The sequence below is a fragment of the Elgaria multicarinata genome, chromosome 5 (assembly GCF_023053635.1).
Source record: "Elgaria multicarinata webbii isolate HBS135686 ecotype San Diego chromosome 5, rElgMul1.1.pri, whole genome shotgun sequence".
NCBI classification, from domain to species: Eukaryota; Metazoa; Chordata; class Lepidosauria; order Squamata; family Anguidae; genus Elgaria; species Elgaria multicarinata.
This window is the reverse complement of record NC_086175.1, coordinates 37,788,118-37,932,296: the sequence shown is the minus strand read 5'-3', so window position 1 is coordinate 37,932,296 and position 144,179 is coordinate 37,788,118. Positions and strand designations below refer to the sequence as shown.

The 144,179-nt window shown below is 42.2% G+C and overlaps 2 protein-coding genes and 1 long non-coding RNA gene across 5 annotated transcripts; 2 read left to right on the top strand and 1 right to left on the bottom strand.

Annotated features, from left to right (window-relative positions):
- Positions 1-21,093: 21,093 nt before the first annotated feature.
- On the bottom strand, positions 21,094-23,157 carry LOC134398706 (uncharacterized). The gene is made up of 2 exons (XR_010025452.1): positions 22,770-23,157; positions 21,094-21,492 (listed from the first exon to the last, which is right to left on the bottom strand). It is a non-coding gene; the product is annotated as an uncharacterized LOC134398706 (long non-coding RNA).
- Positions 23,158-23,266: 109 nt separating this feature from the next.
- On the top strand, positions 23,267-35,026 carry ARGLU1 (arginine and glutamate rich 1). Of its 3 annotated transcripts, XR_010025451.1 has the most exons (5): positions 23,267-23,736; positions 28,724-28,949; positions 30,757-30,814; positions 31,245-31,328; positions 34,227-34,316. XR_010025451.1 is itself a non-coding variant. In XM_063126128.1 (4 exons), exons 1-4 carry the CDS (start codon positions 23,372-23,374, stop codon positions 34,389-34,391), a joined length of 840 nt encoding a protein of 279 aa, XP_062982198.1. In that variant the 5' UTR covers positions 23,267-23,371; the 3' UTR covers positions 34,392-35,026. The 3 variants fall into 3 exon arrangements, 2 of the variants coding, with proteins under 2 accessions (XP_062982198.1, XP_062982199.1); XM_063126128.1 differs by lacking the exon at positions 30,757-30,814 and having other exon boundaries at positions 34,227-35,026; XM_063126129.1 differs by lacking the exon at positions 34,227-34,316 and having other exon boundaries at positions 30,757-31,325.
- Positions 35,027-45,735: 10,709 nt separating this feature from the next.
- Positions 45,736-102,101, top strand: EFNB2 (ephrin B2). Its single transcript, XM_063126127.1, has 5 exons — positions 45,736-45,915; positions 70,384-70,667; positions 94,124-94,216; positions 95,020-95,133; positions 98,419-102,101. The coding sequence occupies exons 1-5, from the start codon at positions 45,788-45,790 to the stop codon at positions 98,799-98,801; spliced, it is 1,002 nt and encodes a 333-aa protein (XP_062982197.1). The 5' UTR covers positions 45,736-45,787; the 3' UTR covers positions 98,802-102,101.
- The last annotated feature ends 42,078 nt before the right edge of the window (positions 102,102-144,179 follow it).

The following is a 144,179-nucleotide window of genomic DNA, read 5'->3' as shown; positions in this document are numbered from 1 at the left end:
GAGAAAATTGGTTTCTCTCTGCACCAGGTACAAAGGGTAAGGGGCAGATCTCTGACTCCCACTTCCAAGGTCAGAGTGCTCTCTCTGAGCCCAGAAGGGGTTTTCCCCCAAGCCATCTTATAGTCCTTGGGACACTTGCCTATGGACCGTAGGATTGCTCTCTTAAGAGACTGACACAGAGAATGGTATTCAGGATGTATCAAATGATGAAGTTATGTTCCTGGTACTAGGTTGTGAAGAGTGAAGTTTGCTAACAAGTTGGAAGAAATGCTATAGGAACAAGGAAAGCTAGATATAGGCAATGGATTGAACAATTTACTTTTACCATTCCAACAGATTAAAGAGAGAACTCACCAGACAGAGTCTTTTTTAGCGTAACACCACTCAAATTTTCTACATGTAGCTTCCATGTAGACTAAGGCCTTTGCTAGACCTACCTGATAATCCGGTGGTGAGGAGGGGCCAGCCTGCGCTAGAAGTAGTGCAGGCTGTCGCTCCAATCCACACGTCAGACGTGATGGGCTGCAGGAAAGCCCTGTCACGTCCGCCATTTTGTTTGCAGTGTTAAAGGGTGCATAGGAGTGCACCAACAGCAAAGGTAAGTCTCTTTTTTTAAAAAAACAAACAAACAAAACATTCTCCCCGCTCGCCCCCTGCCCTGACCTCCCCCTCCCCAACTCTGATCTCCTTGCCCCCCGGCTCCGATCTCCCTTCCCCCCGGCTTCGATCTCCCTGCCCTGCCGGCCGCAGCGCCCCGTCCACTGCTTTTCCTAGCTACTCATGGGTAATTGCAGTACCGGGAAAAGTGGCAGACCGGTCTTGGGCTCAGCCCGAGATCGCAGGAAATACTGGGCTACAACTGTAGCCAAATACCCTGGGCAAGGGAGGGTTACCCCCGCCTGACCCCGGGATCCCCTGTGTGTCATCTGGACACACAGGGGCAAGCCCGGGGTTCACCCCGGGCTAAACCCTGGTCTAGCAACGGCCTAAGTAAAACAATAAATCATGGGACAGCCAAAACTTTAGTACCACAGCTAACTGAGAGAGATCACATCATCTCAACTGCTTAAAAAAGTGAAGTGGATTGGGATTACAAGAAGAGATCTGTGAGCATACCGTTCTTGAATAGATATGAGTTAGCACAAAGCTATTAACTAGGCATCCTTTACAATGCAGCTCTGCAAGCACTGAAGAGCTTGAAAATGGTTTGTCCATGAAGCTGCTAATGTTTATATATTTTTTGTCTTTCTTTTAATAAGAGAAGGAGAACCGTGCCCATTTTAGTTCATCTTGGATTCTGTTTGATGCTCATTTTGAAAAAGGCTTTTAAGTTCCCCTTTCTTTATAAATACTTACGTTGCTATAGTTTTTGACCCTTACCCAATGGAATAGCTTTTTTTTCTTCCTCTCCTCACCAGGATACAAAGCTTTTGATCTCCTCTGTCTCCCTGCTTGCTCATACTCTGCAAATTATGGACATGATCAAGAGATGTCCTCTCAAGTGTCTTGTTGAATTGTAGAGCTAAGGACAAAACTTCATTTTCACTAAAAAGAAAAGAAACATTCTGTGTGGGCTACAGAGCTATGCACAGTTCTTGTAGAGCATTGTTCTTCAATGTTCTGTCATAAAAAAATGTTTCTTTAAACCCAGCAACATTTATTAGGATGTGGTCAGATTTCTGCGCATGAACACCATTGTAACCTGGATCTAGCTGACTCTGGGGTAGGTAGTTTATAGCCATAGAGGCCCTCCACACCAGTCAGAATGTGGATTCTTCTGCATTCTGGCTCATATGAAGAGCCCCCATGGTTGTCTTCTTCAGACAACCATCCAAATGTGGTGACAAATGTGATAGAGGAGGGGGACGGGGCTGGAACGCTCCTTCTCATCATGCATCGGTTTTAACCATTTTTTGAACATGTGAATACAGCCATATTACTTTTTTGAACTTATTCTTGAATATATCAAAGAGCAGGCACTGGAACCTTTCTGCATACCTTCCTCCCCTACTGAAATATCTTTGCTTCTCCATATTGAAACTTGAAATGTTGTCCCTTGTTTGAAGCCTATGTAACTGTGGAGAGATGTGAGTCAGAATTTTATAGGCCTGGTAAGAATATCACCTCAAAAGTGCAACAGTATTCACTCAGGCCTAATCTACACCAAGCAGGATATTGCACTATGAAAGTGGTATATAAAAGGCAGGAGCCACACTACTGCTTTATAGTGGTATTGAAGTGCGCTGACAACTGTTGGGGCCCATTGACATATACCACTTTCATACCACTATATCCTGCTTGGTGTGGCTCCTGCCTTTTATATACTGCTTTCATAGTGCAATATTCTGCTTGGTGTAGATCTGGCCTCAGTCAAGTGTTTTGTGTATGTCCACAGGTTTAGCTATTAGTAATCAACTCAAGAGAAACCAAGTACAAAGAATCAAATGATACACACACACACACGAACCTGACCCGAATATTTATTTATTTATTTATTTATTTATTACATTTTTATACCGCCCAATAGCCGAAGCTCTCTGGGCGGTTCACAAAAATAAAATGTGTCTCTTTTATTTATTCACTTGTATCTCATCTTCTAGTGCAAGTGCACCACTCAGGGTGGAACAAAAATCACAAGCTCTTAAAAACAACAAATTTAAAAATCAATGAAAGAGTTAATAATTAAAACCAAATTATATGCCTCACAAAACAAAACCCTGCCAGAGCAACAACAAAAACAAGTCTTCAGCAAGCAGTGAAAAAAAGTGAGGGGGTGACCAACCATGTCTCAGAGGACAAGATGTCCCCAAGCCTTGTCTCTTGTCCTATCTAACTATTTCAAAGGTAGACAGAATGTAAGGAAAGCCTCTCCTTCAGATATTAAAGGACAGACAGGTTAATAATACAAGAGGATGCAGTCCCTAAGGCATCCTGGAGCTAAGCCATTTACCAACACTGATTGTGCCTGGAAATGTATTGGTAACCAATGCAGCTGTTTTAAGATTGGTGCATGTAACATAATCACACTGGAACAGAAGACCTGGGAAGCAAGAGACATCTCAACAAAAGATAAGAGAAGGAACTCTAGATTCATGAATCAGGTAAGCCTGCTCAAATTGGAAGAAAGGCTTTAATAAGGAGTCCAGTACATTGACAGCCATACCATTGTAGTGCAGTCAATCAGTGTTCAAATACATTCCAGGTGGTTCTTCTAGACAAATCTGAAACAAGGGATTTTGGCCAGGTTTCTCAATTATCTGCCTAGCAGCTACCATTGTGGCCAGAACCATGTATGGTATGAAGGCACATCATTCAACACCCTTGCTGAAGCTAAGCAGGTTTGAATCTGGTCAGTGTCTGGATGGAAGACTGCTGGGAACTCCAGGTATGACATTTTGAGTTCCACCAACAAAGAAAAGCGGGCTATAGTTCAGGTAACCTGAGCCATGAAGGTTACAAGGCAATAGAACAACCTTCCCTAACTTCTCATGTACTAGATGTGTTGGACTACAGTTGCATGCTGGCTGTGAATGATGGGCATTGTAGTCCAACATCTGGCGTGCAACAAGTTGGGGAAGACTGTAATAGATACTGGATCTTATATGATACTTTGATTGCTGCCCCAAATGCCTTGATTACTGCCTCCAAAGCATCTGCCTTGAAGTAGAGGCTGCACAACTGGCATCCCACCAAGTTGAACGCTGCCCAACAACCATGCATTCTGGCCTTCCTGCCCGATGCTTAGCAGTTTTTGCAATCCCAGGCAGGCAGCAAAACCTATAGCAGGCTGCCACACATGGCTGATGGTTTTTGTGTTTGGTTTGGTGGGCTGTAAGGTATGCAACTCTGTCCTAAATGAATAAAAGGAGCCAAATCACTATTAACAAAACAAACAGATATGCTTTACAAGGGAATGGATAGCAGGTTTACAATACTAGGGTTTGTATAGTAGAATTTAAAATCCTAGGTCTTAGATTTGTATTAATGCATGAGAATATAAATTTTACAAAAGGGGGGGGGAGTTAATTGGAAAATGCTACCTTCAAAGCATGAAGTCCAAAAGCTCCCATACAAGTGCAAGCCAAGCAACCATAACAGTATTTAACAATCTTATGAATATTAAAAGAAAAAAACAATCTCATAATTTACAAAAGCGTGTTGCTGGCAATGATGGATTAAGGGGTTATGGCACAATATACATCCATCATTGTTAGCAGCCAGCAATGCTCACCCACCCCGTTTTGCACAATGATACATTGTTGGCAGAGGGCAAGGGTAGTTGCATATTCAGTTCCTAATGTGCAGTACACCCATATATCCTCAACTGTAAATGTTGTGTCCAGAGCTACCAACTCATTTGTTAATTTTGTATAGTAATAACTACACAAATGGGGACCGATGAAACTTTTACAGGGTAAATTCAGACAATTGGGCTCCGAGGACCCACATCCTCTAATGCTAATACAAGGTTCAGAGGACCCACATCCCACGATCCTTTAAGCTATAACCGGGCAGTGCCCCTCACAGTTTATAGGACCTTGGCAGGATTGCCAATGAAGATGATGATGTCAGCAAAATTCACAACCCTTGGTCTCCACGTGCTTGGGTGGAATTTGGGTTGTTTTGATTCCCCAACACTTTCCTGCCATCTACAGGGATTCTAACGTTGACCTCACTCCCGTTTCATTCTTGCTCCCAGCACATCTGTACATGGCATAGACACTTTATCAGTACCAGGAATGAAGGTGATTATTATTAGGCTGCAATTTGAGACCCGCTTACCTAGGAGTAATCCCTATTGAATGCAACAGGATTTACTTATAGGTAGACATATATAGGATTGCATTGCTAATCAGGTATTTTCAAACTCACACCAAGCACAGGATTTCCCCAACATGTTTGCATTATATGTAGAACGAGGCCAGTATATAGGACAAAATATGTCTGTATAAAGATATCCCTTTCTCAGTTACTAAAATTCCAAACTGTAAAAATGTCGCCTTCTGGTGGAATTCTTAAACTTTTAAAATCATATGCTGGTGGGACAGGGATACCACAAACTTCTCTACACGGGCAAATTTATTGCATGCTCATGATTGGCTAGGCATGGAAGTTTGCAGGTTCTTTATATTTATAAATATAACATCATCAACCTCAAGGATGTATCCCGTGTTTCCCCCCTTTATCCCGCTTTTTAAAAACCTAGAGAGATAATCAGCTATTTTTTAAAAAGTACAAAATTGGCCCCATGTAAAGTTGGTGTTGTGCTATAATTCTGCCACTAGGTGGAGCTGTTTCATTAAAGTGAAAGGCGCATGCAGGGAGAGGAAGTATTCAATACTTGTGTACTTGAGCCAATCATAATCCCAGAAAGAAAGTGGAAGCAGAAAGCAGTGGGATTAAAAAAAAAAAAAAAGTAGAGAAGCGCTACACCCTTAGAAGTTGCAGAGAACAGTGAATAAGCTTATTCCACACTTTTTTTAAAAAAATGGTAGAACAACAACTTCTTTTCTTTTCCCTGTTTCTGTCCCTGGACATATTCTGCTAGATCATGGATAAGGTACCTCCACTGCACAGGCTGAATTCAAGTCCTGCCAGGTTTCCCCAAAACCTCCAGTGACACCAATCTCCCACCCACCACTGAAGTGAAATACTCTTTGCTCTGTTTTCCTCCCTGTCTCTCCACTTCCCTGCAAAAGAGCATCTTCCTTTTTTTATTCTCTCCATCCCTCTTGCTTTACCCCCTGCTTTCAATACAACTTGTTCCTTTGAAGGAAGCATGCTTAGGATCACCGTCTTGGCTAGAGGCTCTTCATGGCAGTATTTGAGGACCCCTGCATTAAGGCACACTGGCGCAAGGTACAGCGCAAAATGATTAATGCAACTTGTCTGAAATGACACTGTGCCACTCCATAGGTTATTATTTTCTAATTAATTTTTAAGATGCCATCCATGATTTTCTATGTCTTTCTCCTGCCAACCTTTCTATTAGCAGATCACTTAGACGAACCGCTTTGCTCCGTGCATCCCCAAAACGCATAACACTAAGTGCACTCATTTATTACCCATGCCTCTCTTGGCAAGTTAGACATAATGGAGTTAATACTGGAAGTGAATATGAGGTCACTGCAACCGATATTGTTCTTTATAAACTAAGGATGATGACTCAAAGGGCACACATCCAACCTTCTCGTGGCAATGCTTCGGGGAGTTTGAAATTTTAATAACTGGGAAAGGGATATCTTTATTTATTTATTCAGACAGACATATTTTGTCCTATATATGGGTCTAGTTCTGCATATAATTACATTATACATGGCAATATAATCTGACTGCAAGAGTCCCCTTTTCTTAAGGGTGTGAACAACTATCTAGAAGATCATACTGAATGCACTGTTCCAACCTCATTTAGAGTCAATGCTGACTTGTTGCCTGCCTTACCAGGTGCAGTGGGGAAGGAAGCTGAAATGGTGAAAGTGGGCTGGGATGACAAATACAGATCACCGTAAGGACATTATGGAGTTCTGGCAAGCATGCCAAGCGTATTTCCCTAAAGACAACAGAGTACTGGCAAAAATATGTGGAGGTTCTGGCAAAACATTTAACCCAAATTCATATGTTGCTCAGTTAGCTAGCTGCACCCTACTCAGGAATAGGTATTACAAGTGGAACCTGCAACAAAACGTTGCAGTGTGGAGTACTCCTGTCCGGTGTTTCAGTCAGCTGTACCTTCACTTGGAATACACAGTCCATACCATTACCCCTCCTTTGGTTTTCCAACCCACCCACTCCAGTCAACATGCATTCCATGACCAATGAGCACCCCCAGTTCTCATTGGGCTGTGAGGGGGTCCCCTAAATATATTTTTCTACTTCTGCAAACCTTGGGATTCTGGTATTTCACTCTTCAGTGGTCCTGTTTTGGCTACAGAACCAATAGGGGATTTCTTTCTTGAGTCTCTTGGGGGTGGGAGGAGGTGAATTTAGCAAAACAAGTGGCTGGGAGGGAAGTTTTAAATCTCACTTACCCACATGTGGAATCCCAATCTCAGGCTGGAGGGGGGCATATGTGGCGAAGGTGTTGGACTGGGACTCAGGAGATCCAGGTTCTAGTCCCCACTTGGCCATGGAAACCCACTGGGTGACTTTGGGCCAATCACACACTCTCAGCCCAACCTCAGTCACACACTCTCAGCCCTGCCTCACAGAGTTGTTCTTGTGAGGATAACCTGGAGAGCTTGGGTTCCTTGGAGGAAAAAAGGCAGGATATAAATCTAATAAATAAATGTAATAAATAAATAAATAAATAAATAAATAAATAAATAAATAAAAGTTTTTTAAAAAAGATACTAAGCTGCATGCTATGGATATTATGTAGTTTAGCCTTGAGTCCTGTAGCAGTGTGTGTGTGTGTGTGTGTGTGTGTGTGTATGTGTGTGTGTGTGTGTGTGTGTGTGTGTGTGTGTGTGTGTGTGTGTGTATGTATGTATGTATGTATGTATGTATATGGACTCTGCAACAAAATGTTGCAGTATAGAGTTCAGTGTCCTACCCAGCCAGCCAGGCCTCCTTTCAGAATGCTCCATTCCATCCCCCACACCGTTTCACTATTAGTATATGCAAATGAGATCTGCAACAATGTTGCACTCTGGAGTACTCCTATCCAGGGTGCCAGCCAACCAGCCATGCTCTCTTTCTAGATACTCCAATCTATCTCCCCCACCATATTTTCCATACCCCCCCTCCCTGGAAATAGTCGAAATTTTATGTCCATGTTCTCATTGGGCTGTTTTTGGTGTGGGTGTGTGTGGGGGGGGCACCTTTAGGGTATTGGTTTCTTAAGTTTTTGCACTTCTGCAAACTTGCTGATATTTCCTTGTTGTGTGTGGATGTTGCCCTTTTGGCTACATTTATATTTCTCCAAGAATATATACAGGTTGACGATGAATGATTAACTGCAGTGTACAGAGGGTTAAAAAAGAAAAGAAAAGAAAGGCTGGTGTCTGTCATTCACAGAGTAAAATACAATCTCAAAAATATGCAGGAAAGCAATTGCCAAAGTGGAACACTTCCAGGAAATAATTGAAATGCTTCTCATCCCTGTTATAGAAAATTATCTGTGGGACTTGAGTAAGAAACAAACCAACACACATGGTGAAATGTCTGAGTCCGACCCACAATCAGAAGGTCATTCATCATTATTCAGTAAGAAGACATGTCCTTGTGTCTCTTACTGAAGCGATGCAATGTGCTTATTTAGTGCATCAAATGCAGGAATCCTACACACGGAGGGTCTTTCCCCGTGAAGCATGCCTCCAACCACATTTAATTTCACCTTTGAGATGAGAGTCCAGTAGTGTGAGATGCTGTCTGCATGTAATGGGTGGGAGGTGAATAGGATCCTGTGGATCTGTGACAAAAGCTCCTGTAGTCCATCTTTCCAATTCCTGCTTTACTCTCTGTGTCAGGAGTGGGCAATTTAAAGAGCCTCTGGGGCCACATTGCCCCTTGGACTCCACCAGGGCCCCATCCCTGCCCCACCCACTCTGCCTCCAAATATATCACTGATTTTCAGAGGCTAGGTGGCGGAGTAGGCACAGGAAAGGTCAGAGAGGCTAATTGCGGTCGGTCCCGGGGCCATGAGTTGCCCACACCTGGGCCAGATCTATACCAAGCAGGATATAACAGTTTGAAAACAGTGTATGGAATGTGTCATGGGCCCAAACAGTTGTCAAAACCATTATAAACCATTATAAAGCAGTAGTGTAGATCCTGCCCCATTCTATGTATTATATCATGAGTAACACATTTCAAGCTATTAGAAAGCATCTGGAGGGTAAGAGGTCCAGCCTATAGGCAAAAATAGTTAAACATACATGTTTGTTTAGGGAGAGAGAAGAAGAATTCAGGGATCTTTAAGACAAAGGTGGTTTTTTTTAGAAATCTCATTCAATGGTCTTTGGAACGGCACATCTGGTGCCCCATGACAGAGCAGATCTCCCTCTTCACCTATGCAGGGAGGTAAACTGGTGGAGTGGGACCCTTCCTATTGTGGCAGCAGAAATTTTGGGCGCCCTTGCCAGGGGCAGTGCAAGGACTCCTCCGCCTGAGGCCACTGCCTTTTATTCCCATCCCTTATGGTAGCGGGAGTGATGACAATGGTGGCGGCCACCCAGCCACCCCCTCCCTACCTCCCACCAGTGGTGGTGGTGTCATCTCTTCTCCACCCCCAGCAGGAGGGTACAGGGCTTCTCAACTGGCCACTCTCTCTTCTGAGTGGCCGAAAAGGGGTTCCCAGACAGTCTATCGTCTGAGGGGTCTTCAAAGTGAGGCATCAATCGGCTGGTGCTTCAGAGAGCCATGCCAGCCACTCCTGCTGCAGCATTTCTTGCACCAGGAGAGAGGCTAGTATGGCTTTCTGGAGCCCCAGAGGATCAGTCAGAGCATGGTATCCGCCTGCCGCTGAACCCTGAAGAGCTGCACCAGCTCCTTTCCTGATGTGGAGCAGGCACTTATCCAACGGCTTACTCTGAGAAGTCCTCAGAGTGAAATGTAGGGTGGGTGGCGGCGCTGGCCACTCTGAAGGGCCATGCTGGCTGCTTCCTAGCAGGGCTCTCTGAAATTGCAATGGGATGTGCAGTTCTTCTCGTGGTGGCAGGGCTGCCCTTCAGGATTCACACTGCTTCACAGAAAGGCTGGCTGTGCATTCAGCTGTTGATGCTCTAATGACAGTAATGGCGAAAAGGATACCAAATCCAAAAGTCTAATCAGAGAGGGCCATTGAAAGCCATATACGCCATCCAAACAGAGGACAGACCAGTTACTTGTTTCTACCAGCCGGCCCTTAGACATGGAAGAATGTCCTCAAATAGTGACATATCACTATTTTTAGACTAGCCTACTTTTATAGAAAATAAAATGGGATGCTATCAAGAACCGAATGGAGGTAGGGTAGGATATAAATTTATTTATTTATTTATTTATTTATTTATTTATTTATTACATTTTTATACCGCCCAATAGCCGAAGCTCTCTGGGCGGTTCACAAAAATTAAAATCATCATAAAACAACCAACAAGTTAAAAATACAAATACAAAATACAATATAAAAAGCACAACCAGGATAAAACCACGCAGCAAAATTGATATAAGGTTAAAATACAGAGTTAAAACAGTATAATTTAAATTTAAGTTAAAATTAAGTGTTAAAATACTGAGTGAATAAAAAGGTCTTCAGCTGGCGACGAAAGGAGTACAGTGTAGGCGCCAGGCGGACCTCTCTGGGGAGCTCATTCCACAACCAGGGTGCCACAGCAGAGAAAGCCCTCCTCCTAGTAGCCACCTGCCTCACTTCCTTTGGCAGGGGCTCACGGAGAAGGGCCCCTGTAGATGATCTTAAGGTCCGGGTAGGTACATATGGGAGGAGGCGTTCCTTCAAATAACCTGGCCCCAAACCGTTTAGGGCTTTAAATGTCAATACCAGCACTTTGAATCGGGCCCGGACCTGGACTGGCAGCCAATGAAGTTGTAAAAGGACTGGCGTAATGTGATCTCGCCAGCCAGTCCCTGTTAGTAAACGGGCTGCCCTGTTTTGTACCAGCTGAAGCTTCCGGACCGTTTTCAAAGGCAGCCCCACGTATAACGCATTGCAGTAATCCAAACGAGAGGTTATCAGAGCATGGATAACTGTAGCTAGGCTATCACTGTCCAGATAAGGGCGCAGTTGGTATATCAGCCTAAGCTGATAAAAGGTGCTCTTTGCCACTGAGTTCACCTGTGCCTCAAGTGACAGTTCTGGATCGAAGAGCACCCCCAAACTACGGACCCGATCCTTTAGGGAGAGTGCAACCCCGTCCAGGACAGGGCAAACATCACCTCGCCGGACAAATGAACCACCCGCTAACAGTACCTCCGTCTTGTCTGGATTGAGTCTCAGTTTGTTAGCCCTCATCCAGTCCATTACCGTGCCCAGGCACTGGTTCAGAACAGTCACTGCCTCACCTGGGTTTGATGAAAAGGAAAGGTAGAGCTGGGTGTCATCCGCATATTGATGACACCTCAGTCCACATCTCCGGATAACCTCCCCCAGCGGCTTCATGTATATGTTAAACAGCATAGGGGATAAAATAGAGCCCTGCGGAACCCCATGGCTTAGGAGCCACGGCACAGAGCAATAATCCCCCAGCACCACCTTCTGGAATCGGCCATCCAAGTAGGAGCGGAACCACTGCAACGCAGTACCTCCAACTCCCAGTTCAGACAACCTATCCAGAAGGATACCATGGTCGATGGTATCAAAGGCCGCTGAGAGGTCCAGGAGAACCAACAGGGTCGCACTCCCCCTGTCTCTCTCCCGACAGAGGTCATCCCACAGGGCGACCAAGGCAGTTTCCGTTCCAAAACCAGGCCTGAAACCCGATTGAAATGGATCTAGATAATCCGTTTCATTCAAGAGTGCCTGGAGTTGTCCTGCAACCACCCGCTCAAGCACCTTGCCCAGGAAAGGGATATTAGCCACCGGCCTGTAGTTGTTAACATCTTCCGGGTCCAGATTAGGCTTCTTCAGGAGTGGTCTAATTACCGCCTCTTTTAAAGAGGCCGGCACCACTCCCTCTCTCAAGGAGGCATTTACAACCTCCTGGACCCAGCCGGCGATCCCCTCCTTATTTGATGTAATGAGCCACGAGGGGCAAGGGTCAAGCACACAGGTGGTCGACCGGACTTGGCCAAGCACCTTGTCCACATCCTCGGGCCTCAATAACTGAAACTCATCCAATAAAACTGAGCCGGACGGCGCTCTGAACGCCTCTACTAGTGGTGCTGCATTAAGTGTGGTGTCCAATTCATGACGAATTGGGATATTCGTCATGAATTGGATAAATGGGATAAATGGGATAAAACAGGGAAGTATCACATGTACAGTGAATATTATATGGTAATATGGGTATAATATACCCATAATAATAATATGGGTATAATATATATGGGTTGTGGATTGGTGCCACAGCATGGATTAATACCATAGCATGGGGGCGTGCAGCAAATCAAGGGTCCTTGCAGCAAAAAATGCATTCACACATCTCTCACCTCAGATATAGCTCTGCCCTAGATCAATGAACTTTTTAGCCAATTGTATGGTTTTTACACAGACAACAAAGCCTAGGTCAGGCAGAGAAGAATATGTTGCTTTATCATGAAGAAGAAGAAGAAGAAGAAGAAGAAGAAGAAGAAGAAGAAGAAGAAGAAGAAGAAGAAGAAGAAGATTCCAGAACATTTGAGAACTACAAGTTCAATCGCAGCTTTTAAAGCTCAGCTAAAAACTTTTCTTTTTCCTAAAGCTTTTAAAATTTGATTTTGTTCTGACTTTTATACTGTTAGTTTTACTCTACCCTGTGCCTGTTTGGTGCATTCTCTTCCCCTCCTTATTGTTTTATTATGATTTTATTAGAATGTAAGCCTATGTGGCAGGGTCCTGCTATTTTATTGTTTTACTCTGTACAGCACCATGTACATTGATGGTGCTATATAAATAAATAATAATAATATAATAATAATAAGAAGAAGAAGGCTTTGTATGCACCTGCCACACAGTAACATTCCTACATTTCTACAATATAATACAAAAATCCTAAAGTCCCTGCAAGGTCTTGCTACTCAAAGCAACTTGTCCTATCATGTCTCTCTTTATCAAATTACAGGGTGCGCCAACTTCCTTCTCTCGAACATGCTCTTACAGGACAATAAACTCCAGTCTTTCACTGAAGTAATCCTTGATTCCAAGTGTATGAAGAAAAGGACAGGGGCCCAAATGCTGGTGTTCTCTCATGACAGGCCAAACTCGCATTTGGCTTCACACACAGCACTGTCTGGAGCTATGGTTGTTCTTTTGGCCTTTGGGGGTTTGTTACTATGTTAAGAAAATGTGTTTGCTGGATTCAGTTGCAAACTGTCAATTTCCAGGCCTTACATGGACCAGAAAGGCACAGATATTTTCTGCAGATTAGGTCCCTAAAACATTTTGTGATACATCATCAGCTGTTTTAAATCAACATGGTTATACTGTTTTGAAAAAAACACAAAACCTCAACCCTCAATTCTCAACAGATAATAATCTGGCCTTTTATACTGCTTTGTTTTACATGCCGTCGGTTGTATGCACCCAAGGCTTTTTCTCAGTGCTTCTTTCTCAGAATGTGGTCCCATAGCACCCCCAAACAGCTACTTAAACATCCCCCAAGATTAAAAAGGTTGTTTGGGGCTCTGGAATAAACCATCTACCATGAGATATTATTATAATTGCCTGGTTCAAACTGTGTTGCTTTGCAGAGCAGCAAATACAAGGTGTGTTATGGGGTTGGTCTGAATGAGCTTTTAGGGATCCCAATTTGTGTTGCTTTGAAGATGAGCAAATATAAGATGTGTTATGGGATTGGTGTTGGTCTGAATGACCTTTTAGAGGGATCCCTTACAGAGCAGAAGCTATAACAGCAAAGCAATTTGATGCCTCTCTTCCAACAATGCAATCCTTGATGCTAAATGTTCTTTAAGTAGAGCTATGAGTGTGGGCCCCTTGACGCAATCTCTCTTAAGACCTGAAAAGAGCAGTGGATAGCCCATAGCATTCTGATGATGCATTTCAGTGGGAGCTAGGACAGGATGGCCTGAAAGGGTATAGGTAATGGGCAGAGGTGACTCATCTTTCTTCCATCACCACCCCACTGGACAAGGGAAAAGGGTGAGTGGGGTCTGTGTGTGTAGCAGGAAGCCCAGCTGTGCTGGACCTGAATCTGAAAAGCAGGCAGAGAGCTGACTTTACTCCCTGCGGGAAAACTTATGGGACTAGGCTTCTGAGGGGAAACAAGAATCTGTTGGAGTACTAATGCTTTGAAACACTCTTAGCCTGTATATATGCATAAATGAACCTTATATCATAACTTAGCCTGTGTATATATGTAAATAAACCTTATATTTTCAACTCATTACTTTGCTTCCCAAGTACACATTAGTATTGGCACAAACCATCTCCATTTCTTAAACAGCTCAATTGTATGCATGTTTACTCTAAAACAGGGGTGGGGAACCTCTAGGTAGGTATGGACCAAATTTGCCCCCCCCCCCAAGTCCTCTTGGTCTGGCCTGCAACATTGAGAAGCTGTGGGAGAGCAAATCCTGACTCAGCCAAGGACTTGAGGAGAACTCCTTGAGCAGGCGGCTCAGTCTGGTTCACTCTCCTCTGGCCATTCCCGATGGCTCAGTGAAGCTTAGCCAAGTGAAGAGCTACTGCTTCAAGGTGGTTCTTGCACCTGGCAGCAGCACGGCCATGGGGCTTTGCTCACCCCTTGCAAACGACACCCACTTTGGGCCCTGCACTTTGGGCATACGGCCCCTGATGTCTTTGCCCAAGGCCAATTTGGCCCCTCAAGCCAAAAAAGTTTCCCAAGCCCTACTCTAAAAGAAGTGTCGCTGAGTTAAATGGGATTTACTTCCAAGCGTGCATAGGAATACATTCTAGGAGCCTCCCTACATGAGTGATTTATTGCACACTCATGATTAGCTGCTCATGCATGTTTGTGAGTCCTTTACATGTCGCCATCTACCTCTGGGACATCTCCCGCACTTTTCCCCAGTTATCTCACTTTTTAAAAAATAATAATTGAGGAGAGAATGGAGTATTTAAAACAATTGCGGGATAAATTCCATCACTAACTGGCACTCTTTCATTGAACTTTACGGAAGATTGTCCAGAGAAGAACTTTTCAATTACAAATCGTGTGGTCACTGTCTAAAGGAGCCTATAGTGAATGTAGAAAGACCAGAGAGGGGAAAAAACACTTGTTTTTTTTGTTTTTTTGTAGAGACGCCCTAAGGCTACAATCATGACAAAGGAGTTATCCTTGTTGAATATTTACTACTAAGTAAACATGAAGGCTGTATAACGGGGGGGGGGGGGGGGGGACGGACGACGACTGCATATCTATGCCCCTTGCCAGAGATAACTTTTGTTCCCTCTAAAACCATTTTTAACTTATCCAGCTGGCCTAAGAATTCTCTGTAACAGTGCATACCTGATTATTCCTAAGGATGCTTAAGGATTTCATTCAGTCTGCATTTCGAAGGGCATTGACCTGATCTGTACCTCTCGGACTAAAGTGCAGATTAGAACTCAGTTATCCTTCAGGTTTCTTACTTCTCTGAATGTTGTGATATAGCTCTTGGCTCAATCTACCACAAAATGTACCAAAATGCAGACTTTAGGAAGAAATGTATTTAGAAATGTGCACTTAGAGAAAAAAAAAAGTTTACATATGCATATTTTGTGACAAAATGCACTCAAAATGGTGTATTTAAAAACAATTTTAATACAAAATTACAGATCATTTTACTATCCTTGTGAATGCCGCTCTTATTTGTGTCACAGTAGTTTTGCTTCTGAAATGGGATGTGAAACTAGGCATGCAAAACCTGTGCCTATTAAAAGTTTGCATATGAAATATCCGAATATACGAAACCATCCTTGTCTCAAAATTCATACAATATAATTGGAATGAAAGTCTGTCTGCCAAGGTCTTCTTGGGAAGAAACTGTAGAAGCTGTTAGTATATGAGGCACTGAAAAAAATGAGGGGCTCCTAATGGAAATGCTGACAGACTGCTAGCCATAAGTGCCTGCCTAAACACAAACACATGGCCAGGCTCTGAGGAGAATACAGTGCAACCTTTAATACAACATGCACAATCCCACAAGGTCTGTCATGCGGTACAGGTTCCTATTTTGGAGTACAAGCACAGGCTTGCTTAAACTGCAAGTTTCCTGTTTCCTTCGGATAGCTGATAAAATTGTTGTAGGAATAGAAGAAGAGATCTGCTCTATTAAACTTAACTCCTTCTGGGTAGAGAGACAAACCTCCATGAACTCTTTTTCCCTCCCTGAGTTTGCAAACCTTCCTTCTCAGACCCCTTCCTTCCTTCCTTCCTTCCTTCCTTCCTTCCTTCTTTTTCTTTCCCAATTAGCTTCAGGGCCCCAGTTCAACTAGCCCCAACTCTTGCAGTTTCCTCAAAATCACAGTCCAACACTTTCAAACTTGGACACGACACACATGTCCACAACTTAGTTTTCCATGCACAGCAGCCGGGGCGGCCCTAGAATAGCTGCCAGCAACCAGAGGCCTATGTGAACCATGCAATTGGTGGCCCCACCCACCAAACCCAAACACCGATGTTTTTGGTAAACTGGGAAACATTTCCCCCTATTTTCCGTTTAATGCTTTTTAAGTGTATTTATTTAAACAGAATCGTAATGATTCATTTCCCCCCCATCTGTCCCAACCTCTGTGCAACCATTGTTTCTGAGATCAGATAAAACAGAGACGTCAATTTTTTCAGAATATATACTGAAGAAAGCATTTTTCGTGCTTAAATTCCTGTGGACGCTCATATTCGGTATATTAGAAACATAATATGAAATAATAACATCTTCACTATTTTATTTGTATTTTTTGATTTTGTATCTCCCCTCTCAAAATTGGTGCCCCACTTAACTTGGCGACCACCTAATTCGCCTATACGGATGGACTACCTTGGACAGCAGCCCTCTGTTCAGACCCCAGGTGGAGTTTTGACGCAACTTCCCCCACATTTCAGATCCTGTGCATGGACAGATATTTTATCCATTTTGTTCAATGCTTTTCTTGTTTAATATGCCTAGGACTGATTCATTTATATGAACTGAATGAATTTACAATAGAATTTGTAGTAGGAATTTGTAGGTTTTCTTCTGATTACTGCAACCATCTAATTCACCATGATTACACTACAATTGTAATGTCTACACTACAATTCCTGTTCAGTAAAACCAACTTCCCTAGGTTAGAATAGACCTGTGTGTTCATTGTGATAAATCTGCCTAAGACGTGGTGTAGACCGACATATGTATGCCCTTGCTTACTCATTCAAGGAGGACATTAATTAACTATGATTTTACCATGTTTTACTGGTTCGGTACCCCTCTTTAGGATTATTTTATAATGAAAAGTATAATACATTTCATAAATAAATAAATAAACTTCTATCAGGCCCAACCAATATGGCCAGTGGTCAGGGATAATGGGAGCTGTAGTCCAACAATATTTTCTGGGCCACAGGATCCCCATCCCTGATCTAATCCACCATCTTATTTCCAACTGTGCTTCCAAAAAAACTCTTTTCTGCTGTTGCTTGTTCTCAGCACCTGGCATTCAGAAGTATACCATCTCTGAACATGCAGTTTATGTTTCACTATCATGGGGTTAGGCGCATCTCCAAAGACGCAGACTTCTGAACTTGTGAGGAAGCATTTCATTTCATGCCGAGAGAGGGGAGGGGCTATGCCAGAGGGGTGGACTATTGAAAAACATCCTGCCAGGCCTTGCAAATGGCATATAGCATTATGCAGAAAAAGAAAAAGTGGCTCTGTAAAGATCCTATTTAAATCCCAAAAAGAATCTAGAACAGGAAGAAGCAGTAAATCATGGGAGAAAATGCCCCGTCTGAAGATGTGTTACGAGCCAGTGTGGTAGTGCTTAGAACGGCACACTGAGATTGGTGGCAGTGGGGAGAGGATGGGTTCATAACCCCCATTTAGCCATGAAGATCACTGGATGACCCTGGGCCAATCACTACCTCTCATCCCTATCTCATAGGATTGTTGTGAGGATAAAATAGGAGGAACCATGGATGCCACCTTGGAAGAAAGGTGGGATATAAATGTAATAAATACATAAAAGGACTATCCTCCACTAATGGATTTTCTCGAAGCATGCGCTACCCCTCAAACAAGTATTTTGTGTCATGGTGTGTGTGCTTTTTCAAAACTCCAGTTCAAAATAGTTTTCTAAGAGGTCTGCGTGGCTGAAACGCCACAACTCTAACTTCATTTTCTCTTTTCAGCACTTACTTAAAAATGATCTGCCTCTTTCCCCAGTGCTGAAACAGAATGACGTTCAAAAAGTTTCTATCTGATAAGGGTACAACAAGAAACAGAAATGGTCCCATCAGACATGGTTTCCATTAGAACTTGGCAAAACATGGCCCTCTCATATTGAGAGATTAATCAGAGCTCTCATACGGTAGCAGGCCAAAGCCAAGAGGAAATTCATAGTTATAAAGATGTGGCATTTGGCTTAATTTTTTTTTTAAAAAAAGTCCATACTGTTCCTAAATGTCTTCTGCCTGGTTTGACCCACAGGAAATTTTATCTCCTTGTTAAATCATATTCCTTGTTTTCTGGGAGTGGTTCCTAAAACATTTATTTCCATCAATGAAACAAAATCATGTTCTGTTCAGGAATAGCTTGAAGAATCAAATTCAGCCATTCCAGCTACCGTTTGGTTTTAAAAGAGAGAAAGCCCCACTCAAGGGGAAATTGATGTGTTTCTTCATTTCAAATGCTAAGGCCTGTGGCTGATGCAAATAACAGAATTCATTCATTTAAAGATGTGCTTCTTCCTCCTACAAATAGAGAAAGGGAAGGTGGTGATGAGGGCAGCTGATAAGAGAGGGGAGAGGGGAAATAAATGGCAAGAGAAGGGATGGAGAAGAGGGGAAATAAGTCAGGGTGGGCCCTAGGTTACCTGCCTTCTTGTTTTGAAAGAAGTCCAGATGTCTTTCCAAGAACTTGTTTACTAGATCCTGTATTATCTAAACTCACCAGAGAAGTAGACACTTGTTTATCCAAGAGTATAGAATTTATTCATTTATTTAAAACACCCCCTTCACCAGAATTAGTTTTAAGGTGGCTTGAATCATTAAAATACTAAAACCAATAAATCATATTTTTCAACCGTTCTTGTTCAATGGGATAGTAAGGAAACTACTTTTGAAAATAAATTCAAAGGTGAACAAAATGTCAGAGAAATTCTCATGGGTTGGGCTTTCTTGTGCTTACCTTACTTAGGAGGTGGCCAGGGAGAGTGTGTGAGTGTCCTGTTTTTCATTGTACAATCATCTCTCTGGCAGCCTGTAGCTTCCTCAGCTTCCCACACTTCAATTAGAGCCCAGGGCAAGACATTATAATTCCTCCCACACAGACTTTTTGGTCAAGAAGTGCTGGCTGCCTGGGAAGCTGCAGAGCAATTGAGAGATGTGTAATAGAAGGAAAACACACACTCTGCAGCCTCAACCACATTACAGTGGTTACGTAAGCACCAAAAAAATAAATGTTAAAATAAGGCAGAATGATGGAAGCCTCTTTCTTGGGAGAAGAAAATGTTCAGGAAACTGGAGGGCAGATTTTGGCACAGCACTAGCTCCACCTCTTCTTTGGAGCTGAACACAACACTGCCCCCCCCACCCCCATACATTCACTGTGAAGGATGCGAAATAGGGGACAGTCTGCTCACACACTGATGATGTCGCTACACAACCCTTGTACAAGAGACTCCCATCAGCCAGTCCGCACTACACAACAACGCCCGGTTGGGGACTGCACGTTCATAAAGGTAGCCAGAAAGCACCACAGCTACTTGATGGTACATTAACCTTCGATGGGCTGTTGTGTTGTGCAATCTAGGTCTATCTATTGCTTTTAAACATATTCAGTATACATTTATGGAGTACTCAGCTCCAGTTTATATATAACATGGAAATGTCTAAGTTGCCAGAAGCAAAATAAAAAGGGCCAGAAGAAAATTAAAAAATAATATCTGGAAATTCATATTGCTGCCCAAAGATATTGATGTTTATCTTTCATTCCATTGATTCAACAAAGGATTAAAGGAATACTCTTGTCCATTGCTATTTTTTGGTTATCTGTTGTTCATACCTAAGTCCCAAATGCTGATTCTTTTTAAAACAGTGTGTCTATTTAAACCAGTACAGCCTATGTTGAGCTTGGCTTTTAAGCAACTGCACAAGGTAAGAAAGGAAGAAAGAGAAAACAGAGAGCCTCTCCTGGTATTGAGTGGCTCACATAAGAGGGAGGCATAATAATCTGGAGAGCATTCTGCCTAATAACCGCCTTTGAGCTGTATTTGTTCACCAAAAAGATGAGATGGGTTCTTTCATTTTCTGACCCACACATACAATTGTACCAGGAAACATATATTGTACAAAGGTGTATATACAGACACACACACACACACGTATAAAATTGTTCTTCCCCAACATGGTGCCCTGCAGATGCTTTAGACTTCAACTCCCATCAGTGCTAGTCACTATAGCCAATGATAAAGAATTCTGGGAGTTGTAGTCCAAAATATCTGCAGGAACCCAGGTTGGGATAGGCCAGTTTAAGATATGATTTCTATATTATATAGTTTTATTGTCAACTGAGGGTGGGAGGAAATATAGAAACATCCAGTCAGGCATTACCTTTATTAGGACCAGCCAAAATGATACTGAGCAAGCTTTCAAGTCCTCTAGAACTTTTCATCAGGTTGCAAAGCAAGACGGGTGGGGAGCTGGCTTGATATTGACATCAAAAAGTCTGTATTTAGGACCTGTTCAGACGACACACTAAGCCATGGTTAGGCCACTAACCCTTTTGCAGAAAATGGTTAGTGAGCACGTTTAAACCATGGCTATGCAGCCACCATGGTTAGGAATGTTTCACATGACATGCTAAGCCATAATGTTTAGCTCACAATGTTCAACCACCATGGCTTAGTGTGTTGTCTGAACAAGGTCACTGTCACACAATTAAAATGGGGTTGAAAAAGGCAGACATGCAGTGCAATCCTATATGTGTCTTCTCAGAAATAAGTTCTATTGAGTTCAATGGGATTTAGTCCCAGATAAGTGAATACAGGATTGCATAGTGCAATCCTATGCACGCTTACCTGGGGGGAAGATCCACTAATATCCAATAAGACTTATTTCTTAGTAAAAAGGATAGGATGAGGACCCACAGGAGGAGTGGTTTACATTTCAGTTTGGTTTTACTTTGAGAAGGCTAGCAGTTCCCGACAACTTATAACAATGGCATCTGCATGCATTCAAAATATGTATCTGTAATTGCTTGCATTTCATTTCATTTCTATATCACCCAATAGCCAAAGCTCACTGCGCAGTTCATAAAAATTAACTTCCAGGTAAGAGAGATTCACATCCCACGTTTCAGTTTCACTTTTCATTATTTTTATCTTTCTCTTCTACACTTCACCTCATTAGCAGTAAAGCTAGTATTGTCATTTGCTAGTGTGTCAGGTTGCACAGTCACATCATCCAGATTATTCCATATAAGTACAATGCGCAACGCCCAAAGTTGCTACTGAAGCGACTTTGCCCCTGACCTTTTAAAAGAAGCATTTCCTCTTTTTCAAATGAGTGTTTCGGCAGCCTCGTGAGTATTTTTCCAACACTTTCTAAAAGATAAAACAATTGCTTCCTATATCACCACCTGTTGTGTACGTCTGCTGAAATTTTTATCCAGATGCTCTCCCAATCTGACAGATGTTCGGCTTCTCTCTTGTTTGCAGAGAAGCCAATCAACACATGCATTTTTCTGGACCCACAGCAACTGCAAGAAAATAAAACATGTCCTAAGCAACAGTTCTGGAACTAGAAAAGATAAAAAATGTTAGGAACATATTAAAGATATCAAAAACCCACAGTTAGACTTTATTTGGACCAACCAAAATGCCACAAAAGAGTGCAAGTTTCTCTAGAACTCTTCATCAGCAAGTCTTGCTGTATTCAGTGGAGCTTCCATAGAATTACAGACTTAACTTAGGTCATACCCTAGATCATTTAGTATATAACAATATATTCATACATTTTAAAAACATTTTTCCTGTAAACCCAGCTTGTAAATAAAAGAAATTGTTTAAAATTAATCTTTAAACATTCATGCTTATTTTTTATTATTCTACAGCATAGTCAACATCAGGCAACCAATTTTTTTATTCCACATTCCTGCTGTTCCCAACCAGATGCCTATGGGAAACCCACAAGCTGGACCTTCCCACTCATGTTCCCTAGCAATTGGAATTGAGAGGCATATTGCTTCTGATATGGGAGGTAATATAAAGGTATTGTGACTAGTACCAATAGTTGTGTGATCCAAAAGCCCTTTTATTAAACGTCAAGGCGAGCACATATCATGCCCCCCTCTTTATTGCCACTGTTCCAAACTGTTTTGATAATATAATTTGTTTCCCTCCGGTGCAAAATCTGTCCAATGCTGTTTGCCACTGTTTGAAACAGTTCACTAGTGTTGGATTATAAGGTTTTGGGGGAAAGAACTTGGATTCATCCCCATTTTTAAAACACACACACACACACACACTTCAACTGTTACCCAGATCTGTCAGTTAGAATATTCACAAGCATTCCTTGCTAGCACACCAGCTCCACCCTTAGAGTAGTGAAGAACATATTCTAGTAGAGAATCCAATTTTTTCCAGCCAGTAACTTCCAGGTTTGAAAGACTGCTTCCAGCATGTACTTCAGGTGTTGTTGTTTTTTGTCTCATTATGCCAGTTTAGCGGCAAGTTCGCATAACCAGTGTTTTTATACAAATCTAGATATTCTGTGGTTTGACACCTCACTCACATCTCTATTGCAATAGTAAATGCCCTAATTTAAGGACTGCCCTTGACTTCACTATTAATATACAGATTCATTTTGGCTTTGGAAAAAGGAGCCCTCAGAAATTTTGGCATCGTGTTTGCAAACCTAACACCGTGTGATGTATCCATGAGGACTAGAAACTTGTTGAAATGAAATCTATAAATCGTATCAGTTTAATAAGTTCAAGGAGTACACGCAAGTGGGACGAAACGTGTTATGCAGAACCTGTGTTTTTCGAAGAGAGGTCCCTGTAATGCAGTTGGGAAGCTCGTAAAAAGAGCGCAGCGCGGATGCCGGCCTCTTCCGCCATCTCCCCGCCTGCCCTATGAGCTCTGCTCCATCCACGCACGCGTTGCCCAGTTCCGCGTTTTTCAGGAGCTCTCCTTCCTGTTTCCACGACTTCTTTCGCCTGCTCGGGCATTTCCGTAACACGCCGCTCGCCCCGAAGCAATTCGGCTTTTCCCGCTAAGGCGCCCGCTTAGCGGTCCTCGCCCGTTTTCGGGTATCTCCGGAAAAGGCCGCTAGAGCTCCTTCGGACATTTCCGTAGAGGACTGCGGCGCTTTCTTTTTCCAAGGCGCGACGTCGCGGTGCATTGTGGGCGTGCGCCGTGCATTGTGGGGCAGGAGGAAGGAGGAGAATCCCCGTCTTGGAGTCGGGTTGCCGCCATCTTGTCTAGCTGCCGCTGGGCCTCGGGCCTGCTTCGTGAGAGGAGCCTGCGCGGTGATCCCGCTGCCCGGTGCTGAACGGAGTGGGTGCCTCGGGTGCCTCCAAGGCTGCGCTGAGGACCACTAAGCAGGCGTTCGCGGAGCCGGGGGAGGGGCTCGGGATGGGCCGCTCCCGGTCGCGGAGTTCGTCCCACTCCAAGCGCGTCAAGAGCTCCAAGCACAACAAGAAGAACCGGAGCCGCTCGCGATCCCGCTCTCGGGAGAAGGAGCGGGCGCGCAAGCGCTCCAAGTCGCGGGAGGGCAAGCGAAGCCGGCGGCGGGAGTCCCGCTCCAGGTCCCGCTCCAACACCGCCCCGTCCCGCCGCGACAGGGAGCGGGAACGGGAGCGGGAGCGCGAACGCGCCTCCTCCCCGCCCGACCGCATCGACATCTTCGGCCGCACCGTTAGCAAGCGCAGCAGCCTCGATGAGAAGCAGAAGCGGGAGGAGGAGGAGAAGAAAGCCGAGTTCGAGCGGCAGCGGAAAATGTGAGCGCGGGTGGGCACTCGGGAGAAGGGTCTAGGGGCGGGGGTGGGAAGCTTTAGATAAAACCCGGAGAGGCGGCAAAAGAGGTTTTCTTTCGTGTCTCCGGAGCGGGTTAACGATGACATGGGAGGGGAGTTCCTCAATAAATGACAATCTGAAACGGCCTATTGCGTCCTAGTCAATCCCTTCGGAGACAACACTCCCCCCCCCCCCCCACACACAAACCCCTTAACACACGCAGCGCCAAGCCTAAGGGCGCTGTAGGATGCTTCTGATTTTCATTTTCAAAAGGGAGGTGAAGGGAGGATGTAAATATTTCCTGGGAATAGGCCGTAGTCCCTTGTAACACGTGTGAGGGTACTGCTTCTGACTGGCCACCTGTCTTACCTACAAACGCTCACCTTCTCACACACCAGCTCAATGTGTGACCAGAGCCCAGCCCTCTTTTTCTTAGTTCCCTACTCCTCATTCGTCTTTTCTAAGTAAGGCCCTTTTTTTCACTGACCTGTCACTCCTGTGCAGCCTCAGGCCAGTCCTGTCCCAGTCCTCCTTCATCTTTTCTCTTTCAGTCCTATACTTGAAACATACAACTGAGCAGTTACATTCTCCGCTGAGTCTTCAGCAATCTTACTGAACATTTGTATTTTATTTTAATTATGAGTTGCCCAGAGAGCCTTGGCTACTGGGCAGTATAAAAATGTAATAATTCAATCAAATTAAGTTCATCTGATGCCTGTAATAGGCAGTTCTGGTCACTAACCATAACTTAGGGCTGCTGTAGTTTGATGTTGGGGTGGGGATGGAGAGAACTAGGCAAGGTTTATATGATGAAAAGTTATGCAATTGCATTGAATCAGCATTTTCCTGGAATAGCTTCTTTAACTTAGTCTTATAATTGTGACAGTGTAGTATTTAATATCATAACATGGTAATTATAGTGCACATTTTGAAACAAGTACTATTGTTGATATACTGATAATAGTGTGTTAGATAGTAACAGGGAAATGCACATCATGCTTGCTCTGTGCACAGGATAAAGAGAAGCCCTATTGGCGGCCTGTATAGCCCTTGCCCTCCACTCTGGCATCTGGCCACTGCTTGTCTTTGCTTTCAGTACATTGAAGCTAGAGCATTCACTGTAAAGGAGGTTGCTTCTACCTCATGTTGAAGCATTTAGTGACACATTTCTCCCCTAGTGTGCAGGCTATGCTAAGCGGAAGACAGTGTATTGCTGTGAACAAGGGCTTGGATAGGAGTATATTGATATATATTTGTTAACATGAGGCACATCGTCGCCGAGCTTGAAACAAACAGCCTGCTACACGATTATGGGTCAGAGGCTTATTAAATTTCACAAAAACTGTCAAATGGCACATGTCTGCAGATAAGCAGGGCAAACTGTTATATAAATTTAGTTAGAGCTCTCAGTGGAATACTCTGAGGACTGGAAAAAATAAAAACGTATTTATTGTTTTCATGATTAGCAATGTAAGTACTTCACACAGTGCATGATTAAAAAAATGGAATTTGCTACTACAAGATGTAGTGATAAGCCATCAACTTGAATGACTTTAAAAGGGGATTAGACAAATTCATGGAAGATAAGGCTGTCGGTTTCTAGTCATGATTGCTGTATATTACCTCCAGTACTGGAGGCAGTATGCCTTTGTATATCAGTTGCTGGGGAGCATGAGCAGAAGGGGGCTTTTGCATTCATGTGCTACTTGTGGGCCTCCCAACAGGCAGCTGGTTAGCCACTGTGTGAGCAAGATGCTCAACTAGAACGGCATTTTGGTCTGATTCAGTATAGCTCTTGTTTTCTTACTTCAGTTAGGATCCTGTTCCTATTAGTAAGCAATACTACTTATTTTATGCGTAGTAATATGCAAAATAATTATATTTTATACCTTCTCAAAATTTTGAACCACAGCCATGTTACTAAGACAGTCTCCAATGGTTTACTCATGCAAATAACTGTGTGCTAAATCCAATTATATGGATTCTGCTCACACAGTAGGAATTTCCCTTTCCACCCTTCTCTTTACAGCCCCTTGCCCTCTGAATGTGCTCTGGAGGGCCCCCCAAACCTGGCCTACTTGAGAATACTGTAACATAGCACTCATGGAAGGTGCAGCAGCAATTTCTGTAAGGGAGACTTCCTTTATCCTCAGTACACCCAACTCTGTGTATTCTGTGAATACATTACGTTATTCAGAAAAGTGAACCACTTTCTCATGAGCAGTTATTTGCATGAAAAAGCCAACAGATACAATGTCTGAACTGACTTTGAGCTGCTGTAATTAAAGAAAGCATTATGATCTTTCTCTCAGCCTAGAGAGACAATAGTCTTTCCACTGTAAATTAAAGCAGTTTTAGCACATTGTCTTGTTTGATTTTATTATTGTATTTCATATCTCTGCATTCGTAAGACTAGTTCTTCAGATTCATTTTCACGGGCCCTATATGCACACATGCCTACGTGTTTGACAGAAGACCTGAATCAGTCTTATGACTTGTGAAGTGTGTTGCTACATGAAATGAAATCCTTGCACTGAAAGGTCAGCGGGTAGCATGTCTTAATGAGAAGTAAAAGTTTGATTCATAACTCAAACTGAAGTGTGGAATTTGAAGGTGCTTGAGGTGATCTGTTGCTGCTAAATAATTAAAATCTTGGGTTCTGACCATCCAAGAAGCGATAACTGGTAGCAAATGTCAATTAGCGTTTTGACATTGTACAAATCAATATATTATGAAAATGGTGGAACACATGGTTTATGCAGTAGATAGTTTAAAACTGGCTTAAAGTTAAATATAGTTTTAAAAATAACAGTAAAAGAGTGACTAATGTCCAGAAGAGTTGTAACTTAGTGATACAATGCATGCTTTGCGTTTGAATTGATATATAATTAGCACACACTACAGTATCAAAATGCGTAAGGTCCCTTATCCAGCCCCTGACATAAGTTTTTTAAAAGGTTCTTTAGCACTAGGCTAGTGAAGACCTCTGAGACCTTGGAGAGCTACTGTGAATCACAGTAGACCATAGCAGGCTGTATTATGATCTTTAAACATAAGGCAGTTCCTCGTATCTTTATACTTGAGTTCCTCTCAAGGAAAGGATGTAATTTCCTGCATTATTTTCATATACATTTCTGTTACAAGCGTTCGGGCTGTTCACTGTAAAGAATTACCTGGGATTAAGGTAAGGGGTGGACAAACCTAGACTATGTCTAACTCCATGAATTATGAATGCAGAATACTAAACAACAAAATTCAATCCCGATAAGGCATATAACATTTGCATGTAGTCAGCAGTGATCCCTTTCCAGTCTGCACAAGAGATGCCAAAATACATCACAAGTAGTGCAGCACATGTGATGGAGAGCAGAAACTGCACCTCACTGTAACTTTTTCTCACATACTGCTTTTTGTACTTTTAACTTAGTGGTAAGTTTCAGCTGGCATTGTGAGGAGCTCCTAGGTGGTGTCTCCATAAAATTCTAACACAAAATTTCATTTCACCATAACTGATACCATAACTGATGCCAGCAAAAATGAATCACTTTTAAATACTATTCATTTTAATGGGAAGGACTGAAGCACATACCTCTCAGTGGGACAAAAGTACTTAAATCTGGAGTTGTGCCCAGTGTTTCTGACCCTCATGGTTGCAGAAAAAAGACTGAAAATATGCTAAAGACTATAAACATGTAAATGAGCACAAAATTAATGTTTTTCTCTTACAGTTTCTAATGCTATATTAAGATTAAATGTCTCAAGTTCATATTTCATCGTACCAGTTTAGCTATGATTAGACATGTATTTTAAGCATCTGCTGGGTTCAAAGAAATAACATGCAAATTACATTTTAACAAATACACATATATTGCCCCTCTGGTTGATGATGTACTTCTCATGCTATTGCATCAAGTTCATATTTTTATCCACTAGCGTAAGCCTTCTTATGCATTGACCTTAATAAAAAGTCTGTCCTTTTACAGTTTACCTCCACTGTACACACTGTTTGAAATGAGCTCTTTTGAATTGCTGTAACCGTTAGAACCTACAATGTGAGATGGTTCTGTATTGTGGTGCAACATATCTATTTGCTGTTTATGAAATGTATTAATAGCCTTTTTGCCATAAAGCACTGAAGGCAGTATAGACATTTTACAATTATACAATGTCCAATGTCTTCTTAAAGCTTCATCTTGACTGTGGCACATATAATTTCTGAGTTAGATTATATGTTATGTAGAAATAGAGCATTAAGATTCAATAGAATAGTGCATTGTAGTTCCACCCTTTTTAGGCTCACCGGGTTTCCCTGGGGCCCCCAGTTCACCTTCCATTAGCAAGCCGAGCTACCGGGTTTTTCCTGAAATCAGGGAACTGTTCTTGTTTTGTTTTTGTTTTCTTAAGTTGACATTTATGCAAATTGTAGCTACAATTTGCGTGATTTTCTGTCATAGTTTGCACAGATTGTGACTGTAATATGCTTCATTTGAACAAATTGTACCCACAATGGGCACAAACTGTGGGTGCAATTTACACAAATTAAACATACTAGCACCACAGTTTGTGCAAATTGTGTTGCGTATTGCAGATGAAATTTGCATAATGTTGATTCAAGAGCCACTATCCCCTCAAATCCACAAACTAGCCTGACTTGAGCTGCATTGAGTCAGACCAGTTCACGGACAAGCGATGCGAAGTCCGGGAGGCCAAGCTGATGAAAGCTTGGTGAACTACACACACACTCACACTCACGGACGAATTCCTCCAACATTCCTAATTGTAGTATGCTTGGCATTTGCTGCATTTAAAGGCTCATGCTGTTGAGGGCAAAAGCAATATTTGATGTCAAATCCTATTTTTCTACTTTTGTATATGTTACTTGCACACACCTGTACTTAGTATGTTGAATAACTATGGAGTACACTAGTTGAAGTGACAAAAATTCTTAATTTGGTATTTCTGTCCTTGTAGTCGGCAACAAGAAATAGAAGAGAAGCTTATTGAAGAAGAAACAGCCCGAAGAGTGGAGGAGCTTGTAGCAAAGCGAGTAGAAGAAGAACTGGAGAAACGTAAAGATGAGATTGAGCGGGAAGTTCTCCGCAGGGTGGAGGAGGCTAAGCGCATCATGGAAAAACAGTTGCTCGAAGAACTCGAGCGACAGCGACAAGCTGAACTTGCGGCACAAAAGGCTAGAGAGGTAACGCTCGGTCGTTTGGAAAGTAGAGACAGTCCATGGCAAAACTTTCAGTGCTGGGTTGTGCCTCCTGTTGCGTTCAGAAGGAGATGGAATACAGCAAATCTAATTCCCTTCTTGTATAAACTTGCATTGCTGCGAAACCTAATTTCTAACTTATTCAGAGGAGCTCACTGAAACCTAAAACAGTTATTCTCCTAAAACCTGTGCAAGGATACTTGAATTTTAATGGAAGTGACCTACATATTTGAGAATTGTTTGAAACTTTTGCCATGGCTGCAGGATATACCCACAGTCCTTTCTTATTGGGGGAATGGGTTTAACAATCTGTGACTATGTATCCATTTGTTTTGTTTTACCTAGACTGTAAGAGGCTTTATGCCTTCAGTCAGGGGGAAAAAATTAAAAACAGGATCCAGCGCTGAGCTGCAGTACCTCTCTTAAACAAATAGATTTTCTTATTCTCCCTTTAAGGCAATCATGCATTCTTCTTGAAAACACAGTGGACTAATTCTGGAACTCTGATCCCATTCACTTTCTTCACAAAAGGCTTATGCCAAATTCATGAGATCCATTTTTTCAGTGATTACTAACAACTCCTTCTTTTTCTCTAGACTAGAGAGTTGTAAAAAAGCAGGTTGTCTTTGTCTGAAGTTGAGCTAAACATGTGACTTCTTCTGTCAGCAGCTGGAGCAGAAGCTGAAAATATCTTTCTGTGAGACAGTAATTTGCTACTGGAGGTTTTGATGCTTGCCAGCACTAATCACTCCAGGATCCCAAAATTTTGAAGTTGTACTCCTTTTAAAACTATATGAGTGTCAGACAACTCACTCCATACTTTTTTCTATATAACAATTTTAGTGTGTTTAGTTGATTAGTTGGTGATAGGAGAGAAGCTTCATTAAAATACATTTTCCCTTCAGGATTTTTTTGTTATGATACAGCATGTTTAAAATAAAAAGTAATTGCATGTGCTGTAAATTCAGTTTAAATTTAACAAATCAAAATTTTGGCTTTAAACAACTGCTGAATTGTTTAAAAAAAATTGCAAACAAAATTGAAAATCTTTGTACAATTAATTTTGGCTGAAATAGTGATTCTCTCCTTCCTCCTAACCCAAACCATAGATAATTATACAGCAGTTGGTAACCATAATAGTGACTGATCTCATGAGGACTTTTACTGCACAGCATAATCTTGAATTCCTGGAGTGAAGGGTGCCAACCTGTAGCTGGTTACTAGACATAGCAAGAAGTATTTTCTTCACATACTTGCTTTGTTCCTTTTAACTATATTTTTGTGCAGACCTCAGGCTAATTATAAAAACTTCCAAATATTAAAATAACTTGGATATTAATGATGGTAACTGAAATTACTCTGGAACCTTCTTGCAATCTTTTTGCTTATGGTTTGCATAACAAAGTTTCTTTAAACTTATTAAGGAAACTCAGCTTCAGATTTGATTTCCATATCATACCTTTCCTGGATTCCTGAATTCCAGTTTAAATTGTAGAAGGACAGTTTTATACTGTCTTTAAGCTTGTCACACTTTAGGATGTTCAGTCCATTTGCCCACGAAGGAAGCCCATAGTTCCACGAAATATGGATGACCATTTGTACTTTACGCTAACAGTAAATGTATTTTTTTTCTTATTAATTGTTTGCTTAGGAATGTTTTACATATTTTTGTTCCTTCTTACCGTAAACATCTGCATTCCTCAGCTCAGCCTTCCTTGTATGTTGTTTCTTTATAAATGGTTGAGCTGCTGATGCAGGCATTGCCAAGCTAACAGTACAAATCATTTTAAAGAGGAAGCTGGCGCGTATGGCAGCCGAGGAGCACACTCTGCAGGACACTGGACAAGACAGTAAATATTCAACTTTTAATGCTGATTAAAGGAGTATAGGTAAAGAATACGTAGGTATACATGATTGGTGAGACAAACTATTCACTTTATTTATATTTTATATATTACTCTTTTAATTTGGTAAATACTATCCAGTTTTTGTAGTTGTCCTTGTTGATTTGTGTGATATTAAAATACTAGTAATAACTGGCTAGGTTTCTCTGATTAGGGAGGGTTTAGTTGGTTGCTGTTTGGACTGGGAGGGATGATTTAAATTTAGAGCTAGAGACCAATTTTAGTGGCTGCACAGTTTGCTGTTTGAAAGACAAAGATGGTGGCTATAAAGCTGCCCCTTTAAGTCAGTTCACAGAAGGAATTCCTAGGAAGACTAGTGCAGATGGGTGAGTGAGTATTTTACTTTTCTAACATTTTACCCTGTCCTCCCCTTTAGGAGGAAGAGCGTGCAAAGCGTGAGGAGCTAGAACGAATACTAGAAGAGAATAATCGGAAAATTGCAGAAGCACAAGCTAAATTGGTAAGTAAAATAATGTTTAGGCTGCAATCCTGAATGCACATGCCTGGGAGTAAGGACTATTGAAAACAGGGAGACAGCTGAGAAAATATGCATAGGATTGCAGTGAATGAGGTGCAGAATTGATAGGCTGCAACTTGGCAGAGCATTAAGAACTTAAAACACATTGAAATCAGTCAATTTAAGAGCATTTCACTGTGTTCTGGATTGTAGCTATGTGTGTAGATTGATGATGTCTTCCTTTTAGCTCCCTGAAAACTGGCTCTGGAAAGTTGGGAACCCTCTAGAGTAGCTCTGTATGGGGTTGGGTTGGGTTGAGACCAAACTGAACTAAAATTGCAGAAGCACAAGCTAAAGTGCTTCTAGTGCTGTTCTACACATGCTTGCATAAGTGCTAGTGAATGAATTTGCAATGCTATATAATAGGTGTGTTCTATAACAGTTTTCATACTTTTGCAAGAAATGGAAGAACATACAGATTTAGTTTAACTTTTTGTGCAGTATTCTAGTGTAACATGTAAAACAGCTGTTCTGCATGCATTAAGAACATATTTAGATAAAATCCATGGTCGTTTGTTCTTTATTAAAAAGTCTGGTTTCTGAGATCTTAGCCTATTCCCAAGAAATTTAGTCTCAAGATAAATAATCATGAAAGCCTTTGAAAGAAACTTCTTAATTAACTTTGCAGTTTCTTTGCTGCATTTCTAGAGTATGCTGTATTTTTGTGAAAGTATTTTCAGCTTTTAAAAATAGCAGGTGCTTTGGGTTCTTTTCAAAGAACTTGAAAATTACTCTGAGTTATGAAAATAGAAAGGTGTAGGCTCACAGTGGGTGCGTTTGGATGACACTTTAGTCCACAGAATGGAAATAGTCCACTCCACAGATGGCTATTTGTGGGGCGCCCTTGGGCAACAAGGAAGTGCTGCTCCATGGAGTGGACTAATTCGACTCCATTGAGTTGTCGTCTCTCCTCTCTGAGTTATCAGCCCTCTCCACCAAATGGCGGTTCTGCTTATGGCTTACCTTACCGGGGTGCCGCCATTCCGTGGGGAGGAGAGACACACCACCCAGAGAAAGAAGCTCCTCTTGACAGGAGCTAGGATTCATCCGCGGCCATCCCTCAGCAACAGGCGCTCTACATCTCTCCTGTCATTGGAGGTGACAGGCCCGCTGGTTGTTGCGTCCAGCGCAGAGGGACAGACTATGTGGATGTCACTTGGCACTGACGTGTCCTTCGCCGGAGGCTAGATCACGCTTCCTGACACACGAGGAGACCGTTCCAAAGCCTTTGGCTTCTGCAGCAGCAGCAGCACACAGAGAAACACACACTACCCCAGCCGCGGAAGCAAGTTTCTCCTTGTGTGTCAGGGTGTGTGATCCAGCTTCTAGCAGCGAAGAACGCATCAGCACCGAGCGACTTCATCCCTCACAGGGGATCACATGGCTTGGTTCCCTGTTGCTATGAAGATGAGGGTGAATGACTCGTCGGCGCAGAAAGAACTTCTCCGCTGAGAGGGCATCAGTTGTGTCAGCGAAGCCTTTTCCATCCCCATTTATTTTCGATCCAGAGGGCGTGAAGAGCTGACATTCACGGTGACACGGTAGGAGACTGCTCCGGAGCTTCCTCCTTCTGTAGTGGCTGTGGCGAGCGTACCCTGGCATGCATCCGCCACAGGAGGAGGAAGCTCCGGAGCAGTCCCCTCAGGTGTCACTGTGGCTGTCAGCTCTCCCCACCCTCTGGACTGAAAGTAAATGGGTATGGAAAAGGCATCGCAGAGACAACTTATGCCCTCTCATTGGGGAAGTTCTCTCTGCGCTGATGCATCCTTTGCCCTCATCACCACAGCAACAGGGAGGAAGATGGCTACAAAAATGTCTCCTGCTGCCCTGATGCTATGGAAATGACAGCAACGGAGGGGCACGCTAGGATCCAATCTGCTGCTGTGATGAACAGGATGGATTCTTCCGCGTCCTGTCCCATCCCATCCCCATTCACGAGAACAGAAGGGCAATACTTCGCTGAGGCAGGAGGGATGCAGGGGAATTGGATGCGCAAGCATCCCTCCTGCCTCAGCGAAGGATTGCCTTTCGATTCTCATGAATGGGCACGGGATAGGACATGGAAGAATCCATCCTGCTCTTCACAGCAGCAGCTCTGATCCTTGCACGCGCCCTGATATCGGCAGATGGATTTTTCCCGCAGTTGGATATTACACATCCAGCTGCGGGAGGCATCCTTTACCCCTGCCGCCTCTCCCCTTGCCCTGCAATCCATTTAGGGATCAGATCGAGGGGATGGAAGGGGCTCCTATCTCCAGATGGATCGGGTGCGAGGGGTGGTGGCAAGGGACGTGCACGTCCCTAGGAACATGTGGGGCACTGCGATTAGATGTGCCCCTCCCAGGAACGGCATGATTGGCACTCCCTAAGCACTTGCTGGCATGGCATTATTTCCCCTGCCAATGGAGCCTTGCTGGGCTAGATCAGCTGGCATTTCTGCCGCTCTTGCCTCGTGACACTGTCAGGGGAAATAATCAATGGAGCCTGATGCATGACATGATAACCAACGATTGTGCAGAAAAAACAACTCTGCAAACCATTAGTTATCCCCATTGGTTATTTTTTGGAAATAACCAACCATGGCGTGGTAAGCAACAGTTGAGTAAATGGTTCACATGTTGTCCGAACTGAGCCAGTGTGCGTTTGATTTCCAGTCATTAAAGTGCATGCTTAACCATTTTGATTTCCTCTAACCCTAAAAAATTTGGTGGTGTAGCATTTGGCTGGCCTTGGCAGATGTGTGCTACAATATAGAATCTTTTTCCAGTAATGTCAAAACAACAAATATTACGTGAGCATTGCAAAATATGTTACCTAAAATCTACTGTTTCATTGTTATAGGCTGAAGAACAATTGAAAATTGTTGAAGAACAAAGAAAAATTCATGAGGAGAGGATGAAACTAGAACAGGAAAGACAACGTCAGCAAAAGGAAGAGCAAAAAATTATCCTAGGCAAGGGAAAGTCTAGGCCAAAACTGTCATTCTCACTAAAGAGTCAGGATTAAATTTCAGCTCTGAACTCTAATGGAAAATGAAACAAACTTTGTATAGTAGCTTCATGTTGAAGTGTTTTTTTTTTTATTTTCTTTCGTGATTTTTTCTTTCTTTTTGGACATCTGAAAAGTTAGCTTGTTCTAATAGGGGCTGTGCTCTGCATCTCTTATTTTAACTTCTGTTGAGTTAAATCCTTATCAGATCATTGTCTTCTTAAATAATCTATTCTCATCTGTTTTGATTCTGTGATAAAGTGGCTTGATGCAGGTCATGTCGCTTTATGAATTATGTATGGTCTGATAAGGTTTTTATTGACCCACTGATCTCAGAGTTATACTCTGATGTTAACTATTAATGCTGGTTTTGCTGACCTTTTAAAAAAGTTTGGCAAAAGTATTGGTAAATTCCCAAAATATACTGAATCCTCAGTGGTTTGTTATATCGGTGTCTTCTGATACTTCCCACTATTGTGCTTGATGTTCCTGATACAGGTAAGGAAAACGTTGGTCAGTGTTGCTGGAGATGTGTAAAGGGAGTTCAGTATTGTCTCTGCTAGAATTGTTTTTATTCCACTGATAAAACTCAACCAGCATTCCCAATTGTGTAAATAAACCAATTTGCCGAATAAAGTGAAGTCTTAAATTCATACGTTTTAAGTAAATTTTTTTAGTGCATGTATATTTATGTTAATGAGCAGGAACTTATTTTCCCACAGTCAAAAGCACGCTAGTATTAAGGTTTCCAGCATTTTTTATATTTTCAGTGCCAACCTTGCACATACAATTGCAACTATAACGGATGTGCTATTAAATGGCTGCTGCTGGTTTTATGGTGGTTTTATTTTGATGGGGCTCTTATTTCATCCATGGAGTCTCTCTTCTATTTTTGAGGGGGCCAGGAGCCAAAGTGTTAATCTCATGTTTGCGCAGTAGAATTGCTGACTTTTGAAATTCCCCTCAATTTCAAAAGCAGTTTGTCACAAGGCATTATGGGGTCATGTTTAAGAATAAGTCAAAATGCCTTTGGCTTTATGAAACTAGTTTCATAGGGTGAAATCCAATTCCTTTTTTCCATTGACAGAACTCAGTGCAGCTGGGATGGGGGGGGGGCAATTCCTCCTTTCCTCTGAAACCCTCAGCATGCCCTCAAAATCTGCTCCAGAGGGTTGGGGGACTGTCTGGAGCAGATTTGGGGTGGGGGCTGCAGGGCGGGGGAAAGGAGGGTGAGAAAGTCCTGTTGCACGATGCAACTTCTGTTCACGTGGCATTTTTTCTTTTGGTTTCTTTTTTCCTACTAGAGCATGATGGACAAGTGAAAATCATTACATACAATATTTTTTGACTATCATGACTACTGTATTCCTGAAAGTATTCACTGGCATACCGGCCTGCATAATATCATGGTTTGTGATATTAGACTAGTACAATTGATATCCCATTTGAAGCACTTATTTCCTGGCATAGCACGTCTTGCAACTTGATCTTTAGAATAATTTTATGATGTTTTTTTCCATTGTAATATTGTATTGGTAAAAACAAATGAAGGTTAAGTTGAAAGCAAGTAGTTAACATTCTAGTCCTTTTGGGCACAGAGCACTTGGATCCTGCTCACTTTTACCAATCCCTGAATATTTTTGACACCTAGATTGAAAATTAATCCACCTAACATGGAGTTTGTATGGAGGGTTTTTTCAGTTGTTATGTACTCTTTCTACTATAACTGCAGCACCCATAGTTCATTTTAATGTTAATTCAGTAGATGAATCAAAAGGGAACCAAAAAAACCTGCCCTTTTAATTTTGCAAGTATGTAACATCTCTTGTGTTGGGTTTCCAGAATGTGGCCCAAGATCTAAAGCAGCCTCCTGTTTTGCTTTCTCAGAGTCCAGGATGAAAAGATGATGATATACAGTTGAATAGTCAATATCTTTGAGACTGTTTGTAATAAACTAATACTGCTGTAAGCATTGTGGTGTTCTTACTTCCACCTGCATTTGTGCAAAATCTAGGACAACACCGTAGGGAACTTCAGGCTATATCAAGTCTCAGTCATTTGCATTTATTTGTTTGTTTACATTTATATAAAGCCTTATCAGCTAAAAAGCTATCGTGGCAGTGTATAACAATTTAAAAGAAAACCTTAAAACAGTACAAACATTAAAAATCATTAACATTAAAATTACAATTTATAAAAGCTAAATTGAAGAGATGTGTCTTTACACCCTTTCTAAAGCGCATTCCTTCGTCTGGGTGGGGGGAGGGAACGCAAGAGAAAGTCCTTTCATGCATACCTGACAAACAGGCTTCTGTGGTGCCCTCAAAAGGACCTCTCCTGCAGATCTTCATACCTGGGCTGTCGATATTTATTTATTTATTACATTTTTATACTGCCCAATAGCCGAAGCTCTCTGGGCGGTTCACAAAAATTAAAAGCACAATAAAACAACCAACAGGTTAAAAGCACAATTACAAAATACAGTATAAAAAGCACAACCAGGATAAAACCACGCAGCAGAAATTGATATAAGATTAAAATACAGAGTTAGAACAATAAAATTAAATTTAAGTTAAAATTAAGTGTTAAAATACTGAGAGAATAAAAAGGTCTTCAGCTGGTGACGAAAGCAGTACAGTGTAGGTGCCAGGCGGACCTCTCTGGGGAGCTCATTCCACAACTGGGGTGCCACAGCGGAGAAAGTGCTGACTACCCTAAGATAGTCAAGTGCTAAGCTGTTTAGGGCTTTCAAGATTAAAATCAGCACCAAATTTTAAATTAATTGCCGTAATATGGTAACTAAAAGCATTGGGGATTCGTTACTTTGCAAGGATGCATGAACACAAACATCTTTGTTACACTTCATGGGTTGGATCTGGAATTTGCTTCTGCTAGTGAAAGTACTCCCTGAGTGGAGATGTGGTCAAGATGCTCTGGCCAGAAGGAAGCAGGGAAGGCAATTCTTGCCAATTCTTTCTTTTCCCCTGCAGCTCCCAGCACCACTTCTGATGCAGCATCCCCCAATCTTTCGGTGGTCCTATGCAGGGGGAGGGAAGAATTCGCAAAAATTGACTTTTCCCATTCTACCAGTGGATATGGTCCACCGAATCAAAAGTCTTCCACAGACTCAAGAAGCCATTCCACTCATGGAAGGCAAGGTCTGGATCTAAGCATACCTATTTTGTTAGGTGCCACCTGCTTTTCTATGGAGGATACCAAAAGGAAAAACACTGCATTTTAACCTGTGAAATAAAATAGATATTTGATTAAGAAAGGGTTCGTAACTAAAAATCCCTAACACTACTGAGTGAAATGTTTTCAGAACAGCACCATAATATACTTAGAATTTGCTGGCCTAGAACGGAAGACTCACTTTTTGCCTTGTTTCTTGCTTAGCACTTCTCATCTGAGTTTGATTCAAAAACAGTAGGTTACTGTGAGCTTATAGGTGCCTTTGAAATGAAAATAGGTGGTACACAAATTCGAATGTTCACATCAAGCAAAATGATGCAACAGTAACTGTTAACTTGGTTTACTGTGGGTCAATTTTTGGTGGTTTCTTGTGACTATGTAAAAATACTCCCATATCTCCAAGTGTATGGAGCTATAACTGGAGAAAATCTTGTTACATTAACACCTGCAATTAGTGAAATGGTGCTGATGATCTGGGCCTGTAGCACAGATGGGGTTCTAATTTTATTCCACATATTAATGAGAATGGTCTTTCATAGTTACCTAATAAAAGTGGTCACTTTGCTGATCAGCATTCTTAGCCATGCATATACAAACATACTACTTTGTTCTAAAGTTTTCACTACACGGAAGGGTGGTGTTGGCTTTAATACAAATTTCAGGAATTAGAGGCTGTTGTGGTTTGTGGAGATTTACCGCTAAGGAAGTACCCTTTTCTTTCAAATCTGTGCTTCTATTGAAAATGCATAGTGCTAAAAGTTATTTTACTCAATTATGTGGAGATCCTCTCAATCTCTCTCTTCAACTGTTGTATGATATATACGTGACAGCTTGGGTTCTTCTGTGTTTGGAAAGAGTCATTCTGAAAACTGACCTGTCCTTCCATTTCACTTTAAAATGTAGAAGAGGAATTACCCCTTGCCCATTCCCCACCCCGTGTTCATTAGTTCTATTTCTTGTTCTCCTTTTACCCTGTCCTTGCTGCTAGATCAATAAAAGAAAGGGTGGGAGGGTGAGAAAACATGCTGTCATCAGTGCCTGTTTATCTTTCTCATAAATGTGTCCAATAAATATTAGTTAGATGCTTACAGTCTGTAAGATTCCTAGGAAATTCTTGCCACCTTCTGTTGTGTCGTCATCAAAGATTCAAAGTGGATCTGCTTCAGTCCCATCGATTTGGTTGGCCTGAGGAAGGCTGATAAAAAAGGAAGTTGTGGCTGGATGTAGTTGCTGGGAAAGGAGAAACTGCTAAGTCAGAAGGACTGGGGGATTTTAAAAGTGCTTTCTTTTGAATTGCTGGTGCTCTTCACTTCGTTTCGTTTCCTTCCCTATGTCGTGGCTGTGCTTGGCAGAAGTGATGGCTGCTTTTCTTCCAAGTGCAGCTCGCAAAGGCTTGCTCTTGTGCCTGTCCTGAACTAAAGCCACTGGGCCGGATCTGCAGAGAGGGCTGCTCTAGAGCCTTTTAAGCAGATTCCCTCTAAACCAATCCTCAGAGGAATGAGACGCTCATCCTGCTTCAAGAGGAACTGATCCAAGCGCCTAAAATGCACAGTAGCTGCATCTCTGTTAATGTCAAGTGCAGCCCCATTTTAGATCCGGCAGAGGCTTCTAGTTCTCTGTTGTGTTGCTGCAAAAGCCCAATGCAAGACAGAACACCAGGAAACTCAGTCCTAAGGGTAGTTGGTTGGTACGAAGTCCTGATGATTTCAGGCTTCAGTCCTATGCATGCTTACCTGGGAGCAAGCCACATTTGATACAATGGGTCAGACTACCAAGTAAACAACACACACTGCACCTGGATGTTATTTCCAAGTAAAGTGTGCTTTGAGAAGAATCACAGTTCTCAGGGTTTTAAAGGCCGAAAATATCTGCTTCTAGGTGGAGTTGGTTGTGGTTCGGCAACTAAGATATCTGTAGATCCAGGACATATTGTGGCTTAATACAATTCCTTTGTTCTTATGCTAACCAGTTTTCCAAAGCAGAACGGAAAGTTGAATGTCACCTCAGAAGGAAATCCCTGTTCACTGCCCTCTTGATATGCATATATGTGTTTTAAAAATCCCATCAAGCCAGGTGGGCTCAATCTTACTCTCTTTACATAATAAGGATTGGAACTGCGTACTTGTGATGTATTTTGTAGGGATGTGCTCCGCTTCTAATTGGACCAGCGAATTAGAAGCGGAGTGGGGGGCTTCGCCTGCCCTTAAGGCGGAGGCGAAGAGGATTGGGAGGCCGGCGGAGCGTGGCGAAGAGGATCGAGGTGAAGGCGGATCCTTCGCCTCGATCCGGAGCTCCGCCAGAAAGGTAAGTGGGGTTTACCGGGCCCTGTCGCTGTCGCCCATGCGGCGACAGCGGCAGGGCCCGGTAAACCCCCCCTCCTCTCCCTTACCTGCGTCCATCCGCGGTCCGTCGGCTTCTTCAATTGAGCCCATGGTTCAACCAGGAAGTCTAGGCCGCACTTGCGGCCCAGACTTCCTGGTTGAACCGCGGGCTCAATTGAAGAAGCCGACGGGCCGCGGACGGAGGCAGGTAAGGCCCCCCTCCCCCTTGGTCCCTTACCGGGCTCTGCTGCCGTCGCCGCACGGGCGGCAGGGCCCGGTACCCCCCCTGCCCTCCTCTCCCAGCCTTACCTGGCGCCACTCCCCTCCACTGCGGAGCTCCGATTCGGAGCCGGAGCTCCGCAGCAAAGAGGAGCGGAGTATGGGCGGAGCGGCGCTGCACGGAGCAGGCCGATCCGAAATTTTCGGATCGGCCCGCGGGGCGGAGCGGGGGGGGGTCTGTGCACACCCCTAGTATTTTGCTTTAGGTCACCCTTATTTTGTTTCTAAACAATATGAAAGGAAGTAATTTAAGGGCTGCAATACACACTTAGCTAGGAGTAAGTTTCATTGACTTTAGTGGGACTTACTTCTGAGCAGCCCTGAAGTAAAAGAAGCAACGATTTGTGGTGGTAGCTGTAACTTGATTTCCCAGGGACAATGGAAAGATCTCCGGTATCCCTGTTTAGACGACCTTGGGGGGGGGGGGGCGAGGGTGCAGATTGGATGTCTCAGAAGAGGAAGAGTATCAGTGTGCCACCACCGCCTTTGAGAGCATTTCCTTCGCAGTGCGACCTATTGGTGAGAGCTCCAAATAAATGTATGGAAGATTGCAACTCAAGAAGGCTCCTTTGAAATTAATTAATAATAATAATAATTAACAACCACCATGTCAATAGAATGTCAAGCTTCCCGTTTTATTTCCAAATTGTCTTGTTGGGATTCGAATTGGCAGATATCTGAGCCTGTTTCGGGTGGCGGGGTGGCGGTGGGGGACCAGTGGAAGAATTGCAGTGAACAAACCCCCTCCCCTCACCCAGCGTCCTGGGAAAGTGGCTGTAGGTGCTGGCAGCACTCAGTTTTGTCCGGAGTTGGTATAAAAGGGGGCAAGGGAAGGTTTCAATCTTTGAAATCTCAAAGATTAAAAAGGCCCAGGAAACGGGCCGTGGCTGCAATCCTGGGCTCGCTTAGCCTCCCCACCACCCTTCCGCGGAAGCACTTGCTGCCATCCAAAGGTGTTTGCGATTTGAGTAAACTGACCTCCTTCCTGGGGACTTGCTCAGTCTCTTTGGGGTCCATTGTAGTGGAACTTCCAAAGAACTCGAGGGACTCGCTTAAGAGTGAGCTCCAACGCGATCCGATGTGGGTCGTGCGGCCTCGATCCTCTTGGCACATTTACTCGGGAGTAAATTTCACTGAGTCCATCGGAGGCGACTTGAGTCCAAGCAGGCGTGGACAGGATCGCAAGCTGGTGGTCTCAGTACTTTTGCCTCTCCCCCCCCTCCCCTCCGCTGGGGCTTTCGTACTCCCTGACGGCCAATCAAACAACCACGAAGAGCAGCGCTTGCATAACAATGTTGGGGAAAGCTTAACCGGACGGGTTTCTGTCTGTTTTTCAGCGATTCAAGTCGCTTGCGCTCTGCTAGGTGGGTGGGGGGAAAGGGAAAAGATGGCAACCTAACTTCCATGTAAACGTGTTCGGAGTTGAAGAGGTCCAGAACAGGCTGATTTTAAAGTTCCTTAAAAAGTTTCCAAGTCTCCCTAGAAGTCCCCTAAAAAGGGGTTTGCATTGAAAACGGGACAGGAATGGTTTACCCAATCGGGAATCTTCGCTTGCTTGTTTTTATTTTCTTTCTTTCTTTAAGGAAAGGGATCCCGAACTCAAACGTGGCTATTTACAGCTTCCCTTATCTCCAGCCGAGCCCCATTTGTTCCGTGCTGTATTTTTAGCCACTCGGAGGGGGAGGGGGGGGGAAAGAGAAGGCTATTTTAGGCTTTCCAGATGTGCCTTTTTCCGAAGGGAGATCCCCTTCTTTGACCAGATTGACCCCGATTCCGGAGCAGGGCAGCGAAAGGGGGGGGGCACAAGAGGAGCCCTTTCCCTTCCCGTCAGAGCCTCCGGGCCGACACTAATTTTGGAAAGGCAGGTTGCCGCTCGGGCTCTCCTGGTTTTCTAAAGCCTGTTTTCGTTTCCACCGGACAGCGGGCACCAGCCACAGGCGACGGGGCCCCTCGGAAACTCGCCCTCCCTTTTGCGAGAGCAGCCGCTCCAAACGGGCGGTATCTCAGAGGAGACCCACTGAAAGGAACGGGGGCTGAAGGCTTCTAAACCGCAGGGGCGGCTCAGCTCACCTGATCTCGGGTGCTTCACCGACGGCGTTAAGAAAGAAAAGTTTGAACACCGAATCACTCGACGTGATGAACCAATCGTGTAAACCTTCGGGGGGTGGGGCGCCTTTTCTTTCTTCTCACTTTGATGTTATCTGGGTTCCTTTCCCAACCGTAGTCGCCTAGGTGTGTATTGGGCTTCTTTCTCCACAATCTTTTCTCCTCCCTTCGAGAAATTCTCTTGGTTGGCGTCGAGTCTTATCCCAATGACACCGGATTCAAAGTTGACTCAATGCCGCTTAGCAGTTTTGTGCGAGAGACAAACTAAGCCGGGGTAGGAGGGGTGGCAGGTCCTAGACGCGGATTAGGATCAGAGAGAGTTTCCAAACTCAATTAGCAGAGCCCGGGAAGGGGAGCGGGAGGCGCCTCTTTCGAACACTTCGCTTCTTGTTAATTTGGACAAACGGTGCCAGACTTTAATTTGCGAAATCGGAGTCAGACGGCTTTGGGAAAGCGATGTTTCACGCGGCTTCTTCCGAAAGGAATAACCTCCCCTCCCTTTTTTTTTTTTTGGCTAAAAAAAATAAATTGAAAAAATTGAAACATAAAAATAAAATAAAAATATCGCCTACTATTTTCTCCATTGTGCGATTTTAAAAAGCAGCCTGTTGTGTGTGGGTCGTGAAAATATTAATATATACACGCTTCTAATGACTTATTCGGGCTATTTCATTCATACGCTAGAGAAAGTTTGGGTTTTCATGAGAAAGGGAAGAGAACAAAAATGAGCCTGGCTTTCTCATTTCTTTTGTAGTTTCTTTTGTTTCTGACGATATAAACAATATTTGGAGAAGGGTTTCAGCGTCTAAATTGGGAAGTAACAGTTTGTGGCACGGTTGCATCTATTTTTAAATAAATGTTTACAAAGAACAATCTAATAATAGTCGGATCGCGCCAAATTAGATATCGCACATCCTTCAAAAATCGCAGCGCAATTATTGGATTGTTACATCCATTACAAATTCATATCGATTTAAATAATTCCGTGTTTTTTGCTCTCTGCTACGCAAACCCTTAAATTAAAATAATTTATAATTCGCAACAGATGGGGTTCATCTAGTTCTAGCTGGATTTTATTTGGCATCTCTTTGTTTCGGCTAGCGGCCCAGGTGGAAGAGATCGAAAGCGGGATATTTCATCTGTAAGCCCCAGACTGGCCCCGGAAGCCCCGTTCATTAAAAGAAAAAGAAGTCAGGCGGGGAAGTCACGGGCGGTAAAGTTGCGAGAGGATCGCAGGGCGAAGTTCCAATCGGCTGCGGTTTCCGCAACGACCACTAGTGGGCGCTGTGGTTCTATGGAATTGCGCGCGCTGGGCGGGCGGACCCGGCGATTGGGTTTACACGGCGAGCGAACCTGCTTGGCTGCCGCGTTCCTCCCGGGCCCTGCTCCGTGCGCCGCTCCTCCTTCTCGGGTGCCTCCATTTTAGAGCTCGGCTCTGCTGTAGACGCTGCTCCCCCGCCAGTGCCTCACTTAACAGGCTCAAGCCAACCGCACCCGCCGGCGGGTGGGGGGCCGCCAGAACGCCACGGCGCGCCCTCAGCGCCCCTGGAGACCCGGGGTGGGTTCGGGGGCGGCGGGGAGAGGCCAAATTAAAGCTCGTTGGAAAGGGGGGGGATTGTAAACCGAATTCAGCTCCTGGACCCAGCCGCCCCCGTCCAAACACGGCGAAGAGGAGGAGGAACTTTGCAAGGTGCACCAAGCCAAAGGCACAAGGGGATCCTTGGGGCCCCACCCGAACCTCCCACATTTCCCTGTGAAATCAGTGGCGGTAGCAATACAACCCCCGTGCCGGTCTACTCAGAAATAAATCCCATTGAGTTCAGGGGGTGGGGGTTCGACTCCCAGGCAAAGGGATACAGGATTGCAGCGACAGACTTCTAAGGGTTCGGGGGTCGCGCTCGAAGGGATGACATCCTAAACCCGAATGGAAGACGGAGCCCCGGCTGAATGGAGGTGCAAACAAGTGCCGGGAGCTCGGCCGTGGCGTTCAATGGGGAGGCATGGTGTGTTAGAGTAGGGCAGGTGGCGGGGTGTGTGCGTGTGTCCCTCAATCGCAGTTTCTAGGCTAGTAGCCCTCAGGGGACTTTTACTCCACGATCAACCGTAGTCGGAGGATCACCCGATGAATCCTGAGGTCGAGTCACAGAAGTACAGTTACCCAAGAGCGGAGAAAGTAACCCTACGACAGCAACAAATGGTGGGGGCGGGGGGGACGGACCCACGGAAGAGCCTCCTTCCGCTCCCCGTTTTTCAAAAGGCAATCGGAATCATGGTTTTCCGCGCTGGCGACATGGACAAGTTCCCGATCTTAAGATGCTTTCGGGGGTTGGGAGGCAAGTAAACGCACCTTTAAAACAACACCACTTATATGGCCAGAAGAGTTTCCCTTCCCCGGCCTTATCCTTATCATCATCATCATCATCATCATCTAGGTGACTTGAGCTTCTAGAGAGGGCGCGTTACCTGTCCCCCCCCCACGCGCCCTCCCTTTCCCCGCGCAAGTCCCGCCCCTCTCGGAATGTGTGATGTGTGTCTAGGAGCGAGGTATGCGTAAGTGACAGCGGCGCCACCCAACCAGCGCAAGAGTTGCCGGAGAAGGGGGGTGACCGGGTTTATAGTCTGGAGGCAGAACGCGGGACTCGCAGCTTCGCTCACTCTCGCCTTTGGAGCTAAGGCGGCGTTCGCGGCAGGAAGCCCGCGAGCCCGGCGAGCCGCTGGAGAGCGAGCGCGGAGCCGGAGCCGGAGGAGGAAGACGCAGGCCCGGAGGAAAGAGAGCGGGCTGCGACTCGGTGTGGCTGCGTGTGGGAGCGCGCGTCCGCCCTTCTCCGTGCGCCTTCGCCTTCTTTCGCTCTTCCCCTTTCCTCGCCGTTGTCGTCGGCGCGGGCGCTGGGAGCCCGCCGGAGCCTTGTCCGCCTACGCCGCCGGGCTCGCCCCGCAGGAGAGGGGAAGCCGAGGCTTGGACGCCAGGAAGCCCGCCTTTTCCTCGGGGGCCAGGAGGGCGATGGAGCCCCGCGGGTGCGCCGCCGGGCGGGCGCTGCTGCTGCTGCCGCTGCCGCGTCTCCTTCTCCAGGTGGATTTATAGAGGGGGCGAAGGAAGCGCCGACGCCGGTGGGGATTGGCGGTTCCTCCCTTCCCTGCTTTTGGCCTTCGGTCCGTTCTCCGTTGCGGGCCCGGCGGGGGCGAGGTGGCAGCTGGAGCCAAGCGGCGACAGGCGATCCTCTTCTTCTGCTGCTGCTGCTGCTCCGTCGTCTCTTGGCGGGCGCCGGCGACGGGTGGCTCTCTCGCGCGCGACAGCCCGCCCGCCCGCCCGCGTCCAGTTCGGGATTGCGTCTCCATGCCGGCGGCCGTGCCCTGCAGGACCCCTTGAGCCGGCAGGGCGAGCTCGTTGGCTGCCCAGGATCTGCCTCTGGTTGTGGCTCCTTCGTGGAGGGGGATTGTGGACGCCGTCTTTCTTCTTCCGGGCGCCGCGGAGTTGGCGAGCCTTTGGGGCAGGACCCGCCGGCGGCGCCCCCGACCATGGTAGCTCGCCGGGGGGAATCCCCGATCGGGAGGTGCTGCTGGGGGATCTGGGTGCTTTTGTGCCGGACGGCGCTGGCCAGCTCGCTGGTGCTGGAGCCCATCTACTGGAACTCCTCCAACTCCAAGTAAGTGCACGGAGAGCGGGAGCCTGGTGGGTGCGAGGCGGGCAGGTGGGCGAGGGCTGCCTCTCGCGCGCGGCCCGGCCGTTTTAGCCAGGCCGCAGGATCCCCACCCGGGTGCGCTTTCGAGTCCGATGGCGCAAAAGGGTCGGAGAGGGAGCGAGCGAGCGAGCGTGCACGTCCTCTCGGAACCTGGAGAGCGGCTCTGCCGTTGGGAGCGAACGGAGAAAGGAGCCTCGGCTTGGCCCTCCTTTCCCGGGTGACCCGATCCTGCGTCTTCTACAGTGTAGACAGGGGAGTCTGAGGTGCTGGGCCCTTGCTATATGGTGATGTGATTTTCAGGTGACTCTATCAAGTCCCGAGTACTTACATTATTAGCATTGTTGTTGTTATTAGTATTAATTAATTAATTAATTAATTAAATGCACGCAGCCACTGTTCCTAAATGCATAAGTGGGAATTAAATTCCATTGATCTACAAGTAGAAATTAAGAGTTTGTACCTGCTACCTATCGGGATCCTTCTCTTGAAGCCCCCCCCCCATCCCCGGTTCATTAAAATGAATAGGGCCCAATGAAAGGCACTTGCGCATGCATTTCTTGGGAACCAGGTGGCAGGGAATAGAGTATTTGGGATGGGGTGAGGGGAGAGGAAGCAAAGCAGTCGGACAATGTAAAAACAGAAAATGGTAATGTTGGGCCTGGTTTGTAGGACTGGTGGATCATAGCAAAAGTTTCGACACTTGGTCTCAATGGTTCTGCCATAGGTAGGGGTGTCTCTTCAGGTTGAGGACATTGCTGTGGTGGTGTGGAATGAGGAATGTGTGGGGGGAAAGTAGGAAAGGAGTGGAAGAAATCAACTACTCACTTTACCTGACTCTGTAAACTCTGAGTTACCTTGACTTAAGGTTTAGTTTTCTAGATTTGGTAGCAAGAACCAGGCTCATGAGTCATGAAAGAGAACTGCCCAGCAGAATGTTCTGTTTTGTTTTTTAATGGTGGGCCTTTCCTTACAAACCCACGCAGAGCAAATACGGGTACCCCAATGGGGTCAAGACACATCTCTACATCTAACGGTTGAAGTAGGTTGAGAGAGAGAGAGTTTACCTGGAAAATGGTGATGTAGTGAACTAGAAAGTGGGAGTTCATAGTAGAGTTTCCACCTTGATTATAGTGGATTTAAGATAGTATCCACTCGGTGGCATGTACAACTGAAGTAGAAATTTCCCTTCCCCTCCCCTCCCATAAAACTGCTGGGTAAAGAAATTGGGTGAGGTCATGATCTGTCAGGGATATGTGGATTAGTGGGGCGCGGGTATATGCGTGTATCATACAGTATGGAAGGTCTTATGCAGTGGACCAACTAATGGTAAACTTAAAGTGTTCTTACGATAAAGGAAGGCTCCTGATAAGGCAATCCGGTATTTCTGTTTCCCTTTGGAAAATGTTTTGCCAGAGATAAAATTGACTCTGTTAAACTTTGAAATCTACCAAAACCTCCTTTGGGATGGATTTCTTTGTGTGTTTTTCAAAGGCCTGTAGATGAAATTCCCTCGGCAGTATCAGCAGAGAGAACGATTTTTAAGGAGTCATGATAACGGTGCCTTGTTTAATGATTTCTTAGGAAATAGTTTTTTGGGAAACAAACAGATCTACATGTCTTTAAAACCTGAGTGAGCTTGCTGGATGTGAACAGAGTACAAGCTCTCCTATGAAACATAGTTAAATGTCTGTTAAAATACCTTCTAAATGAACAACGCATTGGGGAAATGGCCTGTCTCACCAGTGTGAAATAGCTCTTCACTTGGATACTGGGTATTGCTTGCAGGCTCCATGGGATCCACCTGAAATGATGCAAGTTTGGAGTTAGATCTAGAAGTTTGAGAAATCACATTCTGACGCCCTCATTTTTTTCTTCCATTCTATTATAGATTTTTTTTCTTGCCCTTTTCTGAGGAAAGGAAGATTTACAGGCAGGCTTGTGGTCCTTGATAACAACCTTTAAAAATAATAATAATGCGAAAAATGAAGAAGGGCCATTTGTTTTCATTAAAACGTGGGAACCTGGCTCATCCTTAGCAGAATCATGGCACTCTTGCTCAGCTCAGCGGTGCTTTCTTCCCCTCCCTAGACAGACATACAAAGGAATTGCTGCCGTATGTGTAGAAAACAAGCCTTATTTGCAGCTGGCACTATGGATCCAAGTTTATTACAGCTCTTTGAAACCTAGAAAAGGCCGGATGCTAAACATATGTTTAAACAAACAAGAAGATATTTATTTAAAAGGAACAGTTTAATTTCTCTGTGTGTGGGGGGGGGGGGGCGGGAAGTGGGGAAGTTATATATACTTGTATGGTTGATAGCATAAAGTTTAGACCTACAGGAGAAGGGTGTTCTCCTGCCTGCTGCTGCAGCCTAGTGATTGCTTTATTCCTACAGAGGTCACTCTTCCAATACATAACAGCACTCTCTGCTGTGGTCATTCTTCTTCTAGTTGCTTCCAGGCCAAACCTGCCTTCTCTCTCTCTCTCTCTCTCTCTCTCTTCCCCTCCCTCCCCATCTTAGCCAAAAGCTTTCATTTTCCTTCTCAAATGGCTTGTTTGAGCCACCATTTATGGTGTATGGCCTTGTCCCCAAAGTAGCAATTCTATTTTACTACTTCCCTCTCTTGTGTACGTTAATCTAAAGCACACACTCACGCACAAATATTATCAATAGCAGTGTTAACTATGATTTTAATTAGTAGCCCACACTTTCTCCCCAGCTTAGGTGCTGTCTGTTGATGTCATTAAATTTCTATTCAGCCTGCTCTCCTCATTGAAGAGAGCATGCTATAAATGGCCTGTACTTTGGACAGATTCATAAATGCGTTTGTGAGTATGTGTAGGTCTATAGTGGTGTGTGGCTGATGATATTCAATTTGGGGGACATAATTTATTTCAGAATTCATCACTATTGTTTTCCTGAAGAATAGTGAATGATTCCTTGCTAAAGAAAATGCTGTCCTTTTGCAGACAGATCCCCTCCCCCAAATACTCCTTAGGAAAATTGGGCTGCAATACTAAGCACACTTTCTAGGGAGTAAATCCCATGGTATACAGTGAGTCTTCTTTATGAGTAAACATGCCTAGGATTGTGCTGTAAAAACTGTTCCATTGTTTGAAAAGATAACTACTATAATTGACATTAAGCATTTAATTCACTTACTGAAGATGAATAAATTATTTCCATTGAATATTCATAAATCTATTGTACTGGGAAGCAATTAAATAAGAATTTTAGTCAGGCTTATGGTGAATACTGTAGAAAAATAGTGGCCCAAATTCTTTCGTGGTCTAATCTGCTACACTGCAGTTGTTCTGTGATTCACTTTAGTGTCCAGAATTAATTGTCTTGAGCTCTAGCTCAATAGCTCCTTCATCAAAATGTTCCTTTTCAAAATAAATACATAAAAAACCCCAGTAATGGATACATTCCATGTAGTGTTTTGGATAAGGGGTGCAAGCATATACATAGATGCGAAGAAATATTTTACTTGGATATTACTTTTGTGGTTATTGAAGACATGACGAAAACTCCATATAAGGAAAGCATAGTAAAATAAACTCTTGTGTGACTGCAGTGGTACTTACCTACCAAAGATATTTTCCCGCCTCCACTCCAGTTAATGAAAGGTTATTACTGTACCTTTGCTGCTTCTCTCTGGAGCCAACATGACAACTGCCCACCTTTACACTAAAACCCACAAACTCCAGTTTATTAGGTGGGTTTTAAAGTGAAGGACATGAAACTTTACTTATCAACAACATTGGCTAAATTGAGATTGCCTTCCTTATTTGTAGTGGTTCTGCCAGCTAATCATTTACATACCAAGAGTGGGGCTCTTTCCCTTAACAAGATGTAATTTGATGAAGGGAAAGCAAACAAATAGCTAAATAATATCTCTGATGATAACCTATTACATGTGAAATCTGCCACAGTTAGCCTGAATAAACACTAACCTGTCAGAGACTGATAAAATGGCCTACAATTGATGGGCCCTCTTTAAGCCCTCTTTTCAGTGGCATAAACCAGCCTGTTTCTCATTGTTTGTTTGTGAAATTCTTATTCTTTTTTTGTAGGCAAACAAATGCACATTCACTGCTGAATGAATAGCCCCTTGAACTGTGCTCCACAATTTGCGTTTGGGTTAATCTTGTCAGTTTTAATATAGAGAAGGGGGGACAAAGCACCAGGGTGGAATTGTTAGTGCCTTCACATCCCCATTCCTTGCATTTTGTCAGGATGATAAACAGTAAGCAATGGATAGTCTTGTTTCACAAGAGAATAAAGTGCCTAAAGCATAAAGAGCCTTGCTGAAATGCTATCTGGCAATGTGTTTGGTATCCCTCTTTCTTGACAAGGATTTATTAAGGAATCCTGGAGATTTGCTTCTTAACCCTAACTATTACAGACTTACAATGGAGAAATAAAATATATTGTATATGAAGCAGTTTGGGACTGACTCTCACTGGATATGTATCAAAATTGTTGAGTACTTCTCTGTGAAAATTTGAAAATGTAGTGCTGGTGTGTCTCCCCTTTGAAATGAGAGACATGTGGCATGCCCCAAAATGTTTAAAGTGTTTTCACATTAGCTAGACAGCAGGAACCTTATAATAATTTGCCTCACAGGTTTACCTCATAATAGAGGCCTGTCCTTCAGCACAAGGCAAGGCCATTTCTTGTAGCAGTCAGGGATGTATATCTGAACTTGTAGCAGGCAAGCTGAACTTAATAACAGAACCAAGTACTTCATTTGCAGATTTGACCCAAAACATAATTTTGCCAGGTGCTGCTCAACGCAAAGACTCATCCAGCACAACCTTAGGCATATTTACTTAGATTTAAGTCTTTCTGTGTTCACTGGGACTTACTCCCAGGTAAATCTGTATAGGATTGCAGGCTTTAAACACTTCCTTCCCCTCAAAGGTTTCTGTTGAAAGACATCAAGACCCTAACTCAGGTGATCTTTTTTAATAGCTACCTGAGCCAGTAAGGTCTGAATTTCTGATTTGGTCATTTTCTGCAGCCTCAGATGGGAGCATAATTGCTATATTTATACTAATTATTTCAAAGCCTCTTATCTGCATGCCTTGTAAAGTAAAGCAGCTCTTAGTTCAGTAATTGCTATTAGATAGGCAGTGACTGAAAGTCAAGCTGAAATCAGAAAGATTTTACTTCTCTGTCTCTCTCTTCTCATGTCCCATTTTAACAAGCATAAGAAGTCTCAATATGACACTTACACATTTTCTGCACATAAAACATTTCTTTAATGGGAAGCTGGTTGAAAGTTTACCCCAGGAGAAATCTCAGTGAGATGGTTTTGTATCATTTGGGGAATCTATTAAAGATGTTAGGATCGTTTTTTGATATGAATCTAGTCTTAAATGAGTCTTGTTAATTGGAATTTATTTGATGCAGAAAAGAAAAGACAATGTTCTGAGAGGTGGGAGGAGATTAAAAACTTTATTTCTGTGCGCTCAGTCTTTGCCTTATATTAAAGATGACTGTTTCCCCCCCAAGTGATTTATCATCCTACTCATATGCTTTGGCCTATGTATGGTGCTGAGGAGATGGTAAGTTAAGAAGTGGGACTGACTGGTTAAAATATTTTGATTAAAACATGAGGGTCCCCAGTAACTAGATATGTTAGGCTTAGGACTTAATACCTTTTCATATTTCCAAGTTATAGATCCCCCTAATTTGTATTTGGTAAATGTAAAGTAGACAGGAGGGGTGATGGCCAAAGACAGTCAGTAAGAACTTCTTGGGAACGAAACTCCTGTGGCGTCATTGTTTTTCTGTAAAGCCAGTGCATACAAAGACATAACACTATTCAGCCTTTCACCCATGATGGAAAATGTAAACCACTGACATCGGTCCCCTTGTTTAACTTGTTTAATTCTCATTTTAAATTCAGTAGTATAGCGGCCGTGTGAACTCTGAAGATTTCTTTAGTAATCCATTTTGTAGTTCCGAACTAAAAACAAAGTGAAAAGGTCTGACACAATTTGCTTTTATTTTTAGGCAAATCAACCCTGCTCCTAGTTAATAAGGGGATTACAACCCAGACTAGGCCTTTACAGATGTAATGTAAATCAAGGGCAGGGTATAAAGAAAGTGATCCCTTTTGATTGAAGTATGGTAAAAAGGCATAGAGAAACTAGCAGCGGTAATCTGATTGTATGGCAATAAAACCACCATTTTCTGTCTTTCAGATAAAAATAATGTGGTAAATCCATGCAGCTCATAAGATGTAAAGACAGATAAAGGGGGATACCATGGCAACATATAGATTAGCTTGATGTTAGAAATGACACGTCTATGAAAGGGGATGTAGAAACTAAGGGCCTTGCTTCAGGGCTGCAAGGTATTATGCGAGAACTGGAAAAAAAAACTTGGGGGGCTGGGATTAGGAGGTATGAAAGGCCTACTTGTGGCCTGGCTGGTTAAAACAGTAAAGAAAAGCTGCTCAGTTCTTGGTCATTGGTGGTGTTATAATATGGTAAAGGTAGATTTCATTTACTGCTTTTTTATTGCTGAGATTTGGGCTGATTAAAACTTCGGATCTACGCAATTGTTCGGATGTAGAAGATTTTCCTTTTTAACTCCTGGCCTAGCAGCGACAGCCATTCTGTAGGATTAGCTGCACTTGGAGTTTGTTTCCTTAATCTATTTGGGATTCAGGCAGGGACATGCTGGCAAGGAACAGAGAGTGGAGGGGATAGGTACTGCTGAGGTCATCTGAAAAGAAAAGAGAAGGCTTTTGATTTCAGCCATCTTTTAGACAGCGCTCTCAATCTTTCACTCCACAGGAGAAGCCAAAATAAACACTCCATATTGTCTTCCTCCCTTGGCCAGATGATTCTTCTAGAGAATTTTTTATTGCTTATTTCACAACCTCTGAGAAGAGAAAGAAATGGCGAAATCCATCTTTAAATTTTTCAGACACCCTAAATAAACTAAATAGCTTAGTCCAGGTGGCGTTTTATTTTGGAAGGTCTGAAATCCAGAGCTGAATGCCATGGTGGACCTCTTGATGTTAAAACCATTGGACCAAACTTTTTGTTTCATTAATTTCAATGGAATTAGGCCGGCTTAAAGGAAGTTCATCCCTGCTGATTTGTCATATATCCTTAGGTTTTGTAGTAGCTGTGAAAATAAGAAAAGAAATGATTCAGGGATACATGCATTCTTCAGTACATCTGCTTTTTACTGCTCCTTGTAAAATAACTTAGATGTCTGCCTTGGTAGAGCTCTCAGAGTTTGTAAAAGAGCCAGAAAGAGAAAAGAAGCCACAAGCTATTCAATGATTATTACGTATTGTGCTACCATAAAACAAATGAGAAGTACTTGCTGTATCACCAGACTGTTTGTATGACAGAAAAAGCAAGTTGAATTTCAAGAAAATGCAGGCTCCATGGAGAAATAGATCATGGGATAAGGTTGGCAAAAATCCACATATTAGCGCTTCCTTGTTAGCTGTAATCTTTATGAGTTACTGTGCTTTGAGTTTTGGCATATTCTGAGAAAGCTGATTGATAAAAGTTCTCCAAATTGCAACATATTTCCCCCTCCGTTAAAGTTCTGTGAGACTTTTTTTTATCCCATAATTGTTTCCAAACACAAATTGACAAACTGTTCCAGGTTGATATGGTTTAACAAATACACCACAGAGAGCTGAAATATTTGTGCAATCTATGAAGTCTTATGCTCTGTGATGTGCTCTGTGATGTTTTCCAACGTCCCAACTTAACCTTCAAAAATCTATAGCAAAAGATCCATTTTGGCTGCAGATAGGATGCAAAGCTCAGGGGCAGTGTCCTCTACTTTACAGGCTAGTCACATCCAAGCACCTTGCCTTCTGCATTTGACAATGATTGCTAATGGGCTATTCAGCTAAAGTATTTGCTTGTTCACAGGGAACAGGGCATGATAAATGTCCAGCAAGCTTGCGGCCTCCTTCAGCTTTTCAAATGCAGACTGGTGCATATTTATGGAAGGCAAATGACAAAAGAAGCAGCTGAATTACTCTGGCCTTATGCTTTCTGTTGGAACAAGGGTTAAAGTGATTAAAGAAATAATGCAAAAACCAGTGTCATTTGTTTGCTAACCATTATTCAACATTTAGCTTTCCAACCTACCTGTCATATCGCATTTCAGAAATGTTGCAGATAAAGCGGTATACGTTGATACAGCATAAAGGAAGAAGAGGCAGTTATTTGTGTAGTGTTTTCCTATGCAGCTGTTGTCAAGACTGCTTCTGTATGTTCTCTCTTGAAACCAATGTGGATGCAAATCTTAACATTGCACTTACCTGTATAATCTGTTCACATGAGTACTTTCAGTATGCTGACACTTGCAGATGGGAGATTGTGTTTCTGTTTGCAAAGAAATTTCACAATACATAAAACAAACTCTTAGCATGTGATACGTTGCTCTAGAGTTTTTTTCCTTAAAGCAGTGCTAGGCAGACATTGACCCAACGAATAGTTTCTAGGTGCACGCCGGGCCATCATTTTAATGATATTGAACTATATTCCCATTGCTAGCCATATCCATGTCCTATCATGTCGCATGGAATATTTTTGATCCTCATTCTATCATCTGTGGAAGTCTAGCTCTAACTCATGCAGCTATAGGCAGCACTCAATTTATCACGTAATAGCAAAATCTTGGTCCCAGGTAATCCATATCTATATCTATGCATGTATTTGTGTGAGGCCACAATTTAGGCAAATTTGGACTATGGTTTTTTTATTCCTCTCCAGTCTTCCCTTCACACCTGCTAGTTGCTGAGTATCCAGGAATATAAGAAGAACCCTGCTGGATCAGGCCCAAGGCCCACCTAGTTTAGCATTCTATCCCTACAGTGGCTAACTAGATGCCTTATGGGAGTCTTAACAGCTTACTATAAAGGTGTTTTTACACATCCACTGAAAGTATCTTCTACAACAACTTTCCCCAATTTGGCTCCCTCCAGGTGTGTCGGACTGCAACTCCCATAATTCCCAGATAGCCATGGGAGTTGTAATCCAACACATCCAGAGGGAGCCAGGCCAAGGACGGCTGCTCTACGACATGGATCTAAATTATTTGGGTAATGATGATTTAGAAATGTTAGGGAACGTGTAAATGAACTACAGTGTGTCATTTCAATTGATGGCTGATACGATGGGAAATACTGTGCTTCCTCCACCACATCTCCATTTGGGTTTGGCTTAAGTCATCTTAGGACAGTTAGACCTAGGACATGTCTACACCTGCATTTCCCCCCCCAGTATCGTCCCTGGATTGTTCCTGTGCATCCAAATGACACACAGGAGATCCCTGGAGCAGGCAGGGACAATCCCTCCATTTTCCTGGGATAATCCTTAGGTGTAGGAAGACCCTCATCGCACAGGTTGGTTTTGCCTGATCTGAGAGCACTTTGAGTGATCCACTCCATAAAAAGAAATGCTATCATTGATATACATCTTTTGGAAAATGATGGAATAATGTAATTCGGTCTTCCAAGACATTTATCATTAAATACATTAAGACCTGTTTTTTAAAAAGCTGAATCAGCTCCTAAAGTTTACCATTTTTAGGAGTTGAAACAGTTTCCTGATGAAACACAGCTGTCATTGTTAATGTTACAGCAGGAATAACAAATTTGATAGAATAATGTATGTGGTATAAAGTAGTCAACTTAACTAAGTAAATAGGTGAATTTTAAAATGGTGCAGTTACATGTAGGTTTGTCTACACAAGGGTTAAAGGGGGAAAGTCTGCAAATTACTGCAAGTTCTCCTTTTGCTTACTTTTTAGAAAAGTGGCAGACAATACCTAGAAATCTTTTGGCCTGTTTCCTGTGATGACTGTTGCCAGTGGAAGACAGCACGATGTGGGGTAGCGTGGGGTTTTGTTGTTGGTATTCGTTTTTTATATTTCTAATCTAAGCATATCTGAGTGGCCAGCATGGTTCTCAACTTGTGAACAAAATCTAAATTTGGCAAAGCTGACTATCTAATGTGCATCATAGTACCAGCATACTGCTACATTTTAAATATTGAAGTAGTCTTGTATATTTTCGTCACAAAGCCTCCACTGAGAATGAACAGTAAAAAGCTGATAGGTTAATTGTTTTTGACGTATGCTTAAAGTATTTATATAAAACTCCTGAAACTACAGGGTTGTCAGGGGAATAGATGAGAGCAAACCCCAGGATTACATCCTCTAAGATCTTTCAGTGATAAGTGTTGGATTTTTTTAAACCTGTGTTGATAAATCTCATTGAATTGATGCAGAAGCAGTGGGGAAAAAGAGACATGTAATACCCAGCTTGAACTGTTTTTTTATATATATATAAAGAAACAACAACCCTGTGTTTCCCTTAGAACAAATGCACAGCCCTTCACCGTTCTATTTTTGATATGGAAACTGCCAGATTGTAACCAGAGAGAGCGGAACACCCAATCCTATAGAGCAGGGATAGGGAATGTGTGGCTCTCCAGATGTTGTTGGACTGCAACTCCCATCATCCTTTACCACTGGCTAGTGCTGATAGGAACTGCAGTTCTCTCCCCATGCAGCTTGCTACCTAAATTTTAATAAATTATAGGGAGACATGGTGGGGAGGGGAGGCAATGATAACAAGGGATTAATGTGGATAAAAGCAACTTAGCAAAAACCTGTGGAACTAGGATGGCTGAAATGGTGCTGAGCATGTTGCATCTGAGTCATAGCGACATGGACACTTTGGCTTGCTTTAGCACCCAGTCGTTCTTTGTGATCACCACTCTCCCAGTCCTTCAGCACATGGAGAAAACTCAGAGAAGGAGGAAATGTTCTCTCAGTTCACACTGGGAAAAGATCTTCTCTCAATTTGGGTGTGGCTTTTACAAAAGGAAGATGAAGTGGGAATCTCTTACTGCTTCCATAAATCCCAACATGCAAGGAATACTTCTAGGGGAAGAAATCATTTCAGACCTTTCAAGAGCTGAGAGGCCTGCTGGGTGTGGTGGTTGCCATGGCGACTGAATTTGTGGACCTTTGATGAGTCATGCCTGTTTCTCAACCCAGGTCTTTGCTGTGGAACAGGGTTTGTGCAATGCCACTTTGCAGATGGCAGTGCCTGCGGCTGTCCTAGAAGTAAAGGCCCACGCTGCTTAGGCAGGACAGCTTACTACACTGAGTCAGTCAAGACTAGCCCTACCATGGGGCAGAGTGAACAGATGCCTCAGCCAGCAGGCATCAGTGGGTGCGGAGGGGCAGCAAGGTGTTGGGAAGACGGAGCTATGTGTGCCCTAACCTAAGCTATCCTGCTGCCTTGATTGTAGTAGAAGATGTTGTCCCATCACTGTGTCCCATGTTGAAATAAGATCCCAACTGCCATTTTTGCTGGCTTCTGCACATAGCAGTTTGATGGGGTGGGGTTCCTGTCTTTTGCCTCTAGCAGCTGGCCCTGGAGTCAGCTTATTATACCAGCATAACATCACAGTGTTGCCGCAGAAGCCGCTGCATCTTGCTCTAAAGATGTATTTGGTGATGAAGCGGCTCATATCACCAGGCTAAAAAAAGACTCCACTCAAGCCCAGACCTCATTTCGCAACAAGCTATCATCGTCACTCTTGAATGTTAAATTGTTCGTTGAAGCTTACCTAATTATTGATGTGTGGCAAGTGGGATTTAAAGAATCTGGGCAGAGAATCACATATCTGGATCTGTACATTGCTGTAATGCTGACTCTCAAGTGGGTTAACTTCACTACAGGTCTGCTCTTGCTGGTGCTTGCCATCTGCTTAACTGGTGTCCAAGCAGCAGTTGATCTATATGCTTGATTGAGTAAAAGTACTATTTGAAGTTAGGAACATCTTGGCTCCTATGCTAAGTGGGCTTTACAGTCCTTTTGAATCTTCGGTCCACACTCCAGTTGTTTTCTTCACGTTTAATTAACTTTCAGTTTTATTTCAGGAGCAGTCTGGTTTAATCACTCTGCAGTGCTTAAACTTTGTCCCTCACCTTCCTTCCCCCCCACTTTCTCAGGATAATTCTAGGTTTTTATTGGTGAGCTGAGAAAGGGCAATCAGGTTGGCTGACATGAACACCAACATGGCAATTCTATGCATGTTTACTCAGAAGTAATTCCCATGGTGTCTTTTGAGGTTTACTCCCAGGAAAGTGTGTTTAGGATTGCAACCTAAAGCTGCGTAAGAGGTATTTTCAGACTCATGCAGTGTCCATGCCTCAGAATCTTCAAAATAAGTGTGATTCTAATTATTTATTTAAAGGACTGCAAACCAAATCCTTACTTATATGTAGCCATTAAAATAATAGAGCTACAGCAAGTCTTGTGGTCCTAATCTTTAGGGAAGCCATTTCCACCCTAGAGTAGGTGTAGGATCCCCAATTTGGATTTTAAAAACCTCTGAACACCCATGCGAGGATACTGATCGGACCATAGGAAGCTACTGCATACAGAGCCAGACCATTTGTCCATCAAGCCTGCTATTGTCATCATTGACTGGCAGTGGCTCTCTGGGGTTTCAGGCAGTATTCTTTCCTTGCCCTACCTGAAGATGCTGGGTATTGAACCCTGGACTATTTGCATGCAAAGCAGGTGGTCCACCAACTGAGCTACAGTTCTTCCCCTGTACCTACTTGAGAGTTTTTTTTAAAAAAAAGACTTAGGCCTTAGCTAGACCTAAGGTTTATCCCGGGATCGTCTCTGCTTGCTCCCGGGATATCCTGTGTGTCATTTACATGAACAGGGATGACCCCGGGACAATCCCGGGATAAACCTTAGGTCCAGCTAAGGCCATAGTTGCTAGATTCAAATTTAAAGGAATGTCTGCTTTGGCCCTGAGCAGGATTTTCATTAATCCTGCTTTGTGTGAAACAATAAAAATAACAAACCATGGATTTTCAAGGTGACTTGTTCCAGAAAAGTAAGCCATACTGCATGGTTAACAAACCACCCTGTGGAAAACGTGTTGCATTCAGACAGCATGCTAACCCACAATTCAACAACCCGCACTCAAGCACTGAAAGTGGGTTAGCATGTTGTGTGAACCAACTCTCTGACTGGGTTCGCACAAAGTTGGGTGTGGGTTGCTGTTGAATTATGGCTTGTTCTATTGTGTGAACCCAGCTGCGCTTACAAACCGTGGTGTATTAACCATGAAGAACCCACAGTTTACAGCGCAACAACAAACAATGAGTTCTGTTTGTTGGTTGGCTGTGGTTAACAATCCATGCTTTGTTAGTGCAGCTTGGTTCACACAACAAACAACCCATGTTTCAATAACAACTCATGGTTGGGTTGTCATGTATGTGTGAACCCAGCCACTGTGTAGCATATTCAGGGCACTGGAGGGGCTGCCATGGGAAGGAGGAGCATAAATCAGGATCTAGCTCTAGACATTTTACATGTATTTGAAGTGTAGATATGGCAAATGTGTGCTTGTTTCCAAGCATGTATCGTGCAGGTATATTTAGGAAGCTGGGATTAACCACTGCTCGTTGTTAAGTGTATACATGATAACAAAGGTTTGCATATCTGCAGTGTGAGAGGCAGCCAAGAGTGAATGCAAATCCTCAGGTCTGATTCATGTGATGTGGTTGTCTGTATGTCAGCGGTGGGTGTCACTGCCTAACCCAGCTCCATGGGATCCAAATTAAACGCTAGTGTGATGTCAGCGTGATTGCCGTTCTAACCCCTGCATAGAGGACACAGTGGTATTGTGCAGGGGTTGTCTCATACTGCACCATATTCTCATTGTTTTTTACAGATATGCTCTTGTTGTATCTTGCAACCCTTTCCATATTCTACGTGCTCCATTTGTATTAATTCACTAAATCAAAATCAGGATTAGATTGAGATTGCAGGTCAGGGATATTGAGTTGTTTTCCCCTTTGCCCTTTTCCTAATGAATCTTTGCTGCATTGTTCTTATTTTTTAATTCTATTTTAAAGACGATACATGAATAGAGGATGCGGAGGTGACGTTTTCAGTAGGAATACTTTGGTACCCATGTTACAAAAATCTACATATAAATTCTAAAATATAGAAAACAGACTTGCTGCTGATTCATGCATTTTCTATGCACATTTTCAATTACCTCATTAGATCTGTGTGATTAGTACTTCTCGTTGGGTACAAAACGACTTCAGTTCGCCTACTGAATGTACCTTGCAATTTTAATTTTTGAGGTTTGCTAGGCCTATGCGCATGTTTGAACTATTCTCAAGAGCGCTATCATGAGGTCACTGCAAAAATGTTTTTTTTAGAGGAGAAAGCGTTGGTGTGAACTGGCCTCAAGTATTCACCTTGCCACTGTGAAGAAATGACTGCACCACAGCCCAGCTTGAAAATGGCATGTTTTAGGAAGCTTCTTCATCCCTGTGGCCTCCTTTACTGAGGCAGCCACAAATGTTTCTCTCTCTCTCTCTCTCTCTCTCTCTCTGAATAGGGAAACCAGAATCTCGTATATTATAAGGCATATTTGTGGCTTTAACATTCCAGCCAAAGGACAAGACCATCCACACCCTTTTTTGTTCTTGCTATATGACTCAGAACAAGATTGTGCAGGTGCTGACAAATTGCAATTAAGAGAAAGAAGTCTCAAAACTTTTAAGGCTGCCTGTTTACACTCTGGTTTACAAAAGTATTTCTGAAAAGGGGAGATTGTTCTACTGCTGGACTACCACAATCTCGTTCTGTTGTCTGTACCAACTTTAGCTGGTGATTTACTGTGCCCTTCAAAAAGCTAACTCATTGGCAGATGCCAGCTGGTCTCTGTTAGGTTAGGTAGAGCTGAAATTTCTGTGACTTCTGAAAGAATGCTGGGTTCATTTTGACTCGGGGCATGTCTACACCAGCCCTATATCCCGGGATCATTCCTGTGCATCCAAATGCCACACAGGGGGATCCCGGGAGCAGGCAGGGACCATCCCTCCATTTTCCTGGGATAATCCTTAGGTGTAGAAAGGGCCTCTCTGTCTCTCGTTCCTTGTCTACTAAATCTCTGCATCTTTTCAAGGAAAGGATGTTTTCTGCTTTCCAGATTCCAGAGTCCCACAAATGTACTCCTAGTCAACAGAATTTCGCAGCAGACATTGTATGGAACTTAAAGAGAAAGAAAGATTTTAGCAAACCGATTCTCTTTACCTAGACAGAAAAAAAACCTTTTTAAATATTCTGTGCCATATACTTTTGAAAACACACACACCTTTAGTACAGCATCAGGCTCTTCCTGTATTTTGTGGCTACAAAACAGAACACCAGTCTTTATATCAAAGGGAGTCAGCTTTCATTACAGTGAAGGTTCAATTGCACAGTGCTGTAGGCAGTGAAATATAATATTATTGTGACTTGTTTAGTAATTTTAGGATGACAGAGGGAAATGGATTAAGTTTAAATATAAAGACGCATAGCACACATGGGCTTTGTCAAATGGAATCTGAGGTTACTTAGGGAGGGAGTGCCTTCTTTCTCATTGTCAGTATGAATTAGTAGTTTGTAAATAACCAGTCCCTAGACTGGTAGATTTATTGCCTTTAAAGAAAGAAAGAAGAAGAGAAATGGCCACACATACAAAATTACTAGTGCAGTTGCAATTCAGAGCTGTTGAACTGGTTTTTGTCCCGTAGGCTTGCAGGCCAATTAGAATTAGTTTGGGTTTCTCATCTTTCCCTTTATGTATGAATGCATGTCTGATGACCTGGCTTGAAAAATAGTAATGCACATTGAACACTCTGCAAATGCTGACACTACGGTATGGTGCATAGTTGCTTTGGTGTTCCTTTCTTTCATTTAACTAACAAAACCGCCTTTATAAATATGCAAAAGAACGGTAGGCTGAAATAACAGGAAAGACCCCCCAAGTGTGGATATACATATACAACTGTAAAACTCTTTGATTTTAACCCTCCAGTTACTGACTTGTTCCACAGCTACTTGTTTATATCTTCAGTAATTACTATAATGCTTCAAAACACAGTGTTTTACAGTCTATTCCTGTGTAAACTGAAGGCTCTGTTGTAGTCCTCTGTTATCTTGCTGGGATTCACAACCGTGTGTTCATGCTCAGACCTGTTCTAATGTTAAAGTGCAAAAGGGGGCAGTAAAGTGCTATCCAGAAAATGCTATCTTTTTGAAGAGACGGTTTTTTTAATTGTAAATTCTCATTTTACTTTCGATTTGTTATCTCAATTATTCATTGGTTTGTTATTTTAGGTGACTCTTTCCTGCATTTAGTGGTTTTTAAAATGTGACTGTGTGTGTTTCTGTGTATATAAGCCTTGCCACTTTTAACAATAAATGCAGTGGCCATGGAAGTTGCTTTCTCTTCTGGGTCCTTTAGCCCCAGTGTGAAATTTCTTTGTCGTCTCTTTGTCGTCATGCCTCCCTCCCTCATTCTTCCTTATACACAAGCTTATAACAAAGTGCTTTTGCAAAGAGCCTAATTTAGTAACAGTTTTCTTGCCTTCTGTATTAACAGTGTATTCCTGGGGTGGGGAAAGGAGGGGGGAAGTGGGGGAAGAAAATTTTGAGGCTTGGGATTGAGATCTGGAGTGGGGTCATGGGGTCAAGAGTTGGGCTTTCGGCCAGAGGCGCATGCATGATTCATCAAGAAGGAACAGGAATGAGTATCTAATTGCACTGTATCTACCCACGGTCTTTCTTCTCTTCTAGTAAGGCTAATTCATTTCTATGAAGGCACATCCCTAATTTTACCACAGATGTTTTGCAGTTTCCTCCCCACTAAAGAACAGTTGAAGGAAATACTATAATATGATAAAACAGTGACTTCGGGGGACTTTGGCTTCTCGCTGCATAGATTTCTGGTTTTCTGATGGTGGCATGAGTCCAGTGCAGTTGACAAGATTCATATGGCTAGAGATATTACCAGCATAATAATACAAATCAAAAATAGAACATTCATATCCATAAAGCCTTTTCTTTTTCAATTGGTACTCAAAAAAGCTTCCACACATTAGTTGCTTTTTTGTGTTAGAAAGAAATTGATTTATCAAATGGATCAAAACTCTCTAGTTCTTCAACTACTTCTGGCATTCCAGTAACTGTTTTCTGCATAATAATGCAAGTTCATAAATGCAATGCAAGGAGGTCATTTCTGAAAGCTGCATTTATAACTTGTAGTTTCAGCTAAACAAGGCTAGTTTTTTTTAAAGTAACCTACACACTTTCCAACTCACTTCAGATATTAGATATTAAAACAGCTTTGGTGTGAATGTGGGAGGAGGGCATGTGGAGCTAGTTGATATATCTAATTTTAGTTTGGAAAAGCTCCCAACAAATAAAGGTTACAATGGGAATAACATAAAATGCACTGTATTACTGCTAGTTACTGGACTCAAATCAAGTCTAAAATTGTTGCAGGAAGCATGAGCCTTTGTTCATGCTTTATGCAACACCTACCAGCAATGTACATTTTAAAATATATATTTTCTCTGAAATTGAGCAAGTAAACAAGAGTCTATGCAAAGCATTTACCTATCCGTTGTCGCAAGTGAACAGTTAGGGCCAATTCATTTAACTGTTCGGGAGGTGGAAGAGGCACCACAAAGTAGCATTTCTTCTCCATATTCATGTAGTAAAATGAACTTGCGAAGGCCTGTCATTGTACTGTAATAGAATAGGGGTGAGCAGAAAAATCAAGACCTATTGATAAATTTCTGGATGACTTGTGCTAGATTGACCAGTGTTTCTGACTCCCCAATAGTTTTAATGGTAGGAAGTAAAATGGAAAGTAACAAAATGGCTGACCTTGTGCTAGTCATTTTTTTCCTTAGCCCATGTGTTCCTCACCTGTAAAATATGAGTATTAATTGGTTGCCTTTGTCCTGGTCTTTTTGCAGCTCTTCTGGCTGGTTTTAGAGTTTTGTGTTAGAATTTGTGATTTGCAGTAACTCAGATGCAGATTAGTACATGTATGTGCAGGTTATCTTAGAGGTATAATTCATGGGGTGTGGTAACTGATTTCTCCGCCCCCTGAGCCACCATTTTATATTGATGGACCTCAGGATTCTAGATTCCACAAGCCTGAATCTGTCCACCTCTATTGCAGAACTCCTGTAGGAGGATGGGGAGAGAGATTGAAAACATTCCCTTTTTGACAGTGAACTGAATTTGGCTCAAGCTAGGGTGGAGTTGGTCTCCAGGCCTGAGATTCAACACCTATGCTTTAAAGTTGTAGAAGTGGCCATCCTCCAGCTGTATGTGGTACATATGAGTTGTTGTTTTCCCCTGTTGGATGTTACTTGGGATGTTCACTGGATGAGCAGCCCAGCTTGTCTTTTCCACCAAGCAGAGGATATAACTTGGGACAAAGAGTCCCCATGACTGCCCAATAGTGTGGCTAGTCAAAAAGGGGGGTCATCCAAACAGGGACTCCATGTAATTTGATATTCGCTCACACCCTGTTTCATACATTATATTGCTGGCATGTCTGGGGTTAGGGGGCATGTGCCACTTCTCTACCATATGAATGACCCAGGCAACAGATGAACATGAGTCGCCAGTTCCAGCAAACTAGTTTTCAGAATAAAATGACAAAGTTTATCATTTTCTTACACTAGATACCTGTTCCCTGAAAAACAGGAGAATGGGACATGCGAGAGCTATATTTAATTACAAGTGGCTTTTTTGCATAATTCTGTCGTCTCTGAAAAGAATGGAATGCATCAAATGGGGTTGTGGTTGTAAAAAGGACTAATCAGCATCCAAACCATTAGGATCTTTTGCCACACAAAATGGTGGTCATGATAAGGTTGCCTAAAACATGGTGGGGCAACTTTGGGGGATATGGGGTCAATTTCAACAACTCCCCAACTCTCTAGGGGTTGCACTGCTGAATTTTGGCAGCATCAGCAAAACAATGGGCCGTTTGCCACCGCCTTTCTGCAACAGTGGCCACAAGTTCAATTTAGTTTTAAAACAAGGTGCAGGCAGTAGCAAACTCTACAGAGACAAATTTGGGTGGTGGTGATGGAGGCCCGTGGTTAAGACCAGGGTGGATGCATGTGGCCCATTGCCCACCTGTTGCCTTCCCCTGTTCTAGAAGCTTTGATGGCATTCCGCAATTAATGACAGGTACTCTTTTTAAACCTGTCGGATCCTCTTGTTGGCAAGGGTAAGCTTAAGGATTCGTGGCTGGGTGAACTCTTATCACTGAGCAACAATTCCTGATCCAATTTTTCTTCCAGTGAAATCAACAGTTCACTTGTCCTCCTCTCTTTTCATAATGTGGTGCGGATTTCTTTGTTTTGCTCAAGAGTGAGAAAAGCGCTGGAGAATATCCAGTCAATGAGTGTTAAGGGTAGGGTCTGTAACTGTATTCTGGCTCTTGAGAGGAATAGTGAGCAGAAAATTTGTGTCGGCTATTAAAGGAAGGTTACAAGTTGAGTAAGGAACTGCCTCAGCTATCCAATCTTTGAGAATTCTGGAGTGAATTTATAGTATTTCTTGGGAAGGTCCGCTCTGTTCAGTGGTGTTTCTCTCTCTGTGGTCTTTGTTATGAGCAATAGTCCTGCAACTATAGCCTGATCTGTCTGACCTACTTACTAGCATCCAGAATCTTCCATAATTAGCAGCATATCTTCAAGCAAAGTGTTTCATTGAGAATGTATGGCATCCTTGCTATGTAGCTTCAACTGAAGGTGTAAAGTAGTCAAGGCAGGCAAATTCTTAGTATGATTATATTGGTTTACAGGTTTCTCAAAAGAGGGATCTCCCACATGCAGTTTTACATATAATAGTCCAGCAAATGTAAAAAATAATAATACTTGATACGATGTTCATCTGATATCTGCATTTTCAGAGGAAATAATTTTCAAGGTTTGATTCTGCTCTACTTTAATTATTCAGTAACTCTGTCCCCTATTTTAATGGAAATGGATTCAAGTCCTGGGTATAGTAAGTTTAGTTATGACAATGAATAGCAACACAAGCTGTATAAAGAAGCATAGTCATTTCAATAGGTTTTATTGCTGTGTTTTTAATTTGGTTTTATGTTGTTTTAATTAGATTTTGATAATCTGGATTTTATGGGTAGCAGCCTTAAATACCCTTTCTGGGGCACAAAGGCGGGATAGAAATTAAGTAAATGTAGTATAAGGCTGTCTTTGAAAATCTGTTATGGAGTGCAGGGGTACAGCTCTCCAGGGGTCCCAGTCTGGTTCTCTGGGTTTCCCAGAAAGCTACACCCCTTTCAATCAACCACTGATTGATTGTTTTCCTGGCTTTGTGCAGTTTCCCCCCAATTCTAAAAGGTTGAAATGGCTCTCCTTAGTTGGTGGAAGCAGGAGCCTTAAGCTAAAATATGCTTGCATCTGTTGTTGTTGTTGTTTAGCCCTGCCCCTTTTGCCTTCAATTCTGCCCACTACTTGAACGCAGCCCCCCCCCCCCCCCAAGTTTCTCTGAAATGGAATTAACTGCACAGGGTGAAAACAGGTTCTACATCCCTGCTTCAAGACCTCTCCCTCCTCGCAGTGGGTACTACTGTTGCAGCAGCCTTCTGAGAAGATGGAGTAACTCTGTGTGTTGGTCTGACCAGTTTTTAATACATATATGTGCACAATCACGTCTGAGAATGAAACTTGAAAATAAGGGGAAATCCCACCCTCACCCACCCCCCCACCCACTAGACATTCAATAAACATGAGGCGGGAGCAGGATTTCGCCCTGCTGGCCATGCGCTCAGTGATGTGCCTGCTGGCCATGGCTCCTGGCATCCAAGTGTTCAGCGTAGGACTTCTTTGTCACAAACTCCAAATGCTTGGTTTCCAGGGGCACAACCAGCAGATGCAGTCCTACTTCCCCCTCCCTCCTGTTTTCATTGAATATATGAAGTGGATCATATGGGCACCCCTATAATGAAGCGTTCATGTAATTACGATGGTTATAAAGCTCATCGTTACTTGTGTGACCAGCAAGAAGAAGGCAGAGACAAAGTCCTAATTAAAATACTAGTTAAAAATTGAAATACTAAATCGTTAGTCATACGGATTTCAGGTTTAAAATGCTACCATTCTGCGGAACCTTTTAGGAGTAAAATGTAAGGAGTAAAAAGAAGCTTTTTTGGTGGATTAAAAATAAGTTAAAATCTGTTTCTGGATTGTGTGTGTGTATCATGTTCAAATCACTTGCCCCAGTACTTCAATAACAAAAGCTAGCTATGCTTAGGCAAAAGGTTCTGTCAGGCTGTGCCTCTTGGCTGCTGGAATGGATCCTAGCAGCCATATGCAGCTCCATATTTTCCATTGCAGCAGCCACGAGAAGGGCGAGTGAAGCAGACAAAGGGAGATTAAAACCAATTTTGTTCATCAGCTCCATCTGGCTGTGTATGCCAGCCCTAAAAGTAATATGTTCTCTGTCTCCCTTATCTTGCATGTATGTGCACAGGGTTTAACAACAGAGTGTTTGCTTGTTTGTGCCCTGTTTAATTTCAAGGGCTTCTTGTGTGAATAAAAATCTGTGGTGAGAGAACAGTAAAACAGCTGGAGGACTGCTTTTTATAGCTCCAGGTTTTGCATTTGGATTTGGCGCTTTGCATCGCATACCTTTGCTCTCGAAGATACCCAACTGCTACAGACATAATTAACCTACCCTTACTGTGAAGCTTCAAGCTGAACTCTTTAGAGGATGTGGCCTTGGCATCATTGGTTTGGCACCAAGCGTGGGATTCAAGAGACTTTTGATCCTGTGTATTAGTTACATTTCTGTTTGAACCAAAGCTTTTAATTAGATTTAGGACTTCCACCTCATGTACACCTTTCAAAGCATAACCAGGGAACCTGGCTGGATTATGGACATGTGAAATGTCTTAAGATGGTATGCAGCCCATATCCTCCACACAGGGATGATGTAAAGCAGTGGTTCTCAACCTGGGGCACTCCAGATGTGTTGGACTGCATCTCCCAGAATGCCCCAGCCAGAGCTGGCTGGGGCATTCTGGGAGTTGTAGTCCAACACATCTGGAGCGCCCCAGGTTGAGAAAGGCTGATGTAAAGGCATCTCCACCAGACCAGTTTGTACAATCATTGTAAGCTAAACAAGCCACAGTGACTTGTTTAAGCTGTGATGAGTGCCGGGGGTGATTTGCATAATCACCCGCCTGGCTGCAGCTTGTCAGTATTGTCTGAACTTGGGTGGCATGGCTTGTTTGAGGGGGGAAACAACCCTCAATTAACCCAAGAACAGCCTGTGGCTTGTTTAACCGATGATGTTTGTCCGAACCTTAATACCTCTTAAGCCAATAAACCAGCCAAGTCAGTGAATTTGGAGTTAAGATGAATCTTTACTTGCAATTATTCCAGTTTAATATAATACAAGGATAGACAACCTGGTGTTCTTCAGCTGTTTTAAACTACAACTCCCATAGGCCCAGGCACCATGGGTTAATGGTCAGGGTTTCTGGGAGTTGTAGTCCAAAAAATATTTGGAAGGGACCTATTCATGAAATAATACATCTAAGAATTTCTTAATGTTGTGTTTATATATTTTTATTACTGTCATCAATAAAACTCGGGACAGCAAAATCTTTCCTCTATAAGCTTGCCTTATAGGTGAGCACATTGTTTTTCAAGTAAAAAGCTAGAGTGTGTAACTGAGAAAGTATATGTTCACATACAGTTTTCTTCCCATAACCTTTAAAGAATATATTTGAAAACTTTTATTTGACTACTGCTTTGCTACATTGTTTTGAATGAAAGCCAACAACCTTGTTAAGTTAAACCTGAGGCATTCATCTTCCTTTTGAATGAAGATGCCAAAAAAATTTGGAGATTTGGAGTACCGTGTCAATTTTTAGACAAGTTGAGACACATTGCTGGCTTATGGCTAACACACACACACACACATATGCATACCACCAGTACTTTTCGCTTATGGTATAGGCTAGGTAGCTGCTGGACATTTCCAATCTAACAAAATATAAATAAATCCTTCTTTTAGAAATTTATTATGAAGCTTTCATATTTGTGTGTGTGTGTGTGTGTGTGAGAGAGAGAGAGAGAGAGAGAGAGAGAAAGAAAGTGGGTCTTGAGCACGTACTTCTTTTTTTTATATACTAGCTGTTGGGTAGGTCCATACATTAGGAAGCCATTGTTTCAGTCTTCAGAGACATGTTCAACTAAGGAAGATCTCTACAGCAATATGGCCAGCAAGAAAGGTTTAGAAAGGGGACAAGGAAGCTTTCAGCTGTAGGTTTAGAGGGATATTGTATTCATAGCTCTGAAGACCAGCTTCCAGGCATTAATTGGAACGCATTGCATCTTACGGGGAAAAAGATTACAGTGGCCTTTGTTGCTTACGAGAGCGTGTCTTCATTTTGTGGTTAAATCAATATTACAAGCAATTATTTTCATTTAAAGACGTTTATTTTTTTAAGGCACTACATTAAAATAAGGCCAGTTGTTTGACTGATAGTAGCCAATTATAAGTAATTTGAAATATTTCAGATGTCTATTTGATTCTGGACTTAGTGGTTGATGTAGAATTGCCCTAGTTTTAAGGGATGCCGAAGCTTTGCCTAGAAGCTGCAGCCGCTGTTGATTCTCTGCCTGCCCATATGGCAGACTGGGAGGGGGAGAAACCAGTCAGTACTTGTGTTACAGTTTGAAATAGAACATAACTGAACAGCCATCACAGTCACCTATTGGATAGTCCCTGTGACATTACTGAAAAGTGATTTATTCCCCATCCAACCCCCTCAAGATGGGCACATGATTTGGAGATTTGAAAGACACACAGACTTAAAGATATTTATAGAATAATAGCTTTCCATTATATTCCACGAGCGATTATATTAATCCATAACAACACTACCTTCCACCTGAAATCTCCCGCTTCAAAGAACACCTTAATTTGCAGGATGTTTTTCTTTTCCATTAAGAAAATGGGGGGAGAAAGCTTTCATCCCCTGCAGCAAGGCTTTTCTGTCTGCCTATCTGCTCCTGCCCCATTGATTTCTTTTGATCGTCTGGCTGTGTTGGGATGATCGTGGGGTGAAAGAACCCATCACGGGTTCTTCCCCTGCCCTGTGTGTGCTGTGTGTGTAAATGCAATTTGCAGAATTTCTCATGATGCAGCATGGGTTGTCATGTCACCCACCCCACAACCTCCACTTCAAGCCATGGGTTGTGGCGTGGGTAAGACGCCACCTCCACCACGCATCATGCTGGGTTCAGACATCATGGCAACCCACGCTGCATCTCGAACGCTGGATCATCCGAATGTGGTCATTATCTCTGTGCCAAAAAAGGCTTGCTTGGTGGTCGTGACATTGTCAGTTCACAGCCTAGATGGCCTTTTATTGTTTTTCAAACTGTATTTGTTCTCTTTTGCCTCCCTTCCATTTTAAAAAGTTGCATGTTTCAGAATGTCTTTTATCAAATGTCTCATTTTTGCCATTTTCCCTTCTTTTAGATTCCATCCTGGACAAGGACTGGTACTATACCCAAAGATAGGAGACAAACTGGATATTATATGCCCAAAGGTGGACTCTAAAACTGGGGGGCAGTATGAGTACTATAAGGTCTATATGGTTGATAAAGACCAAGCAGATAGCTGCACTATTAAAAAGGACAACACACCTCTACTCAACTGTGCCAAGCCTGATCAAGATGTTAAATTTACCATCAAGTTTCAAGAGTTCAGCCCTAACCTTTGGGGCCTGGAATTTCAGAGAAACAAAGATTATTACATCATATGTAAGTGAACAATGACTTTTGTTTCCTCTCTTTCTGTCTTGCTGTTTCTTAATTTATTCATTGTATTCAATCAACTAAGAGGCTTAAAGGATTTGTATTGTTTTCTTTTAAAGTATTTTCATGGAAGCTTATTATTAACCACCTCCCTACTGTTTTAGATCCTGTTTTTTATTTCCAGGTTTTTGTAGAACTGCTGTGGGCTGTGTAATTTGGTAGTGATGCTAGTAATGCAATTTATGGGAAACATGGGTATTTTAAAGTTGTTCCCAACAATAAATGATGGAAGAAAGCTTTCTGCTATAAATTAGCAGCACTATATTTATTTATTTATTTATTTATTACATTTTTATTATTCTATTGGTCAACTTTGTTGTCTAAAACATTTTAACTAAAGCCTTAAACACACATGTATTTTAGGACTATTGTCACCCTGCTAAGATATGACATCTGTCAATCGATGCTTGTTCAGTGCTGAATAATAATGAATATTAACTATAATAGAATATTACCCTATTTCTTCGATTCTAAGACACTTCCCCCCCCATATAAACACCTCTAAAAATGGGGTGCGTCTTAGAATCGCGGGTGTGTCTTAGGTTTTTTTTTTCTGTTGGTGATACTGAAATTAGTGTGCATCTTACAATCAATGGCGTCTTACAATCGAAGAAATACGGTACTTAAAAACAATAACAATAAATTTGGCAATTAAATTTAAGCAGACAGAAGAATAGCGGAAAGGAAATAGGTCAGTAAATGAAGTAATGTTTCTATATAGAAATAATAAGGTACTCCTAAAATGGAGCAATGTTACCTTAGTAGGTAAAATTAATTCACAAATTGGTCTCTTAAATTCAGAAGTGGTTTTAATTTCTACTGTTGAGCTTTTAAGTGCTTTATGGTACCCTGGTAAAAGCTGGGCAGTTTCTGTCGCTAAAACTGCAGAAAAGCAGAACACTTTGAGGACACCTTTTATCTTTATTCACTCATGCCCTGCCCTGTCTTTATACGTTGATGTAAAGGCAGGGCATAAGTTATGAAACCTCCCGCCCCCCACCCACCCCGCTCCATGCTAGCAGATATCTCTACTATTTATAGATGTTTTGCCAGTGGAGTGGTGGAAAATGGGGACATGGTACAGGCAGGCATGGATATATGCCTAGTATAAAGGAGACTTGTCAACTTAACAGTCTTTTAGCATTTAAGAAAGCTGTAAAGACTGATCTATTTTGGCAGGCCTATCCAGTGGAATTTTAAGATGTTTTTAGGATGTTTTAATAATGTATACTATGTTTTTAATTTAGTTTTATGTATTTTATACTTATTGTTGTTCCGCGCCTTAATCCAAACAGAGAGGTGAATAATAATAATAATAATAATAATAATAATAATAATAATAATAATAATAATCCCTTCAGTTCCCCAACATACTCATAGAATTGCCATATTCCAGCCCTGGGACTGGTGTGGTTAATTCCTTTCGGTTGTAGCCAATGGACAGGGAGGAAAGAAGAAAACGCTGTAGCCTTGCCCCCAACACACACTTGCTTCCCTTCCCATAAGAGAACAGCAGAGCAATGTGCGTGCAGTCGCTCTGCTAGCAGATCTTTCTCTTCTCATCTTTGCCATAAATGTATAGTAGAATTTCTTTGTTAAAACGCAATTAAAACAAAACAAAACAAAAAAACAAAAATAAGTGCACGCTTACGTGAAAGTAATTCCACAGTTCTCAATAGCACATTCCCAAGTCCGTGAGCATATGCCAGGATAGTTTCTTTCATATTACCTTTCTTGCTGGACCCTTGACAGGAGTTAAACACAGCTCAGTGTATGTGTTCGTGTGTGTGTGTGTGTTTGTGTGTTTCATTCCTCTTACTGCATATTCATTTACAGTGAACACATCTAATATTTAAAGTAACTGAAAAAGATGAGAAAATTTAATCAAATTGGAAAAAAAATAAATAGCGGTGAAGTAAATAGCTGTCTCAAAGTTATATTCGTTCTGCTTGTTTCTAGTAAATTCATTTATAAATAAAATAACAGGAAAATAGTTTAGCAATTTCAATGTAATTAAAACATACAGCAATCAGAGAGCTGATGAAATAACGAATGTGGAATATTTAAAAATGCAATTTGCTGATTGTAAGATCACATTTTAAAATATTGCTGTCTTGGTAGGTGTAAATTCAGAAGAGCTCAGTGCTGTAGGCTGTGACTTTTGCGAAAAGTACCAGTGAATTTTATTTTGCTTGAGTGAAAAGTACAATGTCGAAACAAGAGACAGTTGCCAGTAGACCTGATGAAAAAGTGCAACATAAAAATGTCTGTCTGTGCTCAAATAACTGGTTCTGAGAATGAAATATTTCAGTTATCTAATGCTATAGGGATTAATTCTCCACAGTAGGCCAACTGTGACATAAATGGCACCATTTTAATTATGACTTGAGAGTTATGGACACAAATGGAACTTCATGGTAGACTGTCAGCTTTGTCGTATCTGTGTCAGTAATCCCTCTGAGTAAATCCATAAGTAGGACTCATTTTCTTCATTTTTGTATAATTATTTCATTATGGCAATAAGGTATAATAGACATTACATTTCCGGGAGGATTATAGCATTCTTCAGGGGTTATTCACTGTCCCTTCAGCCTGGTGCCTCAGAAATGATACTAGACTTATAATACCTGAATAATTTTTTTTTGCTTAAACTAGAAACACCATGACAGAAGGCTACCCATGAATGGTGCCTTAAAGGTCACCTGTGCATATACAACCCAGTGCTGGGACCCAGTGAGTTTTTTGTTTTCTTCACAACATCAGACATCCACCCAGCAGGAATTCCCTCCTACTCTCCCTTCCACCTTTAGCTGCCCAAATGTCCATTTATGATCCTGCTTTTATTACATAGTGGATGTGTTAAGACAACATGCTAAACCATGGACAGGCTACTGTAAATGGTTAGTGAGCATATTTAAACCATGGTTATATAGCCACTATGGTTAGAAATGGTTCACATGACAGGCTAAGCCATAACATTTAGCTCAAAATGCTTAACCACCATGGCTTAGCGTGTTGTCTGAACAGGGTCAGTATGTAAAAATAGCCAACAAGGACAGGTTGCTGGGAGAATGGCACATATTGATCCCCTTTCAGGAAAGAAGGCCTCCCAAGCCTATTGCAAATTGTGCTTGGATAATAACAACTATTGTTTCAACAGTTCTAAGGTACAACGTTTAGATGAAGTTATTTTTGTTTCACCTGAATTAGTAAATCTAATAAGTAAAAAAATAAAATTGGGGGCTATATGCAATATCAAACACCTGAATTAGTTCTTTTGATAATTTGGATATAAACATTAAGGTGGATTTATGCTTTAAGGTGGATTCCTGAATTGTGCAGGAGGTAGGACTTGATGGCCTTATAGGCCCTTCCAACTCTACTGTTCTATGATTCTTTGAAAGAGGTGAACAAAATGAGGTAAAGCTTCTGAGGAAAATATTGGCATGTTTGTGCTTGCTCATCCCATTTCATTTCTTGGAGAAAGAGGATGTAGCCACTAAACAAGGAGAGAGAGGTGGTGGTGAATCAGGAAGGAGTAGATAAGTAAACGTCCATGGGATACTGGACCGTGTCCTCCAATCTTCTGCAAATTTTCTGAGAAGGGGTGAATGCTAGCCTGATTTGGATGTTTGAAAAGCTTGTTCAAACTAATTTAACCTAGTTCAATCCCTTTGCTGATTTCCTACTCTGGCTTGGCAACCCTGTTTGGCTAACAGTGTCAATTTCCAGGTTAGAAAAGCAGTTGAGCCTATTTCCTAATTGCTGTAGGACTAAATCTCTTGTGGCATAGTTAAGTTAGAGATGTATATACAGACATCAATAGCTGTTGAAGCCATCTCTCAATGACTTGTGCATGGAAGCAACTGTTGGCCATGTATTTATCAATATAGACTTAGGCTAGCTTTAGGACAGATTATCTCATTCAAAGGCTCTTGTGATGTCTGTTCCCCAAGGGAATATCATTTGGGAGCTGGATATACAGAATTCATTGAGCTGACTGAGACACAAAGACAGAAAGACTAAAATTACTTCCTCCTCTGTCTTCAACTTTTTAGCAGTCAGGATTCTGAAAATTGGACAACTCTTCACTCCCAACACAGATACTGGTAGAGGTGGTTGGTTATTTTGAAATTATTGTCCCCTTCGGTTGAAATTAATGGCTCACTGCATATATATTCTGGCAGAGATGGGAATAGTGTAATCTTATTCGGATTTAATTATCTAAACTATATACTTGGTTATCCAGCAAATCACCAATTAAATGATGCCGATATTAAAATTATGGCAAAACCCAATAAACTAATCCTAAAAAAAATTTGGAGATGAAATTATAGAGATTTGACTAGACAGATAAGTCAGTGACAGTTTAATCCAAAATTGGAGGGGAATCTTGTTCATATTGGTGCTTCGAGGGCAGCCTGAGGGAGAATTTGCAATGTTGTTTAATGCAAATCTGATGCCCTTCCAACACAGAGCCTTACATTTAGTCACATAGTCACGAATAAACATTACAGAATTAACTGCTTTACAAAGATTAATTGTCGGGGGAAGGATGGATAATTTTGATATTGTGATTTTGAGAACACTTGCAAACCATCTCGCAGAATAATAGACACCGATTAATCTTGGATTTTGAGAACTTTCCTGTAAACACTATTGTAAACACAAGAAAATGTCATCCTTCTTTGGATGCTGTCATGCAGTGCCATTCATGACTGATGTCCAGAGCAGTAATGGTTCCTTTGGATTTTCCAGCTCTAGGGAAAACTCCCGTTTTATTATGGCCCTTTTGATGATTGTTCTCTCACTGCTATGTTCATTTCGTCCTTATTTTAACCCTTTAACTACAAAGAAATCTTTGTAAGGCTGGAGAAATGATTTTAAGTTGGCTCCACAGTACATAAAAGTAGTGATAGCAATTGAACGAGTGTGTTAAGCACATGTAGTTTTGCTTCTGGTTTAACATCTGAAATGGAGAACTAGTGCATTATCACCATGTTAAGATGCAGGACTATCAGATACAAGTGTAGCCTTACATCTCTCAGTATAGGCAGAGGCACAAATTCCCTGTTTGAACAATGCAACTGAAACACAAAAAGCAGGTGCACATGCTACTTCAAATTTAACAGTTAGTTCAGCTGTCTGCTCTTGATAGTCATTAGCTTTGATGCTAATAGAATAGAATATGTCTTCCCTTCATTTTCTGCCAACTTTTTCAAGTAACCCATTGGTGTAATTGACTTTAAAATTTAACAAAAGAAAAAAAAATACTATGAGCAAATACAGAATTTGTAAAATAAAAATACATCCTATTGGATGGAATAAGCCTGTAGCTGCTGGTCGCAGTGTGCTTGGGGAAAACAACTTCTGATTAAAAATGCTTAGGATGAGTCTCTATAGGTGTAATCAAGTTGAACTACATAAAGAGTATTTTGTGTCTCTTGTGCAAGCCAGATTTTTAATGTTCGGCAGATGGGATTTTCAACTGGCCACAAAGTTGATTCGTTTCCTAGTGGACAATCTTAAAATCCAGTGCTTGATGTCTCCATTGCTCTATGACACTAACATCATAGCTTGGACATCTTCTGACTTTACCTCCTCTGAAGGAACACTCACTTTTGCAAAAACAAATTTTCCATGATAGACGGAGGTCTTTCTATGGCATGAAACAAAAATGATTTTATTCATATGTCCTTTGTGTTCACTAAGAATCTTAGTAGCCTCGGGTTTTTTCCCCATCTGGTCGAAGCTCCTGACAAAAATAGAAGTAGATGGCGCAGCCAGAACAAACCAATCACTTGATCATTTTAGCTTCTTTATTTATGTAGTTGTTATGTCACGGGATTTGCAGTTCATGAGGGAGGTATGCACTTTGCCGCATGGTAAGACTTGTGCACACTTATTTTATCCAAAATGAGATGGTTCAGCACTTTGTCTCATTGGGCAAATAGTAGTTAAGACTGCTGGTTTGTCCTGTCGCTAAATTAAAATAAAAGCCCTCTCCCAATTCAGAAACAATTATTCGATGTGAATTACAGTTTAGCAAAGAAAACAACAGTTCCAACTTTTGCTTGCAATACATGCATCTTACACTAACAATAGTAGTGTTTCTTCTTCCTTTAGGGGCTCAGCTCTCTCGCTTTATTTTTTTTATCATGAGTAGCTTTTCTTCATGCCTTTGTTTTGTTTCACTTGGTTGGCCTTGTTTGGTTTTTCATAACTGCTTTTTTTTAAAAAAAAGCAATTAGGTTTACATTTATATGAATTGTAGATTTCTGGACTATGTTGCATTTCTTACAGTAGGCAAACTCCTATCTTAAAAGCCTCCTTCATGCCAGCTGTCGGCAAAATACATTATTTGCCCTCTTCGTCCTCTATATCCTTGGAAAACTAAACGAATTATCTTCAACTCCTCTTACTGTAAAATGATATGGAAAGTTCAGTTGTTTCGTCTTTTAAAGGGACTCTTGTTTAATTCAGCTCTGTTTGAATTAAATATAAATCATACAAATAAAATTACTGAAGGGAGGGGGGGGGAAGCCATCAGGATTTGCAGAACTTCAGATTCCGATTGGCATATGGGGCTGCTAGGGCTAATGGAGTTACAGTCCGTTGAGATTATTTTCCCAGCCCACAAGGGGCTTGTAAACTTGCTAATGTGGCTATTGTAGGTTGTCTTTGTTCATATACAGTGCCATTACCTAGGCAGTGCTGGCAGTTGATCTCATTTAAAACTAGACAGAAAGGTACTACACAGGAAATCTGTTAAGTACCACTACTTTATTCTCAGGGGTAGCAAATGGGAGAACAAGATGGCCTTGCTTCTTAATAGGTGGGAGCTAGTGAGCAAAAAGGGACCTCTCCCTCCCCAGTGTGTACTACATATCAAAGCAGACGGGGAAACGAGGAGTGATTGCTTAGAAGGGGAAGAGAAATTGCTCAGACTGAGCCAGTTTTAATATTTTATAATATATGTAGTTGAATATTTCCAGCTTATTTATAGTGTTTATTTATAGTTTTCCATGCCCCTCCACCCCCCCCCCCCCCATTTTGCCTTGTAAATGATTTAACAATACCAAGGATAAAATCGCACAAAGGAGAGAGGGCCATTTCTCTGCTTAAGGAGCCTTTATATATTCATTATGCAGATTAGCATTAAACGAACTAAAATGCTTTAAACATAATAAATAACTTAAGCCGCCGTGTTACAAAGGCTTACACTCAGAGGTTTAATTTTATGTATATACAGCATCTCTGTGACTTAAGTAGGACTACTCCCATGTGTAAAGTTAACTACTAGTGTAAAACTCTGCAAAATTGGTGCCCTAAGGCCCTTTTCCTCTTACTGTGGGATTTGAAGAACTCTCATTAAATCAGAGGGAGTCATTTGCATCCTGCTGAAGAGTAGGCCCATTAAAGAAGAGCCAGAATAAATTTAAATGAGTAACATAATACGTTTTGGAAATGTGCTTAATTTTTCCTACATAGATATGGGTAGGCACACGACAGATACATAACTGTATAGGTCGGATGCTAGCACCATAGGATGTGTATCAAGCATGATAGTAAACCCTAACTACAGGTTTCCACTTGTATTTATAGTTTTATAATTTCACACTTGATTTATTTAAAGTTTAATTTTATAATGTGGGAGAACATAAAGTCTTGTGCCAAAAATAAATAAAATACTTAAGTGTCGTTTTTATTTAGGCTCTTTCAAAGCAAACACAGACATAAGAACTATGGATGATGCTGTTCCCCCCTCCCTCTTTCCACATCATGATAGAAATGGCTGAAAAACTGGGGAGAGCACCGTTGTTTGTTTTACACAAAAAAATAATAATCCCATTATTATGTAGGAAATATTTTTTCCTCTGAAACTTTACTAAGTTTAAATAGTTGCTACCTCAAAATGTCAAGAGACACTTTTGGGTAGTGGTAAGTTAAATAAGCAAATTTAATCATTTTCTGTATGAAAATAAGGTACATCAATTATATGTTATCAAATTGTGATGTTCTGAAAGACCTTAGAGGCATTAGATGCCTTGATTTAATCACTTCAGAATACTTCTTGCAAAAGGAAAATTAGCAAAATCAAAAAGAAGCAGCTGCATTGAAGGAAACCTCCCCCGCGCCCACCCCCACACAACACACTTCCCAGAGTCTGAGGCCTAAAAAGAAGCAACATGGAATATACATCTTGTTGAAGTCAGTGACCAAATTATCACTGAGATGGATAGCACCCATGCAGCACCATGGTGTACGTATTTACTCAGAAGTAAGTTTATTGGTGCTGGGAAATACCTCTAGGATTGCAGCTTCTTAAAAACTGATTTATTAATTTCTCCAGAGTTAAACTAGGAAACTCATTGTATGCATTGCCAAACTACTATAATTGTGATGTAAATGTGCAGGGATATGACAGTGGAAGAGTATACACTTTAAACTGCCTCGTTTGCCTGCTGAGCAAAATCAATATGCAATATGCATAGGTGTATTGTTAACTGTAGCTTCTGTTACATTTTAGAAAATGTCTTAAGTATGATCCTAGTGGATTGTCATGATGGTTTAAATGTATGATGAAGACTTTGCTGTTCCTCATTTTATCTATAAGAAAGTTTGCCTGTGTCGATTTATTGTTTGTATTCTCCCATTAAGTTTGATGACAAAGTATATTACTAGCTATTCAGTAATCCTTTCACCAACACATAGGCCTGTATTGCTGTAAATGTGTGAAAGTTGTGGTTAGAGTTCTTGCCTGCTGGGGTGCAGAAAAGTGGTGAAAATTAAAAATAGCATTAAAATCTGCCCTGCAAAAGTGATAGTTTAATGGTGGAAAATGTAGATCTTCATCTAAATATGTGTATAACTCTGGGCATGCACCTACTCAGTACATGGCCATAAAACCACAACTGTGTTAAACTTTTGATAGGCTTCATAACTGATCTGGAGACTTAAAAGTGGCAAATCATTTTTGCGATAGACAATAGTCAGAGCGTCTAAATAGCTTTTTGTGTTGTGCAATAAAGCACAATTCTGTTTGTGCTAGAAGTAAAAGCAGGAGATGAAGGTATTCTTTTATTGAAGCAAACATGTGGAAAATTGCACTAGATTGTTATAGTAGAGAATATCTCCCCTGAAAGGAATGAGGTTCATCTGCAGGGCAAACCCTGACTGTGTCACTTCATTGGGGTTATTGCTGGACTCTCTGCGGTCACAGCAAATAACGCCATGTCCATCTAAGCCATTAGAGCCATGCGAGTGGCACATTTTCTCATCTGTAGTGTTATATTCTAAAATGTCACTAGGCATTAACTCAGTCAATGGTGATGTCCTACCACCTAGAGATGAACCCTGCCTCAAGATGATGTTTTCCACTTCAGTGCCACTCGTACAGCAATTACTGGGTCATTAATATCATTGCATGCAATTAGTGACAGTAGACTGCACAAGGAGTTTGTTATATTTTTCCACCCCAAGTAGGAACTTCTTATTCTAACCTTTCTCAAACAAGGGATTGAGTAACAAGCTATAGGAGCTTTTGAGGCGGCAGACAGGATGGGTTAGGGTAAATCCGTGAATCAGTGCACAATATCTTCCCAGATTATATTAAGATGGCCTTTTTCCCCATGAACAGGCATGTGTATCAATAGCGACAATCCAAATGCGAACTCACTTTATTTTGTTCATTTGAATATTTAAGAATAGATCAGAGAGCAAACTTGGACTTATTTTTCCTGCCTTTCTGGGCCGCTTTCCAATAGCAGACTCAAGGTTTTAGAAAAATGGTGTACAATTATAATTTGTTCTGGGAATCTTAATGTGTTTAGGGTTCAATCTTATGCATGTTCAGACAGAGAGAGAAAAAGTCCTGCAACTCCCAACATTCCCCAGCCAGCCATGCTGAGAGTTGTAGGTTTTCTCTCTGTCTAAACATGCATAGGATTGTGGCCTTAACTGTCTAGGGTCCCCAGTGCAGCACTCGTTGGCACCATGGTGCCCTCAGGACCTCCAATGGCATCCACAAAGCTCTCCCACCTCCCTGCCCCCTTAACAAAAATTGTTTGAAGAAAAACCTTGGGAAATGTTAAGGCAATCTTCTTTCTCACCCTGTCTAGTCTTGTTTTTTCTCTCCCCTCTACCCCTTTGCTTTGCTGTTTCTCCCAGCCTCTAGCTCCATTATTCCCTGCTCCTAGCCTTGCTCTTCCTTTCCCCACTATCTCATTACCTTGCTATTTCCCACTCCCTCCTAAACTCACTATTTCTCTACCATGCCCCTTTTTAGATCTCTTTTGACTCACCGAGCCCCCATGGCATTATTAACTAGCCACATCATCCATGGGAGCCATTTTGTGATGGTGCCCACAGCAGTTTATCAAATTCCTATATGTGTCCACGGGTCTAAAAAAAAGTTTCGGGACTCCTGGTTTAGTAACTGACTGTAGAAGTGGGGAGGGGGGGGGAAAACCCAGAGTGGATTTTAAAATTTAAATAGTGGCATTGGTCCCACAGGGAGAAAAATATAGGGTAGTATAACCTTTTTATCAGATCCATGAATCAAAAGCACTGGAAGCAAGATTTTGAGTTTTACAGAACACTTATTAGTCTGGTATTTAGAGCAAATATATTTCGTGAAAAATGATGGGATTGTTTTAAAGAACCCCACCCTGCATGGATTTTAGCTTATTCTCTGCATCTTTGTTCCCAGCTGTAACCAAGCTTTAAGTACATGTAATGGCATTTGCCCACCTCGTTCTCTCCTTCCCCTTATGTCTCTCTCCCTGAGTTGTCTGTTTTAGTATTTTAGATCTTAGTATTTTAGATTTTAGATCCAAGTGCCTTGGAAGCAGGGACTTGTCTATGTTTGTCTGTAAAGTTGCAACCTTGAGTCTCTGTATTTGCTTCTTTTAAAATTTGTTTTAAGTGTTTTATTCTGGTTTTTAAAAATTATTATTATTATTTTGTACACCGCTCCAAAATTTTTCAATGGGGAGCGGTATATAAATATTCTAAATAAATAAATAAAATAAAGTGCCTTGTATGCTGATGGCACACAGCATAAGTAATAATAATTCCTACACACTATATGGCTGGTTTCAGTGTTAAGTGGCTTTCCATATGAGAAGCTTCTCTCACCAAAGTATATGAGTATAGCTATCGGAGAGGGATTCAAATACCCTTTCCCAAAGTCAGTGCATTTTAAAGTGGCACGGTTATCCTTTTCAACATTAAAGAAAAGACATTGTTTTTGTTGAGTAAATGTGATTCTAGTTCCCATTAGTGCTTGCATTTGTGAATGCTGCTTTGACTGAGGCTGCTTGAGGCCTGGGTACCTATTTGTAAATTGGCAATGAGGTTACTGGTGAACAACAGTGATCGCTTGTCCAATATCCATGCCATTGGGTGACGTGCATAACATTCCTCATAGCCAGCATAAGACTTCCTTCCGCAAGGTTACTTGAATCTGCATTCATTGTGGGATGAGAGAAGACTTTGGTGTTAACTTTCATAGGATGCTATCCTGTAGTGTTAACACTCTTCTGCTTTTTCTTCCCAACTTGAAAGGCTGTTAAAAAACAAAAACAACCCATCGTTCCCATGAGCAATTCTAAAACATACAAACTAAAACAATGCTGCAGAAAATTCTTAACTGTAATGAAACATTTAGATTCTCACTTTACCTAAACAAGTCAATTTTGTTTAGCAGCTTAAGAAAACATTGGAAGAGGCAAGCATTTAGGATACCGTAGGCAGGGCAAGGTGAAAACAGGCCAAATGCTTAAACTAACAAATTGCATTGCTTTGAAGCCTCCACTAGCTTTTGTGGGCCTTGCATGTCATTACTGTGCCTTTCTAGAAGAAAAAAAATAGGGAATATGCAGCTGCAGTGCCTTGTGGGCTGAGCCCCAGGTATGTTTTGTCAAATCCAGTGCTTTATTGTACAGCAGGGATGAGCAACTTGTGGTCCACCAAATGTTTTTGCCTACATCTCCCATCAACCGTAGCCAGCATAGCCAATGGTGAGGGATTGTGGGTGTTGTAGGCTTTGGAGGGCCACATCTGGAGGGCCACAAGTTGCCCACACTGTACAGGACAGAAAAGAAAAACAGACCCTTTCCTGTGGAGGGGCTACATTCAAGGGACCAAAACAAAGACCAGATGTAAATGAGGAATGGAAACTAGTAAAGCCAGCGTGGACCTGAGTGATAGATGCTGAATTGGGGGAAGAGTGCCTGTTCATGTGTGCTGTGGAACCCTAAACATTAACCCATATTAGTGACACTAATTTTATTATCTTGCTCCTAGCATGTGCTGAGCAACCTCTATGGTTGAATGAGGGCCAGGAGCTTCAAGTGAGAATCTGGTCGTGGTTGGGAGATATCCAATGCTTGTCTTGTCTACTCTCCGCTTGTTTGGGGAGCCTGATTAAAGTGGGTTCTAGTACGGTGACCATATGAAAAGGAGGACAGGGCTCCTGTATCTTTAAGAGTTGTATTGAAAAGGAAATTTCAGCAGGTGTCATTTGTAAATATGGGGAACCTGGTGAAATTCCCTTTTCATCACAACAGTTAAAGGTGCAGGAGCTATATTAGAGCGACCAGATTTTAAAGAGGGCAGGGCACCTGCAGCTTTAACTGTTGTGATGAAGAGGAAATTTCACCAGGTTCTTCATATATACAAATGACACCTGCTGAAATTTCCTTTTCAATACAACTCTTAAAGATACAGGAGCCCTGTCCTCCTTTTCATATGGTCACCCTAGTTCTAGTCTATTGCTTGGAAGATCTAGGCACATATTGTATGTACATGTACAAACCTCAACTCTCAACTTCTATGCAATGTGTGAAGGTTGAAGGCGAGGCCAGTGCATAGGCGGAGTTTGAGTTTGATGTGGGGGGAAGTCAACTGGTGCAATCCTACTTTACCTTTGCATGAAGAGTCAGTGGGTGGAGCATTTCTGAGGAGAGGGGTCAAATTTTCATGATTAATTGCCTGTGAAGGCATTTTTGTGAACCTCCCAGAGAGCTCCGGCTATTAGGTGGTATAGAAATGTAATAAATAAATAAATAAATAAATAAATTTAGGGGTGTTGCATTGTTTACCCCACTCTCACCCCATAGTGAATATGTGGCTTTTGTTCCTGAAGACTGTACGTATGTGTGTGGGAGTGTGTTGTTTTGATACATACATGAAATCCTGAACTATTCCATAGATTACAGATTAAAAATTGTAACTCCCAACAATTAGGTTTACAGGCCTAAAAAAAACCCAGAACATACATACACACACACACACACACACACACAGAGCAGTGAGAAGAAAGAGGACGGTAGTTGTAGGGGGAGTTTCAAGTGGGGTCGGTCCAGGCATGATGGAAGGGTACCTGATGGTAACCTTTTTTCCTTTGATGCTGTGCGAATCCCTTGACATTTTTTAAACGGACTTTTGCTCCGGAGGAGTGAATCATCTGATCCTCTACTTGGTGGTGGTCGTGTGTGCAAAACGTTACTTAGCAACGTGCACTGCTTAAAGCAACAATAGATGTGTATTTGTGGACTGCTGGATCTACATTTGGATCAACTTAACACTAGCATTATAAAGATGTTTAATTCAAAGATTAAAGATAATTTATACGGAAAGTAGCCTACTGTTTTAGTTAAAGAAATAGACTTCATCCAATATAAATTTGTTACAGATCAACAACCACAGCAACTGAGGGCCTCTGTGTGCTTTGAACGCTGTCTGAGAACTCTTCTATATCTTCCAAGCTCACAGATCAGAGGACTGGTGCAAAAAAAAGGCAAATTTAATACAATTTAATTAAAACACGGTGCTTAGATCACCACAGCTGCTTTATGTGCAGTTTCTAACTTCCAGCAACAAGCACCTTGATTTGTGTTTTTTCTGTCCGTATGGGCCTGGGTATTTTAAAGCTGTCTTGTAAAATTAGATAACGTATGTGTAAGAAGAAGTAATTACTTGATGCTTTACCAAGGAAGGCATTTAATGACGGCACAAACAACTGACAGCAGCTACAGCATAGAGATGGAATCCTATGGCAAACACATTTTCTTCTATTTTATTGTAAGGGCATATTCTCCATAATCCTGCGAATTCACATTAGATCAAGCCCAGCTTTGCATCGAGAGTAGTTCATATTGCTATTACTGGATGTAAAGCTTTGGTGATTCTCTCTCTCTGCCCACTCCTTAGGATTTATTAATTTATTGCTTATCTGTCTTTTAAGGATTGTGTTTGGAGAAAGTTGGATAATAGCTCACATTTGCAGGATTCTTAACTTTTTAAGTACAGCTTCAAAGTACTGAGCTTTACTGTCTCTGAAGGAGTCATGAGATGGGGCTTGACAGTTCTCTGCATACCACCTTGTTGTAATCCCACTGAACACAATGAGACAAAGTGGTTTGAGGATGGCAGCCAAAGTGTCTCTGTGCTTGGTCACCCAGAAAGAGATTTTTTGACCTTGTTGCAATTTCCTTGACTTGGTAACCTGTCTTCTGGTCATTCTGACGGAACTATATGTACTAAACATCAGGAATCAGTAGCCCTGTGTGTGAATTGCACTGTGTATCTCACGCTGAAGGCTAATGAGAGGCTTTTCCCAACCCAAGTTGAAAGAGAGATTTGTGTTCATGATGTGTACACAGATTCCACTTTTGCCTCTAGTAAGCAGCTTCCCAAAACCTGTTTTACCAGCAACAGCAGGACAAAGGAATTGAAGTAGGACAGAAAGTGACACCTCTTTCCAACCCTCTTTCAGCCTTCTTAAAATCTAGGGCTTGTTACCAGCATCAGTTCCTGGGCCAAGAAGCGTTAAACTCTGTAAGGTACTGACCATGGTGGCTTGTTAGTCACCCTGCTGGTTTGCCTGATTACCCTTGCAGGGGCACGGTTTCTCATGTTATCTAAATCCGGCAAGAGTAGCTTGTTGGACTGATGCCAACTGTGTTTACCTGTAGTAACATGCAAATGTATACTAAAATTACACATAACAGCATGTTCTGGTTCAGATCAAATGCTAAATCAGCACCCATAACCAGGTGCCCTCTGGTTGTGTTCAATTACAACTCCTATCATCCCCAGCCAACATGGTACTGATGCATTGCTGGGGAAGATGGTGGCTGTAGTTGCAACTCATCTGGAGGGCGCCCAGTTGGGGAAGACTGTTAACTGCCCATGGGCACCAAGTTTCATATGAAATCCCCATCAGGGAGTGGTCACATCAGAGTTAAACAAAAACAAACCATGGTTTATGCAAGGGTTGTTTAACCCTCGCATAACCCACGCTTGCTTGGTTCACATGACACGACAACCCCCAAGTGAAGGTTGTATATTCAGAATGGCGGTCACATGCATACTGCAGCCTCAGCATGGGTTAAATAACCCATGGTGGGCTGCTCTATCTTGCGAATAACCCCATTGATTACATATCCTTAGCTAGGGATTGGAAGAGAAAGGCGTGCCCCTTTGGGGGTATCTCATAGCTATTCAGAAGACATGAAGATCTAGCTATTGAGAACAGTCAGCTAGTCTCCCTAACAAACGAGGTGAATAGCAACTTTGCCAGGACAATTAAGGGAGTCTCCAGTGGTACTTCTAGCTCCAATAGCACTCTCCGGTACAAATCCCTCTCAATGTTACAACAATGCAATTTAAAATGAAAGGTCCATCTACATTCTGTAATGGAAACAGGCAATGGGCTGAAGAAACATAGCAGCTGATTACCAGTATTTTTCCTTTATCCAGTTCCACATGCCTTCTTTTCCAGAATTGTTCACAAGGCGCACTGAGGATCAAATATTATCATTCATATTCTTCAGCCGAAATTGAATGAATTATGCTACTTTAGGCCAAAGCATATCATGTTAAGTAAAATAATAATAATGGGGTTGTTGTTGGAGTTTAGTTGTTGGAGCATCAAAAACCTAACAATATAATTGTACCTGATTGTTAGGATCTGTGGTTTCATTAAAATACATTTTTCTTGCTTTTTAAAATAATGCGTTCTGTTTGGAATAGGGAATGAGTCTTGATTTTGCCTGTGTGTCTTTGCCTTCATTTTTAATCACTTTGTGAATGAAAGGTTGTATCTAGGCACAAATCCAGCAGCTTAATTCTCCATCTGATTAGAGCAATGTTACTAACTTGATAGGTTGAAAACAGCCAAAATTCAGGCAGTGGCTTAGCCTCCCAGGAGGCAGAATAATAACAACCAAATGAAGATGTATTAAAATGTAATATTACTTCCATTTCTTGGGAACTGTATAAAAATCATAACCTAGAAATTCTTTTGGTCTGTCTCTCAGTGAGTTCTTTTCCTCTGCATTTAGAATAAAATGCATTTCTAAATAGGGATTGCACAGTTTTTGAAGCATATAATGTGAGAGATCAAACCTACATTTATAGGACTTCCAGGGCTTTTAATGTATAATTTACCTATTGAAGGGCAAACTTGTACCTTGAGCATATTTAGAATGTGTTATACAATTGCTCTGACCTTGCTTTCTTTATGGAATTATAATTCCAGTTAATACAAGTTGGGACACTGAGATAAATTTAATAACATCTCGGTGATAAAATCACATTATGCTACTACAAGTTACATTGGGCCTGCACAATTTGTGACATACCATGTTGACCACTGCCCAACAACCAAGTTTGTGGTTGGTTTGTGTAGTCTTACATAGACAGCAAAAACAGGTTTATCCAGTTCCCCAGTGGATGGCCATGTAGTTTTTATTTATTAACAATACATATCCCACTTTTCAATATGGCACTCAAACAGCTCACAAACCATCCAAAAAGCAATCAAGAAATCCCAATAATAAAATATAAAAAGAATTATAAATTATATTCTAAACTCTAAAGCAGCAGATAATATTAGTCACATTTATATTTGACTTCGCTTGGCTTGGTGGGTTGCAGCCTGGGTAGCATTGCACTATGTAAAAATAATTGAAAACTAGACAGTTTTGTTTATAACTGGACTCCTATTTTCTGCAATGCTAGTTTGTTATGTACTGATATTTGAATATGCTTCCAATTATTATGACTTTCTATGTAGCAAGTTTGTTTGGGAATAAAAAATAGAAATGTGAGATTTTTAAAATGAAGCGTGCTTAAATTGTCTTACTCTGCTTTTAAGTATAGTCAGTGGAAACCTTATCATTGACTCGCGTGGGATAGAAATGGCTCTCAGAAATCATAGAAGAGTAAGCAAAATCTTTTCAACTTCCATATTGTGAATCTGAGTTTCTCTTACTTAGGCGTCATCTACACCTAAGGGGTCTTCCAGGATGTGTGGGGGAGGATCCCAGGCTTACCTGCTTCTGGGATTGTCCCCCTGCGTCTAAACGCCAGCCGTTGTCCCAGAACTGAAGAGGGACATTCTGGTGCGGCGTTTTTTGTTTTTTTTAAGAAGAGTCATTGTGCAATTTCGCGGGTGCGATTCTGCGCCAAGAGTAAGTTGTTTTTTATATATATAAAAAAAACCAAAAAACCACCAACACCGAAACCACCGAGAGCCATCTTGATGATGGTGAAAATGCTGCCCCCCCCTTTAAGGGCATGGAGGGCCCCCCAGCTCTGTGCCCGTTTGAAGAGCCCCACTACTCACAGGGAGGAGGGAGGATCCTGGAACGCTTGCCACACCATCTATGGTCTTTGGGGTTGTCCTGGGACTGCGGGAAAAATCAGGATAACCGCGGTCTTGGTTATCCCAGGACAACTGGGAGGTCGTCCCCAGGATCGAGCTGACTCTGGGATAACTGGCAGGTGTAGATTAGGCCTCAGTTTTCTTGGTGATACTGACAAATTTGGGGTAAACCAGTCGACTATTCCAAAGTAATTTGTAGCGCTGTGTGTGTGGAGTTGGGATGTATGGATTTTATTAAATTGCTTTTGTCTGTGTTCCGCAGATTGACAAGCGTCTTTCGTTCCGTCATCTGCTCATTGACGGAATCAGATTCTTTTAAAGTCAGTATTTTGTTCTACTTGTACTATTTCGCATTAGCCCAAATGCACTAATCTGCATTATTTAATGTGAATTAACGCAGATGCATATTCACTCATGTGGATTAGCACATGAGCAAAATCCTCCCCAAAAGTGAAAAATTGGTCTGCATGATTTGGAAGAAGTTGCTCCATTACAGAATCTGCAGGTCAGATTCATTGAAATCAGAACTAATTTGAATGTATTGTGGATTTCTCCAACATCTAGTCTCAGAGATCTAACAATTAGTATGATTGTTCCACTTTTGTTGTGCCACTGATATTTTACCATATGATGGCTCTCAACAGCTGTATGATGCCATATATCATTAATGTTTCCTTTATACAGTGGGGAATCCTCTGTGGATAGTGTCATTATCTAGTTTAGTCACCAGATGGCAGTGGACATTTTATTTATTTATTTATTTATTTATTGCATTTTTATACCGCCCGATAGATGAAGCTCTATTGTATTTGGATGGAGTCCGGAGTTTCCTTTATGTGATCTATTCTTGTTTAAGTGAGAGATAATAAGGTTTTGTATAACTTCTTGGCCCTGATTTCTGGGTGATTTGAAGTAGATCAATAAGGGTTTCTGAATTCTAATTGTTTAATAGTGGCAACAACAACCTGTGATCAGAATATTAGTACTGAAAACAAATCCCTATGACGAGCCATGCTGGATCAGGCCAAGGTTCCACAGTGGCCAAACAGCTGTCAACCAGGGACCCACAAGCAGAACATGATACAACAGCACCATCCTACCCGTGTTCCCCAGCAACTGGTGCATACAGGCTTACTGCCTCTGATACTGGAGGTAGCACCTAGCCATCAGGACTAGTAGCCATTGATAACCTTCTGAATCAGCTTCATGAGATGCCCCAGGTTCTAATACTATGGGAATGAGAGAAAAATGTCTATCCACATTCTCCACACCATGCATAATTTTGTAATGTGCTCAGAATCAATCTGCTAGTTAATTCTAGCCATATGACTTTTTCACCTAGCTCTTGTTTTAATGGTTCTTGGGGTTCTAGCAAAATACCAAAGTAGATCCAACAAGCCTGAATCTGCCCACTGCTGCTCTATGGCCTTGCATGGCAGGAATTGGCAATGAGATAATGAATTGCCCAAGCCACCCTATTGGTCCGTGGCTCTGGTGAAGCTTAATCTTGGCTCACATTTGAAAAAGATTAAGCCTATACATTTATTTAAAGCAGGGTTGGGCACCATCTGCCAGTCCAGGGGGCACGTCCCTCCCTAACCCCTAGACCCACTGTGGGCCCACACGCTTGCTGCTGGCAGCAAAAAGAGAGAGAAAGTAGCAGTTTGCCACCAGAATTCAGTGGCAAACCACAACAGAGACTTACAGCAGAGGGATGCTCAAAGCCTCCATAGTCAAAGTGCCACTTTCCCTTTTTTAATTTATCTGTAGTGGCAAGGGCTGCCTGCGGCCTGCAGGCTGTATGTTGCCTACCCCGATCTAAAGGATAAATGTTGAGGAATATGGCAGGGATAGGGAGCCTATTGAGAGGTGCAAAGAATCTAAGGCTATTCTATACCCACTGTCTGGCTTGTTATTTGCTGCTGTCAGAAGCGTGAAATGGTAGATTTCAGGCTGATCTGCATGGCAAGAGGGTGGTTAAAAAGCCACGATGGCTTGTGAATTATCCTGCGTGTGCCAGCCCAGTTTACACAATCACCTTTGCCGGAAGTAGCTTCCACCCAGTAACCATTGCCTGTTGTAGGGTTGTGAGGTAGTTTATTAACTTTCCCAGCAACCTGCCCTCACTGGGTTCAGATAACATGAGAAATTGCGGGCGCTGCAACTCACTGTGACTTAAATAAGCGACAGGAGGTTGCGGTGATTATGTGAACTGGGTGTTGCAGGCCAAGACATGTTGATGACTGCTGCAGGAAACCCAAATAGTGCCCCTCCACAGTGCTAAAAAATATAATCAACTAAATATTTGACAATTTTCTTTCAATGGTACAGGACATGCCAAAAAGGCAGCACCATAAAACAATCAAATAACGAATTCGGCCAGTGCAGGAGGAGACCAATTTTATTCATCGAAACCATACAAATCTCAATGTGTGAGCAATTTGGTTGATTTCCATTTCAGAGTGAGCTTACCAAATCCAGACTTCCTGAACTGAAACACAGCTACATATTAAAATGTGCACTTTTTTTTAAAGATTTCAATGCAGTTTGCAAAACAAAATGCTTACAAAAAAAGGGATAGATTTGAAAAAGTATATATGAGGAATGTGTATGTTTGGAAAAACAGGCACAACATGCTTTATTCAGTGGAAAATTTGCTTGCAAAAATGCCTACATTTGAAAATGTGTGCGCAAAAATATGTACATTTGAATTGTTGTAAACTGCCCAGAGAACTTTGGCTATGGGGCGATACAGAGATAAAATAAATAAATAATATATTTTGACAAAAATATTAATTTATTCATTTGATTTCTTTCTTTATTTAAAGATGCATGAAAATACATACAAATTTCTGTCTGACTTTACAAAAAATCGCAGTCATGTGGAATCGGGACGGGGAAAAACATAGCAGTAGAAAAATAGGAACCAGAACAAAAGCAAGGTTGTTAGATTTGCCCAACCTTAATTACAACTAATTTCAAGCACAGGGTTCTTCATCCGGAGCAAGGAAAATGATGATTTCAGGAGAAAACTGGCTTCAAAAACTGGCTCCAATATATACTTTTATATTGGTTAATTGTCACCGCAAAAGCATTTGCCAAATGATTTCCATTCCTTCAGACCATAACACTCTCCACTGTAAACTATAACTAAAAATTCCAGCCAGGACTTGTGAACATCCTGCAAAACCAGCATTGGGTCTGTGAGTCTAAGAAAGCAAGGCAGGTTGGAGATCCTTAAGGAATGCAGCAATATAATAATTCCTGTAATCCTTTAGCTGCAGTAGTTGTGGGTTTCTTGTTAACTGTCTTTTCTGTGTCATACAATTCAAGTTAAGTTGTGAATTGTGTAGAGTGTTGCTGTTGCCTACTTCGCAGGTTAAGTAAGAAAAAACTGTTTTTGAAGAGCAGAATGACACTGCAGCTCTAACTCTATTAAATTTTAATCAGAGTTAGGTAGGTAAAGGATGGCAAATTGCTTCAGCGTAACATTAGGAAGAGCAAGATGGTCACTGTTTATTGGCTATGTTCTCTACAGAAGTTCAATTTTAGTAGTATTTCTGTATACTCTTGGCCAATGTACAGGCACAAGGGCAGAAACAAAAGAGGTCATAAAAAAAAACCTCAGCAAAAAGATGCATTTGATTTATGTCCAAAACTGGTTCTAAGTATTGATTTTCTTTTCTCTGGGGGGAGAAAAAGATCTCAACAAAACAAAACTGTACATCTCCATTATTTTCTGTGCCTGGCAGTGCAGATGTACACATCGGATCTATTTTTCACTAAATTATTCAAACGTGTACACAAAAAGTTAGAAAAGGAAGAGGTGAAATCTGGTGGACTACTTTTGCATAAGATGGGAAAACAAAATTAGCGGTGGAAGCCCCGGGTATAAGGAAAATACAGAGGGAGATGGACTGAAGGGAAGTTCATGTAGTGAGGAATTATGTTACACCCACAAGGAGGGAGAAGTAGAACAAAAGCAAGAAGTAGATCAAAGGCGAGGGAAAAGTTCATAGTTTTTGCAGCTAGTGAGAAGATTAGAAAAAGAAAAATATCAACATGGGTCTGGGAAGACAGTGAAAGGGAGTGCAGGCGTGTGAAGGAAATAGGAAATGTATATAAGGTACACTTTAAAAAAATATTCCCCAAGGAAAGATGTGGGATAACTAAAGCGAGCTAAAGAAAGAGAAGTCTTATGGGGCTCTATCTAAATTAGATGAAAAGGAGATTCTTCTTAGTGCCAGAAGTGCCATTTAATTGCTTTTTCTCCATGGGAACCCCCCACAAGTACTTTCATGGCCTTTCTTTCTCCTCTTCTTTTTTATTTTTGTAAGTGGCCAGATGTTGTGTATGCATCTTGAAAGAAAGAAGGACACTGGGTTGGGGGGGGGAAGTACTTTAAACTTGTTGATATCAAATTGATTTACGCTACCTGTATTAAAGATTGCCCCGACATTTTTCATCAAGGCAGACAATTTGCATTACCATTCCTATTGCGCCATCTGAAAGATGGTTGGCAGCTTCAAAATCCTTGCAATAAATAACTTTGTTTCTAAATACCGTGGATTAACAGTGCAATCCTATACATATTGAGTTCAGTGGGGCTTACTCCCAGGTAAGTGAGTATAGGATTGCAGTCTAAACTGGTGGCCTGCAGGTTCCATCCATCCAGCTATTCCCAAGCACAGGCCTCTGGCAGCTTTCTTGAGCAACTGACCGCTGGCATCTTCCTTCCCTTTTGGCTTTCAGCTGACTACATGTTTTCTCAGCCTTTTTGGAACATGCATTGGGCTGTGTGAGGGAAGGGGGGAACTGCAATAATAGGATTGCTGCAGTGGGATTTTGCCAGGTACTGACGTTTACCGTTAAAGGGAGAGAGTCTCTCTTTCTTTGTCTGTTTCTTTTTAATGGAGATGTGCTTTTTTAAAGTGATATATCTATATCTCTGTGTTAAGGTAAACAAACTAAGAAATTAGAAATGAAATAAAGTACCAGTTGTGAATTGCTTTGGAACCTTTAGATGTTCACCTTTTGTCTTTATGTGTTTACTTTGTGTGTGTGCATGTTACCAGTTTTCAGAAACTTAGCCTTAGAGTGTCTAAACTAAGCCTGGTCAATTTCCTTGCTCCCCAGGAGAAGGCAGGAAGGGAAGTGGATGCAGAGACCCCAATTCTAAAAGGTTTAGCCTAGTGGTCTATGGATATACTATTGGAGTATACATGTGAACAGCTGGGAATTGCATGTAAAAAGCCATTGCACAGCCCTCTTACGATTCATGCAGCTCCATTTGTTTAATCTGTGGAACTCCAGTGGAATGCAAGTTCCTTGCTCTGCTGAGCCTGGCAGGACTTCCTTTTATTGTTGTTTCCAGCCAACTCCCAGTTTTTCCAAGGGAGTGGAGGTGTGGGTGTGGGGAACGTCTACGCTTTCAACCGGTGGCATAATAACAAGACAGTTGATTGTTCATGAAAGAAAAACGCCTGGATAAATCTGAAACCTGATAATGCATTCCAGCATTAGGTATATAACAGCCTGCCTTGGTGGGTGTATTTGTTCGCTCGGCTGTCAACATTTCACAACTTTTTCTGGGTAAACCTGAACAACAGGAGTAAATTTGGACAGATTACATCTGTTTTCAGGTACTCTTGTTTTGTGTGGCTGCACCTGGTGGTATCCTGGAATCTTTCATTTGGTGTTTTGTTTTCTTTCTTTTTTCAATCAGCAACATCCAATGGTTCACTGGAAGGCTTGGATAACCAGGAGGGAGGGGTGTGCCAGACAAAAGCCATGAAGATCCTAATGAAAGTTGGACAAGGTAAAGACCATCTGTGTTGTGCGTTTTTTTTTTTTTTATCAAGCGACTTTGATCAGCTCCTGGGACCCATTGAGTGCCTTAACCTCTGAGAATAAGGGTTGAAACAGCATGAAATAGTGGAGTCTTATTAGTCCGTCTTCCTCTAGATTCCAAAAGCAAAGCCTATTTTCTGCACCTAAGCTACTGACAATTTTTTTACTGGAAGAGAGTTAATGCAATAAGATCTCTTCACTGGAGTGCTCTTCTTGGAAGGAAAGGTCATCCATGAACAACGTGTGCTCTAGTTATTCTTGCTTGTATTCTAAATATTAAAGTGCAGTTTCACAGCTCAAAATTATTTAAAACAAATGAAAAGGAGATGGAGCTAATGTTGCCATAGATTACTTGTTACAAAATCTCACTAAAAAGAGGGGTTTTTGTTCATTGTTCATTTCTCATATACAGATAACCTATTGTGCAGAGAGAGAGAAAAGAATTATTCTTTCTAATTAGAGGTTGGTTTAGTAGTCAATCAACTTGCTTGGCTATGCTGAAATGTCATCTGCAAAGGTTTTCCTGCCAATTTCAAGAATCCCCTTCATTTTCTGCTGATAGCCTCACAATCTAAATCTCTGAAATAACTATATAGCTTTTTTTCTTTTTCTTTTTGCTTGCTTTAAAGGAGAAAATTACATTCTCATATCTCCTTGTACTCTTGCATAAAGGATCTTCTGTTCAAAGCCATTCATGCCTCATGAAAATTGATAACCAGCTTATAAAGCACATTATTGTTAGTTTGTAGTGAAACATTTGTGTTCTTTCAGTTCCCAATTCTGGTGGGTCCCCAAATAATGCTGATCCAACTAAACGCCCGGAACAGGAAGCTGGTACCAACGGGAAAAGCTCCACAACAAGTCCCTTTGTAAAGGATCATGCAGGTAAACAGGAGAGCTTCTAGTTCTTGAAGGAGGTTATTTTAAAGGCTATTTTGCATACATTTTGTCCAAGACAATAGAACAATCCTATAGAGGCTGGGTGAGTGAACATTCATGAGGGAGGAGCTGCCACTTCTTAAGCCGCACAGGACTTACGCTAGCCAGGGCACAAGATGTGGCAGGGTGGCTTGTTTTCTCACCAGGTTTTTCTTTCTCTTCTACATTCCCCCCTCCCATTCATTCCAATGGAATGGAAAATAACAATGTCAGCTCCCAGGCTGGCACAGTTTCCCCACCCTCCATCTCTTTCAGGTGCATGTATCTGATCCACCCTGGAATGCTCTCTTTCTGCCCTTACCAGCTTTGGCCATGGGTCAGGGGAGAACTTCCACAGTGGACCTCTTTTACCCTCCACAGAGGGGGAGGTATCACGTACGCTGTGGCTCCTGGGACATCCTCCGAAGGACCATAGAATTGCATCCTATGAGCAGTATCCAATGCTGTCTCAGCATTAGCACTAATGACATTACGCTAGCATAAACCAATGGTAGTACAACATCATTTGCGCTTACGAGGGAAAGGGAAAAAGCAATTTGTGGCTGAAATTTGGAAGCATGGTGTGCTGCTGAAATTTGGTGGCAAATTGCCACTTTTCTGCTTTGCGTAGCAAGTGTTAATGACATTGCCCGAGCATTGGTTTGCGCTTGTGCTGTGACAATATCAGATACTTCCCTAAGACTTTATTGCATAGTAAAAACAGTCACCTAGTGAAAGGAAGCAAATGCGTAGCAGTCTGCGAGAGGTCAGACATTATTACTTTCGCAAAATCAAGCCTCTCTCCATTTGCATTTCAAAGAAATGTAATAGTTCCATATGAGAATGCCGTTGATTTTTTAAAATTAGTTTGATTAGTAGGAAATAGGAATTGCTTCAAATAGTTTTGCAATGGTAAGAGCTGGCTTATAAAGAGCCAGTGTGGTGTAGTGGCTAAAGTGTTGGACTGGGAGTCGGGAGATCCAGGTTCTAGTCCCCATGCGGTCATGGAAGCTCATTGGGTGACTTTGGGCCAGTCACAGACTCTCAGCCCAACCCACCTCACAGGTTGTTGTGAGGATAAACAGGAGAGGAGGAGGATTATGTACACCGCCTTGGGTTCCTTGGAGGAAAAAAGGTGGGATATAAACACAACAACAGCATAAGAGGGCTTTATGATAATTGATTGCAGTCCAGCACAGAGTTAAGAACTGAAGTTGTGTTCTGACAATATTTATTGAAGGTGTTTTCATTAGTACTTGATAAGGTGAAACTGCCAGCTGCTGTCAGAGCATGGGAGACATCCTGCCCTTACCTGTCATAGTTAGCAATAGAGGCATGCTGCAGCTAGAAGCCTGTGAGTGTATGGTTGCTGAGTGGGTAGTTGCCCCAGATGTCATTAGTAGCTTGCTGGGGCAACCATCCACTCAAAGAATCACTTGTCTGCATGGTGCTCATTGCAGCATTTTGTGTCTCCATCGCCCAACTTCCGGCGTCAACGAGGGCAGGAAGGCCTCTCCCTGCTCTATCGTCATGTTTTGTCAGGTTTGCCTTAGCAGACTGCCCACCAGCCACCTCTCTAACATCAGCTTCTTCTCTTTACTTCACTTGAACAAGAAAGAATAGACTGGAGGAAGTCAGTAGGAAGAATAGGAGATTGAGGCCATTGTTCAGCTATACTAGGTATCAGTTGACATCAGGGTTCCCATTGGTTACTTCATGGCTTCTTATCTGTGCAACATTATTTGCTATCATGCTAATAAGTTGAGTTTTTTTTTAGTTGGCAGCTTTTGAGCAGGCATCAACAATTTTGTTCTGTGATTCTAAGGATACAGAGCGCAGAGTCCTTTCAACTAAGGCCTTAGCTAGACCTAAGGTTTATCCTGGGATCATCCCAGGGTCGTCCCTGCCTTCTCCTGGGATCCCCTGTGTGTCATTTACATGAACAGGGATGACCCCGGGACGATCTTGGGATAAGCCTTAGGTCTAGCTATGGCCTAAATGTAGCCTTTGCAGTATTATTCTATCTTGAAAGAGGCATCCAACTGCAATGAAATTATTGTAGATTTTCTCAACCAGGAGAGCACCACATTTAAGTAATTAAATTAAAACACCCATGTAGTGTGATCTGCAGATTAGCTTACATCCTTGTTTCTGCTCTTATAGCTGCATCTACACTGGAATCCTGTTGCCAGCAAGCCCCCTTGCTACCAGCTATGGCCAGCACCCACAAATGCTGGGCTTTGTAGCTCTAGTGGGCCAAGGCGCTCCACTGGACACTGCACCAAAGGGCAGGGCAGGATTTACTCTCAGCAGTCCTGCGTAAGCTTTGCCCTTTGCCCAGCTGACTTTATTTATTCATTTATTACATTTATATTCCGCCCCATAGCCGAAGCTCTCTGGGCAGTTTACAAAGGTTAAAAACAGTGAACATTAAAAACAAATATACAAAAATTTAAAACCATCAAAAAGCATAAAAACAACTTGAGTTGCACAGGGGATGGAAAGCTGCTGAAATCAGCTGCTGGGCTGGGGTTTGATATAAAGGCTGACCCTAAGTCAGTGCTAGAACAGCTGTATTCTGCACTGGTTCATAGGACCCAGACGAAAGACAATCTGTAACAGGAAGAGGCCAAACTTCATTCTGCCACTGCTTTTCCTATTTAACTGGACATGCAGTTTTGAAAACAAAAGCTAGAAACAAAACAAGGAATTATCTACTTGCCCTCTGAGCACTTTTGATCTGCTTTCCTCCTTGCTTTAATTTCCTTGGATCTATATCAAAGATGCTTCTCCAGAGAGGAATAGGCATGCAGTGGTAGGGTTAAGCGCAAATTAGTATCTGGAAAAGAGTGGCAGGACAACAGCGAGTTTTGAGAATCCCTGTTTCCCTGTTTCATCCCCATCGACGGCCTTGAGCTGACCAACATCTGTTAAGACGTGGCGTGCATCAAAGGCTGCCTTGTCAGTGCCAGTCCTTGCTACTGATGGGTGATGATAGATGGAAAGAACACAGGGGAGGGTTGGGAGCAACATAAAAGTGAGAGCAACAGACACAGTGTCTTGCTTAATATGAATGGCTGACTTTGGCCGGTTGCGCCTAGCAATCTTGCAGGGTAATTGGGTTTGTCAAAGGACAGTTGACAGTTAAGCCTTTCAGTTCTGCAACGTGGTGATAGGACAGTGATAATTTTGAACTTAGTTCTTTCTCTTCTCTCTCCCCGCTCCCTTCTCCCCCCTAAATCTTATTTCTAGGTCCCAACTCAGATGGGAACAAAGCTGGACATTCCAGTATCCTTGGTTCAGAGGTGGCCTTATTTGCAGGGATAGCTTCAGGGTCCATCATCTTCCTCATCATCATCATCACTCTGGTGGTTCTATTGTTGAAGTATCGAAGGAGACACAGGAAGCATTCGCCGCAGCACACGACGACTCTGTCACTTAGTACATTAGCCACTCCAAAACGCAGTGGGAACAACAATGGGTCTGAACCTAGTGACATTATCATTCCTCTGAGGACTGCTGATAGTGTCTTTTGCCCTCACTATGAAAAAGTCAGCGGCGACTATGGACACCCAGTATACATTGTTCAAGAGATGCCCCCTCAGAGCCCAGCGAACATTTATTACAAGGTCTGATGAACACTCAGTGTGGTACCTTTTGAAACTCTCTCCGGTCAAATGCTATCTGTGACGCAGGGGGTGGGGTGGGGGTTATGATGGTCCCCTGCGCTGGTTACTGGACCAAGTGCAGTGGAAGGAACAGCAAGTCCCACCCACGCTGTTACAGAAAGCCACTTTGAGATGGACAGCTTCTCTAGTCTGTAGAATTCCTGTCTTGGTGCACAAGCGTTTTACTTGGAAGCTGGAAGAATTTACATAGAAGATACCACTCCAATTGCTGTGCGTTCATCACCTTCTAAGCCATGTGCTGCAGGCATTCAGGCACGTACAAAAAGCCCAGGGAAGATGGAACAACTCACAGATGCTAATGGTTTTAGGCATTCTGGGAAGACGTCTTAAGTCATCAAGCTTGAAATGCAGCCCTGTGACTTTGTGTGCGCTTCTCTCTTAGTGCTTATGGATTTGTCATACAGACCTCGGCTTTTAAGTAAGACTTTTAATCATTTCCTTGCTTTTAGTCAGTCCCTGTTGCATTTTACTTCAATTGGGTCGCATTCTGGCATCCTTCACATGAGAATTCTTTCACTCCACATCCTGCATCACTATTGGAAAACGTAATGTTTTTTGCCATTCCATTCTCCATCTGTTTGTGATAGCAGCCTCACTTGAATATGGATAATGCTTTGGGAGAACTTGGGCTTGCTAAGATGGGAACCTTCCAGCCAGAAGCTAGCTTGTCAGCAGAGTCAAGGATGTAAGTGGCGTATGGAGAAAGGGAGAGGGACGGGCTGATAGAATGCTACTGCCTTTGGAATATCAACGGGACAAAGCCAGGCCATTTAGGTAGCACAGCACTTTGATATCTGGAGTTCTAAGAAGCCAGTTAGACACAGCAACATGAGCAGCTGATTAGGGCCTGCACTTGAAGGAAGCCAAGGTTATTCTCAAATAGCAACTTGCAGGAGAAAATAGTTCTCTCCCTCAAAGTAGGACAAAGAGTGTAAGTCAATGAATGTGCCTGGAAGACAAGACAATAGAAGGCCGCTGGTGATATATTAGGGCAGGACTGCTGTAGTACTGTACCAGCAATAAGATATACAGCTTTGAACCAGCTGTAGCAAAATCTTGGTCTGCTTCAAATGACATTTGGGTTTTTAAAGCAGACTCAGCTGCTATACTTATCACATTTTATCTAATCACAGGGAAAAAGTGTTTAAGAAAACAGCAACATCTGACATTAAAAAAAATCACAAGCTTAACAGTCAAGAGGGCTATAATTCCATCACTAAAAAAAAAAAAAAGCATTCACATCTCTAAACAATTATCAGGATTTTATTTTTTCCTCCAATCGAGCCTTTTGACACTCCAGTTTCTGGCAGTACCTCTGCGAGGTAGTCCTATATTGGACACTGCTATTACTGGGGTATTCTCTTTCAGAGTTAAAGCACATATGGTAAACTGCTTATGGTCCATAAAGATGCAACACATTTAGACACAAGAGAGGGGGGAAAGTACGGTATGACTGTATTTATAATAGGTGTATAGAACCCAAGGGATATAAAGTAGCAGATTTTGTTATGATGATTACTAATATATATCTATATATTGAGATTGCACAGAGTCTAAACCAGAAGATGTGAAATTCGTCTGTGGCAATGAAATCAATCTTAAATTGTCAGCATTAAAGCAAAACAATTGGATAACAACTTCTTGGGGGGAAATAGCTTCACTCCAAAAAGTACGGAGAGGAAATTAAAATAACCAAGCCCTCTAAGCTGTCTTGCATAACCAGTAGACTAGGAAATAAAACCCCTCAAATCATGAAATTAGTGTAACTACATCACGTATTTAAACAAAATATTCTGATGTAGTTCTCCCCCCTTCTTCTTCTGTGTTGTGTTTTTCGTTGGTTTTTCCCCTTGCCTTATGAGATGGAGTATTTCAGCTGGTCACAAATAGGAGAGTTTCAGTATAAAGTTTCTGCCTGAAGCATGGTTGTTGTCCTCCCTCCAACCTCTGTACCCTGGGGGAAATAAATCTACTTTTTTATGTGCTATGCAAAATAGATGTCTTTTCACATAGCCCTGTTACCATAGCAACACTTCACTTTCTGGACTGGAAAGAACATGTAACTACAGCATTTTAAGGTTTTCAAACCTCCACTGAGCACGTGCAAAAATGTACTGTCATAGAAATGATTACTCTCTGCATTTCCTGAACCTGAAAATGATGTTGGTCCAAGAAGGAGAGACTGAGGGGAGGGGAGGGGAGAGCCGAAAAGAAGCATAGTTCTGTGGGAGGTTACCATGGTAACTAACTACAATACAGATGCAGTTCTTTCCTAAAGCCTCCCCCTCTGTGAATCCATCCATGAAAGGTTTTTTTTTTTTCCTTGTAAGTCATTAAGATTTTATTTTGGGGGAGGGGGGGAAATAGATGGACCTATTTTTGTTTTTTAAGACAAAAAAAATAGAGAGTATGTTTAGTCGGTTGGTTACATTCTGATTATGTACTAAACTTGGGGGGCTGAAAATATTGAATGAATCGATGGAGAAGAGCAACCTGCAACCAGTTGGGGGGAGGGGGAGAAGAAGAGCCCCGTGTATCTGTGTTGTGTCTTGTGCAGAATAATGACAATCTTACCAACTGTTCCTTTAGTTGGTGTTTGGTTCAGCTTTGAAAAGTTACTGTAAATGCCTTGCTTGTGTTACCCCTTGATCACCTAACTTTTTGAAATTTACACCATCATGTCTAAGAGTGAAGATGCTGTAAATACGTTCAGATTTACTGTATATGGATTTGGGGTGTTACAGTAGCCTTATTCACCTTTTTAAATAAATATAAAATAAAAATACACATGGAAACGAGAATAAACATCTTTTCTTAACCAGATTGTGTATATAAAGCAACATTGGTTTTTTATAAAGTCTAAGCGAGATGTTTTGTATAAATCTGACTTTTGCTATGTATTTAGCTACAGCTTGTTTAAAGGCCGTGTCATTCCCCTTTGCACAGTATCCTGGAGAAAAAAGATAAGGTATAAAAAAGGTTGCCAAATTGCTGCATATTTGTGCTGTAATTGTGTACCATGAATATTTATTTAAGAATTCCTTTGTCCCGTTTGTAAGTAACACAGTATTATGCTTGAGTTATAAATAATTGTTTCTCTTTTTTTTTAAACTAGACTGTCATAGATTTGAAATCTGCTTTTTGTTCTACATTGCAGTATGCCCCTTCCAGAAAATCAAATCTATGAAAATTCACATTCCACATCTGTTTCAAACTGAATTTGTTCTTTAAAAAAATAAAATATTTTTTTCCTATGGAAATGATGCCTGCTATGGATTTTTCTTTGGTTCTTCCTCCCACCTCAACTCTCCCTCTCTGCCCCATCTTCCATTTTTGCTATATGTGCTGGGGAGTTTGAAGAGGAGATTCCCACCCACCTCCTCACCCCCATGAGTAAGTTAGTAGGCTTCCTTTCACTCAAGTATGTTGAATGCGGTGAACTGGGGAGGGAAAGGGAGAGCAAAGTTCAAACCTGCACAGAAATAGTCTTGAGAACATTGCTGTGTCTCAACCCTAATCTTAATTTCAAGGTCATTTGTGAGCAGAGGACGGATCCATTGAAGCCTAGCACAGAGCCAAACGAACCTGTGGGAGCCAGCCCAACCCAACAGTGACTACAGGCATAATAAGGGCACAATGTACCCCTGACAAACGTTTAAGAGGAGACAAGCTTGCCCAATCTGCCCCCCCAAAAAACTTTAGGTTAACAGGTTCTAGAACAAGGAGCAAGTGTCTTAGCCCTTAAGATTTTGCCAAATGGCAGCCCTTTCCCCTGCCTTGTTCACTTATGGGGCCAAAGAAAGGAGCTTCAACTAGGTGTCCTTAAGTGTTTACTCCTTGGCTCCCTTACTCCCCTCCCATTTGGCCTATCACATAGATACAGGGTAATGCAGCAAAACCCTATTTTTGCTTGGGACAGCAACGTAACTTGAGCTAGCCCTGGACCCAAATAAATAATGCAGCCTGTGCTGTTTCACCCTGGCTAGAACCTAGATTCAAAAGTTGGCCTTTTCTGTGTGGGAGAGGTTGTGACATGGGCTGATTCCATGAAGCTATGGCACTTCTTGTCAAGAATGGCCATGAGGACAGGGTGTCATGAGGATGCGGTAGTCTGGTTTCCTCACTTCATAGTGGAAAGGAAAGGAAAGGAACCTCTCGTGCAAGCACTTGAGTCATTGCTGACTCCTAGAGGGACGCCTGCTTTCGCTGACATTTTCTTGGCAGACTTTGTAGCGGGGTGGTTTGCCATTGCCTTCCCCAGTCGTGGTTACCTTTCCCCCAGCTAGCAGGGTACTCATTTTACCGACCTTGGAAGGATGGAAATCTGAGTCTAAGTTGACCTGAGCCGGCTGCCTGAGAACCAGCTTCCGCTGGGATCGAACTCAGGCTGTGGGGAGAGTTTCAGCTGCAGTAACTGCCGCTTACCACTCTGTACCACACGAGGTGATCATAGCAGACACAGGCCTAATCTACACCAAGCAGGATATTGCACTATGAAAGCAGTATATAAAAGGCAGGAGCCGCACTACTGCTTTATAATGGTATTGAAGTGCACTGACAACGGTTGGGGCCCATTGACACATACCATATGCCAGTTTCATACCACTAGATCCTGCTTGGTGTAGAATAGGCCTATACTCTCCAAGACTAGCAATTTTTATTATTATTATTATTTGGCAAATGGGCTTCAATTTGAGTCGTACCATTCTAGGATTTTGACCGGGTAACCACTTGACTTTTTTCTCCCCATTTTTGCTCTCATTCAAAATGTTGGTGTGAAGGAGTCATGAGTGCTGTAGTCAGAGGTTTAATTACTAAAGAAAAGGCTATAGAAGCAAAAGAACAGATTAAGTGAATTCACATTCAACTTAATTGAAGATGATTATTCTTTAAAAAAAACCCACACATATTTTACTTTTGTTAAATATTTGTAGGCTGCATTTTAGCATAAACCCCTCCCAAGGTAGCTTTCACTGTATAAATAGTCGATATAGTAACATTTTTAAAACCATAATACTAAAATGAATAATAAAAACCATAAATAAAACTAATGTAACATTACCCCAGTAAAAATACGAAAATCCAATAAATAATTATAGCTAAAATCACATATCCAGCAACCCAATAAAACATTTTTAGTAGAAAGCAATAGAAAACAAATTAGAACTCTTTTAAAGGTGTACTTAACAAACCTCAACTGGGATGAACACTGAAATTTATACTATTTATAATACTATTTCAAGAACTTCTATGAAATTTCTATGTAAAAAGTCTATATAATAAAACCAACGATTACAATCTTTTATTATGATATTAAGCTGATTGTTTATGATATTAAATAACCACACAACCTATCCTATGTACAGTAAGTTATGCCATCATTTTCATAATGTTTGTCACAACTCCCACCATGGAAACTACTACATACCGGTATGCATTTTAAGCTATGATTACAACACAAACTCTTGATTCATATGGGTATTTCATTTTTAGTGTTCCTGCACCACTGTTCTGGATCAAATGTATGACCTGGTTCATGCACCACAGCAGCAATTACTGGGTTCTTTAACCCAGGAATTACAGTGACAAGCCATTTTCAGTTAACCCAGAAACACCTATGCCTGGGTTCTTTTGTGATGACAGACCCTAGAAACTCTGCATTATTTATCAATTAAACAACACACAGTTAACTTACCTTCCCCTGCACCTCTTAACTGCCCTGCTAAAACCTGTGGGTATAAAAATGGTTATTTATTTTAAAAACAACAAACAAACAAACAAAAACATTTTGTGGGGAGCACTTCAAATTGAAAGGCTGGCTTCCGGTAACCCGCCATCTTTATTCCTCAAAATGCCTCTGGGACCCACATGAACCCAGAGTTAGTCTTAGGAAGTAAGGAATGACAACAGAGAAACTGGGGAAGGGCTGGAGGTGACCTAGTGGAGTGAGAGGAAGCAGGAAGATGGGGTGTATGTGTGGGGAATATTGGAGGAGGAAGTGGGGAGACTAGGATGGAGTGGGGAGAGCAGGAGGGATGAGGACAGTGGGTGGGTGGGGACCCAACATGTGGAAAGTGGAGTGAGGAGATTGGGGATGGAGTACGCAGGTTCGAGCAGAATGATGGGAGAGGTTAGGGAGGCCTGTGACATGAAATGACAGGGTGAAAGTGGGGAGCGTATATGTTTGCGTGTAAGTTTGGGAGAGAGAAATGATTGACTGGGGTGAGCAGATCTTGTGTGCTGGGAGTGTAGGGTGGGCGGGAGTGTTTGAGAGTGTGTGGTGACCCAGAATAAGAGAGAACTGCAGATTCAAAGGAATTGTGTTTGTGTTTTGGGGTCAGACTCCACCTCTGCCTTGCACTCAATTTCTTGGGCAAATTACCTGTGTTTTAGCCTCCCCAGTTTGCCTTTCTGTGAAATGGGTGTTTTGTGACTGGCCCATGTCCTGCCTAACAGCCATTTTGTGAATGAGCATTCCCACACTCATTCTGTGATTGAGCCCATGACATGTTCTTCTCAAAATTCCAAATGTTCCACTGATTCACCATTACTTGACTAAGGACACACTCCTATGGATGCTTAGCTTGGGGTGGGGTGGGGAAATCTCCAACATTCCCTAGCTGGGATGCTGGGAGTTATTGGACCTTTTTCTGTCTTGCTTGTGATGTGAAGAACCCCTTTAGAATGCTACTATACCTGTCTACTTAGAAGTAAGTTTTATTACGCTCAATGGGGCTTACTCCCAGGTGAGTGGGAATAGAATTGCAATCTCATAAGAGCAGTTTCCATAATCTACTCCTTGCATGGCCCAAGAAAATGTGGTGAATAGTATTCTCTGCAGTGTGATCCACACTTGATGAATGCTTAGTACTTTCCACTGGTTTTTTGACCTGATTTTAGAACTTGTATTTTATTTTATTTAAACTGCTATGTTTAGCTTTATGTGGTACATCAGCATTCAAAGGAGGCCAACATCAACTGCCTGATCTGAGAAGCAACTTTTAGGCCTGAAACAGCAATTTGCTTTTGAGGATCTCACCATGGTCATCACATGATGAGCAACAAGTAAGCAGAAAAAATGAACTGGCCATTAGTTTGTGGATTTGCTGGGGAAGCATTTTGGTTGGGATAAATTATCATTGCTTCAGTTAGCCTCACATCAGCTGGCATGGGCTTCCTGGATCTTCTCTGTTGCTCATGATTTTTAGTGGTAGGCTCTTTCCCATAATGTCAAACCAAACGGTGATATGTCAAGTGTGGAAAACGTGTCAGTGGTATTCGTTAATGGCATCTTGTTATGTCCACTGAACCAGATGGAGAATTCCTCCACCTAAGGCAAGTTTTGTCCTAATTTCAGTTACTGTCAAAGGCTCAGAAAATCATTTCAGTAATAAAATGCTAATGCCTGGTTAGGTTTCCATATGTAACAGTTTTTAAGCAGAGCAGCCGGTTCATATGTAAGTTTATACTAGAGGAAATGGCTCGATATCTCAGATTCTTTCAGTCACCAGAAAAGAATGGCAGCACTCGGATGAAGGATCATAAGATACCTTTTTGCAGATGTATGAGCATTTTCATTTGACCAGTCTTGTGTAATGATATATCAAGTACAGATGTTATCTGTATGCATATCATAGCTATTGCAGTCATCATACATAAAGTTAGATTTTGGTGGATTTTGGATATGTTGTTATATATATCTTCACCTTCCATTTAAGCCCTTGCTTGCTTCTGTAGCATTTACTTCTAGGTATGGCATATTTTTAGCTCCTACGGCCACACAATATTGTTTGAAGCCCATTCAAATCACAATCCCATACATCAGAAATAAGTCCCACTGAGTTCAATGGGGCATACTCCCAGTATGTATGTAGGACTGTAGACTTAAGACCATGGGCTGGACCGAGATTTAGACCCAGATATCCAAATAGAATGCAGAATTTACTAGACCACATGATCCTCACTGTATGTTCAAGTACTTTCATGTCCTTCCTGTGTGATTTCAAAGATTTACATGATCCTTCCATTCAGCAAAATATTTACAGACATGCGACATTTTCAGCATGCAGTTTATTGAATGAAACACTTTTAAACAACCTGCCAGGATCAGGGCATGTGACTAAAGTTATGTATTGGCTGACATGAGTAGGGTAATGAAAAACAAAGCACTAGTTCATTACCACTGATAAAGTGGCAAAGCTGTTGTATGGACAGTGGCCTCTGAAACTAAGCAGGGCTGCTACTCAATGGTAGAATGCATGCTTTGCATGTATAAGGTCCCACTTTAAACTTTGGCATCTCTAGGTAGATCTAAATTTCCAAATCTAAAATTCCAGCCATATTGGACAATGCTAAATTAGACTGCCCAGCTGTCTGACTTTGTATAAGGCAGATTCCTATAAGCTCTGCTGAGGAACTGCAAACAGCACTTCACAGAAGCTGTACCCCTTCCAGAAACATATCCAGCATAAAGCAAGTTGACTTATAACCCATGTTTTATAACCTGAAGGGAAAAGATGTACTTGCATTTTAAACTGCTGCTGACATGGCACTATTAATTATCAAATGAGCACAAAATCAGAATTTACTACCTCATTATGAAGCTTGTTTCTCTAGCAAGAGGCTGGGCTGAATCAATAGGCTCTAAGTGGAAAATAAAATAATAACGTACAGTTTGTGATCAACCCTGAAAGGAGCAGGAATCTATTTAAAGAAGAAGGAAGAATGAACAGCTCACAAATGATGCGTAAGGAAATGGTGCTTCTAAACTGTGCAACATTCTGCTTTAAAGAAAATAAAGTGTGATATTACATCACTAAAATACATTTTCAGTGAGAAGCTCAAGTACCTGGTTGCTATAGCTCTTGAACATTTCTTCATTCATTGTTATCTTTTTCTCTGGAAAGGCTACCGATTTGAAGACTGGATATAAAATGTGCATTAAAGAAGGCTAAAAATATATAACTTGAATAGATGCATGTTCTTTTAGTCAAAGAAAGGATGACTGACACATCGTTCATCAAGAGGTTTGCACTAATAAAATTAGACACAGCATCTATCAGCGATCACCATTTTCCAACATATACTAATGACACCTTTATTGCTTCAGTCCAATGTACAAGCTTGAGTAAGCAACGCACCCCGTGTAAGATAGGCTAATAAACTGACGCTGCAGGAACTGTTAAGATCTAGTTATAGGCTTATTGGCTTTCCCTGCCTTTCCTCAGGCAGGGATCCTGTGCTGTAAACAGCTGAATGGCAGGCAGCAACTTAGCAGGTGCAGCTTCAACCTGCATGGTGATGAAATGATCCTCCACCTATGATCCAGCCCCCAATGCCTCACCACACATTGTTAAATGCTCTCTTAAATTTCGTCCTGTTCAAGGCACCAGAGCCCTGTTGGGAAATAGTTACAAACCTATTAAGCCTCTTTCGGAGCCTCCTTGATCATGGGAGACATCTCTGAATTCCTAACTCATGCATTACTCATGTGAGAACACCACTAATGTAAGGCCATGGGAAAAGAGGCAGAATTGGGTGTGAATTGTACCTAGAAACTATTTCATGCTGACTGGATGATATTACTAGCTTGACTTCAAGTAGACTCAGGCAAGTTGTTTAACGTCATTGCTTCACTGCAGTGGTTTTCCGCCTAGGGCTCTGCTTACTGTCATGTATTCCCTACAGAGCTCAAAGCTTGATCACAGCAATATGCTCTTTGTGGACCATTCAGAAACTTCAGGTGGACTAGAACGTGGCACTTCTGGACCCAGGTTATATCTCCCTCTATAGCCTTAGCTAGACCTACCTTTTATTCCAGGACAGAGGAGGGACGACCCCGCGATGTGATTATCGTGAGATCCCTCCTCCATTTACATGTGAGGCACGATGACCTCAAGAGGAGAGGCGTCGCACCCGCCATTTTTTAAAGTGACAGGAGCGCTCGAGCACCAAAAGGTAAGTTTTCCCCACTCCCCCCACCCTACCCCCGATGGGCACAGCTCCCGGCTCTGTGCAATTCCTTGCACGGAGCTGGGTCAACCTGCGGCAACTGGGCCAAAAGTAGAGGTCTCTATCCCTGGGCAAGGGAGGGATAATCCCTCCCTGATCCCAGGATCCTCTGTGCATCATGTGGACGCACAGGGATGATCATGGGGTTCGCCCCGGGATAAAGTCCCGTTTAGCTAAGGCCTATGACTCCGTCTCCCTTGCTCTGGGTTCCTTAGAGGCCAGGCTTGTGGCTACAACGATCAGCATAACTCTGTGGCATCATTTTCCTTATAGATTTTCCCTTCAACTTTGGGGATGTTTAGAAGATGGATGAAAACCTTTGGTACTCCAGGCTGCTGTAAAGGTGATGCTGCTGATGTTGTCTGTTGTTTCTATTGCTCTTGAAATAACCATTATGCTAACTGATTAGGTTTTTTTTTACTAATCATTATATACAGATCATAATATGATGACAGTCCTTTTGTCAACTTCACTGGTTGCAAATTTATTTCCAGTCTCAATGGAACCATCCATTTCCATCCAGAACCGGGGTGTTCTACCAGTTCTGGATGGGATTGCACTCACCCTGAAGGAGCAGGTTCGTAGCTTGGGGGTTCTTTTAGATCTATCATTGTCACTTGAGGCTCAGGTGACCTCAGTGGCACGGAGTGCCTTCTACAAACTCCGGTTGGTGGCCCAGCTACGCCCCTATCTGGACAGAGATAACCTGGCTTCAGTTGTCCATGCTCTGGTAACCTCCAAGTTACATTACTGCAATGCACTCTACGTAGGGCTGCTTTTGAAGACGGTTCGGAAACTGCAGCTTGTGCAAAATGCAGCGGCCAGATTGATTTCGGGAACCAGAAGGTTTGACCATATAACACCTGCTCTGGTCCGCTTGCACTGGCTGCCTGTATGTTTCCGAGCCCAGGTTTTGACCTATAAAGCCTTACATGGCTTGGGACCACAATACCTGACGGAACGCCTCTCCTGACGTGAATATACCCGGTCACTACGTTCAACATCTAAGGTCCTCCTCCGGGTGCCTACTCCAAGAGAGGCTCGGAGTGTGGCAACGAGGGATAGGGCCTTTTCGGTGGTAGCCCCAGACTATGGAATGATCTCCCTGACGAGGCTCGCCTGGCGTCAACGCTGCTATCTTTCCGGCGCCAGGTTAAGACTGTCCTCTTTGCTCAGGCATATGGTGGCACATCTTAATCACCCATATGTTTAGTTGTTTAACGGTTTTTAATGCTTTATGTGTGTATGTTCTGTGTTTTAGAATTTTAAATTTTGTATACTCATTTTTATCTTTTAGAATTTCTGTAAACCACCAAGAGAGCGCTGGCTATGGGAGCGGTATATAAGTGAAATAAATAAATAAAGGTTCTGAGTTTGACATATGAAGCCCCAAACAGAGTGGGACCAGAATATTTTAAGAACTGCCTCTTCGCAAGAACCTTACTCTGAGCTTTTCTGCACGAGGCATGTATTGTGTGCTCGTCATTCCCTACTCATAGTTGTTTACAGGTTCTGTTCATGACATTTGATCCTCCAGGTTTGCTTCTGTTTTTAAACAGCACTTTCGGTGAGTCTTTTTAGAGCAGGGAAAATGTGGTATTATTTGTTAAAGCAAAAAAGAAACAAGAAGAAGCTTTTTCCACCTGTGTATTTGCACTCTTCTGCTATACTGCAGTGCCAGCTAGAGGTTATGTAGTGGAAAAGGGGGAAAGAAAATGCTCTTCATGTAGAACTCGGAATTTTGTCAGTTCTGTGATGAAACCTAAACTAGATATAGTGCATCAACAGCTTTGTGTAGAAAAGCTCTATATCTGAGGCCCTTCTGTCTGTCATACTGACAAATGTATGATGGTTGGATATAAGGGATGGACCCTTTTTGGTGGTGGCCCCCAGATTGTGGGATAAGCTGCCAAGAGTTGTTGCCTACTTTTAGCTGAGCTTTGAAAACAGTTTCATTTTAGCAGGCTTTTTTAAAAAAGTTCTGGCTTTTAGTGCATTTTTAAATTGATTCACTGCTATGACTATTTTTTCTTACTGTATTGTATTGTACTGTGTTTTAAATGTTTGGGAGCTGCCATGAGTAAATATTGATGCAGAAGCATGTGATATAAACTCTAGGAACAATAAAATAAAAATATTTGAATTTGGAATTACTGGCTGAATTAGAATCCCGTGTAACTGTAGCTTACGCACCATATGACAACTTGAGAGGTTTCTCTACTTAGAATATTAGTGAGTAACATTTCCTTTGTTCCTGTATATATTTATATATTCCCATCCTGTTTCCAGCCTCAGAGTCCTGTTGTATCTTCTCATACTCTCTTCTTGCAACACTTTCCTGCCTTTTCATCAGCAAGACCCTTTCCATTCCACCTTCAGGTTGTTAGGACACAGGATATCACATGAGGCATGGCTTCTGAAAAAGGGAAGAGGGTTAGGTTATTGACTGTTATAAATTAGAAACTAAGTTTTTCTGAATTCTTATAGTTCTTGATGAGTAGGGTTTTTTGTTTTTTTAAAACAACAATCTAACATTAAATATGTTGAACTATTTCCTAAGATTAGGTTGTTCACTATAAAATTGACTATCTGAGCAGAAGTGGTTTTTATAATGGCTCGTTCAGATGACACTGTTAACCATGCTGGTTAAGGGGTTTTGGTTAATCAGCAGGGTTAACAGTGTCATCTGACATGCATTTTCCTTAACCAGGTGTCTCCGATAACTACATTGTAGTCAACTTCACTAATCATGTTCTGCAGCAAGGTTAGTGGCACTAGCTTTGGCTTAAAGGTGTTATGCAATGCAGCTGTGGTTAAGGGGCTGAAATCATAGAGCTAGCAGTACAGAGCAGCCTAAATCACGCACCTACCAGCTCTGTTAGTGCAAGGGCTGATGGGATATCGGGCGGAGCATTTGGTGGACTCAGAAGCTCATCTAGCTGCTTTGTGGTTAAGGAAACTGGTAACTGAACAGGGTTAATGATGTGTGCGATTGTACAGCTTGTGGTTAGTGCTAACCACAGAGAAATGTGGGTAAGCTAACCACAAAGCCCTCAGTGTCGTCTGAACAGGCCCACTGTGTTTTAAATAGTTTGGATTGTGAATAATCTACACTTTGCATTCTTTATTTTAGTGCTTCCCTAAGGAAGAGCAAGTAGCTCAAACTTCTCCATGTTGAACATCTTAAAACTCTTTTTATGTTTCACAACCTTGAATTGATATCTATATATTATATTACTTCCTTGTGCATTAATAGAAGATCTGCATTTTTGGGAAATTGATACATTTCTGAAACCAATTCTAAAATAGATAAATAACTAATACATCAGGTTGGATCATCCTCCGAAATGGTAAGGAGAATTTGACGACACTTCTATTACCCAATAAGAACCGGGCAGAAGAACTGTAAACATCTCCTTTTTGCTTAATAGAATAATACTGACAGCTTACCAATTGATTACATAAAGACTGAGGTGAGTTACCACCATAGCTGCCTGTATCCACCCAGCATCTACCAGAGTGGAAAAACAGGCCATAGCTAGACGTAAGGTTTATCCCTGGATTGTCCGGGGTCAAACCTGTTTATCTAGGTGACACACAGGGGATCCAGTGCTCAGGCAGGGGCGAACCCTGGATTATTTATTTATTTATTTATTTATTAATTACATTTTTATACTGCCCAATAGCTGAAGCTCTCTGGGCGGCTCTCTGGATGATCCCAGGATAAGCCTTAGGTCTAGCTGTGGCCACAGTGCATCTGTAATTCCTCATCAGGAAAAGGGTCAACATGCATACAGCTTTGGGGAGGCTCATTCTAATGTGTGAATGTGCCAACATCAAGCTTCAAACTTCTGAGTGCGGCAAAGTCAGGCATGGGAGCAGTAGTCCCTGGCCTGTTTTCCTCTCCACACATCTGCTAACAAGGCTATGGCTTGCCAGCTTAGCTTACCTTGCCAACATGCAATGAAGAAATGAAGCTGTATCCTCTAAGCCCTCTTGATACAGCAAGAAAGAAATGCCGTGTTAATGTTCTAAAATAATTTTTTCACTTAAAAAAAATAGTGCACATTTCAGGTTTTGACATACAAATCCAGAGTATCCCATTGTATTCTGCATGATAGATTAGATACAGACTTGATTTCGAAGAACATCTGCCCCCAGAAAGTCTGTTTCATAGAATTAGGACCTCCCTACACAGATTATGAACCTACCCGTACACTGCGCTCAACATCTAAGGTCCTCCTCCAAGTGCCTACTCCGAGGGAAGCTCGGAGGATGGCAAAAAGGGAGAGGGCCTTTTTAGTGGTGGCCCCACGACTGTGGAATGATCTCCCTAATGAGGCTCGCCTGGAGCCAACACTGTTATCTTTCAGGCACCAGGTTAAGACTTTTCTCTTCTCCCAGGCATTTAACAGCATTTAACAACTCTAAGTTTGTTTTCTAACAGACCCCAGAACTGTTGTTTTTAAATGGATACTGTTGTTTTTATATTCTTGTTTTTATATTTCTGATGATTCTTAAATTTTGTATACTTTTTAAATGTTTACTGTTTTAACTTTTGTAAACTGCCTAGAGAGCTTCTGCTATGGGGAAGTATATAAATGTAATAAATAAATAAATAAATAAATATGGAACTATGCATGATTCTGAAAGCCAAACTGAGAAAAAGATACACAGGCCTTAGCTAGACGGGGCTTTATCCCAGGGCGAACCCCGGGATCCTCCCTGTGCATCCACATGATGCACAGGGGATCCCTGGATCAGAGAGGGATCAACCCTCCCATGCCCCGGGATAGAGCCCTACACTTTGGGCCTGGTTTTTCCGTGGCCTCGGGCTCTACGGAAAGTGTGGCCTGTTGCTGCAGGTTGATCTAGTTCTGTGAGATTCCTCGCGCAGAGCCAGGAGCCCATCGGGGGTAGGGGAGGGAGTGGGGAAGTAAATTTAATTTTAAAACCCACTTACCTTTTGCACATGAATGTTCGTGCGCTCCTGTTGCTTTAAGAAAATTTTAAAAATGGGCGTGACACCCTTCCTCCTGAGGTCGTCGCGTGTAAATGGAGGAGAGATGTCGCGTTAAACACAACGCGAGATCTTCCCTCCTCCGTCACGTGATAAAAGGTAGGTCTAGCTAAGGTCACAGTTACACCCAGGTCATCTTTACAGTTTGCTCTGAGGAATGGTGGGCACATTTCAGTGTGACATCATGCAGCCAATCAGCACTATGCATGAAAACAAACTAGATCTGCTGAAATTCCCTCTTCTACATAACTACTAAAAGTGCAGGAGCCTTGTCTTCTTTTGCACGTGCCAGAACTAACTTTTACTGGGCACTTGTAGAAACAGTTTTTAACCCCAGAGTTTGACCCTGGAAAGGAAAGATACATTTGGACTGCATGTATTGAGGGTGCTTCTAAATTTGGCTTGCACTTTTCATGAAGTTTAACCTATCTTCACCCTGACTTTTGTAGAAATCAGTACTTTTTAAAAGTCAATACAGATGAGAATAGAACATTTGCTGCTCTTGCTGCATTGCACATTTGCCAGCTAGACGCCAGCACTAGGCTTATTTATGTAGCACTGGCCCTTCAGCAATAAAACCTGTGTGTGGCTGTATAGGACACCAGCCAGGAGAGCCTGTGTGATTACGTACAATCCCTTTATACCAACACACTGCGCTTCCAACTTAAACACCTATCCCCTCTCTCCGCATGTTGTCATCCTGCTTTGCAGTGGTAGGTTATTTTATTTTGTCATTTCTCCCCCTTAGTGTAAATATTTTAAAGACAAAGCAGCAAGGGCTCTGTATGCCAAAAATGTACTTACACAAGCATTTACATTTCTCCATTGCAGCTGGTAGAAACACGATGTTTGCACACTGTTCCTTTACCACAGATTTTTTTTTTTAAAAAAAAAATGATTCGAAGCCTACTATGCACTGTGGGGCCTTGGAAGCTTTCTGTTCTCACAATATAGCTAAGTTATTTGCCATTTTGAATGGTAAAATTGCTAATTTTGCACATTTAAAATATTTCTAAATATTATCTGTACGCAGCCCTGAGATCCTTGTGTTATAGGGCAGGATATAAATATTTTAATAAATAAATAAATACTCGTTTCAGCCCATTGCAAGCCATGCATCTTGTGCCAATCTCCTCTGCCAGGAATAAACAGTGCAGGTAAGGCCTGTAGACCATATCTAGGTCTCCAAAGCTTTCCTCCAGAAAAGCTCCCCATGCAGCTGCCAGACAATTCTGTCCTTACTCTGTACCAGCCATCCCTGACCTGATGTTCTCTAGATGTTTGGACTTCAACCCCATTAGCCCCAGCTAGCATGGCTAATGGTAAAGAATGCTCAGAGTTGTGACCCTTGGCGGCTGCTCCATTTTTTAATAAGTGTTTTGTTTGCTTCAATTTAGCTGGCTCTTAATATGTTGTAGTGTTGCTGCTTTTGCGAGAATGTGGAGTGTGGGAAATAACAAGGCAGACACAAAAGTGGGATTTAAACAGGGCCACATTTATTAATAGTTCTGAGGAAAGGGAAATCCTAGGGTGACTAGATTTTGGAAACCAAAAAGGAGGACAACATGGCCACCCCCAAGGGGGCGTGTCCAGCACCAAGGGGGCGTGCCCACCCAAACATAGCCTTGGTCACGTCTGATTTTACAGCACACATTTAAGACAAACCTGTTCTACATAACATCTTAATGTTAAAATCACTGAAATAAAGAACGTGAGAGATTCAATGTATCTGAAATTAACTTCACTCCTAGTTTTGTAGGTTTTGCTGTACTTTGAAGCTTTTGCTATACTCTGTGTGTTACATTCTCCCCTTCCCTCAAATATATTTTCTGACTGTGTCTTCACTCATTGCAAGCTGCTGTTGTTGTTAACAGGGTTTGCTACTGGCCCCAGATCTGTTTCAAAATTGGTATGGCTAAAGCTCTACCTAAAAGCTATCATGGTGCCAACTTTCAGCTCTTTATCTTTAAAAATGACAGCTTAAAAATAATTTTAAAACCTTATTTTTAAAAAAATTCCTAAAAAATCAATGGATGAACAGATCTGTTTCAAATTTGGTGTGGCTAAAGCGCTACCTAAATCCTATTATGGTACAAAGTTTCATCTCTTTATCTTTAAAAATGACGATTTTAAAAATAATAATTTTAAAACCTCAATTTTAAAAAAAATCCTAAAAAATCAATGGATGAACAGATCTGTTTCAAATTTGGCATGAATAAAGCCCTTCCTAAGAGCTACCATTGTGCCAAGTTTCATGTCTTTATCTTAAAAAATGACGGAGTTATAAGCATTTTTGTTAATTCCCATAAAAGCTGCTCTTTGGGGGGGGGGAATCTGGATTTCCCCTCCCCCACCCAGATTTGCCATCCAAAACTCGGGCAAATCCGGGCAAATCTGGGCATATGGTCACCCTAGGAAATCCTAAGCGGGCATCTTCTCTAGTCTGGCCTCATGCCGTTGTTTTATCAGGCGAAACATTCACGGCCTGAGAGTGGTGCCTCAACGTTTGCCATCTCCCAGGCTTCCCGCTTTTGGGGTAGGGAGGCCTTCTGTGTCAAGCCCCTTCATGCTGTAAAACTCTTGAGTGGGTGAGGAAGGTTGGCCTCAAAGGTAACCCTTATCTCTGCCAACTGGGCCATAAAACTTGCAGCTGGGGAGCCTCAGGCATTACCCATTACCACAATGTTGCCTCTGAATGCTCACCAATGCTAAGCTGCTCAAGATGCCCGCACATACCTGCCTATCAGCAAATGTGACCAAATTGTTAATAACACCACATCAACCTAATTATTTCTCCCTGCCTGTCTTACAGTGTGAAGTAGGCGAAAAAAACTCATAACCAATGAAAGATTATGAGCAAAAAGAAAATTCCTACTTGGCCTTGCAAAGGACGACCAGCGAGCTCACACTGTCTACAGGGAGGGAGGGAGCCGTGTTTCGAGAGAAGGAGGAAGTGGGGGTGAGAGCCAATAAATGGGTCTGACTCCCCTCCCACTCCAGTGGCACCATGCCTCATCTCCCACCTCACCTGCAATAGCCTCCCCATGCCCAGGCTGTGCCAGGCATGGAAGTAAGACATTTGTTATTGTTGTTATTAATGATGACCCTGTTCAGATAACACGCTAAGCCACAGTGGCTTAGCATTTTGAGCTAAACATTATGGTTTAGCATGTTGTGTGAACCATGACTTAGTTTGTCATGTAAACCATTCCTAACCATGGTGGTTACATAACCACAGTCTAAACATGCTCATTAACCATTTGCTACAAAAGGTTACTGGCCTAACCATGGCTTAACATGTTCTCTGAACAGGCCCGTTATAGTGTAAAAGAAGGAATTTTTGCAAATGCAGTTTCCTTGTGGTATAGTGCCTCAGGGGTTTGAGGAAAACAGGACACAATGATTAAAAGCACAGGATGGCTGTACTCCTTCCTGTCAGACCTAGTTGGGAGACTTATCAGTCCATGATGAGTATTCTTGAGAGGCATGTGTTAGGATGGGGAGATATTTGTGAAGTTCAGGGTTTTCCATAAAGTAACAGTGCCTCCTGTTTTTGGCTGACCATGTTCCTGTGCCTTTAACCACAGCCCAACACACATTAATGCTTTCCTGGTGTGGAGGTGAGCAGTGGAAAAATATTCACCTCTACACCAGGAAAAGTTTCACCTACATTTCTCTCTGTTCAACTGCTATTAAAGGGGGTGGGGGAAAAGGCAGACTACTCAAAGCAAAACTAATGTGAAATTATCTGGACACTTTTAATTACTGCTTTGGTTTTGCATTTTTCTGCTAGAAATAGCTGGTTTAACTGGCTTATCGAGTAGGGTAGCTCCTTGGCAATTAAGACAAGTTTCAGAAAAGCCAACATGTGATACGGTACTCAGTGGGAAAAGTACCCTATTGTTGGAAGAGCAGAGCAGTGGTTTTGCACTGTGAAAATGAAATTTGTTCTACTGAAGTCTGAGCAGATTTAGAGGAACTTTCCTCCAGACAGGATGATTGCCAAGTGGTTAATGAAGAGGCTGCTTTAGAGCTAACAGGCAGTAGCTGGGCATGCTTTCCCATCACGATTGGACTTAAGAAGAGCAGGGGGGCAATGCCTAAGCCTTCTTCCTTACATTCCCACATTGAATGATTCTAGAGGGCTTTCCCCGCCAAGCATTTCCTTCTCCTCACACAGAGTAAGTGCAGAGGTGTTCTGGCAGCCATTTGGCTCACTGGCCTGCCTCCTCCCCCCAGATGGCAACCAATCAGGGGGTGCCATCTGCCACGCCTCCACCATGACTCTGGAGTTGCAAAAGATGGCAGTTGTGCCATTGTAGCCTTGCCCCCAGAGAAAAAAGTCAAGGTAAGTCCCTGACTTTTTTATTTCAGAGCTTTGGGGGAAAGACCTGGGATGGCGAGGACGTAATGCTTTGAAATAGCCAGCCAGACATTTTGCTGCAGGCCTGCAGTTTATTTGTATTTATTTATTTTATGCATTATTGCAGTTATATCCCACCATTTTTCCTCTTCCAAGGATCCCAAGGTGGCTTACCTGGTCCTCCTCCTTTCCTGTGAGGTAGGTTGGGTTGAGAGTCAGCGACTGGCCCAACGCCACTGAGTGAGCTTCATTGCCAAGTGGGAGCTAGAACTCCCTTGCTCCAGTCTAATACTTTAAGTACTATACCACGCTGTCTCTCTTCTTTAGATATACAGTTTAGGAATATCCATTCTTCACATGTGTAGATTGCTGAAAGCATTTTATTGCAATGAAGTGAAGTGAACACCCTAGAGGAGGCTAGAAAGAAGGCTTTATTCTCTAGCACTGTGAAAGTAAGAGATGGCAGCCGTGGCCCATTAGGAAGCTGATGGATCTGGCTGGAACCAATTAATAAGCTATAACAGGACGAAGACATGGTAGGACTAAAGGATGTTTTGGTCATGGGTTAGGTATCCAGTGCTGAGGTGCTCTGCCTTGATGTCAGTTGACGTGGATGATTTAAGGCTTCCTGCAAGAAGGACAATTGTGGCTTAGACAGGCCACCCTGCTGCAAGGGGGAAGCTGTGAGTGATTAATGGCTCTGCCACAAGGGAGACAGAAGTTGGTCCAATAAAAAGTATCGCCTTACCTACTTGTATCTCTCTCACGAGGGAGACCGGAATTGTTTTGCTAGTAATATCAGTAAGGAGGACTTGAAGGAAAGCTCTTCAGCTGTGAGAAATGATAATGCAAACCACTTCTGCAATCTCATGGGGTTGTGTGTGTGTTTGTGCCTTGTCTGACACCTATTCGAAGGAATGAAGCAATGACCCACATAAGATAGCTGGAGGTTTCCTCTCAGTGCCTTTCATGGGAGTTTGCAAGTCATTTCCCACACCCTCTTTGAAGGGTGTCGCCTTGTTTACTCTTACACCTCTAGCAGTAGCCTGACACACAGAAATGGAGCTGGGTGAAGCTTCTCTTAAGTGTGCTTCCAGATGTTCACAGAAGTTTACGGGGGGCTCCAGACAGTGGCATCTTCCACTCTCTGGAGTCCCCACCACTTCTCCTGTCTTTTTCCTTAACACAGAAATTCTGGTAAGAAAGAAGAGACAAAACAATGCCTTCTGGATGCTACCGCTAGAAGCCCTCCATCTGGGAAAACCTAAAACAATGCTGTAAAAAGTGTCATCCACTTAATTTGTTTTTGATGTTCCATGTTTAAATCTTTGTAAACCACCCAGAGAGCTATGGGGCGGTATATAAATGTAATAAATCAATAATAATTTCATCTGCTTAATTTCTGTGCATCAAGCTGCGCTTAAAAATGCAGGCCCAGTTTTTTAAAAGTTGGCAAGTCTTTGATAGCCCCTATATACACCGAAAGACAGGGTGGTTGTAGTGGTTGGAATACTGGACTGGCACTTGGGAGCTCCAGGTTCTAGTGTCGACTTGCCTGTGACGCTCACTTGGGGCTTTGCTAGACCTGCCGGCGTCCGCCATTTTTTGTTTGTTTGTTTGTTTAAAGGGGCCGGGTGTGGCCCGAAGACTCCGGACATGGTAAGTGGTGTTTTTACTGGTTTTTTTTTTAACGGGGGGGGGGGGGCGAAGGATGGCAGGGTGGGTGGCAAGGGGTGAGGGGGGTGAGATCGCGCTGCTGCCGCCCGAGCAAGCAGGCGAGCGGCACTTGCTTGCTCAGGCGGCGGCGGCGCGATCTCCCCCCTCCCCCCTTGCCACCCTGCCATCCTTCGCCCTCCCCTCTCTTCCCCCCCCCCTGGCCGATGGGCACAGCGCTCGTATGAGCGCTGTGCCAGGCAGGTCCGCGGCTTTTCGCGGCTCCTCGAGGAGCCGCAAAAAGCCGCGGAAGTCCCTAGACGTTCCCCAGCTCCGGCCTGAGGCCGGAGCTGGGGAGAAGGCGCGCCATAAGCGAATTCGCTTATGGCGCATTGGAGGAGGCCTCAGCGTGGCCTGCCTCCGGATTCCCCTGTGCATCATCTGGACGCACAGCAGGGAAACCGGGTCAGAAGGCGCGCTAAGGCCTCGTCTAGGAAGGCCCTGGGTGGCCTTCATCAAGTCTCTGGCTGAGTTCGGATGACTCGCTTGTTTCCCATTCTGCTCCTATTTCCCACCCCCTCAGTTGATTAGCGTGTTGTCCAAACTCACCCACTGCCTCTCAGCCTAACATCTCACAGGGTTGTTGTGAGGATAAAATAGGGAGGAGGAGAATCATGGAAGCCAACTTGGGTTTCTCGCAAGAATGTGGAAAAGGTGGGATATAAATGTAATAAAGTATAAAATAAATAATAAATTCTTTGAAATAGAGAAATCATGAGAGATGGGGGCAGGAGAGGACTTCTATCTCTGTCTCTTAAGAATATACAAATTAAATGATCAGATGGACAACTCCTCAGAAAGACTCACGTCCACACTTGCCTGTTCCACAGGGCTTCTCCAGTTCTCCCCTCTGATATTTTGCTGTCACTTTTTCATTCTTATCCTGAATATGTCTGAATACCCATTTTTCCAAGCAAATCTGGGCACAGTTTGCATTCTAATTCAAGCTGACATTTCTAACAAGTTTCAGTATTTCACTTAGAAGAATCATAAAGTGCCAACCGTACCATCTTCTGTGTATTTTTCTCTTATCCCCACAGGCATTCATTCATGGTTCTAAACCGGATCTCTTCCTGCACTTAAAGGAATAGGGTGGGGTGGGGTGGGGGGAGATAACAAATCAAAGAGGCCTTGACTTTCTTTTCTACATGTTTTAATCTCCAGAAATGAATTCTTGGACACTTTCCCTCCACTCTTCTATTAGCAGAGGTGACAATTTTCAGTTGTTCAAATCAATATTAACAATTTTCTTAAAGACACAGACACGACAGATTCTTGACAAATGATCAGACCTTTCTAGGCTTAAACTAATCTTAATGTAGAAATGTGTTGAGTGTGATATATGTTAACAGATATATACACACACACACACACACACACACACACACACAATGGAAACTTATTAATTAATTATATACCATTCTTTCTTCAAGGATCTCACAGGAGCTGATATATGTTTCTCAGGTAGTACCCCATCCAGGAATTGCTGTACTGCTGTGGACCAAATTTAGTAGCTTCACCTGTTGAACTGTCTCATCTGCCTCCCGACTATTCACTGGCCACTGGCTCACAGAGTCAGAACGTGGGATATAAGGGACGAATAGAGGCAGGAAGCAGAAATGTAGCAAGAACTGAAAGAACAGGACAACTACGACAGTGTCCCCAGACCATGAGGACTAGAAATCTGGGGCAGAGAGCAGTTGTGATCCCTCCTGCAAACACTTCTCCATTTCATATAGATGTAAATGGAATATTTACTGTGTTGACTTGGAAGGAAAACCAGAGAAGGATTTGCCAAAAAGAAAAACAGAGACAGGCATAGGGTAGACTGTGCCTGCAGCCAACATGCATCGTATTACCTGCAGCCATGGTCCCATTTTGAGAACTGTTGCATCAGTTAGCACACGTTATAAGAGATGAATGTATCACTGAATACAAGCGCTGTTGATCAAAATAGAATCATAGAATAGCAGAGTTGGAAGGGGCCTACAAGGCCATCGAGTCCAACCCTCCACTCAATGCAGGAATCCACCCTAAAGCATCCCTGACAGAAATGCTTTCGTGTATTCTGCTTTAGGACAATGGAGTTGGACTAGAGTGATGATCCACTGGTGCTACTTTCCCGGGGTATGTCTACACCAGCCCTATATCCAGGGATAGGGTAGCTCCGTATTGTCCCTGTACGTCCAAATGCCACACAGGGGAACCTAGGAGCAGGCAGGGAGGATCCCTACATTTTCCTGGGATAACCCTTAGGTGTAGAAAGGGGCCCAGTTCATGCTTCTAAAATGGAAGCTGGCAGCTTCTTTCCACCTCCAAGATAATGGCTGATTTCTCTCCCCCCCCCCCCCACCCTAGTGGCAGTTTTCAGGCGAGAAATTCCCAGGCCTGACAACCAAGAGAAATGAGATAGGGTTATCCTCTTTGATGGCGTTAACATGGGACAGTTTCATCAACTGATAAAGGAATTTGATCTGTTGAGAGTCACTGGGTGACTCCGCTGCTAAGTGAAGTGTTAAAAACCTATGGCTGAACCAGACAACACACTCTTAGTTAGTGTATCCGTATAAGGTCCAACGAAGGTTGTCAACTTTTTGTTTCGCAGGGAAGAACTGAAGCTGTGCTTTGAACAGTACCCTGACAGACAAGAAGAATTAGCAAGTGAAGTTTTTCTAGGCATCAAGGTGAGGTGTTGGGAAATGCTTCCACTGCTAAATTTCTCTCTATCAGGCAGCTTTTAAGTACCCAGAAGTCTTGCACATAAAGGGGGGGGGGAGAAATTGGTAACCCTTGGCTCAAGAACCTTTAGAAATAAACAGAATATTTTAAATTAGTTTTTAATCCTTTCTCTGCAGTATGTGAAATCAGGGCTCCAGTTTACATTCCAAAGGTGGCCTCAATTTTCATCTATAAATGCGTACATCAATGAACTACATCATGGACCAAAGAGTGCAAAGCACTCTGGTTGCCGTCTATAACACCAAGTCAAGACTTTCCAAGTTTGTGCTTACGTAGCCAAAACCATACCACCCATGCACAAGAAGGGAGGCGTAGGCATAGGCATACCAGACGTAGGATAACCTTGAGGTTTGCAAAGCTCAAAAAAATCTTTCGATAAAAACCTTATAGGGGCAACACACACACAGGCCTTTGCTAGACCAGGCTATATCCCGGGCTGATACTCGGGATCGTTCCTGTGTGTCCAGATGACGCACAGGGGATCCCGGGATCAGGGAGGGATCATCCCTCCCTGGCCTCGGGATACAGCCCTACCCTTTGGCCCCAGTTTTTCCTGTGGTATCAGGCTGAGCCCGAGACCGTGTGGCCCATTTCTGTGGTTTTATCCAGCTTTGTGTGATTACTCGCGCGGAGCCAGGAAGTTGCGCCCATCGGGGTTAGGGTGGGGGAGGGGAGCGGGGAAATCAATTTTTTAAAAAAACACTCACTGGTTGTCGCTGGAGCGCTCCTGCCTCTTTAATTTTTTTTTAAATGGCGGATATGACGCCTCTCTTGAGGTCATTGTGCCTTGCATGTAAACGAGGGCGAGATCTTGTGTTATTCACAATGCGAGGTCACTCCTCTGGATTTTCAGGTAGGTCTAGCAAAAGCCACACTCTCACACACACAGAGTGTCCTGTAGTAACTCAGAGACACTGAATGTTGAATGTGTAGGGGGTGGGGGAACTGAGTGGGAAGGGGGAATAGAATGCAGCTGCTGAAACAGATTAGGGGCACAAAGGGCTTTTCTGCATGAGGCTGTTAATCTTCTGCATCTACTTTCAGTTTTGTTGTAGAACTGAGATTCAAGCCTTCCAAGAGGAGTTTTCTCTTTCTTGCTTTCCGACTACATAACCTCTAGTAGCCAAATAGCATAAACACACAAGAGGAAATTGTGCTTTCTTTCACCAATCAGAAATAATACCCCATTTTACCTGCACTAAAAAAAAAACTTGTGGAAAATGCTGTTTACAAACAGGAGCAAAATTGGAGAGTCATTTTATGGTCTAAAGAACCTGTAACGTAGGGAATGTTGAGCACACAACAAATGCCTCATGTAGAAAAGTTCATACATACAATTATATAAAAGATAGAAAGAATCTGCTCGTTCTGGAAAGGTCACTTCCTGGTTCGCACTGATAAGCTATTTTTAAATGTCCTTAAGGGTAAAAAGATGTCAATAGAGAGTCCGGGCTCGTCATGGCTGAGTCCCTGTGCATCCATATGACACACAGGGACTCCCAGGGTCGGGGATGACGATGGGCACGGGTATCAGGAACCATGGAAAACCCAGCTTTTCCCGTGGTCCTGGGACAATCCCGGGACGGACCACGGGTGGTGTGGGCACCCATCCCGGATTCTTCCCTCCTCCCCACAAGTAGCGGGGGTCAGCAGAGGGAAGGAGCCGGGCCGGGCGGGTTCCAGGCACATTGGGGGTGGGGTGGGGAGTGAGAGCAGCGCTTTGTTTGTTCGTTTTACTCACTTTTGCACCGGAGTGCAAATATTCTCCAGCTCCTGTGCTTTTTTTTTTTTAAAAAAAGAAGGTGGGCGCAACATTCCTCTTCACTTCTGGGATGTCGCGCGGCTGTCTGGATGCAGGGCGATAATCCCGGAATCTGGAAATCCCAGGATCATCTCTCCTGCATCCCTCTACGCCCTTAGGTATAGAAAGGGCCTCAGTATGCTTCCAGATTCAGCTTTTCTTGTGTGATCACTCTGCTTCATCCCTGGAATGTTATGGAGACTCCAAATGACATTATCTTCCACTTGTAACCCTTCTCTGCTTTCCCACCACTTCTTCCATCTTTTTTCTTACCACAGAAAACCTGTTAAGGAGGAAAAGACAGAATAGCAGCACAATGTCTTCTGACTGGTAATGATATGACCCCTTTGTCTGAAAGCACCCTCCAAGTCTAACTGCGTACTATATGCTAGTGCGAATCACTGAGTTCTATCGCCATTTAGAATGGAGAAGCAGCAGGAGATGGGGGGCGGTGTCCTGAAACATTTCTCTGTTCCAAATCAATCCACCCACAGCTCCCACCATGCATAAAAGTTCCCAAAACTTCTTTGCTAGGATGACTATTTTTTTCCTTTTGTTCATTTTCTTCAGGTGTTTTCTTTTTCTTTTTCTTTTCATGAAATCAAATTCCAGAATCATAGAAACATTTCAAGGGGCAAATAAAATCTTTGGTTTTTTTAAAATAACACTCTCAGCCTCCTGTATGCTTTCAAATCTTTGTTCTCCCCCCACCCCATCCCTGCTCGCAACCGATTCAAGATAGAGAAAGCCTTCTTTTAAAAGAATAACTTTGTGCATTGTTAAAAAACCAAGTCCAACTCTCTCCAGTCCATACCTTTTCACACTACTTGTCCCTTGAGGCAAAATTATTAGACAGTCTGTTGTACCGAACTGTTTCTTTCTCCTTATTTTTTTTTTAAAAAGGTCTGTTGTTCTCCTTTGTTTTTACAAGTTGCCCAGCAGAAAATGTAATCCACATATTTGGCTGTTCGTCTGCCTCTGACTTAACTCCCAGAGTGCTCACACCAACTTATACGCAGGACCGCTTTTTACAAGGCAAAGTGCTAATTCAGTGAGGCCACGGCTGCCTAAGGTTATCACTTGATTTGAGAGAATGGTTGGGTTTTTACTGACAAAATGATCAGTTAAAGCTTCCAGCTTCTCAGAGGGTAAGAATAGAAGTATTTCAGCTACGTCATCATTCCGATAGTGAGGGGGAAAATACCAGCCGGTTGAATTGCTGGAGCTTAACAGCCTGCCAAGGGCCAATGTAATGTTTAGACTCCAGTATATCCATGTCAGATTCAATTCAGATAATCACAGGTCACTTTAACCCCTATAATTTATCTCCTTCAAGCTGAGCACGCATGGAGCCTTGCTCAAGAAGTTAAAACAGAGTGGGGTGGGGGGAGATGCTGGATTACTTCATAATTGCGACGCCTTGTTTGACTTCTAAAAGAAGAGTTTACAAAAGCTCCCTCAAAGGGAAAGCCTGAAGGTAGCCTAACCCTCACACAGTGGAGGTGTCATTCAGTCACAAGGGCAGGCCAGAAAGGTTACAAGAGATAATGGAATCTAAAAGGGGGGATAGATGCTGCATGACTCACCAAAGGGAAGGGAAAAGAACCAGATATTTGGAGAAAAGGTACTGTGGAGTGTCATGACAATGAAGGGTTCCTCCCTCCCCTGCTCAGATGGGACTAATTTAGCAATAATCTCCTATTATAATATGGGAAAACAGAAACTGAAACAAGATCAGCAGAGCAGAAATGTGCAATAAAAATAAATTGAATATGGAAAGTTGTCAGGTTGATATGAAGATTATTTGATATGTCGCTGGACTGGAGTGACATCTAAATTGTTGATGTGATACATATGAGTGTACCTTCAAGAAGCCCAATTTCTCTGGGTTGGGCAAGTTGTGTACACAAAAAGGGGGAGAAGTCTCAGGATGCTGTAGAAAAGTTTATTATACAAAAGCCTTGAGCTTTTGTATAATAAACTTTTCTATAGCATCTTGAGACTTCTCTCCTTTTTTGTGTACATCTTGGATGCTCACCCGCCTTGCACCCTTGGGCAATTTGTGGCCTTCCAAATGTGTTGGCCTACAACTCCCAGCAGAGCCAATAGGGAAGGATCATGGGAGTTATGGACCAAAACATCTGGAGGGCCACAAGTTGCCCACCCCCTACTCCAAAATCTCTCTAAAGGTGTGTCTTCTTCACACTTTGTCACTCTCAGTCAGTCCTGTTCTAGAATCTGGTGCCCTTCAGATGTGTTGGACTACAACTCCAAGCATGGCTGGCTGGGGGATGCTAGGAGTTGTATTCCAACACATCTGGAGGGCACCAACCTGGGGAAGGCTGGTCTAGACTGCTGTTTCGCTGAAGTTCATCTGCCTGATTTCTGACAGTAAAGCTAGGGAGAGAGGGCATACACAGATAAATGGTTTACAAAATGCAGCAGCTCAACTTCAGTCCAAGGTCTGAGTGAACAAATAGGTCTTGCATCTGAATGCTTATAAGACTCAGTGCCAACTGCATTTGAGGGGGAGTTCTACAACTGGGGTGCCTGTATTGAGAATCTCAGATTGCTACATTTCTAATCCCTAGCAAGTGTGGCACTGTCAAGAGGACATCCTCAGCAGATATAATATCTGGGCAGGTACTTAAGGGAGAAGGTACTTCATCAGGTATGCAGATCCTAAGCTATGTAGGGCTGTATATGTCAACACAAGCACCTTAAACTCAGCTCGGTGGCATGTTGGCAGCCAGTTAACTGTTCCACTGAACATAGCCACAGTGTTTTCCACCGGTTGCACCTTCTAGGCCAACCGAAAAAACAACAACCCAATCTTGAGTTTACTAGTGCATAGATCACTGTGACCTGCGATAGTAAGGATAATATATTGGATGACCAGAATATATGAAGCTGTCGTATGCTGAGACAGGGCATTGGTACATCCAGTTTGTCTGGCAATGGCTGATCCAAGGTCTTGAGCAGAGTTCTTTCCCAGCACTACTATCTGAGGAATTTTTCAGTACTTCCAGCTCCAGTTTCCCTTCATGCAGAGGTTCTCCAGAATTCAAACCCTTGAACCCCCTGGTGCAAATCCAACAAACAGTGTGGACTAAACCAGAGATGGGCAGTTCTGGATCTACTGCTCGATTTCTGGGTGATCTGTGGTAAATCAGTCAGGATTTCTGACTCCCAATTTATCAGTAGCAACAAAATGAGTCCCCTCGATTATGCTGCTGAAATGAATAAAGCTTAGGGTAAGCACTAGCAGAATTGTTTGTGTTGGGACTGGCAGCTCAGTTTAGTTCTGGTTCTCAAAAACAAATTTCTGGGCTCAGAATTTTTTATTTCTAAGTATGAGACTTTCCCACCAGGCTCTGGCTAGTGGAACACAAGTAAAAGAAAGAACCTCAAAGAAGATCCCCCCAAGTCTAAGGTCTGCCCACCCTGGCCTAGACCACCCAACCATGCTTCCTGCCACAACAGAAGCCGATCGAAGCTAGCCAGCTTGACTATGATGGATCCTAACTCAGTCAAGGGTTTCTATTAGATTTCCATTCATGCTGTGTCTCACTACAGTTCTGTGGATATTTTGCATTGGCTTTCAAGAGCAATGAAGTCTGAAGCATGTTTCATGTTGAAAGTCTTGAAAGCACTGTGTTCTAAGCGCTGCACCTCAGGCAAAATATTCAGGCAGTCTGTGCCTACCCATCTGCAAGTGTTTAGTGTAAAATTTGCAGCCCTGTCTCCAGACGTACGGTACCATTTGATTGTAGGGCAGCTTGATCTAGCTGAACTGTACTGAATGTGGTTTGGTGTGGTAGTTAAGAACGGATGAGTTAAGATCTCTGGGTTGATTCTTAGCTCACATATTAACTTGCTGGACTTCTCCAGGCAAAAGCCTCAATCTCTCAGCCTCCGATCTGTAGTATGGGGATATTGGCCTACCTTATGGGATCATTGTAAGGATGATTGAAGTATTATAAGCAGAGTATTAGTCACACAAATAATGCAAGGCATAATTTAGGGTAGGAACACCTATTACAAGAAACATGGGGCTACCACCAAAAATGGCATGTTGAGTTCCACTATGTAACACCCTGTTGAACAGACATGGTGGCATGAGGCCATTATAATCTACCTATTTCTTACATACTTGCCCAGTGGGAGGCATTTATGGGGAAATGGCATTTCTTAGTGACTGTACTTGTGACGGGTATAAAAGTATACTCTCTCTCTTCTATTGACCAAAGGCAGAGTCTTAAAGTATAAACTAAGGGAAAGCTTGAATCAATATAGATTCTCTGCTATGATATTGTCTCCTCCCTGATCACAAGTGCCCATTATTTCCCTCAGCAACACAGTTTTCTTCTCAGCTTAGTTCCAGCTGTTGGAAATTCAAATCCTTTAGAGTGGCACAAAAGAAACAATCCTATCTTCACCTCCACATCCTGCCTGGCTAATACTTGATTGACAGGGGGAAAAAGAATGTGGCAACTTTTTTGATTTCCAGGTAAGGGTGTTGAATTCCTCTCCTAAAGGGTCTCTTCACTGTATTCTTTTCCCCACATGTCCGTATTCACAGATAATCCTTTTGACTGAAATATCTATTTTTTGGCAATAAGATTCCCTTTGCACCTCTCTCACAGAGGAAAAAACCCCTGCAAGAGTCTATTTGCATAGGCTAATTCGTTTTTTGTGTCGACAGCTTTAAAATTGCTTTAAAGCTGATTTTTTTCTCTGTATGTGCATGTTTGTATGTGCATGTATGTGTGCCCCACCCTTCGATAACCTTCCATGTGTCATTTATGTATATCCTAAGAATGCAAGAAGAGCCATGCTGGAACAGACCAAGAGTCCATCTAGCCCAGCACTCTGTTCACATAGTGGCCAGCCAGCTGTCGACCAGGGACCAACAAAGCAGGACATGGTGCAACAGCAGCTTCCCACCCATGTTCCCCAGCAACTGGTGTATACAGGCCTTCTGCCTCTGATACTGGAGGTAGCACCTAGCCAGCAGGGCTAGTAGCCATTGATAGCCTTCCCCTCAAGGAATTTATCCAACCTCCCTTTTAAAGCCATCCAAATTGGTGGCCATCACCACATCTTGTGGTAGCAAATTCCATAGCTTAACTATGTGCAGTGTGAAGAAGTGCTTCCTTTCTCTCTCTCTAAATACATGGTAAATTTGAGCCTGAATTTCCCCAGCCATTTTGCAGAAAGAAGTGGCCATGCATCAAACTGCAGTTTGCATTAATGGGTGTGAATTAAAAATCAAATAAAAAACATTTAGAACGACAAACATTCTAAATCTCGTGATTCATGGGGCTGCACTTAAGAAATAGGTGTGACTTTTAGATGTCTCAATTGCTTACACTCTAAACGTTTCAAAATTCAAATTTATACCAAGTTCCCGATATACATAAGCATGACTTCCTAGTAAAATGAGTTATTTATTTAACTAAAGCAAAGTTTGGCAATACAGCATCTATGGGCACATTGGCACCTGCCAGGACACCTGAATGTGCCCACTGGAGCCATCTGCCAGCCCTTCCTCCCAAGACCCCTCGCCCATCTGTCCACTCACTCATCCACTCATTTCTCCCAATCGGCTGACTTCCTGCTTCCTAACTCAGAAGCAGCAGTAGGCAAAGCAGCCGGCTGTCAAGCAGGTGGGAGAAACACTGGTGGTGGCATTGGCGGCTGTTAAGGAAGACAATATGGAAGAGCTGCACGATGCATTCCGATTGTTAATGTTGGACTCCTCTATCTAGAAACACCCTGTGTAGATGTGCCCTTGGAATCACAACCAGGAATCGAAAAGAGCTGCTTTTTAACCACGTTTGTCATGCTTCCAAGTAGTTTAGGGGAGCATACCTGGAGTTCTTCTCATTTTAGTTTCAAAACAACTCAGTGAAGTGGGCTTAGTTGAGAGGTAGTTACAAGGAAAAGTTTTATGACTGAGGAGGGATTTGAACCCAGGCCATTGGACACTGTGTGTGTGCACAGTGGCAAGTCTTAATCCCCCCTCTTTTGAACAGAAGACACCCTCCATCCCAACAGTTTTGAAAGTCCCCTTAGTGATCAAAACCGCTTACCTTGTGTTATAGTTTGGAGGAGAAAAACAAATTCAAAATTGTATGCACAGAACTAGTTGCACAGTGCTTTGGATCCTTGCGGTCCTCTATTTTATTTTACTGTGTATTTTCTTTCTTTTTTACTGATTCCCAGTTGAATTTGTGAGTGTGCAGGGTCACTATTAGAGAAAATTAAAGCTGAGATGTTGACTTCTCAAGGTTATCTAGTGCATATCTCTGGACGGTAAGCATCAGACTTATGACTTTTCTATGAAGATCCAGAAATCTGGTTCTGCTGTCCTGCAATACCCTGGAGGTAGCCAGGCCTGCACAATCAAATTTCTGGTTGGTAGTTTCTTTTTTTGCTGTCAGTTCTGACTAAGAGTGGAAAAACACTTTATTTTCTTTCTCTCTCTTGCGCAAAGCCCAAGAGGTAGCAGGGTAACCCTAGAGCTATAAATTTATCTGTTCAGCGCCTATAAAAATCCTATTAAAATACAGAGTAGAAAAGTAACGGATGCCCAGAGGAAAGCAAGAGTTATTGTAACAGCCTGTATTGTATTTAAAAAAGACATTTCTTTAAACTTTGTTCCACAGATGTTAAACAATTAGATGCTGCTGAGTGAGATAGGATTTTTGTGAAACAGAACTTGGAATCAGCTGCGGACAAGATTTGTCTTTGCATTTTGGCTAAGAGTAATTAATTTCACTTTGTCTGTATTAGCCGGGGAGAGTTCTTTCCATGAGGTATTTGAGGAATGAGTACTTTTTGTGATGCTCCTCTAATTAATTAAAATGACTTTCCATTGGGGTTCATTCATTTCGTATTATATATTTTATTCCATTCACATTTATTTGGAGTGTTGCAGATAGATTAATTGCCAAGGGGAAAATAATTGTGACCAGATTCACATAAGAATATAGTAACTGTGTGTTAGCTGGAAAATGCAAACATGTGGAAGTTGGTCTGTGTACCATACCAATTGGGTCAAGTGACTTTCCACACATTGAGAAAGGAGGGTTTGCAGTGGTGTAGAAATGCACGTAGAGTTGATTTGTATGAATCGTTTGCCAACTGCATTTCAAATGCACTGGGCCTTTGTGTGTTTTGTGGGGGGTGGCTGTGGGGGGTACAGGAGAGATGAAAGGGAGAAAGGTAGGACCCCCAGCTTAAAACTAATGGATTGAAAAGCCCAAGTTCTTGTCTGCTCCAAGTTTATCAGTTTATCTGCATAGGGTGACCATATGGAAAGGAGCACAGGGCTCCTGTATCTTTAACAGTTGTATAGAAAAGGGAATTTCAGCCAGTGTCATTTGCATGCATGCAAAACCTGGTGAATTTCCCTCTTCATCACAACAGTTAAAGCTGCAGGAACCCTACTCTCCTTTGTAGCTGGTCAAGAGGGCAGGGCTCCTGCAGCTTTAACCGTTTTGATGAAGAGGGAATTTCACCAGGTTCCCCATATGTACAAATGACACCTGCTGAAATTCCCTTTTCTATAAAACTGTAAAATATACAGGAGTCCTGTCCTCGTTTCCACATGGTCACCCTAATCTGCAATGATACTCAAAACCTTTTTATCACATTACAGTTTTCAGCTTTTGTAATGTTCTGGAAAAACACTCCAGTCCCATGGGAACACTTTCTCTGTGTGTCTTCTCCTGAGGCAGTCAATGGTGTGCTGAGCCTGTTCGTGGTTTCTTATAATAACCAAGTCTATCTTTCAAGTCTGTCTGACTTGGAAAATGTGACATTAAATATTCAGTCACCAAGATATCCTGAAATTTATACCATGAAAAGCAATCTTCAAATTTTATTATTAAATAAACATTCCTCTGAAGTCTTCTGCGTATGTACATACAGTGTGTTGCGCATAGCTACTGCACTGAAAAAGTCGCTTTACTGGCAAAGGGGACCAAATTGTGCTCAGAACACATTATGCAAACCATATCATTTAGATTAGACTACTTTCACTGTCAAAATTAGGTGTGATTTCAATTTTATTTCCTGACTCCAAGTATCTTTGCAAGGGAATGAATGTATGTGAGGTATGTTAGGTGTTTGAGATAAGTAGATGTTGGGTTACATTGAAGCTACAGAATTGTGGAGGGCACAGAAATCCCCAGTGCATACTAAATTTGCATTTCTAAGTTCTTTACTTGTAACAATGAGCGTCAGAAACTTGTTATAAGAAGAGCAAAGTGAAGAATTCCAGAAAGCATAATTTCTGCACAGAACATGCAAACTCATGTTATTTTTGCCACCATGTGCAATGCTTCACATTCAAGCCCTCCATAAAGTTTATTGTGCATTCATTGGTGTTGGCCACCTGTTTTGCCATGTCCTCTTCAACAGTCTTTTGTTTGTTTTCTTTTTCCTTAAGAAAAGAAAAGAAAAAAGCTCTATCTGAAAATGTTGAGCTAAAATCACTACACCCAATATTCCCCTCTTTCCTTCAGGGCAATATTAGGTAGAACTACAGCAGGCTGTGGTGGAATTATGTTATTGAAGGACCGTCATGTAAAATGCACTCCTGTTGTGAATACCTGCACATGAAGTCGTCTCTTCATGTGAGGCAAATGGCTCCTCGTATGTTTTCTTTTTTGTTGAAACTGCAGGATTTCCTGAGGAAAAGCAGTTGACTAAGATTTTAACCTCTCGTCCCCTTTTCGTATTTTCTTTGGCTACTTCTACAGCAGGATTCATACTCTTTTTTCTTGCTTGCTTTTTTTAATTAGAGCCAATTATGCGACTTGCTGCATGCATCTGACAGGCCATCAAACCATAATTGCTACACAAATCTTCTGATATAAAAAAGTAACTTAGAGCTACTTATTGGACCCTCTGCTATGCTGCTATATGTGAAGCATACATGATAAAAAAATAATAAATTGAGGGCCAAGTACAAAGAAGCATGAAGCAGAATGTAAATGTACACAACAGAATTTTAAATGTATGAATAGATCTCTATTCTGCACATTTCACCTTTGGAGTACTGAATAGGTTAAGATTTGAGGTATGTCTGTCTGTTTTGCATATTATTGATTTCTAATACTGTTGCTTTTAAACAGAACTAAAGCTTCATTCACTCAACACTCTGGGTTATTATTCTATCCCATCATTATTCTATGACATAGTATGTGGGTTTCCATTTTGTATGTATCTCATGATTATCCCATGGGCACTCAGAGCCAATTTACTGAACTCCGCGCTACCATGTATCTGCTTCCAGCCCATTGCAAGTCAGATAGGAGAACTGTACCCAATCCATACAGACACTACTAGCTTAGATGGTCTCAACATGCAGTAAAAGTTCATGTTCATAGCCTGGCAGTGAGGTGACTCAGCCATTACCATCTTCTTGAAACTGAGTTGCAATTGCAAGTATAGTCAGGGGTTGGATAGTTTTGTAGCTAATCACACAATGGAGGAACTACTGTCCTCTGACCTAGAATGGTCATGGGAATCATCCTGTGATAAAAAAGCGCAGCTGTAGGGCGTAAAGGGCTAATTGATTATCCTGCTTGACTAATACCCCAGGAGGTTCTGAGTTCAGCTCTCAAGATAGCTGGGACTAGACATTACGAGATGTCTAGTGGCTGCTGCTGAAAACCACATCTCCCACATCTCATTCTCTGGTGATGTTTAGCAATCAAACACATATGACCTGATGTCACGATGCTTCAAGTTTCCTCACTCTCACAAGCCACAGCCAATGAAATGGATCTGTGGCCAGCAAAGTCAGAAGAAGGTGGCATCCCATCATGCTTACTCATGAAAGAAAGATAGGAAGAGAGAGCACCAGCCATGTGGTTTTTGTATAGTTTTCTTCCAGTCCAGGGGCATTGCTAAGCCTGGGCCCATGGAACTCCAACTCTGAATCAATTTCCCATGACCCCAGATCTGTTCCCCAGAGCCCAAAATGTCCATTCGTGCAAATGGAAGGTTCCCCCCACTCAGTTTAATTGAGATGCTGTGAACCAATGTTGAAGGGGGGTGGTTTGCAGCTGGGGGAGAGACTTTGCTCACCTTCCACATGTTGCAATACCCCACAAATCCAACCCCCACATGGCAATGAAAGTTAGGAAATAACCTTTCTATTGGTGCCAATAAGGATTTTCCGTAAGATTAGCTGCCATGCTTGTGTGTGTGTGCACATGTGTCTCTGTGTTTGTATTTCTAGGGGATCACAGTTGTAGAAGGAAAGGTTATCCCACCCACCCCGGTGTACAGTGGTCCCTGAAAATCCCCCATCTGCAAGCAATCAAACTTAGAAAAAATCCTTCCATTGATACCAATGGATAAACTGGCCCCAAAACTTTTAAGTGAGTAGCAATGCCTCTGGCTGTCTCAGACAACTACTAGGAGGGTTTCAGTATACTGTGAAGGCTGCGGTGGCGAATATAGTGGCATATATAGTAATGGCAGCACTACTGTCTTGTATGTAGACAGATCATGGCTTATTTGTGTTTCATAGATTCAATGGGAAAGTATTTCTAGATAACTTGGATTGGAACCTTATATCCACTTGTGGGAGTAAGCCTAAATGAACCCAGTCTCTTACTTCTGAGTAAACACGTATAGGATTGCACTGTAAAACAATGTGTTGTATTCCTGTCTTCCTCTATCAGTGTGTTGCACAGCTCAATCAAACTGGAACGGTACTGTAGGGACTGGCCAAGAGAAACAAACTGAAATGTAAACATGAAAGTGTTTAGACATAAGGATATTTCCCAGCGTTTCAGCTGATAAAATAATTAATCCTGGAAAGTAGATTAAAAGCAGTCTAAGAACATAAACAAAACTCTTCCACACAAGTAAGAATTCAAAACTTCGAGATTTAACAGGAAGGGTTTCATTATTTTTTTAAAATGTTCACCATCACAGAGCAGCAATTGTTTAGCAGTATCTATAGAGAAATTGTGACATCCCTTGAATTACACTGTTATATTGATCCCCATTACTAAACACAACTAGGCATCGTCATTAGCTTTTTGTATTAGATGTACTGGCCAGGATCCAAGAACCACATGACTAGTTGCATACACTTAAGGGATTCTCTCAAGCATCAGACCCCTATATTCAATGCTAAATGGCAAACTAATTTAGAATCTGGGAGACGTTTCAAAAGCAGTTTGTAATATGGCATGGGAGTGATATGGCTCAGATTTAAGACCACAGTCCCTCTGGGATCATGCAGGCTATTGGATAAGGATAAAGCAGCTCATTGGATTCTCAGCTGATACTGTTATCCTGCAACCAGGAGTGGTGGGTGGGTTTGTTTGTTTAATGTTAGTAGTATTGTGATGTTAGTAGTGTTGTGATGTCCAGTAAATTCTTAACAGTTCACATTGCTGAACTGCCCGCTTCCTGGGAAGTTGTGATTTGTGCAGGCTGGCAGCACAATACTAGCACCTCCCCAGGGAGAGGCCTACTGAGCCAATAGGTGCTCTGATGGACTTGACGGGGGCAGGCCAAAGAGGCGGATCGACTGGAGTGAGAATTCAGACAAAATCACCTGTATAGTGATCAGTTTCAACGTGGATGAATGGAGAAAAACACAATTAGCAAACATCCCCTAGGGATAGGGGTGCAGAATATATTTGAAGAGGGGTGAAGCACATCTTTTAACCTTACACTTAGGAAATACATCCTACTGCAACACTGGTGCCATCAGGGCAGGACTTTCGAGCAAACATGCAGGACCCTTTTCAACAGAATGATCCAGAGGGCCACCAAACACATGCAGGGATGGCTTGTTACATTTTGAAGTCAGTGCAGCAATGCGCAATACCATCTAAAGAGGGTGTGTGTATGTGTGTGTGGTGACTAAAATGACCTAACTGCCCATTGCATTGCAACAACCATAGCTCTCCTTAAATTGATGGCGTCCAATTCTTTTACCTATTTTATTTCACAATGGATTTCATAGGAAGGTAATCAAAGGTTGTTCCTTTTTGAACTGTTAATATTCAGAACCTCCATTTCTCCAAGAAATAAGAGGGAAAGCAAAGAGAACTATTTGATGCAGTGGTAGCATGCATGACCAGCTTAATTCTCGAGCACTTATGATGTGGAATACTTGGGAGTTCAACCTCATCCACTTCAGTCCTAAACAAATTTACTATTGCTCTCCTTACGGTCCAGATATTTTCTTGCTTTTGGAGTGGGAGTCCCATTAAACATATACCATCTCATCCTTTCTACACAATAGGTCAAATATTTAATAAGTCCACTTTAAAAGATTACTTTCCATTTTGTATCCTGGAGAAAGTATGACATCAGATTTCATGGTTTTATCCTATTCTACTACGTGTTCTCTGGTTGCCTTAGAAACGTAGTTGCTATGGATTACACAGTGGGAGTTGTAAGGGTCAGCAAAGATCAGAGCCCTGTCATTCTTCATTCAAAGGCAATTGTCCCTGAAAAATGTAACTTACTTCAATATTTAAGAGCCAGGCACTGATATTAAGCCAAAATGAAACTTCTGTTAAAAACCCATAATTAACCTTGTCTTCAACTCTAGGTCACACATTAATAGCAATTTCATAAAGTGGACATTCCTCTGTCTTTCATTTTGGAAAGCCCAGATAGGCTTTAAATAACACGTCTCTTGGAAAAATACATGGATAATCGTTGCAATTTATTTTATGTCATTATCCAAGCCCTTGAGACCTCACATTCCCAGCTCCTCTCCCTGAGGTAATTGCATACATCTTGGGAATGTGTGAAATGGTGTTAATATTCAGCACACCGGGCTTTTTCAAAGGACCCCACAATGGTTCTCTGTGCTGATGGATTTTTGCTGACTTTGTTTTTGCTTGAGCACCAACTGCTAAAGAGACAAGTCCCCCCCCCCCCACACAGGGCTTCAACAGATGATGGGTTCCAGAATGTTTAATGCTTTCCTTATTTTATTTAGGCTAAAGGTGAAATGTTCTTATATAAATATATAGTTCGTAACACACAAATAAAATCAATGTACAAATGGCATGAAGCTTTTCAGCCCCCATCTCCAGGGTTTCAGTTATACCTTTTATCTTACGTTCTTTTATTTCCTGACCCATTGAGGAGATTTGGGCTCCATCTTTGAGACACGAGAATGAAATAGAAACCAAGTTACATGGAGTTTTCTAGAGTTGTCTTTTCTGATGTTTTCAACTTGTATTGGGCTATGCAAGGTGGATGTAAATACTGCACAAACATACAAAGAGATTAAATGATGAAGAACTTCCATAAGTTTAATTTCATTTTTAAACCAAAACGTAATAAAAAGGTTGCAATTCTTTAAAATATTGGTTCTTTGTAAGGAAGCCTAAAAGAAAATACATTGCTTTGTCTTACATCATAGCAGCACTCAATAACTGACAAAAAGATTCCCAAATCTGAAAGTGTAAAAAATATCTTTTAGAGATCTATAAAGATTGAGCATCTATTCACAAAGTTAAATGGCCTCTATGCTCTATGGACTACAGCATCCTGGAATGAGACACGGCCATTGTATTCTAAAGCAATTTGAGCATCTGGAACAAGGACTGCACTTTAATAATCCCCACTTTTTACTATACATTTGCCTCTCATATCAAACTGGAGAAAAGGAAAAACCTCTGCTTGTCAGCATTTTAAAGAGAATAGCCGTGGATGTTTACATAGGCTGCCCTTTGTACTAAGCACCTTAGAAGCAGGCAAATGAGTCCCATGGGCCTCCCATCCCTCCCAAACCTGGGTACAGTTGCCACCATCCCAATCCCTTCCAATCAAAATCACCACTGCTATATTTTCTTGTGCCATATCTAGTTGGCACTGATAGCTTCAAACCAACATGGAGCATTATCAGAGGAGAGCAGCAAGAAAAATAGTTTTGTCCATCAATCTGATATATAGTGAAATGGAGAGCAGAGAGTACGGGACTCTCCCAAGGAGATAACAAGCAGTCGGGAATCAATTCTAGCAGATGTCTGTAGCTCAGAGGTAGAGCATAAGCTGGGAGATACCCCTGTTGGAGAGCTGCTATCTGTCAATGTAGTCAATACTAAGCTACAGGGTCCAATGATCTAACTCAGCATAAAACAGCTTCCTATTTTCCAAATTTGTGGACCACCCCCCTCAAGAGCAGTTCCCTGTTAGATCCTGTAATTGTGACCCTTTCTACACCTCCAAGCCTTCTGGGAGGGAGGAGGGAGGCTCTCTTGATATTCTGCTCATGAGATCATCCCCCTGGATTCACACATGGTGTGTGACATCCCAGAAGTATGGATGTCACGCCCTCCATTTTTTTTTTAATGGGACATGAGCGCAAGTGAGCTCCAACAAAAAGGAGGGATATCGCACCTGCGATTTTTAAAAAACAGGAGATGAGCGCAAGTGCGCTCCAACAAAAATGTAAGGTGTTGTTTTTTTTAAAAAAAATATATCCTGATGGGCATGAAGAACTCCATGCCTGTTTCCTGCTTCCTCGCGTTTACTTGCGAGGAGGCGGGATGAAGCAGGGGCAGGCAGCCACACATCTCCTGTGGTCCCAGGATGGTCCCTGGGATGGGTAATACCTGTTTTCCATTCCCCCGGGGTTTCCCTGGGGTCGGCCCTGGTTGACCCTGGGATCCCCTGTGCGTCATTTGGACACACAGGGATGACCCCAGGAAAAACAACCATGTAGAAAGGGCCTGTGTCACCTCCATGATAAACAGGAGTCCAATGTATCAAAGGCCAATGCAAAATCACACTACTGCTATAGCGGTATTGGAAGTGCACTGATAACTGTTGGGGCACAATCCACATGCCATATGTCACTTTCATAGTGTTATATTCTATTTTTTATTCCCCATTTATAACACAAGGTGAAGATCTGGCCCTAGTAAGAACAACAACCCATAATTTCCTTTATCCATTTTAGCTTAAAATAGCCAACCAGGACCAGAAGTGCAATCTTACTGCTCTACTCAGTGCTGGCTCTTGGTTTTCGAGGGCCCTTGGGCAAGGCACCCTCAACGGGGGCCCTCCCTCCGTGAGTCTTCTTCCTTATTGCCAGCTGGTATTGCTCTTCATCCTCTCTCTCATTCATCACGGCTAGCACTTGCTTGCGTGACAGGCAGAGAGCCAGTGAGCAAGTAAGCAGTGGTATCTATCTACCACTCCTCATCACCACCACTGATGTCTGGGCCAGAGCAAGAGGCAGGTGAACAAGCAAGTTGCAATGGTGAAGAGGAGGAGCAGCAAGTCCAGGGGTCTGTTGTTAATTGGCCGCTGCTGCGGTGTGAAATCTAGGAAGTTGCCCAGCCATGCTTATCCTTGACGCTAACTCTGGCTGTACTGAACGATTTTGACCACTGAGCAACAGCCACCCTCAGCCTTGCTTGCATTTTCTGCATCATAGTGATGGTTCATCAATGTAGCAGCCTGTGTAGGTGTATATCTACCTCCTGAACTAGGTGCCCTCATAGAAAATGTTGCTGGTTTAGATGAACAAGCAGATCGAAAACAATATGTGTGCCAGTTGTCATAAAACAGCACTTCGAAGGAAGCATCCCCCCCTCAATGGCTTTGGTGTCTCTTGTGTGTGTGTGTGTGTGTGTGTGTGCGCGTGTGTGTGTTTTAAAAGCAACCTGTGGTTTTTCAATCACTACCCAAGTCCCTGAATGCCATCTCTCTCACTTGCTCCCTCTCCTTTTTTTCTTAGAGTGATGGGGTGGCATTCCCTGAATGACAATAGGCCCCTAAAAAGCACAGTTTAACAAAGAGATCAAGAGGCTGTAACTGCAAGAAAGAGGTTTTGGTTTTGGTTTTAAAGACCAGGGATAGGCTCCCTACTTGTGCATGCACACACACTCGCCCTTTCCCCAATTTCTCACAACCAATGGGCTTTGAGACCAGTTAGACCACAAAACAGGCCTGCTATTTATTGCTTTCATAAACAAAGCCTGGGCCCTTGTCCTCTGCCAGCTCACTGCTGAGTGAGATAAGCAGACCTCCTACTGCTGAATTATGATCTTGCTTTCAGGCGTATGCCCCCAGGATCTATGGCAATCCCTCCAACAGCTTGAAAAATTGAAGTGCTTTAAAAGAAGAAGAGCTTGCCGGAGCTGTGACTGACAGGCCATGAAACTTTCCTGTTGCTCAGATTGGAAGAAAGGACTTTCCGTTTGGGTTTCAGCTGGTCCCCTTTAAGACATGGTTTTGCAAACAGCTACCGAGAAAACAGATAACAATTTAGTCATTTCTTTTTAAAGGAAAGATCCGATTCCTGTCCCCCACCCCTCACTTGCACAGGAACATTATTATTATTATTATTATTATTATTATTATTATTATTATTATTATTATTATTAGTTTCAAAGGAGTCTGTGCTAATATATACAACATTATAAAATATTAAAATCATTTTAATCCAGAGAAGAAACATTGTTGAGCTGGATGCTTAAGGTGGCCTCTTTTAAATGGTCTCTTTGGGTGCAGTCCTGTGCACATTTTTAAAAAAAATGGTCCTACAATTCCCAGCACTGAGACTGATGGAAGTTGTAAGACTTTTTCCTGTCTGAACATGCATAGGATTGCACCCTTCTGTTAAACTGTTCATAGATGACCTGGTACACAAATTGGTAGCAAAATCTGTAAACGGTTCCTTGTCAAAAATGTAGGCTGCATTCCCAATTAATACTTATTTGGAAGTAAGGTTCTGTGACCTCAGTGAGATTTACATTTATGTAAATTTACATGTGAGAATTTAGTACTCTTGTCTTCTGCAGTTCTCGATCTGTATTCTAGAGTAATGCTTCCGAAAATCATCATAATCTTGTGTGTGTGTGTGCGTGCGCTAACCAGAGTACCTGTTTGAAGATTGTAGCTTCAGATATACTTGACCCCGGTAAGAGGAAACCCAGCTGTTAAACCGTCTTGGAGACAATATAGATAATCTCACTAATAACCAGAGACACTCTTGTGCTTTCTACTATCTCTTGATCAATATGATTAAGATCTTCAGTTTTGTTGAATACCTGGCCATGTTTAAGGGAATTCTGCAACCTTTCAACCACAGACGGGTTCTCTTTTAGATCTTCAAAAAGGCAATCAAGTATCAGTGAAAACCTTTGGTCAATAAGGCCTGAGTACAATTATTTCACAGATAGTCTACTACAAACCTATTCAACTGCATAATCGGACTGAGGCCTCAAGGGGGAGGGGAGGAAGAGGTAAAAAAAGGAAGAATTGCAGTCATTTTTTTGTACGTTTCTTCTAGCTCACAACTACAATAGCTGATCTGTTTTTCAGCACCGCAGATATTTATAAGGCACAGTGCCTACCCAAATGGATTTAACAGCTGTCTGTTCCAGCACACCCCTTGTGAGTTGCTCTCCTACTGTACTCCTGCTCCAGTCAATCACGCCAACCCCTTGAGTCAGCAAGTCATCACAGGCCTTCATTCATGCAAAAGGATACGAAGCAACCTGTTGCGTATTTTATTCACAGCACCAAAATGTCACGGAGGGAGGGGGAAAAATCCAGATGAAGATATTTGAAAAACGTAACAACAGACCATTGATGGAAATGAAAACAGGTGTAAGAAATTCAGATTCAAATTAAGGGCAGTAAGAGAGACCATTTAGACAGATGGAACTGGGTTAATAGGGAGCAAATATGGAAGGTCAGATTAAATTGTTGCCCAAATAGAAGCACCTGCTAACATCCCTGTTGTACTTCCACTTAAAAGTCAAGCAAAATTTAATTATCTGAGTGCTCTGGAATACCACGAATGGTGGTTCTGACATGGACTAAGTTTAAGTTAAGCCTTTCTAGATTTACTTTTATTCTGCTGAGTAATTACCCAATGCCAACTACGCTGCATTTTTTATTCTTTGAACTGGTTGTAGCCCCTAATCAGCACTAGGCTCTTGGGAAAGTGGCATCTGTCTGTTTCACTTTCTGCCCATTTCCACACCAAATTGGAAATGTTCTTTTAAAAAGTCTGCATGAAAACTGCAAATGAAAATTTGTACACATTTTGGTATAGGCAATTTCCCTCGTTAGATGCATTTTTTTGCAGGCACTTTTGCCCAGCATATACTTTTTTGTAAGCAATTTCCCTGAATGTACACATTTTTGGAAGCAATTTCTTTAAATCAGAAAACTATCACAAAATTTCGAGAAGTGCAAAACCTGAAGGATAATTGCATTGCTGTTTGCATATTTGATTACAAAAGTGTGAATTAAGCTGATTCATGTTAAAACAAAAAACAAACAAATGTCTCCCTCATCCTTACTACTAGCATCTATATAGTATCACTAGCATCTGTACTACTAACATTTTAGTAGTACTTAGTACTAGCATCTTGGCCTGTGTTGGGTATCTTATTCAAACATAATTTGTCACTGATCTCTCCTTACTCCCAATATGCCTCTTATAACCCTATGCAGCTGTTTGCCTGCTCAGGTGTAAGGGCTAAAGTATGGAGGAGGGCATGGGTTTATTTATTTATTTATTCATTACATTTCTATACCGCCCAATAGCCGAAGCTCTCTGGGCGGTTCACAAAAATTAAAACCATAATAAAACAACCAACAGGTTAAAAACACAAATACAAAATACAATATAAAAAGCACAACCAGGATAAAACCACGCAGCAAAATTGATATAAGATTAAAATACAGAGTTAGAACAGTAAAATTTAAATATAAGTTAAAATTAAGTGTTAAAATACTGAGAGAATAAAAAAGTCTTCAGCTGGCAACTAAAAGAGTATAGTGTAGGCTCCAGGCGGACCTCTCTGGGGAGCTCATTCCACAGCCGGGTTGCCACAGTGGAGAAAGCCCTCCTCCTAGTAGCCACCTGCCTCACTTCCTTTGGCAGGGGCTCACGGAGAAGTTCACATGGAAGCCCCTTCCCCACAATGTCCCCACACATTTAGTACCCAGTTAGACCTTGGCTTGTTGAGCATGAAAGTCTGAAGAGGGCTTTGCAAGCATGTTCAGCTAAATGCGCTTAAACAGTTCCCATGATCTTAAACTGTGTCTTACCTGAGTTTCCAATCATGGAAACTCCACACTTTAGCCCAACATGCAAGCTGGCGAATGTTTGCATAAGGCTATTAGCAAGTGCCAAAGTTTACATGGCAAGAAGCTTAGCTACAACTATGTCTTTTCATGGACTGGAGACACCTTCAGACTAGCACAAGGGATTTGGCAGGGCTTTTTTTCCCTCTAGGGTAACTATTTTATTTATTTATTTATTTATTTATTTATTACATTTTTATACCGCCCAATAGCCGAAGCTCTCTGGGCGGTTCACAAAAATTAAAACCACAGTAAAACACCCAACAGTTTAAAACACAATTACGAAATACAGTATAAAAAGCGCAACCAGGATAAAACCACACAGCAAAGTTGATATAGGATTAAAATACAGAGTTAAAACAGTAAAATTTAAATTTAAGTTAAAATTAAGTGTTAAAATACTGAGTGAATAAAAAGGTCTTCAGCTGGCGACGAAAGCAGTACAGTGTAGGCGCCAAGCGGACCTCTCTGGGGAGCTCGTTCCACAACCGGGGTGCCACAGCGGAGAAAGCCCTCCTCCTAGTAGCCACCTGCCTCACTTCCTTTGGCAGGGGCTCA

Bases quoted from the DNA above. Each gene is read 5' to 3' on its own strand.
- ARGLU1 (XM_063126128.1), top strand. From the start codon at position 23,372: ATGGGCCGCTCCCGGTCGCGGAGTTCGTCCCACTCCAAGCGCGTCAAG. The intron at 23,737-28,723 runs GTGAGCGCGGGT...CTGTCCTTGTAG, and splicing joins TTCGAGCGGCAGCGGAAAAT to TCGGCAACAAGAAATAGAAG. The intron at 31,329-34,226 runs GTAAGTAAAATA...TCATTGTTATAG, and splicing joins CAGAAGCACAAGCTAAATTG to GCTGAAGAACAATTGAAAAT.
- EFNB2 (XM_063126127.1), top strand. From the start codon at position 45,788: ATGGTAGCTCGCCGGGGGGAATCCCCGATCGGGAGGTGCTGCTGGGGG. The intron at 45,916-70,383 runs GTAAGTGCACGG...CCCTTCTTTTAG, and splicing joins TGGAACTCCTCCAACTCCAA to ATTCCATCCTGGACAAGGAC. The intron at 94,217-95,019 runs GTAAAGACCATC...GTGTTCTTTCAG, and splicing joins CCTAATGAAAGTTGGACAAG to TTCCCAATTCTGGTGGGTCC.